Raw genomic sequence first — 135243 nt, 5'->3', positions numbered from 1 at the left:
AGATGCTTCAGGGCCTTTGCTCTTGCTCTTCCTTTTACTTACTAGAATGTAATTTTATTATCTCAGGGTCCTATATTATTTGTTGTTGTATCCCCAGAATGTATGGGCACACAGTAAATACTTAAAGTAAGTGGATGAGAGAATGAATAGTTCACTAGATCCTAAATTGCCCAAGGGCAAGAATCATTTGCCTTTGTATTATTAGAATCCAGCGTACTGCCTGGCACATAGTACAGGAGTTTGAAAATTGCATGTTGAATAAAAGAAGGAAAAACTGAATAGGAACCATAGATAATATTAAAAAATCATATTTATTGAATGAAGGATAGTTACAAATAAAAGAAAATTGAGAGTTTGAGGTAAGTGATCCAATTTGGAATAATTTTTAGTTTTATTAAAACCTAAATATTTGTCACCCCAAAGGATTGGTCCTTTTTTAGTTCGCTTTTGAGAGGAGTGTAGTTACTTGAGGATTCCCATTTCATTCTTCAAATGATTCTTTTTTATACCTTTCTTAATATAGCTAAAGTCCTGCCAAATTCACTCAAAGTACATTGTTCCGTTACTCTAATCACTGTCATCATTAAACACTTCCCTGTTTCACAGTGTGCCAAGTATTCTATAGGTTTCTGCCCTTAAGGGATTTCATAAAAATTGGACTGAATAAATGACTTTGCATAGTGAGTGGCGTTTTGTCAAATATGGAGACTAAGAAAAAGTTCATTTACTGGATAAAGGATGTGGCGATTCCAAGATGACACTCACACCTTGCTATTTTTTATGAGCCACAAGAATTGGAGCACGCCCAGAAGAGGGGGTGGAGCCTTGTGGATCCTCTGCTTGGCATTTATGTCTATGCCAGCTGTGCTAAAGGTTGTTCTTTCGGGCACACACCACTACCAAATTCCAGCCAGGCTGTCAGGTAATTCTACCCCAAGGACAAACTTTTTAAAATAGCATGTTAACCTCTATTCCTTGCCTCATCACACTTCTTCAGACTGCTCCTACCTTTCATTTTCAGGGCATATATTATCTAATTTCCGTGTCACTCACAAGAACCGGTCGGATGAGGTGAGCAGGAACATAGGATATGACTCTGAAGCTGGTAACCTCTGCTGCTCTGAGGGGGCTAGCTGTTTTCAGGTAAATGATACCGGTGCCTTGAGTTTCCTGCAAAATGAGTTGCTCACCAGAGCACCATGTGAACAGAATCCTTTCTTAAAGCTCCTTAGCAGTTTTTGGAAAGGAGAGGCGAGAGCTCCTCAGGTTTCCTTGAATCATTTATTCCAGAGATAGATCTGAAAAGTTTCACCATCGCGAGGGAAGTCAGAAAAGGGTACTTTAAAAAAAAAAAAAAAAAAAAAAAAAAAAAAAAAAACCTTCCCCTGCCCTTCCCTAGAAGCACAATTCACTTTTGACATTTTGGTAGATTTAAAAAGCCGTAAGAGTTTTCTTCCTTAACAGAAGTACATTCCTAGCACTTCAAAGATTCCTGGGAGGTCAATTGTCACTCTCAAAGGCGAACAAGTGGTGAAAATACCATCTGTGCTCCCAGGGCATCTCTGTGGCATTAGGAAAGAGCTTTGCACTGGAGTCACCCCCAGCTCCTAAAAAAAGAAAAAAAAAAATCCCTAATAAGATTTTTCTGCCAGAGTGGTATACTGATCTCTCCTCATTTATTTTTGCAAACCTATTCAAAAGGAGCCCTAATTAGTTTATGGCAACGTTTCACAACCCTGGCACTATTGACATTTGAGGCCAGGTAATTTTTTATTTGAGGGGATGTTCTGTGCATTGGAGGGAGCTTAGCAGCATCCCTGGCCTCTACCTACTAAGTAGGTGCCAGTAGCACACCTTACCCCTTAGGACAGCCAAAAATGTCTCCAGATATTGCTAAATGTCCCCTGGGGAACAAAATTGCCCCCAGTTTAGAACCACTGGGTGATAACAATGACATGCAAGTTAGCAAATACTTGATGAGCACTTGTTACATCTAAGGCTGTGGGATAAGGTTAAGAAAATGTTGGTGCCTTCATGGCAATCACAGTAGAGCAGGACAGTTAAAGGTAAGTAAATATATAGAAAAAATAAGCTTTATCGATTCAAATAAGAAAGGACCATGGGGAGAAGAAATGGGACCCATTGGGATGGGAGGACAGTCAGGGCACTTCACGAAGAGGTGACATTTGTAGGAGAGAGAGGTCTGAGGAAGAGGGTGATAGCCATTCCGAGCGGAAGAAATAGAAACTAAACAAATGCAGAGTGGGACTGGAGAAGAACAAGTAGTTCAGTGCATTTCAGCCTTAGAGTTTGAATGAGGAATAAAGAGAAATGGGGCTAAGGAAGTCGTTTAGGAACTATTTAGCCATAAAAAGGAGTGAAGTAGTGACACATATCTGGGCATGGATGACCCTCGGAAATATGACGCTAAAGTAAAGAAACCAGTCCCCAAAGACCATATGTTGAATGATTCTATATGAAATGTCTAGAATAGGCAAACTCATAGAGGCAGAAAGCAGATTGATGGTTGCCAGTGGCTGGGATGTGGGGGAATGGGAAGTGACTGTTAATGGGTGTGAAGTTTCTTTTTGGGGTAATGAAAATGTTCTGGAATTAGATAGTGGTGAATATACAAAAAAAATTGAACTGTACACTTTAAAGGGTAAATATTATGGTATGTGAATTACATCTTAGTTTATTTATTTTTTTAAAGATTTAATTATTCATCACACACACACACACACACACACACACACACACACACACACACACAGGCAGAGGAGGAAGCCGGCTCCATGCAGGGAGCCTGACGTGGGACTCAATCCCAGGTCTCTAGGATCACGCCCAGGCCGAAGGTGGCGCTAAACCACTGAGCCACCCGGGCTGCCTACATCTCAGTTTAAAAAATAGTTTAGGACCTACTGCAGAGGGCCTTATATACTAAGCTTACATATATTAAGCTGGAAGCACCAAGGGATCACCAAATGCTTTTAATATGCCAGTGACAATAATAAAGTAATAAATACTATTGAAATTATAATAAGATAATAAACAATAGTGATGAGAAGAACGAGTGTGAGAATAGACAGCATAGTTTGAGCACTTGCCATGTCCTTTACCTGTACCATCTGCTCTGACTACTAACCTGCGTGACTACCCAACAGTCCCAAGTGCTGCTTCCTTCATAGCACATTGGACTTAGTTATTTTGTTTATTGTTTGACTCCTCCCTGACTAAAATGTAAGATCTACAAGAGCAGGGGATTTTTGTCTTTTATTCACTACTTTACCTCAAGTCTCCAGAACAGTGTCTGGCTTGTACAAGTGCTAAATAAATCTAGTAAGTGAATGCTTTTAAATAAAAGAACTTAGGAGATCACATAGAACAACTTATTTTACAGCTGAAGAAAGGGAGCAAGTAACATGTTCATCCCATATGAAGTTAAAAGATGGAGCTGGGCTGAACTGGAGAGGTGTCCAGGAAGCTCTTGCAAAGCCCTTTTGAAGGAACTACCCATAGGCTATTCTTTTCATTGAACTTACCTTGCTTTGCATTGTATATGATGGTCATATACAATGATTCTAGAATCCATCCATCCCACCTAGAATCCATTCCCCCCATTTTCTGATAATAATATTTTGATTTTCCTTGGAGGTATAATCCAACACCCCCGTGGTTCATGCAGATTGGGTGGAACTGGACCAGAGGTGACATATGGCCCAGGTCTGACCAATCAGAGCATTGCATTCTCTTGGTCACAGTGATGGATCAGAGGGAAGGCATATGACCCAAGGTAGGCCAACAAAACTCCACTATGCAATTTTTCTGAAAGTATAAAAAGGAGAAATTCTCAGGGCGCCTGGGTGGTTCAGACAATTAAGTGTCTGCCTTCAGCTTAGGTCATGATCTTGGGATCCTAGGTTGTAGCCCGCATTGTGCTCCCTGCTCAGGGGGTGAGTCTGCTTCTCCCTCTCCCTCTGGGCTCTCTCTCCCTCTCTCAAAAGAAATAAAATCAGAAGAAAAAAAAAGGAGAAATTCTCACCAGGGTTTGTAAGCTGGTGGAATGCAAGCCTGGTCATTTTTGCCACTACTTGGGAAAAGCCTGAGAATAAAGGCAATACAAAGAGAAGCAGAATCTATAGATGGTAAGAAACAGGCCTGGTGACATTGAGCAAACCCCCAAATCCAGGTTTACCTGAAAAAGGAGCAGTCCCTGAACTCCTACTAATTCCCCATTTGCTTTAATCTGTTTGAGTTTGGTTTGCAATACTGTGAATCCTGACAAACACATCATGTGACCCAGGTACCATGGTTACATTTATTGAACCAAGAATAAGTCCCCAAACCAAAGAGCTGCAAGAAGGGAACTTATCCTCTGCTTATTCACATATAGGAGGAGGAGCTCTCACTCCTCACTAGAAAAACTAGTGAAAGAAAATTACTGAGCTCTTCCTTTTGTACCTCCATAGGCTAAGGAGTGATTGTCTGATTAGCACGCTTGGGAAGAGATGCTGAGCATGCTGCCCAGTCCCTTTTATTTTTTTTCTTTCTCGCTGTGGCCTGACTTTGGGTACTCATTTTTCCTCCTCCGTCTTGGGGAACCTGTCCCTATGAGGGAGGCTTGCAGTAATCCAGCCTGTATGATCAGGTGACTCAATGTAATCCAGAGGGGAAACTGAGATCATAAAGAAGCCATGATCACCAATCAGCTTTATCAGTAAAGCTGATACTTTTGAGCCCCAGCTGCCTGATTCATACATATATCTACTTCTCAGGGGTTTAGAATTTGGAAAGGTTGAGAACGGTCAATCAATGATTGCTTCATACACCCCCAACATGTTAATTTTCTCTTTAGAAAACTTTGAGAGGCAGGCATGAGGGCTGGCATTTGGGGGCTAAAATAGAACATGGAGATCAAGTTTCTGGTGCAGTCAGGGCTCTAGGCTCAAAGGTAATTGTGGGTCAAGTGGGTTTTGACCTGGGCAGTTTGTGACAGCTATAGTCATTTGGCAGGATTTTAACTGGCAGGGGCCTGAGTACAAGGGCCTCTTGAGCTGGCCTTGACCTAACCCCTGTGAGCACGGCTTTGACCTCAGCAGGTGGCAAGGACAGGGATTAGGTGATTGGGGGAAAAATCTTTTTGTCCCAGGAAAGGCTTTACCTTAAAGAGGGCAGAATTTTAGTCTCTAAACATTTTGCTTCCTGGACAGATTTTGCTTCTTGTAGTATGTCTTCCAACAAAGCTTTTAAAGTATAAAACAGCAATGGCAGCTAAATTATACAGGGTCAGCAGAGCTCTTTATGAGATTGTAGCTTCCTTGCAGTGTGAACACAGGGTGTAGGTGGATGCCACAGAGTTAACAGCCCAAAATCCATCCTTCTGTAGGTTGTTCTGAGCTTCCTTTGAGGCCATGAACCAGACCCATGGAGGGACTGATTTCTTCACATTTGGTTTGTCATTTGGCTGGTAAGGCTCATTTCACGACTGTGATCCCAGAATGGCTTTGATTTGTTAATTGCATTAACCATGGTAATGGCTTTGGATTTAGGGAGCTCCAGACTCTGACTTTACCTATAGAATGGGGGTAAAGGGGCACTTCGGTGGCTCAGTAGGTTGAGTGGCTGCCTTCAGCTCAGGTCATGATCCTGAGATGCTGGGATCCAGTCCCAAGTCAGGCTCCCTGTTCAGTGGGGAGTCTATTTCTCCCTCTTCCTTTGGTGTTCCCCCTGCTTGTGCTTTCTCTCACTCTCAAATAAATAAATAAAATCATAAAAAAAGAATGAATGGTGTATTTTATTAATGACAACAAATGAAAAAATAGGGCCCTTATTATATAGGAGATAATGTTTCTTTATGGGTTGAGTTAGAGAAAACTAATGAAAACCTAGCAGCTAAGAAGGCAGTTAATGAAGCTTATTGCCCAGAAGACTTTGTCTCTGGGAAACAGGTTTGCTGAGACTATCAGGGAGGGATGAAGTTGTTTTTAAAAATATGCTTCTGAAAAAAAAATATGCTTCTGTCATGCTACAGAACAGAACCAGTGGAAGGATGCAACACAAATGCGGGATTAGCTTTCTCCACTAGAAGGCAGGGATTTTTTTAAAGCTAGAACCATGGTCTTGGTAGACTGACCAGACAGATATGAAAGGGAAAGGCTCAGCTAGGCAGATATTAAGAGGAGGAAGAGACTCATGCATCTATGGAAACTTGAGAGGAAGTGAGGTAATATTACAGTTTAATGGAAAAAAATATTATTATTATTTTAAATGTTTATTCATTCATTTTAAAAAGAGAAAGAGAGAAAGGAAGACTGTAAGCAGGAGAGGGGCATAGAGAGAGGAAGAGAATCTCAAGAAGACTCCACACTGAGCATCGGGGCTCCGTTCAAAGACGCTGAAACCACCACCTGAGCTGAAACCAAGAGTTGGATGCTCAATAGACTGAGCCACCTAGGTGCCCCATTATTATTTTTAAAAATATTTTATTGTTAAGTAATCTGTACACCCAACATGAGACTCAAACCCACAACCTCAAGATCAAGAGTCACATGTTCCACCAACCTAGCTAGCCAAGTGCCCCAAGGGAAAAAAAAATTTTTTAAATGGTGTGAGGACATTGGTTATCTCTCTGGGAAAAATAAAAGCTAAACTAGACCCCTAACTCACACAGTATACTAGAGTAAATTCCAGGAGTCAAAAGCAAATCTTTAAAGTTTTCGGAAGGAAATACAGAATATTGGGTAAGAAATGATGGCTTCAGTAATTATAAAAATGTACACATTGTTAAGAAAAATTTTGACCAATTTGACTACATTAAAAGTTCCTCAAAATGAATCAAAGAACTATATATGAAAGCTAAAACTATAAAAGTTTTAGAAGAAAATATAGAAGAAAAGACATTGGATTGGCAGTGATTTTTGGCTATGACTCCAAAAGCACAGGCAACAGAAGAAAAAATAGATAAATCCTACTAAATCAAAATTTAAATTTCTGTTCATCAAAGATCATAATTAACAGAATGAAAAGGCAATCATGGAATGGGAGAAAATATATGCAAATGATATATCTAATAAGGAGTTAATATCCAGAATATATAAAGAACTCTCAAACTCAACAACAACAACAACAATAACACACACACTCACTCACACACACACACACAAAAGATAAAAAATGGGCTAAGGACTTGAAATTTCTAAGATACATGAATGACCAAGAAGTACAGGCAAAGATGCTCAACATCACTAATCATTAGGGATATAAAAATCAAAACCACAGAGATAGCACCTCACATACATTAGAATGGTTACTATAAAATAATTTTTATTTATAGTATTTTATTTATAATAATAATAATTATTATTATAGTAATAATAGCAAACTAGAAAATAAGATGTTACCAAGGATGTGGAGAAGTTGGAACACTTATGAACTGTTGGTTCATAACCCTTATGAACTGTTGGGAATGTGAACTGTTGTAGCTGCTATGGAAATTAGTATGACGGTTCCTCAGAAAGTAAATATAGAATTGCCATATGATCCAGCAATTCCATTTCTGGGCATATACCCAAAAGAACTTAAATGGTTATTTGTACATCCATGTTCATAGCTTTATTATTCACAATAGTCCAAAGGAGTAAGCAACAGAAGTGTTTAGCCGTGGATGAATAGATACACAAAATGTGGTCTAGCCATACAATGAAATATTAGCCTTAGAAAGGAAGGAAATTATGATACCTGCTTGAACATGGATGACTTTTCAAGATGTTATGCTAAGTAGGTATAAAGCCGGACACAAAATGATAAATACTATAGGATTCCACTTAAATGAGGTACTTAGAGTAGTCACATTTATAAAGATAGAAAAGAGAATGGTGGTTGCTGTGGACTGAAGAGTAGAGGGAATGGGGAGTTATTTTTTCATGTATATGGAGTTTCAATTTGCAAGATGTAAGAAATTCTAGAGATGGATGATGGTGATGGCTGCAGAGATGGGTGATGGTGATGGCTGCAGAGATGGGTGATGGTGATGGCTGCAATGTGAATGTACTTAGTGCCTCTAAACATATACTTAGAAAGGGCACCTTAAATTTTATGTTATGCATATTATACCACAGGTAACATTTTTAAAAGCTTCTGCACAACAAAAGGCATCATTAGAATATTTTTTTAAAAAAGGTAAGCCTGGGATCCCTGGGTGGCTCAGTGGTTTAGCACCTGCCTTTGGCTGGAGGCGCGATCCTGGAGTCCCGGGATTGAGTCCCACGTCAGGCTCCCAGCATGGAGCCTGCTTCTCCCTCCTCCTGTGTCTCTGCCTCTCTCTCTCTCTCTCTCTCTCTCTCTCATAAATAAATAAATAAATAAATAAATAAATAAATAAATAAATAAATCTTTAAAAAAAAAGATAAGCCAAAGATCAAGAGATTTGTAATGCATAAAGTCAAAAAAGGATTAGTATCCAGAGTACATAAAGAGTTTCTTCACATTAATAAAGAAAATAAACAAAATAGAAAAGTGAAAAAAAAAGAAAGAAAAATTACTAAAGAGGTGTTAAATTAATTAAACATGGAGGCCGTTAGAATGAGGTGGCTTAGTGCCCTAAGAACCTATATAAGCAAACTCAAAGCTAAGCCTAAGTCTGTAAATTCCTCAAGGTTAAGAAATTCAAACCCAAGGACAACCTGTCACAAACAGCCAAACTGCGCTCTTTCACATAAGGCAATCACTTTTAGGTACAACCAGTCAGGAGATTTCCTTGCTATGTTTCCTGGTTTTCTCTGGAAGTCTTGCTCCTAGCTCCTGTTAGTGGAGTTCCTCTAACCACTTCTGGTTTGGCACTGCCTGATTCAAATGGATTGTGTTAAGTAAAAGTAAACTCCTAAAATTTTTAATATGCCTCAAGTTCATCTTTTAACAAGGGCATTTCTGAAGAGAAATCCTAGTTGTCCAATACACATGTGAAGAGATAGCCGATCTCATTAGTGATCAGGTAAATGACTGCAGCGGGGAGGCTCCATTAAGGTGAGCATAGAAGGCCACTCTGAAAGATATTCTTTGATCTGAAACCTAAATGAAAAGTTGAGAAAAAACAGCCAACCATTCATAGTTCTGGAAGAGGGACATTCCAGGCAGAGGGAACAGCCAGTGCAAACCTGCTGGGCTGGGAATACGTTTGGTCATGTCTTAGCTTGGACTGCCATAACAAAATACCATAAACTGAGTGGCTTAAATAACAGACATTTATTTTCTCACAGTTCTGGAAGTCTGAGATCAGGGTGCCAGTGTGGTTAGGTACTCCTGAGGCCTCTCTTTTTGGTTTGCCTATGACATCATCCATAATCCCCATCCTTATGACCTCATTTAACTTTAATTATCTCCTAAAAGCCCTGTCTCCAATTACAGTCACACTGGGGATTAGGGCTTTAACATATGAATTTTGAGGGATGTCAACATTCAGTTTTTAATACCCTGGCGAAGAGCTTGTTTTAAAACAAGTAGATTGGAGAAGGCCAGGATTTCAGGACTAAAATGTGGAAGTGAAATCCTAGAGATCACCTGAGACTGGGTAAGATAAAACGAATCCTCCCATAATCTATTGTTTGGAAATATAAAGAATTGTCCCTTATTCGTGTCAAAGGGAATTGGGGAGAAATGATACGGGCTTTAAAAAAATACGTTGTCAAAAGCACAAAAACTCTGTCCCTACCACAGGGGGTTTCTCTCCTCTGAGTCTGGTAACAGATTGGACTGCAATTCCTAAATTCTTTCTTTGCTACCTTCCATGATAACACAGGGATCTAAGGTAATGGGTTTTAGTAACTTCTGGGGAACAACATAAGTATAACAAAAAACAATTTCAAAAGTTACAACATGACTCATTCAAACAGAGGATATACCCATGTGAAAAATTTATTCAACTTGTTAAAGAGGAAAGAGTGAGGCAGTAAAACTGGCTCAGAGAGCATTTTGAGAAGTAGGAAACTTAAATACAAAACTGGTTAATCTTTACAGGGTTATAAAAACTATAAGTTTCAGGGTTCTTTTTTTGTACTGGATAGAAATTTGAAACTCTACCAGACAAAAAAAAAAAACTGAGCCTTTAACCAATAGTAAATAGCTAGGCAAACAAAGGTATATTCCTTGGCTGACATATATAGTAAGGGACCAAATCTGGCCCTGCTGCTTATATTTGTAATAAAGTTTTATTGGAATACAGTCACAGCCACTTGTTTATATGTTGTCTGAGGCTGCCTTTGCTCTACGAGAGAGTGTTAAGACAACAGAGTTGAATCGTTGAGCATATAGCCTGAAAGCCTGAAATATTTACCATATGGACATTTACAGGAAGTTTCTAGACCCCTGCTAGAGAATTCATCCTAGGATGGGCTTGTCCAACAATGTCCTAGATAACATTGAAAGAACTATGCTGCCCTCTCTTGGTCTTATTTCCAAATTCTGGATAATTTTTCTTCAAAAGATGTATGGCTTAAAATTGGGGGCTGGGGGGTGCATTTTGAGAGTTGTTATCTCTGGCCTCTAATACTTAAGTCTTCCCATCCACCCACTCCAACACCCCAATACCCGTCTCTGCATTGGTGATTATCTCGATGCCCCTTAGCCTCCCAACCCTTTCTTTCCTTGGAGAGTGGAACTTATGAAAATCTTTAAGTGCAAGTAGGCCTGAAAAATTATTGGTAATAAATAATGTCCTTTACAGCATCATTTTCACTCAAGAGGACATTCTGTTTCTTTGTAGGACTCCAGTTAGGGCTTGTACCTCATGCTTGCTTATTCAGGGGGAAGATTTTCTGGAGGAAGGAATTTGGGGGAGGAAGGGTCCTCTTAAGCTTCTTTGAATTAAATTCCAGAGCTGTAGCAAATCATTAAGTTCTGAGAAGACAATGGGGGTATGTGCTTGACTACTGCTGTTTCCACGGTTCCTGGCACAGAGTAGGTACTCAGTAAATAGTTACTGACTAAATGATCAAAACAATGAAAGAATAAAAATAGAGGGTATATTTTCCCCTCAGGGTCAGCTTTGGCTGAGGAACAAAGTTTTGGTGATAAAGGTTGCCACCTGGAGGACAAAAATGAAACTGCAAGATTCAGAGCTGCTAAAGCCCTGTGGAGAATACAGTCAACTTCAGGACATCACCAGAGAATTAACTGTTATCCTTTGTCTTTTTTTTTTTAAGATTTTATTTATTTATTCATGAGAGACACAGAGAGAGAGGCAGAGAGATAGGCAGAGGGAGAAGCAGGATCCATGCAGGGAGCCCCATAGGGGACTTGATCCCAGAACTCCAGAATTACACCCTGGGCCAAAGGCAGACACTTAACTGCTGAGCCACCCAGGGATCCCTATTCTCCTTTACCTTTTGGCAGAATTAATTGATATCATTTTGTCCTTTCCTTTTTTTTTTTAAAGTAAGTTATGCCAAACATGGGGCTTGAACTCATGACCCAAAGATCAGGAGTCACATTCTCTACTGACTGAGCCTGCCAGGCACTCCATTTCGTCCTTTCCAATGAAGGAACCCTATACCCTTTCTTTAATAACGTTTTTAAAGTGCTTTGGAGTGCTTAATAAGTGTTCCATACCATGCCACACACACAATTTTGCAACCAGTCCCCTTATCATCCCCATTTTATAAGTGAGGAATCTGAGTGCAGAAAGCATGCCCAAGATTACACAGCTCACAAGTAGCAGAACCAGGGATCTGAACCCAAACACTGTGGGTGTACTTTTTACCATTCACTCTGCTACCTCTGTACTCCTGATATGGAAAATGTTTACATAAAGAAACCAGGTGGCTAGAACCCATGCACTTATCTCTGTGCTCTCCTGAAACACTACCTAACATGACAGAAGAAAAAGGTCTAAATTCTCACAAAGAGGTGATGTGATGACTGCTTGTGAGAGAGGTCAAATCCCTTTTGTAGACTAGAAAGTAGATGGAGGTTTAGCTCAATGGAGAAACCCTAGGTCTTACAGAAGGTCTTGCCAATGAGGAGCAAGTCAGTTGCAGCTGCAGAGCCCTAGAAGGGCTCAGGGATTGAAGATTCCAGGTGCCTGGGGTGAGAGATGGGATTGAAAGCAGACCATTAATTGTACCAGTAACATGTACTAGGAATCCAATAACATAACCTCAGATTCCCCTCCTGTGATACCTTGACTTGATCCTCGCAGAGGATTAGGTGTTTATTCTTTGGAGAACAACAAACAGAACAGCTCTAAGTTCAGAGATAGCATTTAGAGAAGAGTGGTGGCAACATGATAAAAACACAGGGATTAAATGAAAGCATGCAGCTAAAAAGAAATCTCCTATTTTTAAAATACCCATGTGTTCGGTGATAGTATTGGAATTGTTATTCTGAGACTTAGCACTGTGCTAAGTGTGTATTGTGGGGTAAATCAAGTAATAAATTATGTTGGAGTTATTGAGAACCAACCTTTATGGTGTGGGACAAAAGAAATACATATGCAAGATGAATATAGTTAGATAAAACCCCTCTAGTCTTGATTTTATTTTTATTTGTTTGTTTTTAAATATTTTATTTATTTATTCATGAGAGACACACACACAAAGAGAGAGAGAGAGAGGCAGAGACACAGGCTGAGGGAGAAGCAGGCTCCATGCAGGGAGCCTGACGTGGGACTCCATCCCGGGACTCCAGGATCAGGCCCTGGGCCGAAGGCAGGTGCTAAATTGCTGAGCCACCCAGGGATCCCCTATTTTTTGATTTTTAAAAAGATTTTTAGGTAATCTCTACATTCGACATGGGACTCAGACTTACAACCCGGAGATCAAGGGTCATAGGCACTACCAACTAAGCCAGACAGGTGCCTCATAGTCTTGATTTTAGTTGGAATCATCAGTATGAAAGCTTTTATCAGAAAAGTACCAAGTTAATAAGAGATGGAACTAGACTAGCCCAGACTGGTCTTGCTCTAAAATTTGTAAGTCTGCCTCCTTGGTGAGTCAGAGGTGGAGGGCCTCCTGGAAGAGGTAAAATCTGAAGGATAAGTAGGAGCAATAAATGGACATCTCTTCTGACCTCTGGCAGATCTGCTTATCATGACCCAGTAATTCTGGGCTGATCTGGAAAGATTTTGTTTCTGAAATGTCAAAACAGAGGGCCGGTCTGCAAATCATGGTGACTACTGGCCAACAGAAGTTACCAGGCAGGCAAATGATTTCCTTCAGTGTCATCCCTTTAAAAAAATTTTAAGGGACACCTGGGTGGCTTAGCGGTTGAGTGTCTGCCTTTGGCTCAGGGCATGATCCCAGAGTCCTGGGATTGAGTCTCACATTGCATTCCCTGCAAAGAGCCTGTTTCTCCTCCCTCTGCCTGTGTCTGCTTCTCTCTGTGTGTCTCTCATGAATAAATAAAATCTTTTTTAAAAAAGATTCATGACAGACACACAGAGAGAGGCAGAGACACAGGCAGAGGGAGGAAAAGCAGGCTCCCCACAGGGAGCCTGATGTGGGACTCGATCCTGGGACTCCAGGGCCACACCTTGAGCCAAAGTCAGACATTCAACCACTGAGCCACCCAGGAGTCCCCAGTAAATAAAATCTTAAAAAAAAAAAATTTTTTTTAAAGAAGACTGACATATATTTTCAATAATTCCTGAAAGTAAACACTTCTTTTTAAAAAAATATTTTATTTATTCATGAGAGACTGAGAGAGAGGCAGAGGGGGAAGCAGGCTCCATGCAGGAAGCCTGATGAGGGACTTGATCCCAGGACTCCAGGATCATGCCCTGAGCCACAGGCAGATGCTCAATGCTGAGCTACCCAGGCATCACTGAAAGTAAACACTTCTTATGGTATAATCATAGAAGCCTACAGTATTTGTTTGAATCTAATTTTTTTAGACTTGAAAATCTTCCCAACCTTTAAAATGTGCTTTCAAGTCTACTTTAAACAGTAGACATTGGGCAAAGCTGGGAGGAAGGAAGGATTTTTCCCTATTTTCCAATTGTTCTCCTTAATGGAATGTAAGAATGATGATTAAGAGGGGAAACATAGGGCAGCCAGGGTGGCTTAGCGGTTTGATGCCGCCTTCAGCCCAGGGTTTGATCCTGGAGATCGGGTCGGGCTCCCTGCATGGAGCCTGCTTCTCCCTCTGCCTGTGTCTCTGCCTCTCTCTCTCTCTGTGTTTCTCATGAATATATAAATAAAATCTTAAAAAAAAAAAAAAAAAGAGGGGAAACATAGGAGTGCCTTGGTGACGCTTAATGTGTCTGCATTTGGCCAGGTCATGATCCCCCAGGGTCAGACTCCCCACTGAGAAGGGAGTCTGCTTCTCCCTCTTCCACTCCCTTCACTGCTTTTCAAATAAACAAGCAAACAAACAAATAAAATCCTTTTTAAAAAGAGGAGTGGGGGCACCTGGGTGGGTCAGTCAGTTAAGCATCTGCCTTTTTTTTTTTTTTTTTTTTTTTTAAGCATCTGCCTTTGACTCAGGTCATGATCCCAGAGTCCTGGGATTGAGTCCTGTATCAGGCTCTCTGCTCAGCAGGGAGCCTGCTTCTCCCTCATTTCTCTGCCTCTTCTCTGGCTTGTGCGCTCCTCTATCTTGTGCTTACTCTCTATCTCAAAAAAATAAATAAAATCTTTTAAAAAAATTTTTAAAAAGAGGAGGAACATATGTCTTAAAATTTTTGGGGTTTTTTTTTTTGTTGTTGTTGTGTTCATTTAATTTAAAAATCAATTTATTTTTTAAGTAAGTTCTATGCCCAACATGGGGCTTGAACTCATAACCCTGAGAGCAGGAGTCACATGCTCCACCAACTGAGGCAACCAGGTACCTCAAAAAAAATCAATTTGATTTTAACTGAAAAGTAATACAGGCACAAGAGATTAAAGAGTGACTCTCTTTCCTTTCTCCTCCCCAGAAACTGTTAGAATTATCAGGTTATGTCCTAAAGAGAACATTTTATTTTATTATTATTTTTTAAAGATTTTATTCACTTATTCATGAGAGACATTGGGCGGTGGGGGGAGGGGGAGGCAGAGACACAGGCAGAGGGAGAAGCAGGCTCCATGCAGGGAACCTGACATGGGACTCGATCCCGGGACTCCAGGATCACACCCCGGGCCAAAGGCAGGCGCCAAACCACTGAGCCACCCAGGGATCCCTAAAGAGAACATTTTAAAAGGAAACTTTTAGGCCTGTTCATGATTTATGTTGGAAGGGATAGAAGTTAAAATATGACTAATATTTTATTATTCCATATAGTAAGAAACCGCCTTTGAGGGAGAATTTGTAGCTAGATTCAGATTGGAAGGACATTTATTCTTTCTTTTAAGGAATTCACAAATGATCTCAATCAAAAAGAGGTATCGGTTTGCTTGCATGTCCAAACAGACCTAGATAAAATAAATCTTTTTTCATCAGGCCATTTCCTCCCCTTAATAAATTGACCATAATGTAGAAATGGGGATTCTGGAGTTTGGGATTAGTGTCTATTCCATCCAGATTTTTCATAACTATGGCCGTGATAATTCTGAAGTTTCCAGGACATTCCAATTTTTTCACTGTCTTCATAACCACACACAGACTTGCCAGATCATGGGTCCTGATTTTGGGTAAGGAAAACGGGCTTTAACAGTGTGAGGTTGATGCTTTTGACATAGACTTACCCAATCTTGTGTTTACTTTTCTTTGGTCTCCAGATTCTTTCCAATAAATTTAGGTTAATAAAAGGTACATGCTTTGAAACAAGCTATGGCAGAAGTGACTGACCCCATGACAGGGCAAAATGAAGGAGGTTCAGGCCTTAAGAAGAGTTCACTAACAGGTTTCCAGTAAGGGCTGAATAAAAGCAGAACTACCTGCAGGTCCTGAGGACAATGATGAAAACATGTTTACTGCACAGAAATAAAAATAGAAGTGGGGGAGGAAAGAGCAGTGCCCCTCTGTGGCACCAAAGGGCCAACTCCCATTTTTTTGAGGCTCTTTGTTTACAGAAAAATTAAGAATTCATTTCTTCACTTGATATTTAGCAAATGGGCAGCCCGGGTGGCTCAGCGGTTTGGTGTCTGCCTTCGGCCCAGGGCATGATCCTGGAGACCCGGGATTGAGTCCCACGTCAGGCTGCCTGCATGGAGCCTGCTTCTCCCTCTGCCTGTGTCTCTGCCTCTCTCTCTCTCTCTCTGTGACTATCATAAATAAATAAAAAAAAAATTAAAAAAAAACAGGGCACCTGGGTGGCTCAGTCAGTTAAGCATCTGCCTTCAGCTCAGGTCACGATCTCAGGGTCCTAAAGATGAAGCCTGGCATCTGCGTCGAGCAGGGAGCCTACTTTTCCCACTCCCTCTGCCCCTCCCTGCTGCTGGTTCTCTCTCTAGCAAATAAATAAAACTTTAAAAAAAATCACAGAAACAGAAAATAGAAAGGTGGTTAGAAAAGGCTGGGAGGAAGAGCAGGGGGATTAGTATTTAGTGTTTTAAGAGAAAGAAGTTCTAGAGATCTATTGCACAACAATGTGAAAACACTCAACACTACTGAACTACACACTTAAAAATTATTGTGATGGGGGACACCGGGGTGGCTCAGTTTTTGAGCATCTGCCTTTGGCTCAAGTCACGATCCCGGGCTCCTCACAGGGAGCCTGCTTTTCCCTCTGCCTATGTCTCTGCCTCTCTCTCTCTGTCTCTCATGAATAAATAAATAAAATCGTTAAAAAATTATGATGGTAAGTTTAATGTCATGTATTTTTTACACAATAATAATAAAAAGGAAAGGATTGTTGACATAAGCAACATGGATAGATCTCAAAGGCATTAGGCTAAGTGAAAATCCAGGCTCAAATGGCTGCATACTGTATGATCCATTGATGTAACATTCTGGAGAAGGGAAAACCTTAGGGACAGAACATAGATCACTGTCCTAAAGGCCTGGGCTAGTGGGAGGGGTTTGGGGGCAGTAAAATTGTTCTATATCTTGATCGCTTCTCGGCCTTTTGGCTAAGATCAAGTGTTCTATATCTTGACTGTAATTGTGGTGGCATGATTGTATGTGTTTGTTAAAACTCATAAAACTATACCAAAAAAGCTGTACATTGATGCATAAGAAAAACCTGTATGGCAAAAACTGTACACAAATTTATACTGTATATAAACTATCCCTCATGAAACTGACTAAAAAGAAATATGGAGTAAGTATGGCAAAATGTCAAATCTGATCATAGTACAGTGTTCAGTGGTGTTCTTTTTAGTAACTTTCATTGTGATTGAAATGTTTCAATATGCAAATGATAAAACCAAAAGTGATTCTTAAAAAATCCAACTAGTTTATTGGAACTGCAGTATGGTCTATTAATAGGATGCAGGTTTAAAGTTGTCTGGCAAACAAGGAATTCTTATTTCATTCTTGCGAGTGTCTGTGACTATATTTATTACTTCATTTCAGAAAAGGTCAAACTTGTAAATTTGGGAACTTCCAAGAATGTGAAGTCTGCTCAAATAGTCTTCCTGTCCCAATAATGTTTCAGAACAAGAATAGTGCCTGGTGGTTGACTGGGCACATGAATGGGAAGAGGAGAGAAGCTGAGGATTATCTTCTTTTCTCCTGGGTGTTGATTTAGAAATCAATTACTGGACTGCTCACTTCAGTCAAAATGGTAGTCAATCCTTTATTCTCACACAACCTTGATCTCTTTGTAGTGCTAAGCAATTCCTTTAGAAACTTGATGGTTCTGCCTCCCTATCTATAAAATATTTGGCTAAGTTGAATAAAGATAGGAAAAACTGGATACCTAATTATAGACAGGTTAGAAACAAGTTCACCCCAAACCACACCAAAGACCAAGACAGTGGTTAATGCTGCCTTAGAAAGTCAGCCTTAGCTATTTTTCCACCTAGCCACTCCTGTCTTTGGATTTTTAGGCTCCTCATATAAGGCAGCTTCCAAATGCAGAATTCCAAAAAGCTGAATTGTCTTTATTCCTCCCAACGTTGGCACAGGCTGTAAGGAATTGAAATCGCCAATAATCCTAGAGAAACAGATGGACATTTTTAATCACAAACGTTTATGCACAACTGAAATGATGCAGTTTTAGATAAGATATGGAAATTGATATTGGTTTTCCTTGTGTCCTTCCATCCTAATGAGGGAATCTAACAAGGGCAGGGCAGAAAAAAGGGAGAAAGATGAAAAAAGCCTGGCAGAAGTGGTCACCTGTGAAGTGAAAAGTTTCAATATTCCCAAGATTTGCAAAATGGATCTGAGTTAATGTAGCCCTCATTTCAACTTTGCAGGATGTCATAAAATTACCTTTGGGCAACCTACCAAGTGTTTGAGATTGGACAAAAAGGGTGGTGAGATGATTTCCCAAACCATAAAATGAAAATGTGAGTCAAAGGACTCTTCGTCAAAGTTTAATCCAACAGCCTAATTTCAAAACAGAAAACAAGACAAAGAGATTCACAGATATCAAGGAATAGAAAAGGAAGTAGTACCTGGAAGTAAAGAGAAGGTTTATAAAAACAATAAATCCTGGATTTAGAAGTCACGAAATAAAGGTTTGGGAAATACAGTTTTGTTTGTTTTTTAAGGGAAGCATTACATCAGCTGTTAAAAATGGTCCAGAATTACAGTCAGATGTTAAAGCAATCCTTTGTAGAAAAAAAAAAAAAAAGGAACTATCTGTAGTACACCTTTGATCCAATTATATTTTTCTACGCTTTGTCAGGTATGCCAGAGAAAGGTTTGCTCAAGCTGCCACTTTGATGATTTAGCTTTGCTATATAAATAAGTATATGTATGTTTTGGCATTTTTTTCTGAATTGGTAAATGTGTTTCTTGAGTAAATACCATGACATTTCGATTTGACATTTGCTTCTGAATTGTAAGGAGATTAAGTGTCAAAGATAGCTAGCATCCCTCCATGGGGTACCTTTATAAATAAGCCAATGTAGATCGGAGGCGCTTTCCTAACTTGTGGTCCCCAGGTCATTTTAGAGAGTCATATACAGGTTTGGGTTGTTTTTTTTTTTTTTTTTCCTTTAAAACGTATATATCATTCTACTTGATTTTCGTCAATTTTTTGTTTGTAAAAGAAACTTGTGTTCATTTGTCCCCCTTATCACAGCAGGGTGAATAGAAGTTCTCTGACGACCTCCTTAGATCTGGCCATCTAAAACAAAAAAAGGCAATAAAATAAAATAAAATAAAACAAAAAAAGGCAAAGCTAGTGTTGACAGTGCGTGACAGAAAATTCAAGGACGATGAAGCGCTCTCCATGCTCTTTCGATAGTAGCTTTAGGAGGTAGGATCCCAAATTTCCATCCCCCTCACTAGTTTTGTCAGGACATTTGTTAAAAATATTGATTCCTGAACACTGCCCCAGACTTACTGAGTCTGAATCCCGGGACAGGACCTGGAAATACGCAAGCACTGCAGTCTGGAAACCACCGCGGGGATTCACGAGTCCTCTGCCCCGACTAGCTTCACGCAGCCCCAGATCCGAGGCCCCCGTCCCACCCAGTTCCCCATCCCTCGTCCCACCCCGGCTCCGCCCGGGCCCCGTCTCCGTCCCGCCTCCGGCCTCCGGCGCCCGACCCCCGCCTCCGGCCTCCGGCCCCCGGCCCCCGCCCCCCGGCCCCCGGCCCCACTCCCGCCCCCGTCCCGCCCCCCCTCCACCCCTGTCCCCACCCCCACCCCACCCCCGTCTCCGCCCCTATCCCTGCTCTCGCTCCCAGAGGCCGGTCTCGCTCAGGCCCCGCCCCCTGCCCCCGCCGCTGCGCGCGGCCCGGCGGGACCCTTCCCGTTATGCCCCGCGCCAGGCCGCCGCGGTTGCCAGGCAACGCGCGGTCCCGGCCGCTGGTAGCGTGGGGTTCCGCGGGGCCATGGGGCCGCAGGGCCTCGCGCCGCTCCTGCTTATGCTCCTGGATTGCTGGGCCTCGGTGAGCGCCCAGACCAGGGCCCCTCAGCCTGTGACGACGGAAGGCCTCAACTCTGCGGAGGCGGCCGGGACGACTCTGCGACCCGCCTTGTCTCCTAGGCCCCCTGGAACCCCCAAGGCCCCCGTGCCATCCTCTGGCCCCAGGCCCACCCCGGTCACGGACGGTGGGTACCAAGTGGTAGTTCTAGGGGTCCATAATGATCCAGCCTGGAGCAGGTAGCCCGGGTGAGGATGTCCTAATGAGAGCGACCGTTTACTGAACACTGTACGCAGGCATTGCTGAGTGTTTCGTGGGCCTTAATTGTCTCAGCAACCGGTAGGGTAGACCTCATTGTCCCTTTCATACGGAAGGGAAAACCGAGGCTCAAGAGAGCGTAGGTGGGACAATATAAAATCTATAAAATTACTTCCGGTGGTCCTGGACAACATGAACGCTTAAGGTAATAAATGCACGAGTCGTTGCCCCTTTGCAGCCAGCGATGGAAATTATGTAAATCCAAAGTTTCTGGGCAGTTGTGGAAATGGTATGCATTTAAGATGTGTTGAACTTTTCATTTATCAAAAAGAGACGCCAAAAGTCTGGTTTACTAAATGTGACTAGGCCCTTTTTTGTTGACTCGAATTATGAAACCCCAGGATGCCTCCTGTGTTGAGTTGAAGGTGTGAAGTTATGGGGTGAGGGTTTATGCCCACTTAGGATTCATCATGAGGGATAATTAACCTCTTTCTCAGAAAGTGGTCTAATTCTGGAGTTGGACATTAGTGAATATTTTATAATCGGATTTGACATGATGACTTGGAAGGGATAGCTGTGACCCTGAGATAACTCCGAGTGCAAAATTTTGTGAATATGCATGTTTCTCGATGACGGTTGTTAGCAGTGAGCAGTTTCTCAAAGGGGTTTGTGATCTCAAAAAAAACCCTTTAGGCCCTCTGACTTAAAAAAAAGTCCTCTAACTCCAATAGGTATGCAATATTTTTCCCCCTTAGTAAGAGAAAAAGATCTTAAGTAAGGCTCAGTATTAGTAAATAGAAAACTCATCCTCGGGTGACCTCCTGGACTCTAGGATTTCAGTTCCTGAGTCATCATTTCTCCAAAGGGCCTCCTTTTTAAATTACTGAGGAATAAGTATAAATGTATAAGTAAAAGTATAAATGAGTGAGGAAAAGTACAGAGAAATACATTTTGTATCTTAGTGTATATATATAAACAAAGCTTTTATATCGGACTTCATGAATTAGTCAGGGGAAGTAAATATGTGATAAATGGGGACAGATGATGGCATAGTATTCGATATCCAAAATTCTCTAAGGTTTTTGGACTCAGTTGTCTTTTTATCCATTTAAGTATTCCATCTGTTTATGTGATTTCTCCCCAAAATGAAGCTATTCTTGAATCATTGTTATTAGGGCATGTGTTCAGGGCTGTTTTTCTAGCACCAGGAGAGGGGATGAATTTGCACTTCATGTTTTTTTTTTAAAAAAAGATTTTATTTATGAGAGAGAGAGGCAGAGACACAGGCAGAAGGAGCAGCAGGCTCCATGCAGGGAGCCAGATTTGAACTCCATCCCAGAACTCCGGGATCACTCAACCACTGAGCCACCCAGGCATTCCTGCACTTCATCTTCTTAAAGGACCCCTCTTAAGACCCATGAAAATAATAATAGATGACAGCTGGCATTTATTAACTGCTTACTGTATAGCAAGCCCTGTGCTAAGCTTCTGGTTTGTAATGTATCTCATTTAATCCCTTATGATGTGGATTATCCCCATTTTTCAGGTAGGTCAATTCCTTGCTTGATATTTATAACACAGTCTTGGCCTGTGTTGGAGCAGGGGCTCTGAGTGGATAACTGGACACCATGTGCTGGATGGGTTACAGGTGGAAGAGAAAAGTGATAATTTTCTTCTTGATCTGAGCTCTGTTCCTTAGCGTCTTTCTCTAGAGCCAGGCATTGTACATGTTAAGAGGTGTAGAGGAGCAGCTGAGTGCGACTTAGAGCCTGGGAGTGCTCAGTAGACACTTGTTGGCCGATTAAGGACACTCACATCCCAGAGAGGGACTTTTTGGTTTTTTTCATCCCTGAGTGTAGTTATTAAACATGATTGCTTTGTCCTTACTAGTCTTAGAGCTACTTACAAAGGTTCTGAGTTCTGAAAAATCAAAATTGTAATTTTAAACACATAAGGCAGGGAACCTAAACACAATTTTATTTTTAAGATTTTATTTATTTATTCATAGAGACACAGAGAGAGAATGAGAGGCAGAGACACAGGCAGAGGGAGAAGCAGGCTCCATGCAGAGAGCCTGACGTGGGACTCGATTCAGGGTCTCCAGGATCACGCCCTGGGCTGCAGGCAGCACTAAACCACTGTGCCACCGGGGCTGCCCTAAACACAATTTTTTACGTTAGCATGCACAAGTTGCTTTTTCATTTTACTAAGCACGTAAAGGAGCCCTTGTCTAGAGGTAAGTATGTAAGCTTCAGGGGGAAGACTTTTGTGTCTCAGATTAAGAAAGGATTATGTAGGGCAGCCCAGGTGGCTCAGCGGTTTAGAGCTGCCTTCAGCCCAGGGCCTGATCCTGGAGACCCGGGATTGAGTCCTGTATCGAGCTCCCTGCATGGAGCCTGCTTCTCCCTCTGTCTGTGTCTCTCATGAATGACTCATGAATGAGAGACTCTGTGTCTCTCAATAATGACATTATTAAAAATTAAATGTGGGGCCACCTGGGTGGTTCAGTCTGTTAAATGTCCAACTCTTGGTTTGGGCTTAGGTCATAATCTCAGGGTTGTGAGATTGGACCCCTCTGGGGGCTCCGCCTAGGATATGGAGCCTGCTTAAGATTCTCTCTCTCTCTCTCTGGCCCTCCCTCCCCCACCCTTCCTCAGTGCTCTCTCTCTCTCCAAAAAAAAGGAAAAATGTTGCAAAGATTTCTATCCCCCTTATGCTTTATTGTCTAAATTACCAAAGATATTTCCAAAATGCCAAGTACAAAGCACCTGAGCCAATTTGATTCTTGGTCAATAGTTTGTGAATGTGGGCTCAACTTCAAAGCCACAGGTGACACTTGAAGAGAGAAACAAGTTTGAGAACTCTTGATTCCTAGTGGCCTTCATTGGGCTTTTCCTCTGAATCAGAATCTCCACAGGAGGAACTTGGGAATCTGTTCTATTAGACCAGGGGTTCTTACGGTCCAGCAAATGTTTTAGCATGCTGGTTCTTAAGTTATCAGCATCACCTGGATAGTTTTTGAAAAATACAAATGCCTGGGTTTCATAGCTTACCAAATCAGTCTTTATAGGTTGAGCACAAACAGAAATTTCCCAGTGAGTCAGATGATTAGCTACTTTGGGGACATCTCAGATTAAGAAGCATCCAAATGGACTAATTTTCACTTCACAGGTTTTCCCCAAAGTGCAATAGGAAAAATAAAATGGACCTTTTTATGAAATAGACTTTTGGTACTTTGCAGTGGCAGGGGGCAGTCACACCCTGCTGATGGTGAAGTTCTGCATCCCACCTCTTTTGTTTCTATAGTTGCTGCTCTGTGTGTCTGTGACCTGACTCCAGCACAGTGTGACGTCAATTGCTGTTGTGATCCTGATTGCAGCTCCATGGATTTCAGTGTCTTTTCTGCCTGTTCAGTTCCAATTGTCACGTAAGTTTGTGACGCATGCAGTTTTGATGAAATTGGACCAAGATTATAAAATCTAGGGACAAAAAGTGAGAAATCTTCCAGGCTGAAAAACCCAAACCTGGTTTCCAGTATTTTGCATTAAGAAGCCATGCTGTCCAAACCAATATGTGGAAGAGTATCGCTCCCTTATTTGCATCCAGCCAGATGATAATGCAGGGAAAAAAGAAGAGACGGTATACTTTGTTAAGAATATAAGGAAATCTTTGTATTCAGAGACTGAATTACATTTCACTCTGATTTGTAAACAGATAATGTGCACATTTTTGTGTAGGTGGACTAGTCTCATGTATATAGCCTAAGGTGGAAAATGCAGTTGAATTTTACAGCTTTTGTTGTGGACATAGTACTTGTAACAAAAAATTAAACAGGAAAGCTTTGTTTATACTTTTCTGATATGTAAATCTAGGAATTCTCACAGTTCACATTGTATAGGAGAACAGTGGAAAAGGATATTCCCAGTTGATTACAAAGTAAATAATATCTTAATGATTTGTTTCTTGTAATTCAGATTTCAAAGCTCTTTGAAAAATACAGCACTTAAAAGAGGTTAATTATTTGGAATGGGACCAAATAATATTCAGAGATAGCCAACTCAAATTTAGACTTGTAGCAAATTGTAGCAATTGATACTTAATAGATTGAATGCTTTTTGAAAGTACAATGTGTTTTTCCCATAAGAAACTATCTTTTTTTTTTTTTTAAGATTTTACTTATTTTGAGAGAGAGCGAGAGAGAGAGAAATAGAGAGTGCACACATGTGCACAAGCAGGTGGAGGGGCAGGGACAGAGGCAGATGGAGAGAGAGAATCTCAAGCAGGCTCCATGCACCATCCTCCATCTTACTACCCATGAAATCATGACCTGAGCTGAAACAAGAGTCAGACCTGTAGCCGACTGACCCATCCAGCTTCCCCTCATGAGAAATTACCTTAATGACCAATGGGAAATTGAATCTGCTTATAGTATTGTAAAAATGTTTGGAGGATGGTATGTTGTAATTAGATTATATTTCTGGGTATCTGGACTACTGAGTGGTTCAGTCTTTGTTAGAAATCATTCTGCTTTTCTGCCTTAATAAGTATAAGCCTGAGAGTCAGATTTTGGCTCCATTAGAGATCATACTTTAGAATGTCATTTTTTCTTGTATTAGTCAATACCAAATTTTAGATATAAACTATTTAGAATGTGGGTCAGCAAGCTTTTTCAGTAAAAGGCCACATAGTAAATATTTTAAGGTTCACAGGCCAGTGGACTCTGTTGCAACTTTCTTACCTCTACCATTGATGAGCAAAAGCAGCCATGTAAACGAATGGGCATGACTATCTTTCAGTAAATCTTATTTATAAAATTAGGTGTGGTTTGTGGACCTCTGGTATAGAAGTTAGAGCTGAATCCATAGTGCCCTCAAAAAAGGACCTCATGATTTTTTTTTTTTTTGAGTTAGTTTTGCTTATGACTTTCTTCTAAATACGAAGTGTGGAAATAATGAAATTAAAATTAATAATCCCAATTAATTGATTATTCTCATTATGTAGGTTCTAATTCATGAAAGGCTTGTTTACATCTGCTAAACTGTCAACAGCTAATCCTATCATCTAATGATAACATTATCATTTTATAACATGATAATGTCAATGTTATAACATTATCATGAAACTTAAATTTATTGTTAAGTTTAGTGGATTAATGTCTGTTTTCTTCATTAGATGTAAACTTCATAAGAGCAAGAATAATATCCCTTATGCCCCTAGTGCCTAGCGCAATTTTTGCCACATAGTTGGCCCTCATTAGAAGTGAGTTGAATCGGGGGCGCGTGGGTGGCTCAGCGGTTGAGTGTCTGCCTTTGGCTCAGGTCATGATCCCGAAGTCCCAGAATCGAGTCCCATTTCAGGCTCCCTGCATGAAGCCTGCTTCTCCCTGTGCGTGTGTTTCTGCCTCTCTCTGTGTGTCGCTTATGAACAAATAAATAAAATCTTAAAAAAAAAAAAAAGTGAGTTGAATCGATGAATAAAATTTTCCCCTCCACCCCTAACCAACACTCTAGTATTTTTCTTGGCTTCTCTACCATTGTTTTCTCAGGCAGACAACTAGGCCAGAACCTGGAGGCTACCCTGACTCCTGCCTCCCCTTTGCCTTCTCCCATCTAGCCTTCTTTCATACCTTACTATACCTTCATGAGCACCAGGGTTATAAGGTGGGCTAGGTATAGCCCTGCCCTCATGGAGCTCACTGAGTAAGGAGTGGAGTAAGGGAGATAGAGGAGTGGGTGACAGTTCTGCTCCAGGCATGGAGACCACTCAGAGGAGTGGCATCTAACCTGGGCAATTGGACTAGGGAAGGCTTTCTAGAAAAGACAATCTGAGTGGGTCCTGAAGGACAGGTAGAAATTGGCCAGCATAGTATCAGAGGAAGGCATTCTAGGTTAAAGGAGCCGCGTGGCAGAGTCTTGGGGGTGAAGGAGTATGACTGTTGCCTTAACTGCTGGTAGCTCAGTGTGACTGGAGAAGGAGGCTGAGAAGAGTGTGCGACAGTGGCAGGGGTCCAAGCCTGAGAGGTTTTGAGTGTATGCTGAGGGGTTTGGATTTTGTCCTGAATTCTGCAGGACAGTCTAGACAGGGAGCTCAGAGGGATGCCCTCTCTGATCCCATCAAAATTTACTCCTGGATCCTCCTCAAAGTCTCATAAATACTAATATTTTTTCAAAAATATTTTTATGGGGATCCCTGGGTGGCGCAGCGGTTTAGCACCTGCCTTTGGCCCAGGGCGTGATCCTGGAGACCTGGGATCGAATCCCACGTCGGGCTCCTGGTGCATGGAGCCTGCTTCTCCCTCTGCCTGTGTCTCTGCCTCTCTCTCTCTCTCTCTCTCTCTCTCTCTGTGACTATCATAAATAAATAAAAATTAAAAAAATATTTTTATGCCCACAGTAATGATTAATATACCATTAGAACTATACCGGGCTTTTCGAAAAGTGGTCACTTTAGCTTCCTTATACTTTAGCAATAATCATCAAAAAACATAATGGAAATAGGTCTTATTCATAGCACTCAATAGAAATGTCACATAAGGGGATGCTTAGGTGGCTCAGTGATTGAGTGTCTGCCTTTGGCTCAGAGCATGATCCTGGAGTTCCCAGATCGAGTCCTGTACCCTGTTCCCAGTGGGGAGCCTGCTTCTCCCTCTGCCTGTGTCTGCCTTTCTCTGTGTCTCTTATGAATAGATAAATAAAATCTTTTTTTAAAAAGTCACATAAGAAGTGCTCAGAATTTATGTGAAGAAAACTTGAAATAGACAAAACATTTGAATAAATGGAGAGATAGTTTATGTAATGGGATGGGAAGAATCATTATATAAGTAAACTAACTCATAAAAACTTAATTTATAAGTGTCGTTCCAGTCAGGGAAGGAGTCATGTGTCAAAAAGATTCTAAAATTGGGATGCCTGGGTGGCTCAGCAGTTGAGCATCTGCCTTCGGCCCAGGGTGTGATCCTGGGGTCCCAGGATTGAGTCCCACATCGGGCTCCCTGCATGGAGCTTGCTTCTCCCTCTGCCTATGTCTCTGCCTCTCTCCTTGTGTCTCTCATGAATAAATAAATAAAATCTTTTTTAAAAAAAAGATTCTAAGATTCATCTAGAAAAATAAATGTGAGAACAGCCAAGACATTCCATTATTGAACAAGAAGAGCAAACAATCAGGTTTTAAACATTTGTAACATTACAGTAATGAAAATAATGTGTATTGTTTCAAGATAGGTAGACCAGGGGAAGAGAATAGAAAGACCAACAATCAGTTATGCCTACTGATTTTAAAGAAGTATCATGTATTTTTTTCTTATTTATTTAATGTATAGTAAATATGGTATTTTACAACAATGAGATAAATTCAGTAAATGATGTAAGATAACTATTGAAAAATAAAAATGTTAGATTTCTGCTTCATAGCATTATACCAAAGTAAATTACCAATAGATCAAGGAGTGAAGTGTTCAAAAAATTTAATGAAAAAATGAAAAATATAGGTAAACATTTGTTAATCTTGGGTTAGGGAATGTCTTTTAAGCATAAGCCCACAGGCAAACCACAAAAGGAAAGATTGATAATTTTATTATTAAAAAAATTAAAATTACTAGATGACAAACACCGTAAAATTGAAAGGTAGCCAAACAGGGACAAAATATTTACAACATATGATACTCAAAGGGGATTCTTAAAACTATGGATTCTCACAAACCAATGAGAAGACAAACATTCTAATAAAAAATGGTCAATAAAAAAAAATGGTCAATAGATGTGAAGAAGCACCTTACTGAAGAAGAAATACCAGTGAGCAATAACTATATGGGAAAATGTTTAAGCTCCCTAGTAAATGAGAAAATTCAAAATAAAATGAGATAAATTTTTACCCATGAAATTGGCAAAGGGTAGAAACTGGATAGTATCTATTTCTTGGCAAGAGCACACATCTTTCCTTTTTGGAGGGAGATGTGACAATAGGTCTTAGAAGTCTTGAGCAACACATCTAACTTCTGACCCAGCAACTCCACTTCAGGGAACATAGCCCAAGGAAATAGCTGGAGACATTCATAAAAATATATGTGCAAGGATGATGTTATAGCATTATATGTAATCAGGGAAAACTAGAAACAACCCAAACTAACAGCAGAAAATTGACTGAAACATTTAGAGTATTGTAGTAAGTTGGTATACAATGAAGCCATTTCATATAATATTGTAAAAACATATCAATGACTTGGGAAATACTGGGCAATACAGATTGAGAAAAGGCTTTAAAACAGTAGATGGGTTATGATCCCTTTTTTGTTACATCTCTATCTCCACACCATATTTTTTTAAGACTTTATTTGACAGCAAGAGAGCACAAGAAGGGGGAGGAGCAGAGCGAGAGGGAGAAGCAGGCTCCCCACTGAACAGAGAGCCTGATGCAGGACTGGATCCCAGAAACCTAGGATCATGACCTGAGCTGAAGGCAGGTGCTCAACCGACTGAGCCACCTGGGTGCCCCTCCACACCATGTCTGTATCAAATTGATTAGAGTTTGTCAAGTCTGGGATTGGTTGAAGTCTTGACTATATCCTAACTCCTAAGCCCCCAGATTTCTAGATGACTTCACATTTTCTGATTTTCACAGTCCTTTGAAGACTGCTTTATTCTAAAGACAAGGAATTTTGGATCCATTCTGGTTACTTACAGACAACCTGAAGTTCTGCAAAATTTTATATGATTGATGTGTCAGAGTTTACAAGGTTCATTTACATCAAAATTATACCCTGATCTGTATTCCGTACTTGACGAGATTTCCTTAAAGATTTGTCTTAATATTTTACCTTTCAGAGGAAAAAGTTTCAAATGCTAAAGATTTTAACACCGAGTAAACTAAATAAAAATGGATTGAAGTCTAACATCACACTTTCATAAATATCTTCCATGTAGATGTTAACACAGTACAGTTCAGGCCTCTGACAGTTTTTAAATAATCTTGCTAAGATTGTGTGCAAAAGTCTTAACAATTTTGTATTATTATTTTTTAATTTTCAGGGGCGATAGTCAGTTTTGTAGTCAAAAAGCAGCCATCTATTCATTGAATTTTACAGCAAATCCACCTCAAAGGATATTTAAACTTGTCGACCAGATTAATCCATCTATTTTCTGCATTCATATTACAAACTGTAAGTATTTGATGGTGATACCCTTTGAGAAGCCCTGGAAAGTTTTTTCTTTAAAAAGTTGTTATATGGAAAAATGTCTCATTCAGGTAGATTTAAAGCAATCATTTTAAAGTTTGACTAAGGTGCATCTTCTGAGGCCATTTCACAGGCCACTGCAAGTAACTTTATAGACCTATGGGCATGCACATTTTCTTTAAAACTAATGTGCTTATGAAGTTGTCTTTTGAAATCTCATACTTCTTTCTCTGGTGTTTACAATATGTAGACACACATAGGAATCTAGATTTATTTAGGTTATACATATATATGTGTATGTATGTGTGTGTGTATATATATATATATATATATATATATATATATATATTATTTCCTCTTGGTTCAATGGTTAAAAATCAGGTTCAGCTTTGGTTTCAATTTCCTTTTTTCTCTTTTATTTTTACTAAGAATATTTGCATGAAAACAGGATCTTTATTTTTATCTGAGCATTTAGCTCAACTAAGTGTTTAGATCCAAAGTACCTGTAAGTGTAAAATGTTAGCAAGATATCTAAGATGAGAATTGTATTTATGTTTCATCAATTAAGCTTCATCATCTTTTCAGATCATCTGTATATTTTGAATTTGTTCCCTTCAGTTGAAAACTAAGCTAATGTTCTGCAACTTTTTTGTTGTTGTTGTTGTTGGCAGGGAGAGAGAGTAGAGGGGAATGGCAGAGGGAGTGAGAGAGAATCTTAAGGAGGCTCCACACCCAGGACGGACTTGGGGCTCAATCTCACAACCCTGAATCATGACCTGAGAGGAAATCAAGAGTAGGACGCTTAACTGATTGAGCCACCCAGGTGCCCCAGTGCTCTGGGATTTATAATCTAAAGTAGTGACCAGTCAGTCATTGTTAGGTTCTAGGACATAACATCAGGCAAGTGAACATTCCAGCCCATTTTGTCCATCTCCTGATATGTCCTATACACAGCACATCATTCTTCTGGGCTTTGATTTGGAGGTGATTGTGTAAAGACAGAAGCAACATCTTTTGTCCCTGTGGCCATTTGCAGAGAACTTTGCCTTAGAGGTTAATGCAGGAGGCTCCTCACTCTGTGAGCTGGAGAATGATTGGCTATTATTGGCTTCTGTTGTGCTATTTGCCTGCAGGCTTTAGAAACCAATATTAAAAAAAAAAAAAGACACCATTATTTCTACGCTGTTAGAGAAGCAGGCTGAGTCTGGAGATCCTGTTTATTAATAAGACTCAAGAAATTTTGGGTAGGGATCCCTGGGTGGCGCAGCGGTTTGGCGCCTGCCTTTGGCCCAGGGCATGATCCTGGAGACCCGGGATCGAATCCCACATCGGGCTTCCGGTGCATGGAGCCTGCTTCTTCCTCTGCCTGTGTCTCTGCCCCTCTCTCTCTCTCTCTGTGACTATCATAAATAAAAAAAAAAAAAAAAAAAAAAAGAAATTTTGGGTAAAGTAAATATGGAAAGAGACGCAATTTTTTTTTCACATTAGCTTTAATACTACTAAAAACTGTTTCCAAAGTATTATTTATATATATATAATGTACATATTGTATGTCGATTTAAAATACCCTTTCTAAAAACAGATAAACCCGCACTATTCTTTATTAATCCGGAAGAGCCTGATGAAAATAATTTTGATAAATTGATGGAAGCATCTGAAGGATTTTCCTTGAATTCAGAATCAGAGCTTTCTTTCACAACCCAGTTGGACACTCCAGATACTGATAAATATAAGGTGAGCCAAGAACTTGAGTCTACTCATCCTGTTGTAAATATCTTGTCCTTGTAAGTTAGTTTTTCAGTATGTTCTCAGCAAAACTGGCTTCCCCAAGACAGAATTCACATTATAGAGGGAAAAACTTAAAGTTCATGCCTAGAAACCTGAGATCACAAAAACGAAAAATGAGTCATTGATTTCTAACATAGGGTTTAAAGTTGTCTATTCTTTAATAAGCCTGCATTTGTCTCTGCAGAATTCTTTGTGCTTCTTCACCTCAAAAAATGCAGCAGAGTGCTTGAGTCATGCTACTGGGGACATGGAGTGGATTGGTTGGGTGCCTGGTCCTCTTTTCAAAGCTATATTTAGTTTTAGAGACTTTAGGAAGATGTGTGCTATTTTATATCTATTCATTAGTAAACTTTTAAATGCAATATACATTAACTTTGAATAAGCTTCAGATTTTTCAGAAGCATCTTTAAAGAGAAGTAAAACATCCTGTGCTAATTCTAAAAGTTAAAAGTATGGAGGTACATAGGATGGAAAGGCCCCTATGGGAAAGGCCCCTATTTACAATGTGCACTAAAATGCACATTGTAAATCACTGTTAACAGATTGGTGTATATTCCTAATTTTTTTTTTTTTAGATTTTATTTATTCATGAGAGACACACGCAGAGGGAGAAGTGGGCTCCCTGTGGGGAGAGCCTGATGTGGGACTCGATCCCAGGACCCCGGGATCACACCCTGAGTCAAAGGCAGATGCCCAACCACTGAGCCACCCAGGCATCCCTATTCCTGATTTTTAAATGCATCTATAAAAATATATAGTGTTGTGTAGAAGTAGAATTTATAGTTATCTACATTGTTCTGTAAGCTTCCATTTTTATTCAGTGATGAATTATATGCATCTCCCCATATCAATATAAAAGTTAACATTTCTTGAGCATTTCCCATGTGTAAGCTTTCCGGACATTACTTCACACAACCCTGAAAGAGATACATCATTGCCCGATTTAACTGATAAGAAAAACTTCCATATAGGAAAGTAACTTGTCAGAGCTAGGATTGGAGCTACATTTTAGTGATACAAAGTATCCCTTCTCCATATGTATCAGCATTTATTATTGAGCCATTCTATTATGAACAGATATTTGTTTCTAGTTTTTGCTATTATAAACAATCCATAATGAACATTATTATTATTATTATTTTTTTATGATAGACACAGAGAGAGAGAGGCAGAGACATAGGCAGAGGGAGAAGCAGGCTCCATGCACCGGGAGCCCGATGTGGGATTCGATCCCGGGTCTCCAGGATCGCGCCCCGGGCCAAAGGCAAGCGCAAAACCGCTGCGCCACCCAGGGATCCCCATAATGAACGTTCTTATAGATACTTATATCTTTGATTGAATCCTGAGGATATCTTCCTATAACTGGATTAACTTGGCCAAAATGAATGGAGATTTAAAATATCCATATCAGATTACCCTCTAGAAAGATTACAGGAATTTAAAGTCCCAGGTCTAGTGAAGAGGATCTGTTTCCCCATACCCTTGTTGACACCAAAGCATTTGGATACTTTTTGAGAAAATTGGTTGTATGCACAATAGCTTTAAATTTTGTTTTGAATATTGGAGAAAGGTTTCATATGGTTTGGTTTGGGGAAAGAAGGCCAGTCTGTGTTATGATTTTAATGTGTACTGTATCTGTTATTTAAATAATTATTGCTAGTAAAAAATAATTTCCTCTTTCACCCCTGTTCCTGGCCACACAGTTCCTGTCTGCAGAGGCAGACACTAAGTCAGCTTTTTATATAACTTTCCAGAAGGATTCTGTAATAAAAAAGCCTGCAAGGGTGCCTGGATGGTTCAGTTGGTTAAGCATTCAACTCTTGATTTTGGCTCAGGCCGTGATCTCAGAGCTGTGAGATCGAACCCCATGTCGGGTTCTGCATTCAGTCGGGAGTCTCCTTGAGATTCCCTCTCCCTCTGTCCCATTTCCTGCTCTCTCTCCCTTTCTAAAATAAATAAATGAATCTTAAAAAAAAAAAGTCTGCAAATACAATAATATGCACACATACAGGAACATACATATATCCTTCAAAGAAAGGGGTGGGGCAGCTGGGTGTATGCTCCATGTTGTCAAGGACCATATCTGTTTTTTGCTCATCGCTGTGCTCCTGATGCCCGTAATGCTGCCTGGCACATGGTAGGTGTCCAGTAAGTGTTGGATGAATGCTTTAATAGCACCATAATAGCTTGAGGTTGGTCTCTTTACAGTATGGGGTTCATCTGCAGACTTCAGATTCATTCTTGAGATTTCCCTCTCCCCTTACGTCATCTCTGTGCACTGATGATAACCCTGCAGGTAAGACAGTTGGTATTTTTCTTTCTCTCTATAAACAGAGTTTGCTCTTCGTTTAAACTTATACTAACCGGGATCCCTGGGTGGCGCAGCGGTTTGGCGCCTGCCTTTGGCCCAGGGCGCGATCCTGGAGACCCGGGATCGAATCCCACATCGGGCTCCCGGTGCATGGACCCTGCTTCTCCCTCTGCCTGTGTCTCTGCCTCTCTCTCTCTCTCTCTGTGACTATCATAAATAAATAAAAATTAAAAAAAAATAAAATAAACTTATACTAACCATAATTATACAGGCTTCATAACTAGAAACAGTCTTAGAGTTGAAAGAGACCTCAAGGATTATGTAGGTCAGATTCACAACCACATCTTTTCTGCCATATGCAATCACTGCTTTGAGCACTTGTAGTGATGGGGACCTCACTACCTGAAACTAGCTCACTCAGTTACCTCTTCCAGTTTCTGGAAAGTTCTTTCTTCACTGAAGCTAAAGTTTGTTAATAGCTAATACTAAGCACTTACTGTGCCTTTGGATGTGTTTTTCCATTTGACTGTCACAATAATCCTCCGAGGTCAGGTCATTCATTTTTTAGATGGGGAAATTGAGAAATATTCAGTCTCTTGTTCAGGCTTGCTCTGGCAGTAGTGGAGTGGGGATGTAGCCCACATAGCTGCCTCCCATGGGACCTGCTTGTCCTTTCAGGAGTATCATGGAGTCTGTGGAGTAACTATCTTGGCAGTGGGAGGTAGCAGGCATGGCGTTCCAATCCTTAAGGCAGCACTGCTGTGAAGAAGCTAAGTAGTGTATGGTGGCATGTGGCCTAATGAAACATCATCTCATGTAGGAACAAAAATGGATTCTGTTGAAAAAACACTCAATCTTTCCTGCAACAGGAACAGAGAGAGAGGCAGAGACACAGGCAGAGGGAGAAGCAGGCTTCCTGCAAGGAGCCCGATGTGGGACTGGATCCCGGATCCTGGGATCGTGCCCTGAGCCAAAGGCAGACGTTCAACTGCTGAGCCACCCAGGCATCCCAGCAGGAATAGTATAAATTAAAACCAAACTGAGATACCATTTTCATCTAATGGATCAGCAAAGCTTAAGAAATTTAGGGCTCTGGAGAAGTAGGCACTCATCTATGTAGCTGGCAGGACTGTAAATTGGTGCAACCTCTGTGGAGAGCAATTTAGCAATATGTATCAAAATTGCAAATGCATATGCCCTTTGACCCATTGTTCTGCTTCTAGGAGTTGGTCCTACAGAATCTTTGGCCCACATGCAAAATAGTAGGTTGCAGCATTGTTTGTGATGGCAAAGCCAGAGACAACTTTAAGTGTCTATTAATGTAGAACTTGAATAAATTATAACATATCTATAATAGAATACTAATTATCCCTTAAAAAAAAAAGAGGATGAGGGAGCTCTTCATGTTCTAAGATAGCCTAAACTCCAAGATACATTGTTCAGTAAAAGAAAAAAAAGTGAAGTGTAGACTATATAACATGTATTTGTTTCTAAAAGGGGAAAGAAATACTAAAAATATATATACACACACACTTTTATTTGCATAGAATATTTCCAGAAAGCTACACAACAAACTTGTTGCTGATTATCTCTGAGGATAAGCAGTTGTCTCTGGTGGTGGCTGGGGGGATAGATGGGAGGAGACAAGGATTGGAGGGAGAGTCTCTCAATATCTTTTTGTGCCCTTTGAATTTTGAATCGTGTGAGTGTATTACCTATTAAAAATATAATTTCAAGCCCTATTTTAAGCATATTGTATATCTGTATTTAAATTATTTTATGGTTTTACTTAGACTACAATTTTTTCGTTACCATTGGACAATGGAAAAGTTTCTTCTCCCTCATTTTTTTTCCCCTTGGGAATGTTATGATTTCCAGCATTTCTAGTGAACCAAGCTGTTAAGTGCACCAGAAGGATCAATTTGGAACAGTGTGAAGAAATTGAAGCCCTGAGCATGGCTTATTACAGCAGCCCTAAAATTTTGAGGGTAAGAATTATTTTGAAGTGAAACTTACTCGTCAGATTTGTTTTCTGTTCTTTGCACCCTTTTAAAATATGACAAGTATAAAAAAAATATGACAAGTATAGAATAATTTCAGTACATGATTGACAACTGAAGTTTAAAGTTTTCTTCTAGGGGATCCCTGGGTGGCGTAGCGGTTTGGCGCCTGCCTTTGGCCCAGGGCGCGATCCTGGAGACCCGGGATCGAATCCCACATCGGGCTCCCGGTGCATGGAGCCTGCTTCTCCCTCTGCCTGTGTCTCTGCCTCTCTCTCTTTCTCTCTCTGTGACTATCATAAATAAATAAAAATTAAAAAAAAATAAAAAAAAATAAAGTTTTCTTCTAAAAAAATAAATAAATAAATAAAATTTTCTTCTCTAGTTCTTTGGTATACTGATATCAAAGATATTGAAAGAATCACTTAAAATAATTTTTATTTTTATATAGTTCATATTTTGCTTTTATTCATTGTTTTGTTTTTTGGCTTTCATTCATTTTGATGAATAACCAATAATGTCTTTCTCCTGAATAAAAAAGACTAATAACTGAAAACCATAGAAATTATAAAAACATCTTAATATCTATGACCGTAATTATCATATTAGCACCAAAAAGATACCTCTCTGAGAAACAGGCCAGAAAAGAAAAGAAAATCTACTTTCTGGTTGGCGGATGAAATAAATAGGGAAGAGCAGGCAGGAAATCAGTTCTTTCTGGTTGCAGTGACTGAAACCTGAAGGGATGAGAGAGGCCACTGGCCCATTTGGCGGATAGCATGGAGGGTTACGAGAGGTGAAGGGTTTTTCAATGATGGAAAACCATTCCATTATTGTGAACCTCTACCTCCTGATCCTTATTTTTGGGGGAACAAGAAAGGAGTAGAGTGGTCCATGACCTCGGTATTCATCCGGGTTGCAGCCTTCAGAATCAAGTTTAAGCTTTTCCTCTCCCTTCACTTTCCCTCTTCCCCTCTTCTCATAAGTCAGGTACATAGGCCTGTGAATTCTTCCAGTTATTTGACTTCTCCTGGTGGTCTCAGAAATGACTTCTCTGGTGTGCAGGCACAGCTCTCCCAGAACAGACCTCCCTAGACGTGTCTACTCAGCCCCTTTCCCAAATCTTCCTTTGGCCCCGTAGGGTGTCTTGTGATGAGAAGTGAGGCTGGGGGAGATGGGAATGGAAAGTGAAGGGAGGTTGTGCCTTTGGAAAGAGTGCTTGGCTGTGTTGGGGAGGTAGGAGCTCTCCCTTGAGGGGTTTCGGCTAGAGGTAGGAAGAGCAGTTAGGAGGCAATGGAAGTGGCCTGGGCCAGCGATGGTGGCCTTCCAGTGAGGACAGGTGCAGGAGGGTGACCAGAAGGCTAGGAGCCATGTCTTTCCCACAGTGCTGTGTCACTCATGACCATGTGGAAAGTCCTGAATAATGATACTGAAGCATGGAGGCATCTGAGACCAGTTCTGTGAGGCTGGTCTATTCTATTAAGCTTCCAATCTGAAGGAAATGAATATAGAAGGAAGACATAAAATTACCTCTTTGATTGTGACATAGATATATAAATATGTAGGTGGCAGGTCTTGATTAAGAAAATTGTTTTCCTCTTTATGAAGTCTTTAATAAGATAATTATGCCCTTTAAACTGTAGTCTGAAAAGGTAATAAAAATGCTTCTTTTCATTGTATTTAACAAAATTTGTTTATTTTTGTTTAGGTACCTGGTTTAAGAAGAAAGGCAGAGGTAAGAGTATTTATTTATTTATTTTTTTAAGATTTTTATTTATTTATTCATGAGAATACACAGAGGAGAGAGAGAGAGAGGCAGAGCCCTAGGCAGAGGGAGAAGCAGGCTCCATGCAGGAAGCCAAATTCAGGACTTGATTCCAGATCTCTGGGATCATGCCCTGAGCCAAATGCAGACGCTCAACCGCTGAGCCACCCAAGTGTCCTGGTAAGAGTATTTCTTGATGGAAAGTAAGGTAGTTTATAATACACTGTCTTATTCCTAAGCCCTTTGAAATGAATACACTTAGGATTACAAGGATACCTTACTGTCAGTAACAAAATCATTTGCCAAAAGGCAAGCAGTAATGGAAGAGGGAAGCTCCCTAGTAGCTAACCGTTTTGTAGTTACAAAAGGGGCAGATGTTTAAATTCTCTGTTTTTGCAGTTGGCACTTTTTCATATTTAAATGGCATAGCTGTCTTGATAGACAATGGGCGTGATTGGTTTCTGTGCTTCCCCTGGCATATCTTGGGATATTCTTGGTCTCTTGTCTGGAGAGCTGGCTAGCTCCGAGGATGCCATCTGTGCCCGTAGACGATAGAAGTATCTTGCCCCTGAATGTCCACACCTGTGTGGGGGCAGAACATTCCCAGTGTAGCTTCAGGGGGTGAGGTGTGCGTGGAGGTTCTGTTGTAACCCAGCCTGGAGGTTCTATCAGGCTGTGATCAGGTGGCCAAGGTCTTCTGTGGTTACGTTAGAGCAAAGGAAAATGCATCTACCCCTTATTTTTGGGTCTGTGAATACAGTTCCCAAGGAGGCCGAAGGTGTAGGCCTTGTTACAGTCTTTCAGAGCTCATGGGATTGGCTACCCTTCGTTCAGAATTCAGCTTTGCCATTATTTTCTCAAGTGACATGTGCCTCACTTCTCCCAGTTGTCCAGTAGATGGTAAGTGTCTGCCCCAGAGGCCGATGTGAGGCTCAAGTGGGAGAATGCACATGATGTGCTCTGTGCAGTGTCTGGCACTCAGGCTGCACTTGGGGCAGTGATACCTACTGTAACTGATTTCATTAAGTCTCAAGTTACAAACATGTGTTTAAGATAGACATTTGGAAGGAAATAGTCTTGTGACTTTGGACTTCACACTTCTGTGTGTGGGCCTGGATTTCCTCATCTGTGAAGGTATTTTCATATTTGTTTTAGTTACAGAGCTTTTTCAAATGTGATCTCAAGCAGAACTCTCCCCAGTGTGTAATTTGGATTGAATCCAAAGCCCCTGGTTGGAGCAGGGGTGGGACCCAGAGCCCTCCACCTGCCTGGCCTTCCCATCTCTCTCCTCTTTGGTCCTTCTGAGGAATTCTATGGATCCTAGGAATCCAGTTTGAAAATCATATAATAAACTAGCTCTCAAATACCTCTAACCTCTAAAAAGTGCTTTGTGGGTTGCCACCGGCCCCAGGCCCGCAGTTCCCAGCCCTTTCCTCCCCGGTCCCACCGGCGTCCCGCATCTCGAGCGCCATGCTCTTCTATTCCTTTTTCAAGTCCCTGGTGGGCAAGGATGTGGTCGTGGAACTCAAGAATGACCTGAGCATCTGTGGAACCCTCCATTCTGTGGATCAGTATCTCAACATCAAACTAACTGACATCAGTGTCACAGACCCTGAGAAATATCCTCACATGTTGTCAGTGAAGAACTGCTTCATCTGTGGCTCAGTGGTCCGCTACGTGCAGTTGCCGGCAGATGAGGTGGACACACAGTTGCTGCAGGATGCAGCGAGGAAGGAGGCCTTGCAGCAGAAACAGTGATGGTTCCTTCTCCCTTCCCTTTCCCTCTTCTGTTAGTGACCTTTCACCTCAAGTCACAGCCTGAGATTCCTCCCTCCCATATTTGAGGGGGATTTTTTTTGGTCTTTTTTTGTTTGTTTTTTTAAAGAGTGGAGGCTTTTTCTTTAAGGGATGAGTGGATGAGACTATTAATAGTGGGGAGTAGCTCTCCTCTCTTGAGGAGGGGACGATAATAGACTGGGGAACTGCAAAGCCTGCCTTGTCCTCAGCACCTGCCTTTCTCACTCCTTCCCTGGATATGGCAGGAGAATCTCCTAGATCTCTCCAGGGCAGCATGTGATTCACTTGGGGGATGGAAAGAATCTGTCCCGCATCGGGAATAAACTTATGATGCACAAAAATAAATAAATTAATTAATTTTTAAAAAGTGCTTTGATTCTACCATTCAAAACTTGAACTGTCTGTGGGGGCAGCAACCCTCTCTGCCTTAATCATGATATATCTGTAGTGCCAAGGGTGGTGCCTAGTAGGTATTGGGCACTCAGTGGGTTATGTGTTAATTGAGTGAATACTTAGGTTCAGTCAACCAGGGAAGACCTATTGTGAGGATGATGGGTGTTATGGAAGGCATGTACTGTGTGCCATACAGTAAGTCCAGTGCATGTTTGAAGTCTGTTAGTTGTCTTAAATCAGAGATTTGCTTAAAGTTTTTTTAAAAAGCAACTTCTAAGATTTGTTAGATGCTCAGGAATATAAAAATTGGATCCAGGCTCCCCATTAAGTGCAGCCCGTTAGGATTGCCTGGGATCAGTTAATATCTGCTGAACCATCAATGAAAGATGAAGTTCTGGCTCTATAATTTCAGTAAGTATCTGCACAGGGTGGTGTGGGAATGGGATATGACCCGATAGGACATTCAGAAAACCAGGGTAGGCCTACCATTTTCACTCTCTGACTATCCCAGTGGCTGTACCAGTGCAGCTCTTGTCACCTATCCTCATCCGTCCATCTTTCCAAAGTTTGTCTAACTTGGACCCTGTGGTGTCTGCCAGTCACACCCACATACCACCCAAATGGCTCCATCAGAGGCTGGTGTGGAAGGAGGTACGTTTTCTTGGAACCACATATTGCTGAACCAGGGATCAGTAGGTTCAAATAAAGGGACCCAGGATTGTCTGAGGACGTACACTGAAGAGCTTATGGACTCATAGCACGGGACTCCCTGTGTAACTTTTACATAGAGAGGGGCTTGTTATGTGGAGGGTGTTGTGATTGGGGTGGCCCTTCTGCCACTCTTGTCACCTGACAGCTTCCGAACCATGTCACATTCTTAGAGTTTGACTTATAAGGATAGTTACAGGTCTTCTTGGTCATAGAAGCAGACATGTAAGAACTACTTATTTATCTATAAAATGATAGTTAAACACTTAGTAATTTTGAATTCTAAACAGCATGGTACACGATTGAGGGCAAAGTTCAAAGCAATATAAACAACTAGATACAAGGTAGATTCCTTCCTGAACAGTGGTTTCTAAGTGCTGACATTTAGCACAAACGTCAGATTTGTCACACAGTATGAAGAGGCCCAGCTCCCTAGAGGATTGAATCATTTAAAGGATTGCTTGCTGCTTGTCACTCTGCTGGCAATGGCCATAAATGAAAGATGTCCTTTAATAGCACTGGGTTATTCAGAGCTTCCTGATTCTGCTTGAAAGATTTGTCTTTCTTTGTTTTCTCTTCCAGTAATCCCACCACCTAGTGTGTATGTGTGAGGGTGTGCATAGAAGTTGTGCATGAATTGGGTCAAGCATATATTCAGGTAGGGGGGTAGGGATCAGGGGGTTGTGTCCTGGGACTATGGAGAACATGCATCTGTGTGTATAGGGCGAGTGCATTTATTGGTAGGAGCTGTGCTTTGGAGGTGAGAGTACATTTACACATGTTGGGTAGTGTGATGGAGTTGTGAGTGTGTGTGAATGTTTGAGATGTAATTCACATACCACAAAACTCAGCATTTTTAAGTGTACAGTTCAGTGTTTTTTTCACAAGCTTGTGCAACCATCTCCACCACCTAATTCCAGAACATTTTCATCACCTCAGAAGGAACCCCTGTGCTCATTAGCAGGGACTCCTTGTTCTTCTCCAGTCTTCTTCCTCCGCCCCTGGGCAACCAGTAATCTACTTTCTGTCCCTAAGGATTTGCTTGCTCTAGACATTTCCTATAAATGGGATCATGTAATATATGACCTTTTGTGTCTGCCTTCTATCACTTAGTATGATGTTTTTAAGATTCATCTATGTAGTGGAATGAGTCAGCACTTTATTCCATTTTGTGGATGAATAATATTCTTTTACATGTATACACTGTATTTTATTTTCCCATTTATCAGTTGATGGACATTTATGTTGTTTTCTATTTCTGGCTGTTAGGAATGCTGCTGTGAACATTTGTGTATAAGTTCTTGTGTGAACATAGGTTTTCAGAGATAACCACTTTCAAAGCTTTGGTTATATTCTTCTCTAGTATTTTGTATATAAATGTATGTACGTATAAATATCTGAATTTTTGCAAGTGTGCAGTTAGAGTATGCATATTGTTCTGTAGCATGCTTTCCTCTGCTGAGCTGTGTATTAGCAAGGATTTGTCTCCAGTTTCTCATCACTGTAACCCACTCATCTCTGTTGGACAGTGTCCCTTGTGAGCCAGGTCTCCTTTACTTTCCAGATCCCTATCACCGTTCACTCCATCCTCATTCAGTCTCTGAATAAAACACTAACCCAACTGGAGGACACGGTCATGTTGAATCAGACCCTGGTTGAGGCTGGGGATGTTAAAATCTGCACTAACGTCGTTCTTGAGGTAGGTGCCCAGTTTGGCTTCGAAAGCTGAGTCTGTGTGTGGTGGACTCAAGCTGCACAGGCCTGAGGCAGTAACTGAATGCCCTCCAAAGAGTGTTCTGGCCCATCCTCAGGTATTGGTGTTCTTGATTTCCCACCTTCTTGGCTTTATGCTGTGTTATTAGAGGATGCTGCTTTAATTGAGGTCTCTGAAATAATCACATGTGATTTTTCTCTGCAAACCTAGTGACTTTCAAGAATATATCAGAATTTGTTATTGCTTTTGTTTTTAACACATTTTCTCTGCAGAAATTGATCATATTCCACTCAGACCTGCTGATTTGGAACTCATGTAACTAGGTGCAGAGAGGCTCCAATGATTCTGTCAACTGGGGGTGGTACTGGGGCATTGCCTCCTGAAATCTGATGGGACAGGAGAGAAAAGCTTCCATGAGCAGAGAAATAGGAAAGGATTTGCCTCCTGTATGTACTTTGAGTAGTTGATACAGCTACCAAAATGCAATGGGCACAGGTATATTTGGAGTACCATTTTGTTTTTAGGTGAAGTACAGCCTCACATACACATCTGCAGGTGAGATAACACAGGCTGGCCTCTCTCTCCTTCTGGGGACAGTGAGCCAGGCAGTAGTTCCATTGGAGCAGAAGTTTGAAATTCATTTCATTCAGGTAAGTTTGATCAATTTTGTACACATATTTAATTGCAAGTAAAAAATCATAACTTGTCAGTGAAAAAAAATCTCAGTTTAGAAATATTACCACCTATCCATTTGTACTAAACAAAGGGCTTTACGGAGCATGTGTTTGTAATGAAATCAGGCAGAGTCCTTGTGTCTTTTTCCTTTCCGGGAATAAGATTCTCTTCCACGTGAGCTTGTTCTTTTATAGAATGATGTACTCCTACACTCAGCAGACATATTTATAGTTCTGAGTAGGGGGAGAAATTCTTTTATTGGTTGGAAATCCCAGATTTTACTGTGAAAAGCATTTTATTTTCACCCTACTTCCTTAGTAAAATGAGAATTATTTGGGGGCATCTCTGCATTGTCTTTCAGCAAAATACAAAGCCAGTTCTTCTCAGTGGAAACCCTGGCTATGTTGTGGGGCTCCCATTAGTTGCTGGATTTCAGCCTCAGAAGGGATATCCTTTTTGGTTCTGTGGAGAAGCTTGATCTCCCTGTCCATGAGTTGTGTGGCTCTTCTCTTTATTGGTGAGGGTCCTGTGGGCTGGAGGTTAGTTTTGGTCAGGACTTCCTCCGGGTAGCTCTGGTGGGTGGTGGGTCCAGCTGCACAGCAAGTGGGGTTGTGTGTGGCTGGTGGTTGGGGGTGAAACAGGATGGTCCAGGAAAATGTGTTTTATAATGAAAATCTCAAGACAGAAAAGTTGACAGACTTTTGGATACATTTAATTACATACTCAAGCAGAGACTCTTAAACAAATTTAGTAGTTTTGAAAATTTGGAATTATTTTGGAGGAACGGTTTCTGAGGACTTTTCTTCTGAGGATCTACTACTCAAGGAAAATGGAACTATTTTTTTGTTCTGCCCTGGGAAATAACTGTCAAAATCGCAGAGGCCCAGAGAAGGGATATTTGGGTTTCACTCATTTCTTCTGTCATACACGTGTCACCATCTCCTGAGTATCGGACTGTTTTAGTACTGGGTGATTGTCCCTTAACTTTTTATGAATATCTGGGATTATTCAGACCATGAACAGATACGGACAACTTACTGTTCTTCGTAGCACAGCGGAGCAGGACTGCTTAGCAGTAGAGGGGATCCGGACCCCAGTGTTATTTGGTTATGATATGCAATCTGGCTGTAAACTAAGGTAAGAGAGGAACTTACTTCTTTTGGAACTTGTCTGTGTTGATCAGAGAACAAAGCATTCCTACTCTTCCCCGTTTTAATCAAACCTCTGCATCAGCCAGCGAGCGCCTGTGAAAGCCACAGTGAGTCCCATTATCACTAGTGACAGTACTTGTGTTTTCTAATTTTAATTTTCACCTCCATAAACCATTTGTCATGATTCAAAGGAAAACTGTTGCAGTCATTTTTCTTATCAGATGTGGCAGGATAAAAATCCCAATGCTTGTGTAGGTTTTAAGGTTGCATAGCACTTGAGTTCACAGCAAAAATACATTGCTTGAAAATCCTTCCTATATTTCTGACTTAATATATGTGGTGTAACAAACCCATTAAGAAGAAGCCTGAATGTGATCTCTGTTTTTATCTTTCTAATACCAAACACATATGAAAAATGTCAACCAGCCCTGCATGGCTTATTATAAAGACACCAGCCCTTACCCTCATTTCCCCTACTCCGCAGGAGATCACTTAAAACTCCTGTAGCTGATTTTTTGGAAATTTACTCCCAAATACGTCAATAACCTGTGTGTAATATTATTTGATATTTTGGTTTTATGAATTGTTGAGTTCCCACTATGGAAGACAAAAATTTGGTTCTTTCTCTTTTCTTCCACTACCCTACCACCCAGTCACTATCCTACCACCCAGTCACTTCTCATCCCTACATCCCCCAGGGTAATTATAGCATTGTTTTGGTTAGACCGACACATACCATTTACATTATTGATTCTGATCACTTTAGACCAATATTTCTCAGAGGCTGTTCCATGGATTACATTTCCAAAGAGTTAGTTGGGGTATGTCTGTGATCCAGTTCGTTTGTTTGAGGAACAACCCAATTAAAGTTAAAAATGTAATTCCTGGGCAGCCTGGGTGGCTCAGCCGTTTAGCGCCGCCTTTGGCTCAGGGCGTGATCCTGGAGTCCTGGGATCGAGTCCCACATCGGGCTCCCTGCATGGAGCCTGCTTCTCCTCTGTGTCTCTGCCTCTCTCTCTCTGTGTGTCTCTCATAAATAAATAAATACAATATTTAAAAAACAAAAATTCTTTAAAAACAAAAAATGTAATTCCTTACTGTAAGGACTTCTCAGAGCCTTTAATATGCCAGTGTGCTCCAGGAGGGACATAGGCATGTACTGTTTCCCAAACTTTTGGCCATAGATCTCTTCTACAGAGCCTCTCAATGGAACAGTTTGGGAAACATTGTTTTCTCTTTCCATGGCCAACCAAGATTTTTCAGAGTTAGAGGCAGAGGCATTTTGGCTTTTGTCAAATAATCCTTTTGGAGAGTGAGATAAGCGAGAACTGCTGGAATGAACAGCCCCATTCCATTGACCTCTTTTTCCTTCCCAAAAGACTGCCTCAAGCCATCACGTGTCAGCTCGCAGTGAAGAAAGTGAAGAACCTCCTGAAGGGCCAAGGCTTCCCAGATTATGTTGCCCCTTTTGGAAACTCCCAGGCCCAGGATGTGCTGGACTGGGTCCCTGTCCACTTCATCACCCAGGCATCCCACATGAAGGTAAAGGGGAAGTTGAAGGCCACGTGCAAGTGGCCTCTCCTACTCCCACTGCTCTTCTGCCCAGTGGGGAGGTAGAGGTAGCCAGGGGAGCCACCTGTTGAGGGGGAGAGAGCTGTGGGCAGGAACAGATGGGCCTGGGTCTTGAGACCTGATTGTGCCCTTAGTGAGCCCTCTCGCCTGTGAGGGTTTGAGCCTGTTTCCTCACCTGTGAAATAGGGAGTGAGGCTGGAGTATCAGCTTCCTGAGGTGGTTGAGTTAAACAAAGTAACGTTTGTGGGGCCTAGTTGTTGCTCCAAACATGGGGACTTGTCACCATGCCGACCCCTCCTGTGATCACTGTTGGTGTGACACAAGGCATCGTGTGAGGGCAGAGGAGCGTGAGTGCTGTGACACGTGAGACTCGTCCTGTCCACGGGGCTCCCCAAGCCATCATTCCCTGGTCTGTAAAGGCAGCCCACACTTGAGTGAGAGCTTTCAGTTCCAAAGTTGCCTGAGGAGTTTAATGGAAGTTGACATCCTACAAAGCGGTTCCTGATCACACGTGATTCCTCTGCCCACCTTTTTCTTTTGTCTCAGCCATCAGAGTGTAGGCCGCCAGTCACTGGAGGCGTTACTGGAGGCGTGCTCTCCATCTTCTCCTTTAATTGCCCAGCTTTTGCTTGTCACAGCTTCTCAGACCTCTCATTATCTGCTTAGCATATTTATAGCAGGGGGACAATGAGGGTGAGGACTAGCTCTCTGGCTCTGATCCGGCCCTCCTCCTCAGTCCCCAGCAGGGACCCGTGATTACTCAGTAGTTCCTGCTGTTCTGCTGCTCTTGTCTCTACTCTGCCCCCTCGGAACCAGCCACATCATTTCTGGCTTCTCAGAAACAGGTTAAGACATTGTTACTACCCCCTAAGAAGGGAAAACCGCCTGGGAGGCAGTGCAGACATTAGCATTTTCAGGGTCTGTGCTGCTGCAGGGAGCTCAGAGGGCCCAGAGAGGGTTTGGTACCTACCTTGCAGGAAACTCAGGTGGCAGCAGACACAAGCGCATGTGCTAGGCTCGCTTCTACCACTGCGTGTTGCCTCTTCTAATAACAGATACTTACAAGGCTTTTTCAGCCTGCAAACTTCCTAAAAGGCAGTTCCCAGCTAAGGAGTTCCACCAGTGCCTTTTTGGCAGGCACCAAATTTAGCAGGCTTGCTAGCTTTTCATGCCCCGAAGAGGCATATTAAACAAACAAACTTGTTATTGTCAGAAAATTTCAAACATAACACAAAGTAAAGGATTACAATGGAATCCCTTCTACTCATCATGCAGCTTTAGTGGTTGTCACATTTGCCAACAAACACGATGTAAAGGCAGGGAAAGGGTTAGAAGGCCCACTCGCCTGCTCCTCCATGGGGCAGAGACCTCAGGCTGGCTCCCAGGTCTCCAGCCTGCAGGCAGGCAGCACCCATGGAGAGTTAGCATCTTTGACAATTTACCCTCGGCTGATACCCCTGTGTAACATCTTAATTGCCAACTGATGAAATTAAATGAAAAGAAAACATTTACATTTCCTCTAGGTGCATCTTAACGTGATACACAATTAGGTTTAATTTCTATGACTACCACCATCCTCTCCTCCCCACTCAATGCCAGCTTCTCCCTTCAAGAATCTCTGAGGTGGATGAAGTTGGGCAGTTAAGGCCCAAGGTTCTGCGGTTTGTTGTTGGGATCTCCACAACTTCCAAGTAATCTTGACCTTTCTAGAAACAGGAGAGGATGGAAAAATGCTTTAAGTGTTAAAATATTTTTGGGAATATTGAGTACTTTAAAATATGTGCTTTCAGCTGTTTTTATCTGAACTTCTAGAGTCTCTTCACTCTCTTGTTCAGAACATTTTGTAATATGTGAAACACTTTATAATTAAAGCTCTGAAGTGCAGATTAAGTTTGACATGAAATTGTGTAATGTTCAGATTGATTAATGGCATTCTGTTTTGCAGGATTCTTGCCAGCTCCCAGTGGCTTTGTTTATAGAAGTGAAGTGGACCAAATACGGGTCCTTACTGAACCCACAGGCTAAAATTGTAAACGTAACTGCAAGTCTCATTTCATCCCCCTTTCCTGAGGTAGGTCTAACTGGGGTTTCGAGGTGTGGGTTAAGACAGAAGTCCAGACAAAACTCAAGCGTGATAGTGAAATTTATTTTGTGAAAAAGATTACTGAAATTTAAACAATCTGAATTCTTAAAATAATCTGGCACTTTCTTAGAGAAAAAAAAAATTCCACTGACAACAGTTGAATTCACAGTAGCATTCTTGTTTGGAGCTGATCTTTAAAATTCTTTGAAAATGGAGTTGTGGTTGACATTGGTGGGTTAGGACAGCCTGGGTAAAAATCCTCTCATCCAAGTGAGCGTATGAGGAGCCCTGCATGCGCCTAGGAGATGGGCTGACCGTGGCCCCAGGAGGGAAGGGAGCACAGGGTATGCCACCTTGTGACCCTGTGCACATGAGCACACACTGGAAGCAGGACTCACAACACTCTCTTTATTACAGACCAACTCAGGAAATGAGAGGACGGTTCTTATTTCCACTGCGGTTACTTTTGTGGATGCATCTGCACCTGCGAAGGCAGGCTTCAGAGCTCGGCCAACCATCAATGCCAGGCTGCCGTTTAATTTCTTCTTTCCGTTTGTTTGACGTAAGTTGTTAATCAAGGAGACAGCACCGCACCTCCAGAATCGAGGGGCCTGGGCTCCCTTGGAGCCATCCTGAGATTCTACCACAGATCTGCAGGGTTGCCCTCAGACCACACACTTCCCCTCCATTCACTCTCCTCCTTTTGGAAATTTTATTCTACTTGGTTGACCTTAGAATGTGGTACCACCTGGTCTTGGTGATTTCCAGTACTGTTAGCACATAGGTCATGTGCGGAAACCAAATTGAGCCTTTGGGAGGATGGGGAAGAGGACAGACCCTGAAGTAGCATAGGTGTTGAGGGTTTATCCAGTTTATCCACCTCAACATGAGTTATTTTTAAACTACTTGTTGTAGTTCATGTCCCGTGGAGATAAATACAAAAATAGCAAAATACTGCATATAAACTCATGTGAGTAGAGTATACGGTCTCGTGAAGGGATCTCCCCCCAGTGTCGTCTTCATTACAGGGAGTCTTGGGTCTAATTGCTGTTTCTGTGGCAGGCACTGGAGCTCTCCATCTGATGGGCTGTATGGGATGCCACAGAGCAGTTCCAAGCCTTTGATGCTGGAAAGAATAGAGTAGGAGGGCTCGAGGGAAAAAGTTTCTTTTATACGTTAATTGTACAGTAATTGAGAAAATGTTGTCAGGTGGCAGAACAGGGTAGAGCCAGTTAGAAAGCTGGTTGCTGCAGAGAGGGGGCTGGGTACCTGTGAACAACCTCCTGGGGGAATGTTTAGAACAGTTTGAAAAGATAAGACTTTTCTAGAATGGGCTGCTAGCCAAGGTAGCTTCCTTTTTTCTTTTGTCTTTCAGAATGCTCACATGAAAAGATGCACTGGTTCCTCACACATGTGAAATGGGAAAGTACATTTGATGAGATTAAATTTTATATACAACTAGAAGTTGTCCAGCTTCGTTGTTCATTTTCAAGCAAGAGTTAGGTGTTCAACATGAGAAAATAGAGTTTGTAATACATTGTGATATGGGGTGAGAATGGGATGGGAAGCTCTTGATCACACCAAGAAAGAGTGAGCCTTCCCATAGACTCCCCCCACCCTAACCCCCCAGAATCTGAGCTGGGTCGGGGGTGAGGCAAAGGCATCAAACCAGATCTCTCCCCCAGACGGTCCCCAGGAGGGGCAGCTGTCTTTCTCATCAGAGGTGCAAGCCTGTGAGGCAGAGTTTTGTCTTTGGGACGAAGCAGGTACATGTCTAGTTGACTTCACCAAGAAGTCCATGCTGTCTCAATAGCTTGTTCAGTCTTTCAATTTCTTGTTCCTGTTATTAACAAAAGCAGACAGATAACTCAGTTTTACCTTCTGAACCTTGCCAGGGACGTGGCAATCATTCATTGGGCCCCAAGGATGCAAAGCTGAATGGAGGCTACATTCCTGGTGGAGTCTGCCAGTGGAGCCTGCTACGGTCAGCTGGGGCCCAGTGGGTGACTGCAGTGACAGGAGGTCCAGAGGAGGGACACCTGGCATAGCTCTGGGGAAGGAGGTGATGCCTAATCTGAATCTGAAAGGACAAGGAAGACTGAGCGAAGGGTGATGTCTGAGCAAAGGCCTGGCCTAGTGAAGCTCTGTGCTGAAGGCAAACAGATGGCATTTTCCCAAAAATGTCTTCTTACCTTCTCAGAGCAGCTGAATTCAAGGTGTTGGATCTTGGCGGCCAACTGTATATTCATCTGTTTTAACCTCAGCAGTTGTCGTTCTGAACGTGTCTTAACCGAGATAATTATTCCTGTAAAATAACTGAGGGTCTCAGTGATAGAGGTTTCTAATTTAACCATTTGAAAAAAAAACAAAACAAAACAACAACCCTGTATCCCTCATAAGTGTATATAGTTGGGAAGAATGGTGACAGACAAAACAGTCCATTTGCTTAAAGGCATCAGAACTAGGAGAGTCAGAATTTTTTTTTTTTTTTTCTGAGCTACTCACTACCCAGTTGTAAAATATTTCCTTTCAGCTCACTTGGGCTAAGAATTCCTTAATAGTCATTGACCAGATGAGTGTTAAGCTCCTTCACATGTAAGCAGCAATACTGTACACAAAAGTTCAAGGCTGGAAATGCTCAAGCTTAGCCTTGGGATTGTCACTTTCCCAGTTTTCTGCCTTCCACAGCTACAGCCAGGTCAGCTGTCAGGTAATCAACTATGTCTTGGCCAACAGAGGGGTTATCAGCCTTATCTGATAGCTCCTTTATAAATGCCCACACCACAGGGGGGACATGGCCTCAAGAGACTGTGCAGCAACAGGGGATGCTCTGTACCTTCCAAGTAAGAGAGACCGTGTCTGGACTTGGTGGCCATGACGCCCGGGAGCCATGGCCCCTGGTCCCTGGCATTCTTGGTTGTCTGAGTCTAGTTAAAGCTTGTGTTGCTTTTTTAGACTTCTCAGACTGTCCTGCCACTATATTTGATAGCAGTGCGGCAATGGCGTTAGGCAGTCCTATGGCCTGCTACCATTAAGACAAAGAAAATTAACAAATCTCAGGCTTCTGGTTTTATCTGCAAAAGCAAATGTCACCATGGTGTGATAGAGTAATGGGTAGTAACTGTGTTCATGAGTCATTCATAGTTAGTAATGGTTCATCTACCTCAATGGCACATAACCTTTGCACAGAATATTTTTCTGTTCAATGAATAATCAATTAGTATAAGCTTATTCAATAAGTGAAAAGCTTCCTTTGTTTCCTTTGACAGCCCAGATGAATATGCTTAATGGGCTTTCATAAGTAGATCTGAACTGGCTCCTAAAACCAGGGGGAGCCCACAGTGTCCACAGGCAGAGCCCCTCACACAGCCCTGAGTTGGAGATATGACACTTTACCTGCCAGACCCCTGTGTTCACGTTAGAGGGCTCCACGCCTGCCTCACTCACTCTCCTCACCTATGACCTACAGCCTGGCCTGCTGAGCCCTTGTCTGGGGATGCCCAGACCTGGCTGGACACCCTAGGCACCTGCTAGCACTTCAAAAATAGATACCCTATGAGGGTCTACCCCAGACTTCCAGAAGCACTGGACGTGATTCTGATGTGGTGGGTTCACAGATGGATTTGAGTACCTCTGACTAGTTCACTGAGAGCCGAGCAGCTAACAGCAGAAACATGGCTTCTCAGAAACGAAGCCTCTCTGCACCACTAGGATGTGTATAAGGAGTAGGATCTCTACCTGAAGTCTGGTAGAGCATTAGCTCCCCAAGTGTGTTCTCTAGAGCCAAAGTCTACAACATGTTAACAGGGGTTATTTCCCCCTGAAGTGTCCACTTGGTTAATCTGGGGAACCCAGAGTTCTCAGAGTCTCCCTCATGCCAATAAATGCTGTGACTTCCTCCAAGGGGCAGAATCCAGGGTGCTGCATTTCTCAGCATCCTTGCACACACACACACACACACACACACACACACACACACACACACACCCAGGGGATGAGGCTTGGGAGAATGTTCTTAGGAAACACCACATTAAAAACAAAGGTACTCTGGGAACCAAGCTGGAGGGACTTAACCAGAGATTAGTCTGGCCTCTTCTATAAATATCTTCTAGTAATCAGGAAAATGAGGCCTGACAGAGAAAAGTGGTCCCTCTGAGCATGTCTTAGTTTGTAACCATAGGGGCAGTGGTGGGACACCAAATCAGATCACTTCATTTTTCTCTGGAAAACACTAACCAGGAGGAGATGGAGCCAGGACCTGGAGGTCTACTCCCAGGCTCCACCCACCCAGCACTCCCTCTGTGGCTACCCCGAGCAGGGGCCGTACCGTTGATGATCCGGGCCACCCGCCACAGCCTGAGCAGAATCAGCAGCCCAAGAGCCTCAAACTCATGCTTCTGGAACAGGAGGACAAGGTCGAGGATGAAGGAAACCACCACCACAAAGGTGTCCAGGATTTCAAACTTGTGGTGAAAGAACTCCAAGCGGAAGACAAATAATTTTAAAAAAACCTCCATCATAAAAAGCGTCAAGATGGCAAAGCTTGAGTAGTGGAACACCTGGAGATGACAGAGGAGGCACAGTGAGAACAGATCCAGGGCTGGCCACAGGCTGGGGCACGGCACCCAGAGGACCTGGCCTTGAGCGCACCTGCCCGGGCACCAGAGAGTGATTGCATTCGTCTGACCCATCCCAAACTCCACCAGAGCTCTTCTCCAACTGGGGCTACAGCTGGGGCACCACAGACAAGGGCTCTGCTCTGCCCTCTGCTCCCAATGGCAGGATTGAAAACCTCCACCATGCCCTTTGGCCCAGTAATTCCAATGCTAGGAATTTAGCCTAAAGCCATGCTCGCTCACATGTGCACAAAGGCATGTTGTAGCAATATTTGCTGCAGCATCATTTGCAGACAAAAGACTTTCTACATCATTTGTAGAATAGAAATATCTGTTAGAGGGCACTTGTCAAATGCATTACAGTGCCTCCAAATGGAGCTCTATGTAATTGTTAAAGACCAAGGCTGACTCTTAAGTACTGACTAGAAATGATCACCAAGGTAGATGGTAATTAAAGAGGGTTGCCAGATCTTGATTTATAAGTACTAGTTTTCATTCAAGTAACCACTTCCATTCTAGGACAGGGAAAGTACAAAGTGAGCTGGGACATTATATTGGGCCAGAAAGCAAGGAAATGCTCAAAGACTATGTAGTCATGTTAAAAGGATATAGCAGTCAGCTTAAAGAGACTCACAGTGACCAAATTTAGTGGGGCAATTCGGACACTGAACAGAATATGATTGTAATACACTGAATAAAAAAAATAATCCATGAGTCCTTAGTGATACACACAAACATGGGGAAAAAAGGAAAGCTCCTCTTTATATATATAAAAAATGAAACACCAAAAAACCCCACCTACTAGATGTAAAATGAGTGCTAGAAATCTCAGTTTGCATCCCCCAGTGTATTCATTGACTTGGGCAGTGACCATCAGGTGGATGCTAATTGGGGATGAGGATCTTTACATGGCAGTCAAGTGTCACTGTGCAGATTATTTATAACTGCAACAGTAAAGTGCCCCTGGACAGTGGAACAGCTCAGCATTTACTACCTTAAGTGATCCCACTGAGTATCAGTGATAGTGACGTGCCACGCTATAAGGAAAACAGCCCATCAGCCAAGCACTGAAAAGTGCTAACTGGACCTAACCTCTGGTGTACAGAGGTTACAGAACAAGGACAAGGTAAGAATATGAACAAGTTGAAGGACCTCTGGGGAAACAGACAAGTCCAGAATGTGGGACATCCCACAAAATGACTGGCTAGATTCTGGGCAGGAGGCAAGGTGGGAGGATTCTTCTAGATTAAAAGAGACTGAGGAGCTAGCAGCTGCCTTGGGAAAGCTGGACAAATGTCTGGGATGGGCTCAGGCAGCAGCTGTGAATTGGGAAAAAACCAGTGGGCAGATCTCCAGCAGAGGGACCACGTCAGAATGTTGACAGGCTGAGAAATAGCTCATCTGCTGCTAAACATGGGATCGTATCAAGCCCTTGGTTAGATCCTCCCTCTAGAAGCAGTGACACACCCCAGCTTAGCGGTCTAGCACCACTCGAGATTCAAGCCATCAAGTAAAATGAGAAGGTTTCCTTCTATAGTAGATGCTTGTCTACAATTTTGAAAAGAAAGACATTTTCTCTGCTCTTTCGTTAAAAGCACCCAATTAGTCCATTAAGGACTTGCTACTCCCAGGTGGGTGCAATCTGCCCCCCTCTGCCCACCTCAGGAAACAGACATGAACTGTAGTAAGGGGCCGCTGGCACTCTACCTTGGTGGCATAGTTATTCTTGTCACCCTGGATGATCTTCAGGTCCAGAATGAGCTCGGCCAGCACCAGGAGGGCATCCAGAATGACCAGGCAGATGATGATAACCTGCAGACCAAGGCAAGGAGCGAGAAACCGTGAGACCTTTCATCTTGAAGGGCCAGAAACATTTAAGGGAAACCATTAGGTGAAGATGCCAAGGATGAGAGCCTGCTGCCCACTGGCGAGTGCCTTCTGGGCCTGTCAGCCACCACTCGCCCCCCAGCCAGTTCCTGTCCTCCTAGAGCTTCTCTGCATGGGTGACAGTCACCACTGGTCTTTTGTATTCATTGACCGTTTCTCAGCATCTCCCAAGCAAAACTGCTAATTCCTAGATGGCAAAAAAAAAAAAAAAAAAAAAAATTTAAGTTTTAATTTTCCTATTTCTGGAGATTTTCTTGCCAGGGTATACCCAGAACAGATGCTCAATAGATAATTAAAAAGATCTGCCTCAGAGATCTGAGTCACAGAAGGCCCGCTGGGGACTGCTTTCCTTTGGGTAGTGAGATTACGATGATGTCCACTGGATGCATAAAATAGCTTCTGCCTGGAGCCAGCAATACCTGCCCCTGCTCACTGTGCTTATTAGGGGTAACAGGCCGATGGAGTCCTAGTTCCTGGGGACCGAGGAGAGGTGTGGGAAAGACAATCTCAGCAGCTCTGTGACCTGCTGGTGGAGGAGGACGGTGGGGACCAGGGTGCATCGCCTGTGTGCTCTCATTGACAGTGACAGAGGCGGTGGACACACTGGCAGGGGCTCTAATGGCAGGGCAAGGGGCTACGGGGTTTGGTGGCAGAAATGGCAGCAATGGGAAGAACCCCAAAGGCCACCGTGTCATCCTTTTCTTCCCTTGGGAATTCTGGGCCTTCACTGTGTCCCTCAGGGCCCCACGTCCTACACCTGATGCTCTTAGGTAGATGCCGCGCATCCGTCTGCCATTTCCTTGGCAGTGCCCGTGCCCTCAGGTTGAAAGGGAACAGGCCTCAGTAAAGACGGACTTGTAAACCTTTTGACCATTTCAGCCCATAGCTAATCATTTCAGTAATTAAAGTGTTTGAGGACATGGTTTACTGTGAAAATTACATGGCAAATTGCTTTGTAATGAAGTTTTTCATACGTATCCAAATTCAGTAGCTCAGTAAAGATTCAAGCCTCTGGCAGCTTGATTTTCTTCTCTTCTCTCTTCTTCTCTCCCTTCCTCCCTTCCTTCATCCTTGGTTTTATTTTAGAGCTAAAGGGATGTGAGAGCTCATCTGGTCTAAGAACAAGGCGCACAGACACTAAAAACATTTTATGGCTTCTTCCTCTTCAGCCATAAAAAGGAAGACGCCCTGATACGAGCTACAACCTGAACGACTGGAGAAGACACGATGCTGAGGAAAGAAGCCGGACACAGAGACCACACATTGTCTGATTCCATTTATATGAAGAGTCCAGGACAGGTGAATCTGTACACCTAGAAAGCAGATAAGTGGTTATCAGGGGCCAGGGGCTTATTGTTTAATGGGTACTGGCTCTCCTTTTGGGGGGATGGAAGCATTCTGGAACGAGATGGTGGTGGTGGTTGCACAGCACTGTGAATGTGCTAAATAAATGCCACTGAATTATGCACTTTAAAATGATTGACTTTACGTCATCTTCTCAATTAAGAAAAGCCTCAATTAAAACAGACCTAAGGTCACAATGTGTGGGTCCCAGTCCTGGCCTCTGTCAACTAATCCCCAGAACCTGAATTTGCCACTTCCGAAGGTAGCACTATTTCTGAGGGGAGTCACATCACAAAGAGAAATGCTGAGAATTCAGGTGAGCTGGTTAGTTCCAAATCCAGATGAGGCAAAGAGGGCCAGGCCTCTGCAGCTCTACGGAGTACAGGCTCTGGGGCTGCAGCCCTGGGCCGCCTCTCACACTAGCCTAGACCTTGGGCATCTCTCAAGACTGATCAGCCTCCGGTGTTAACTCTATGCTTTAACATCCTCTTGGAGAAAATGGGGTCGACCAAATTTTCCACCGTAGAATGACAGTGGTAGCATGATATGAGGTAATGTGCGAGGGGTGCTTAGTACAGGGCCCAGCCATAGTGAGCAGGTAATGAAGTGAAGATCCTTGACCTTTCTGAGTGTCCTCCACTGGCTCAGCTACGCTGTCCACCCATGGATTCCACAGCAGCCCAACACACCCCACATTCTCTCCCTTGCTTGTACCATTCTGTGTGAGAAGTGATGGCAATTAACTATATATCAGGTCTCCTAGGCTGCTTCAAACCATGGAAACAGGTAGAGAATGCATCCAAGAAAGGGATACCAGAATCTTCTTGCACGTTGATTCTACTGGCTGAGATCAAACCCCTGAACTGAAATCCCCAGCTCCATAGTGGTCTCCCTAAGCCCCTCTACAAATCTAGTTGTGTGACTCCCTCCCACCCATACATTTAGATTTTCCATGGCCACCCACTGCCCACAGATGACCTCCTAGCACCTCCTCTCTTGCCAAGTTATCCTTCTAATTGCTATACACATCAGCCATGTAGACCCTTCTCAATTCCAGGAATGCGGCAGATCCTCTGCAAAGGCAGCCCCTCTGTCTGGCAAGCTCCTCCCCTTCCCATTCAGAGCCTGGCCCAACCTTCAGGTGTTAGAGGAAATGTCATCTCCTCCATGACACATCCTCTGACACTCAATCCTAGGTCAGGTGTCTCCCTACCCCTAGGATCTCTTAGAGCCCCCTTCTGTTTCCCTACAGAGGGTTTCTCTTCACTTATAACCAGCATCATCTGGGCGACAGCACCTGGAGCGCCCGCCTCTCCACAGGCCATGGGTCCTCTGAGAGTGACGGGGTATATCTGCCATGCTTGCCACTCTATCCCCCCGCAACAGTGGGTGCTCGAGAAGCAACTGTCAAGTGAATGACTAAGCAGCCCTACTTATGTTTCAATGGTCAGTCGTCTTCTCCAGTAGGAGTGTCCTTAGAGGTCCTGGCTCAGGGGGCAGGTCCGTGACCCAATCAGGAGATGAAGGCCCTCCCCGAGCAGGGAGGTCCAGGGTTCCCCTTGCAGCTGGAAGGAAACTGGCTCTGTCTTTCTGCTTCTGAAATTGAGGGTTTGGGATTTCAACCCCAACAACTTAATACCACATTTCCTTTCCTGTCACAGACACATAGGAATGCACTGAGCCTGCTGGGCTGTTTGGCCTGTTTCATTTCTCTAAGCTACGTGAAAGCAAGGAAAAGACCAAAATAAATTTTTTTTTTTCTATTTTACCCTGGAACAAAGACAGTGATGGGAGGGGCAAGGGCTGTTTCTGCTTCCAGAAGGGAGTCAGCTCTAGGGGGGCGCTGGTTTATTTCAGTTCAGGAGGACAGCTGCAACAGGGTCCCCAGAATGACTCCACTTTGGGACCTGGGCTGACAAGGGGCTGCGTGATTCTCTAGTGTCCCTGGGTCTCCTGCATTCACCGAGGCCTCTCAGAACAGGTTTCCAGATACCCGCCTGCCCAGTTGAGGGCTGGGGGCTAAGACAGCGCCCATCAGACTCAACCCGCACTTGTGCTTCAAAGTCAAATGCCAATAGACACTGAACCCCTCACTGTTCTCTGAAGTCTGCGTGTCGTTCTCAGGTTCTCCTGTACGTGCACCAGGAGGTCAGTGGTGGGCGACACCGGGCTCCACGAGATAAGAGACTGAAGCCCCTGTGGTAATAAGTCTGTAAGGCACAGGACCCTCTTGGCCTTGTTCCACTCAGGGCAGGCCCTCTGTGTTGGCTGAGTGAGGGCAGGAACGTTTTTTTTGCCTCCAATATCTTCGCTTTCGTTTATTTTTATGAGCAGGTACGCTAAAATCTGCATAACATAAAATTTACCATAACAAAATCTAAACCATTTTCAAGTTGGCACATAGCTCAGGGGCAGGAGCACATTCCCCAGGTGGTGCAATCGCCACCACCATGTAGCTCTGTAATGTCTTCATGACCTCACATGGCAACCTGTGGGCATGAAGTGGTTCCTTGCCATCCTGCCTTCCCTTCGACCTGTAACCACCTGTGCTGTCTCTCTCTGTGGATTTGTCTCTTGTGGACATTTCACATAAATGGAATCCTACAGTATGTGGTCTTTTGTGCCTGGCCTCTTCCACTGAGTGTCATGTTCTCCAGGTTCATCCACTCATGGTAGGAGTCAGTGCTTCATTCCTCTTCACGGCCAGGTACGGACAGACCACATCTTGTTTACTCACTTGTCAGGTGGGAGACCTCTCACCTACTTTGGTCCATGACTGGTTTTCTCCCTGACGACACGGGATCTGCCTGGCGCCATGTGGGCACCTGAGCCATGGTTCGTACCCGGGAGACACACGTGGAAGGATCAGAGGCCCCCACACTCGCCTCGTGACTCCTGGCTGATGGCTCTGCCCCACCCCAGCCTCTTGGGCCTCTGCCCACCTACCTGAAACCTGTGGGAGCTGAAGAGCTTCCTTAATGTGGCCCTGAAGTCGAGGGGGGGCCTGGGCGTGGGGGCCGCAGTGGGGTCGGCTCTGCCCTCCTCGCCCGAGGCAGCTGTTGGTGGTGGCTGCTCCTCCTCTTCATCATCCTCCTCATTCTCCCATTTCTTATAGTTGACATTCCAGGCATGGTAATCATCCCCAACAACAGTGAAGTGCTTCAGGAACTTGCTCATCCTTTCGGCCGGAGCCACTCTGGCCCTGCGGGAGCCGGCCTAGAGGAAGTGGGGAGAGAGCGAGCGCTCAGGCCAGGCCACCCTCTGAGCGCGTCCAGACCATGCGGACCTCACGTTGCTCTGGCGGGGAGTGGGCCTGGGCCGGGCCATAGGGGTGCAGTGTCCTGGCACTCAGAGCACCATGCAAGCAGAGACCGTGAGGTCACGGTGGTTTCTTGTGCTTTTATTTTTGGAATGCAGGGTCTCAGTGCTGGTGAGGCAACAGGAAACCCCAGAAGCCATCAGGCCTGTCACTATGGTCTGGATGGCAATAACCAATGAACTTGGTACCGCAGCCCAGTCACAAAATACCCACCACGTGTAAATACCGGAAGAGCAGCCCCATGGTTCAGAGACATCACAACCTGAAAAACCGGAGGTGAGAGTTGGCAGGGCAGGGGTGTGGAAAGCCAAAAGTAAAAGTACCCAGAGTTTCACAGAAAAGTGAGCCCCCCTCCCCCGCCCCACTTCATGCCACAGATCAGTTCTTGAAATGTGAGTAGCAAATAGATTTTCCTAAGTTCCGCCAGTGCTATTTTAAGTCTACTGTGGACAGTTGTTTAAAGACAAATGACTTCAAAGCAAAAAAGCAAATAATCCTCCCTTTGCCCAACTTACCCTACCAGATATCAAACTTCTATAAAGTTCAATAATGAAGACTTTGGGGTATGAGTCCAAGAATGGGCAATATGATCAGCAGAACAGGAAAAGAGAGCCCGACCAGACCCATACCCCTGTAGGAAACTGAATGTGATGGTGGTGGCAGTACAGATCAATGGGAAAGGACTAGAGAGGTCAGGACATCTGGCCTTCACAATAGGAAACCAACCAACAAACATAAAAGATCCCTACCTCACACCCTACACAGAATAAATTTCAGATGCATTAACTGTAACATATACATTAAAAAAAAAACTTTAAAAGTCTTACAACAAAAATATAGGCAAGTGTCTTCATGATCTTCAAATAGGGAAAGGTTGCTTAAATAAGACACAAAACAAAACAAATGGATAGATTTGATTAATCAAAACTAAAAGTTTTTATGTTTCTCTCTCTCTCTCTCTCTCTCTCTCTCTCTCTCTCACACACACACACACACACACACACACCACAGTCACATAATGTACTTAATAGAGGTTTAGCATTCAGAATATATAAAGAAATCATACAAATTAGAAAAAAAAGGATGACTCCATTGAAAATTGGTCAATGAATATTAACAGGCAGGTCACCCAAATGGCAGAGACACACAACCTCACTAGGACTCAGGAAAATGTGAATGGCAAGAATTCTAAAGTCTGCAATAGCAAATGTTGGTAAAGATGTGAAGCAATGGGGTCTTGAACACTAAACACAGTAATTGACACTGGCACCACCATTTTGGGAACTAATCTGACACTGTTTTTTGTCAAGTTAAAGCTGTACATATCTTTCCTTAATAATCTAGTGATTCCATCCCGAAAAAGTCTCCAAAGAGAACCCCTCTCCATGTGCTCAAATCAGTGATATGTTTAAGAATGATCACTGCAAATGTCCACCTAAATGGTGGGAGATAGAAGAATGAGCCTTCTTCTCTAGTCATGGAATAGAATACTATACAGCAGTTAAAATGAATGAGCTTCATTACTGTGTATCACTGATGACATCCACAGGTATCTACTTGGCAGTACTGAACACAGTAGATCAATCCTTCCTTCACTGGCTTCTGGGATTCCATACTCTCCCAGTTTTCCTCCCACCCCAATGGTTACTTCTTATTAGTCTCTTTTGCTGGATTCCATTAAGAGAAAGACCTTAGGGGGATCCCTGGGTGGCGCAGCGGTTTGGCGCCTGCCTTTGGCCCAGGGCGCGATCCTGGAGACCCGGGATCGAGTCCCACGTCGGGCTCCTGGTGCATGGAGCCTGCTTCTCCCTCTGCCTGTGTCTCTGCCTCTCTCTCTCTCTCACTGTGTGCCTATCATAAATAAATAAAAAAAAAAAGAGAGAAAGACCTTATATTTAAGTATTGACATTCCTAAGGCTCAAGTGTCTCTTCTTCACACTCAGTTCCTAGGGCTTCTCATTCAGAGGAATAGCTTTATTTATTTATTTATTTATTTATTTATTTATTTATTTATTTATTTTTAAAAGATTTTATTTTTTATTTATTCATGAGAGACACAGAGGGAGAGAGACAGAGGCAGAGACATAGGCAGAGGAAGAAGCAGGCTCCATGAAGGGAGCCTGATGTGGGACTCGATCACAGTACTCCAGGATAAAAACCTAAGCCAAAGTCAGATGCTTAACCACTGAGCCACCCAGGTGTCCCTCAGAGAGACAGCTTTAAAAGCCATCTGTACATGAATTATACAGAAACACTATCTCTGATCCTACCTCAACTAAGGACATCCACCCTTAGTTATCTAAAAGGCATCTTCTATACCTGGCATGTTCAAAGCAGAATTACTCATTTGTAACCCAAAAAGTCCCCATCTCAGTTTAGGGCATTTCATTTGTCTAGTTCCTTAGGCCAATAACTTTGGCATCGTTCTTTAAATGTCTCTCTCCTCATTCAATACTAACCTAACAGTAAATTTCGTTGGCCCCACCTGTAAACTACTTTCCAATAAAGACCACTTCTCCCCATCATTTCTTGCTATCTCTTGCCTGGATTACTACAGCAGCCTCTAACCTCCTCCCAATATCCATTCTCCATCCAGCAACTTGAAAGAACTTTCTCAAATATAAATGAGATCATGTCATGCTCTTCCTTAAAATCTTCACACGTAAAAACAAAAAAACAAAACAAAACAAAACCTTCACGTTTTTTTTTTTTTTTCCAGCCCACTCAGGCTTTCTTCCTGGAAATGTCCTCCCCCAGACATCTGTATGGTTCACACCTTCACTTAGGTCAGGCTTCTGCTCAAATATCACCTCCATTGAGACCTTGTCTGGTCGCCCTTCCTCAGTCACACTGCATCCACTTACATCCTGCTTCATTTTTTTCTTTCTTTTTGTTTAAGATTTTTAAAGTAATCTCTACACCCAACATGGGGCTCAAACTCACAGCCCTGAGATCAAGAGTCACACGCTCTACTGACTGATCCAGCCAGATGCCCCTCATTTTTCTTTATTGCACTTATTGGTGACATTATATATGAACTTGTTTATCTGTTTATTTTATTTTTATAAATTTTTTTAATTTTTATTTATTTATGATAGTCACACAGAATGAGAGAGAGAGAGAGGCAGAGACACAGGCAGAGGGAGAAGCAGGCTCCATGCACCGGGAGCCCGACATGGGATTCGATCCCGAGTCTCTAGGATCGCACCCTGGGCCAAAGGCAGGCGCTAAACCGCTGCGCCACCCAGGGATCCCTGTTTATCTGTTTATTATCTGCATACCCCTCCACCCCCAGACTCTAAGCTCCATGAGAGAACTTTTTCCATCTCAGGCAAATGGCACGCCCAGTATCTTGCACTTAATACACACTCAAAAACAAATATTTAAGTGACTGAATAAATACATAAATGTGGATAGGTCTTTACAAATATGTTGAGGGGTGCCTTGGTGGCTCAGTTGGCTGAGCGTCCAACTCTTGTTTTTGGCTCAGGTCATGATCTCATGTGTTGTGAGATCAAGCCCTACACTGGGCTTTGTGTTCAGTGGGGAGTCTACTTAAAGATTTTATCCCTCTGCCCTGCCCTGTGCATGTGCTCATGCATTCTCTTTCTCAAATAAGTAAATACATCTTTTAAAAAATTAAAAATATGCTAAGTTTGGGGGTACATGGGTGGCTCAATTGGTTAAGTGTCTGACTCTTGATTTTGGCTCAGGTTGTGATCTTAGGTGTTGTAAGATTGAGCCCCACCTTTGGGGTCTGTACTGGGCATGGAGTCTGCTGAAGATTCTCTCCCCCTCCCCTTACCCCTCCTCCACCCTCTCTCCCTCTCAAAAAAAATATGTATGTTAAGTTTAAAAAGAAGATATATTAGAATATGAATATAATATCACTTAAGTAAAATTTTAAAAATACATGCAAAATATTACTATATGCTGTTTTAGAAAAGTATAAAGTGGAAGTGTAAATATACTAAAGAATAGGATTTCTCTTTCTGGTCATGATAGAATAACTGGTAGAAGATTAGGCCTCCTGGGATCCCTGGGTGGCGCAGCGGTTTGGCGCTTGCCTTTGGCCCAGGGCGCGATCCTGGAGACCCGGGATCGAGTCCCACGTCGGGCTCCCGGTGCATGGAGCCTGCTTCTCCCTCTGCCTGTGTCTCTGCCTCTCTCTCTCTCTCTCTCTCTCTGTGTGACTATCATAAATAAATAAAAATTTAAAAAAAAAAAGATTAGGCCTCTTGCCATAAAAAAAAAAACTACAAAACTGGATAAAACATATGAAATTTACTGCGGTCCCTGTGAGAAGAGAAACAGATAAGGTGAGCCCCACCCTCACCCTGGCTTTCTGCCTAGAGTACTTTCTGGACTGTAGCAGCAAAGACCATAGCTCAAGGCTATTGAGCCTCCCTCCCTCAAGAATTTGCATGGCAAAGTACCTGAGAAATGGAAGCTCTACAGAGAAGGAGCTCCAAAAAATCCAACTTTAGCTGAATTCTAAACAGCTGAAAAACTACCAGAGATGACACAAGGCAAGGTTGGGAGATATGTGAGTTCCAAACATCCAGAGTAGAGATATCTTGTTGAATACCCTGAGCATTCAGTAGAAATTCCAGAAAGGTCATGCCATATTAGTAGGTATAATCTAGCTGTATAGGAAGAACTACCTTAGATCTGTCCCAAATACACTTTAAAAGAAGCCTTGAAAAGATCAAGCAGATGCCCATGTAAATTGACTGCCTATTGGAACAAAACTCAAACTCTATTAGGAAGAACAACAAAAAACACTCAATAATGTAGCATTTATAAATACACAGCATGCAGTAAAAAATTACTAGACAGATAAAGCAGAAAAACATGACCTATAACCAGTGGAAACATTAGCTTACCAGCTTAAAGTGGACAGAGATAATAGACTTGGCCAACAAAGACCTGTGAATAGCTATTATAAATATGTTCAAGGATTTCAAAGAAAATATGAGCTTAATGAGGGAACAAATAGAGACTCTTTTTTTCAGATTTTATTTATTTATTCGAGAGACCCACAGAGAGACAGAGACATAGGCAGAGGAAGAAGCAGGCTCCCTGCAGGGAGCCCAGTGCAGGCCTCGATTTCAGGACCCCAGGATCACGACGTAAGCCAAAGGCAGATGCTCAACCACTGAACCACCCAGATGCCCCAAACAGAGACTCTTTTTTTTTTTCCAGAGACTCTTAATAGAGAAATGGAAACTATATATATATATATATATATATATATATATATATACACACACACATATATATATATACACATCAAAATGGGCTCAAAGCTGATTAGATACCATAGGACAAAATATCAGTGACCTTAAAGACACAGCAACAGAAAATATCAAGTGGAAACATGGTGAGAAAAAAAGGCAAGGGGAAAAAACAGAGCCTTAGGGACAATATCAAGTGGTCTAATACACATGTACGTCATGTACCAAAAGATGAGCAACTGGGGCAGAAAGAATTTGGACAAATAATGGGCTGAAAAAAACTTTGCAATTTTTTAAAAAAGGTTTTATTTATTTATTCATGAGAGACACACACAGAGAGAGGCAGAGACACAGGCAGAGGAAAAAGCAGGTTCCATGCAGGGAGTCCAATGTGGGACTCGATCCCGGGACTCTGGGATCATGCCCTAAGCTGAAGGCAGACACTCAACCACAGCCCAGGAGTCCCAAAACTTCACAATTTGATGGAAAAATATAAACATGTAGATCCAGGAAGCTCAATGAACACCAAGGAGGACAAACATAAAAACTAATGGACTGGAAGGAAACACCAAATTCATAATGGTGGTTGCCCTGCGGGTGGGTAAGAGCCAACAATGGAAGGAGTCAAAAAACACCTGAGTGCTATCTGAAAAACAGCCTTTCTTTAAGATTTTATTTATTTGACAGAGAGGGAGAGTACAAGCAGGGAAAGGAGAAGCAGACTCCCCGCTGAGCAGGTAGCCCAATGCAGGGCTCCATCCCAGGACCCTGGGATCATGACCTGAGCCAAAGGCAGATGCCTAACCGACTGAGGCACCCAGTGCCCCTGAGAAACATCTTTTTAAATTACATAAAGATTTGAGGAAGGGACGCCTGGGTGGCTCAGCAGTTGAGTGTCTGCCTTTGGATCCTGGAGTCCAGGATCGAGTCCCGCATCGGCTCCTTGCCTCCGGGGGAGCCTGCTTCTCCCTCTGCTTATGTCTCTGCCTCTCTCTATCTCTCATGAATAAATAAATAAAATCTTAAAAAATAAAAAAAACAGATTTGAGGAAAACATGACAATGTTAATAGCTATTTATTCAAGATGATGATTATCTAAGTACTTGATAATATTTGTATTCTTTTCTATTTTTACACTTTTCAAAGTAAAATAAAATGATCTCTCTCCAATAATACACCTTAGATAAATACTCAGATTTTTTCATAATGGGTTTCAGGAGCTCAGGAAAGGTTAGAGTCCAAAGGGGTTACCTGGTCTGATCTCCCCACTCTTTCAGAGATGGGAACGTTTCTGAGATGGGTTTGTTCAAGGTTTCAGTGCACTTGGGAGTAGAGAACTCAAACTCTTCTGCCCTCAGTCCACTGTCTTTTCATCTGTTCTATGAGGCCTTGTACATTTCCCAACTCCAAATCTGGACAAAGGACACCGCCTCTTGGAATTCAGAAGCCTCCCTAAATTCCAACATTTTCTGGTTAAGTGCCCCAGGGAAGTCTGCACTCCAAAGGCTGCAGGGTGATGTATGGGATGTGTGTGGAGGGGGTGGTGCTTCAAATGCTATATCCAGGAATCCCACGTTTGGATTCCAGACTGCCTACTCTGCTCAGTCTTCTGTATGCTTCAGGTGCCTTAGGAGCTCCCGACTGGAGACTTCCTCAGGTACTGAGAGGTCCAAGGAGAGCTCATGACCACTGTATAACTTCCTAAGAGTGAACCTTCTGATTCTTTCCCCATCCATGATCCTGGAGCCCGTCTGGCTCTCCTCTCCCCACATATGCTATTCATTTCTTCCTCTTCTACCACCCCAGTCCAAGCCTTCATCCTGTCACCCAGAAGACTACAACAGTCTCCTCATAGATTGCTCTCCCTGGACCCAGTTCTTCCAGTGCATTCTCCAACCAGTAGCCTGAGCCTGAGCAGACCTAAGAAACCCTTAACTCTGATCCCAGCACCTGATCATATCACAGCCCCCTGCTTTTTGGATAAAAATCCAAGATCCTTCCTATGACATACACAGCCCTGTGGGAGTTGATCTAATCTCCTTCCCCATGACCTGCTCACCACACTCCAGCCATGCTGATTGCCATTCTCTTCCTCCAATGCTCTGCACTGTCCCCAGGCTCAGTATTCACATAGGCTCTTCCCTCAACCTGCACTACTCTTCTCCCAACTCTGAGCTTGGCTCACTCCTATGCCTGCTTGAGCCTCAGCTGAAATGTCCCTTTCTCAGAGAGGCCCTCTTCCTTGACCCCTAAAATCTAAATCAGACCCCTTCTCAATTTTATAACCTCTGTTTTTTACAGTTTCTAATCAGGATTTTTTGTGTGTGACCATTTATTACTTCTCTTTCCATACTAGCAGTTAGGCTCCAGGAAAGCAAGGCCTGTGTCCCCAGAGTCTCATGTGACACCTGACCTAGAGCAGAAGCCCATCAAGCATCTATTGGCTGAGGGCACTGATACCCAGTCTCCTATGCTGGGCTGCAGCTTATCTCAGGCTGGACTCTCCATTGTTAGGCTCCTAGGGTTGGCCACGGGCCAGGTCCACAGCTATCCTGAGGTCCTCTGGGCAGCTACTGACCATAATTCCCCTGCCCCCAAAACACTTTACCTGGCAGATGGAAACTTTCTGTGCTAGTTCTCAGTGTGGTGGGAGCCATGGGAGTGCTTTGCAAAAACCACATTTATATTTTACTGGAGAGGAAATTTTTCTTTCTGAAACTGTGTGACCAGTAAAAAGCAACTTTCAGTAATTTGGGATGAAAATGAAAATATTGACGGCACTCAGCAGAGCAGAAAACAACTATGGTTTTAAGTAAAAAATATGGTATACCCAAAGCAGAGAAGTTTCAGAAAAGGTCAAAAAGATAGCTGATCAGGAAAACGTGGGCCTCGGCAACTCCACCCACCGTGGGCTCTGGGGTTCCTCCCACTCTGCCCCGAGAGGATGGAAGTCTGACTCAGTGAGCACCGACCTCTCGGTGCCTAGCCTGGAGCTGCCCCTCCAGAGGTGCTGGCCGTTCCTCTTCGGCAACACAAACTCTCATTTAAACTCCCCTGACATCATCATCGTCCATGGATATTGTACTTCTCTGCCCACCAGCCCGCTGCCTGGCTCTGCGAGCCCCAGACGTTTTAGTCACGTGAACTAATAGATCCCCTTTGCAGCTTAAGCTAGATTGAGTTGTGTCTGTCACTTGGAACCCCAACAACTGAGACCAGTAGAGCCCCTGGCACCAGACACCCCTCATCTCCATCTCCCCTGCATCAACCTTTGCCATCCCATTACATCCCGACACCACTCTCTCCAGGATCACCTTTCTGTATCAAAGCCCACAAAGGGGCTCCCACCCTGACAGTATTGCTTCTTCTCACTGGTGACTTGGTTCTGCTTGACAACCCCACCTCTGGATTTCTCTCCCATCTCCAGCCACCCTCCTTGGCCCCCATGTCCCTGCCCCACACCACTGGAAGTCCCCTAGACCCCAATTCTGACCCTGTGCTTGTGCAGGGCAACTCTCGCCCATCTCAGCACACCTGTGTTCTCAACACTGAGAACATGTGCAAATCAGTCTCATGTGCAAATCAGTCTCCAGCCTGATGATGTCTGGTACCCTGCCAGGTCATTAGTTTGCTATGACCCAAACTGAATCCATCTCTTATCTTTCCCCCATGTCCACTCTTCCTTCTGTGTTTCCTTAGGGCACAGCATCATGTCCACCCTGTTGCTCAAGCCAAGAGCCAAAGGTCATCTTGGGCTACTCTCTCTCCCTTAAGGCTTGTCAATCTAACCTCCTAAACATGGCTGCTCATGCTCCCCCTTCTCTTCTCCCTCTTACCCGCTCCTACTGCCATCACCTCTTGCCTGGATGCCTGTACTGGCCTCCTTCCTTGTCTTTTCTTCACATGGTAGTGGGCAGGAAGCCTTTTCTGCAGTGTCCCTGCTCTCACCTGCCTCTGCCCCCTCCCCCCACGACCTTTAGTCTCCCTCCCAACCCCCCATCCCCCCTAACCACTGCCTTCAGGACAAAGGCAAAGCTCTCTGGGTCCCCCCAGGCCCTGGTCTCCTCCCTAGGCCCCCTGCCTCTGCCACACCCCAGCCGCACCCAATGCCTCATGTTCTAAAATAAGCCTCACTCCTTCTTGCTCTCGGACTCTGCACACCTGTGCCCACTGGCTGGTAGATCTTTTGCCTTTCGCACGCTATTGCTCTTTCAGGTCTTACAGACATCTAGCTTTTACTTCCCTGGGGAGGCCTTCCTTAGCCACCAGCTGCGGGGTAAGTGTCCCTCCTCTATTTCCCTGTCTTGCCACTTACTAACGAGTGCTGTGGCATCTCTGTACTATTTGTCTCCTGCCCTGGTCTGCGACCTCTGGGCAGGCAGGGACTCTTCCTTCCTCAATCACAGGGAGGCGTTCAGTAACTAATAAATGAATTAATATCAAACAACAAGAGCTACCACTCAAAGGTAAATGTATCGCCTGCTTTTCTTTTATACACCACACGTACCACACCAGAAAGGTTACTACCTGGGAGAGGGGGGAAATGAGAAAAACAGACCTAGGAGAGATAGAGGAAAAAAGTTCTTGTGAACGTCTGCTTTTACAGGTTTGGTCAGAAGCTGCCATCTGTAGGAGGGAAAAAGTCCCTATTTTGTGGTCATCCAACAATCACAGAAGAAGGTATTTTTAAAGAAATTTGGCAGACCCCTGATGTCCCTTAAGTACCCATTTCTCTGCTCCCTCCCACAGCCTAGTTCTGGGGGCCTGATTTGCTTATTATTCAACATCTCCTGCCCTAAAACATCCAGTAAGACACAATAGCAGTGACATCTATTATTATTGTTTATTAGTTTGTTTTATTATATTAATATACCACTAAAGTTCCTTAAATGCATGATGTAATTTTATTCCTAACAACTCCCTGAGGTTGAGGCCATCATTTCAGGTCTTAGTAAGGCAGCTGGCTTGAACCAAGTCACACATTTAAAAAATGGCAGAGCCAGGATCTGTTCCTGGGCAGCCGTGACTTGGAGCCCATGTTTTAGAACACACAGCTGAGAAAAAGCCACACAGCCAGGGACTGGAGATCTGTCTTCTAGGGCAGTATAGTGGGTGGAACTGTGGCTGCCAAATTCATGTCCATGTGGAACCTCAGAATATGGTTACTTGAAATATGGGTCTTTGTCAGTGTCACTAGTTAAAGGTCCTGAGATGAAATCATCCTGAATTTAGGGTGGGCCCTAAATCCAATGACTGGTGTTCTTAGAAGAAGAGCAGGAGACCACGTGAGGATGGAGGCAGAGCTTGGAGTGTTCCATCTACAAGCCAAGGATGCCAAAGATTGCCAGCAACTGCCAGAAACTGGGAGAAAGGGATGGAACAGATGCTCCCTCAAAGCTTCCAGAAGGAAACAACCCTGCCAACACCTTGATTCCAGACTTCGAGCCTTCAGAACTGACAGAGTACATTTCTGTTCTTTTAAGCCACCCAGTTTGTGGTTATTACAGCAGCTCCAGGAAGCTAATGCAGAAAGTATGTGCCCAAGTCAGCCTATGATGGGTGGCCATGGAGGGTGTGTTCCCTCCCTTTATCTTTGTGGACCACACATCCATCCTGGACCCCAAGGAGAGAACTGGCTCCTTCAGAGGTCACAAAACCGCCTGTTTCCAATTCTGGCAGCAAGTGCCTCCCTTTGCTCACAGCTTACAGGCCACCTCTACCCCTTCTGCTCTCGCGTGATGCTCATAACAACCCTGAGAGGTAGGCAAGGTAGACTCTCCACTCCACAGAAGAGAACACTGAGGTGCAGGGAGGAGAGACCAATTGCCCCAAGTTACACGGTGTGGCAGGATGACAGAGGCTAGCTAGGGAAGGGGGCACATGAATGGATATGTTCTTCTTAGGAGGGCAAAGGGACAGTTTCTTTCATCTTTTGAAAAAATGTTTGAGTTTCTCCAACATGCTAGGTATGGATTGGAGTGAAGGAAGGGATCAGCCTTGGCCAGTTTCTATCAAAATTTAAAATGTCCCTATCATTGGACCTGACAAGGGACTCACATAAGCACATGTATGCTCCCTATGGTGTTGCTACAACAGCCTAAACCTGGAAATGAGTCCATCGTTCAATACATCGTGGCAGATCCACACTGGAGAATACCAGGCAGCTGTTCAGAAGGCAGTCGGCCCGTGTAGCCACAGATGCTGACACAGGAAGGTGTCCTTGATCACATGAACTCTACGTGAAAACCAGCCACGGGCCAGATATCATACAATGCCATCTTCGTTAAAAACAGACAAAATCAGGGCATCCAGGTGGCTCAGTCTGTTAAGCATCCGACTACTGGTTTAGGCCCAGGTCATAATCTCAGGGTCCTGGGATCAAGTGCCATGTTGGGCTCTGCACTTGGCACAGAATCTGCTGGAGATTCTCTGTCTCTCCCTCTCCCTCTCCCTCTGCTCCTCCCCCTGCCCTCTCTCCACAATAAATAAGTAAAATCTAAAAAAAAACCAAAAACAAAAAAACACCAACCTCACCAGACCAAATCAATGACCCAAACCAAATAAACCAAACCAATCCCAAACCTTCCCTCTGGGAAGGGAGTTGGAGAGTGAAGAGAAACTTCCAAATTTTATTCTATTAGATTTAACCATAAGAAAGATCCATTTTTGGAGGGAGATCCCACCTACAGAGAATTGAGTGCTGAATGAAGTATTTGGGGGGTCGGGCAGGAAGGGGAATGAACCAATATATATATTACTGGAATCCCTGGATAAGAAGACAGAAACAATGGAACAAATACCGTAAGAAACAAAGATACGTAAGTGGTAAAGCCAGCATATGAACTCAAGTCTACCAGCTTTGTTCTTTCTAAAATGCTCTGCCAGAGAAGGAAAGTATGGCAGGAAAGCTGTTTTTTTTAAAGCAACAAGAAGATGATATTATGAGAGGTAGAATCAAGGTTCTGAGGTGCCATCTTCCCTCCTTTAGCAGATGGGGAAACTGAGGCCCTACAACAAAGCAAATGTCTCCAGTCAGGGGACAGTCCTGTACGCGTGCCTGGGTCTCTTATCTTCCAGTCCAGGGTACTTGAGACATACTCAGAGAAACTGTCCCCAACGCCCGCCCCCCCCCTTCTCTCTCTCCCCCATAACCTATGCATCACTAAGCCTTCTCCTCCCTTCCTCGGCCACCCCCTGGACTCCCCGATACTTCTCACACTTCTCACGTGGAGGATGGGGCAGCTCCTCGCTACCCTCTGGCACTCCATCAGCAGCCAGAGAGCACTTCTCAAACCTTAATCCTGTTGCTGCCTGTGCAGGACAGGCTGGAGGCTGCTGTCCTTTGAAAGGCCTGCTTGGCCCTGGCTAGCATCTGGAGGGTTCCACCATTCACTGATACGACCAGCTCACCAGGCCTAGACTGGGTACACCATGGGGTTTATGTTGAACACTTGCTTTCCTTCGGGGACTCTGGAATCTTGCAAGTGCTGGACAGAAGGTACCTCTGTGACCAGCCCCCAGCAGAAGCCTCAGGCACTGTGTCTCTCACAGGCTTCCTGGTAGACACCTACCTCACGCTGTCACCACTCGCTACCAGAGGAACTGGGAGGGTCCAGTGTTTGAGACTGTCACCCTCCGTCAGGGCCCTTCATGCCTGGCAGACTGCAGTTTCCTGCTGAACCTACCTGGATGGCAAAATGAATCCCCCAGGCAGAGCTAAGGTCTCCTCTGTTGGGAGGTGGGAAGACTTCCAGCAGCAGGTCACCTACACCAGTGCCACGCCCCCAGCCCCTGGGGATTTGTGTTCTGAGGAATGCCTATTTTTAAAATCAGGGAAGTCTTTAAATAAGCGTGGCAGCTTTTCCTTCTCTAGGGTGGGGAGGAAGTCTGAGGTTGACGCAAACCACCACCACTGGTGGCTGATCAGACTATGGGGGCTGCTGCTTATGGGCTGAGGAGTCCAACCAGTGGCTCAGGTACCCCCAGAAATGCTGCAGCATTTCTCTCCTGTCCCAGTCTGCCAACCTGGCAGGAAGATGGTGAGGCTGGGTGGAGATGAGGTGGAAAAGAACATCCAGAGCAGGAGCTGTAGTGAGTGTTAACTAACCCCCCACTCCCAGCACCTGCCATTTCTGAGCTCTGTACAAAGCCTTCTGTGAACACACTGCAACAGCCCCGGGAGGTGGAGACTGAAGCATCTCCATTTACAGGCAAGGAAATTGGGAACAGAGAGGTGGAACAACTTGCCCCAGGGCACACAGCCAATGAGACTCAGAGCTCCAATCCTGAGGCAGGCAGCCCAAGGCAGCCGGGCCCAGAGCCCCCTCCTCTTGCTCTTTGAACACCACCCTGGACCTGGCTCACAGCTGGGAAGAGCTCAGGGCTGGCAGGGAGCTCAGCCCTGTGTTACTCAATGAGAAAAAAAACCATCTTAATCCTGCCTTGTAATACATGCCGACATATGTGTGTTCTACAACCAAGACTAAAGTTTGTAAGTGTGAGCATTCATGTTTTCCATTTTATTCCATTTCATTGCTTAAACGACTGACAGCACCCCATTAATGGATTGCAGGAGTCACCAATGGATTGAGTTAGAAAGACACAGGCATGGGGAGGCTGTGGCTGGTCGATTTGCCTGGGGTAGAGGAATGACTGCCAGAGAGGAGACAGTCCTGGTTCAAAGCATGTGACATCAGCCATGTTAACTGGGAAGCACAGTCATGTTATTTCATTATGAAAGCATAAAGAAAACAAAAATATAACAAGAAAAAAAAAAACAGTTATTTGGCCAGAAATGAAGACCTATCACTAGTGTGACTGAGTCATCCAGGCAACTTGTGGCCCCAACATCTTAAAAAGCTTTGGCTGTGGAAAAGATGGGACAAACAGAATTCAGGACACCCCTCTACCCTGCCTCACTGTGATGCAGCCCATGGAGAGAGGCCCTACCCAGCCATAGTCTAACCAGTGGCTCTCAGGCCTCCCTGCGCTTTGAAACCACCTTTTTAAAAAACCCAGTGCCTGGGTCCCAGGCCCCAAGATTGTGATGACAGCCGGTAAAGCTGGGGATGGGGACTGTGCAGGCGGCTCTGAATGAAGCCAGGGTACTGGTGGCTGGGTGGGGGGAAGGAGGATGGCTTAGAACCGCAGAAGCACAGAGCAGGACTGCAGAACCAAGGACGCACTGGGGGTGAAGGGTGAGGACGGTTGCTGGGGGCATGGGAGGGGACCAATTCGGTCGGTCTGGGGTTGGCCTGCATGTTGGGATCTCCCATGTGCAGCCAAAGTTGAGTACCAGCACTGTAAATAAAACTGAAAGCTCCAGATGCTTCACAAGAAAGGAGCAAAGGGCTACAGCGATTTCTCAGCATATTGGCTCCCGGTTCCCCAGATGTGGCTGGTGTCATGCAATCATCTGAGAGGAGGACGAGGTCAGCTGACGGCTAAGAACCCAGCTCATCCTCATCACCGGGTGAACAAGCTCTTTCCTGCAGCCGGGCCCTGGCTCAGTGAACAGTATCCATTCAGGAGCTTCTTTGATCCCCACAACTCTAGAGGGAGTATCACCGTTCCCATTTCACAGAAGAGAAAATCTGAGGTGCAGGGAGGTGGGAAGGGGCCCCCCACAGGCCCCCTTCTCAGAGCTGGCTACCAGTAAGATGGGTCTGAAAAAACCCTGCCAGTTTCTCCTTACAACACCATCATTTTCCCCTTAAACACCAGGGCAGCTGGACAATTAAAAAGCTCCTAAAAGCAATTCTATTAAAACAATTTTTTAAAAACACAAATTCACTCCACAGGCATAAATTACTAAAAGGAACTTGCTCTTTGCATCAATAGAGGCTCAATTGCTACAAGCCCAATATTCCCTGGCTGGTGACAGTGCTGCTGCTGCCATCCCCTTGTCCTGGCCTCTGTGTCATGACAAAAAGGCTCCTGTGCCCCTCCTCCTGGGAGTCCCTCCCCCTCCCATCCCCCCAGCAATTGTCCTCACCCTTCACCCCCAGTGGGTCCTTGGTTCTGCAGTCCTACTCTGTGCTTCTGCGGTTCTAAGCCATCCCCCTTCCCCTCACCCAGCCCACCAGTTCCCTGGCTTCATTCAGAGCCCCCTGCACAGTCCCCATCCCCAGCTTTACCTGCTGTCATTCAACCACCGGCAGACCTTTACCCCAGATCTATTTCCTTCAGCATTGTGAAAACATGAGCAAAAAGACATAAATTCATGTTAATCCCCACATGCAAGCCCTATCTTCTGCCTAAGGTGTCTAATTATAATCAGAGGCTGCAGACAATTTTGTATCTTATTTTTCTCCTAGTTATGCACATCAAATTTATGCCTTTTTAATGGCCAAGAAATTTCACCAAGAAGTTAAAGCTCTCACTATTGCATTTACCAACTGCTCCTCATTTCTAGCACCTTTATCATCGATTCGAAGACTACATTTTCTCATATTTTGACATTCCTGAAATCTGAATGTCTCACAATTGACCAGTTTCAGTGTTCTGTCACATTATGTCATAGTAAATGGCAGCATTATTTTCTTCATAGGACAATATAGTGGACATCTATTATCAGTGGCCCCTTATGTGCTACGAAATCCAGTGCTATCCATTCGTTTTCTTTTTATGGGTTATTTCCTTTTAAGCGAGAGGACCAGGTTTGATTATGAATGTTTTCACGATTCTTGACACAGACTATTGTATTTTGTCCAGAACGGTGGTATGGGTTGATCCAGCCCCTCACTAGGCATGAGCTGGTTTCACAGAATAACCAGCATCGAGCATTTCCACTTGTTTGGGTTTGCCTGATTTAATAGGGAACTACAAATGAAGGAAAGTAGGAATTGGTTCCATTTGCCTTTGATTAATGACAATCACTGGAACTCCTGGAATTCCTCACTCTCAGGAGGCAGGCACTGTGCTTCCAGTACCTTCCCAGGAAGGGTCACAACTACATGCTGAGGACTGTTGACCCCACTCATGGTCATGGACATGGAGGCTCAGAGAGGTTCAGAAATTGGTTTGAGGTCACACAGCCCCCAAGGGGCAGAGATAGGATTTGAATCCAGGCAGTCCAGCCTTGAGCTGCTCTCACTGGAGCTCACGGCCTGGAGTCACAGGGCAGCAGGTAGTATGCTACCATCTCCCAGGTGGGCAGGAAATCCGCTCTAGAACTAGGGTTCTCTGTGATGAAAGTGCAGTCTCCTCAGCTGGCCATTGGAGGACCTCCACCATCGCCCTCCCCCCACAAATGTCCTCTGCTCTGGGGAACTCTACATGAGCCGCATGCAGGCCTTTGTCCATGCTCTTTCTGCCACTGGAAACGCCCTTTCCTTGGACCCCATAAGTTCAAATCCAAAGGTTCCCTCTTCTGCAGAACCTTTCATGACCCTCCAAAAGGGGACTTCTTCCTCTGAACATCAGTCCCACATTCTGTGCACCTGCCACTGCCACTCTGGCCCCCATATTATGGGCACTTCACTCACAAATCCCTCCCGACCCACTTGTTTCTCTCCAGCACCATGCACACCCCGCTCTCCTATAGGAGGGCTCCCACCTTGCTGGCCTTTCCTCCCTTCCCCACAGGACACCAGACAAACTTTCCCAAGTTCAGGCCTGACTGGTCGCTGCCCTGCCTACCCACTGTTCTTAGCACCAGCACCAGAACCTTCGGTGTCCCCTGCACTCTGCTTGGCCCTGCCTCTCCAGACTTAGCACCTCCTGGCCCCCCACCACACTGCAACACCCTGGCCTTCTCGAGGCCTCCCTTCCATCTGCCTTCTGGACTCTGCATAGGCTGCTTCCTCTGCCGAGACACCCTCTTGGTCTTCCTCCTGTACCTGGTGACCTCGTCCGGCCCTCCAGGAGTCAGGTCAGAGAGGCTCTGATCTGGTCAGAAGGTCTGAAGATCTCAGTGGCCCCAGCGAGGGGCCCACATCAACCACAGCCTCTCCTTTACAGCTCTGTCCATGTGCACGTTTACACACTCAGTTTTGTGATTTGATAGGGGTCTGTCTCTCCGCTAGAGAGGAATCCATAGGCAGGCAGGGACCAGTCTGCTGCTTTGCTGCTGCTACAGCCTGATAGCTATGGAGGGTGCCAGGACACAGCTGGTGTCCATAAACACTTGTTAGATGAATTAATGACGGAGGGAAAGAATCTGCCCTAGAGGATTGCTGGGGAGGATTGCCCCTGTGATCTCACTCCCTGCTCTCTTCCCTCTGGAGACCTCATCTATCTTTGGGATTGACTGTGTTTGAAAAAGGGCGCAATCGCTAGTCACTAATTAGGGCCTGGAAGCCAGGCAGTATGGGTTTGAACCTCCTGCTGGCTGTGTGACCTTGGGCAAATTGCTAAACTTTGCTGTGCATCAATTACCCTATCTGTAAGATGGGAGAAAGAAATAATAATGCTTTAATGCATAGGGCTGTTGTAAGGATTAAAAAAACAAAGACATGGAAAGCCCTTAGCAAATGCCTGGCACGGAGTGTTCGATAGATGTTGTTCAGGTTATTATTGCTACTACTTCTGCCACTGTATTTCATTAATTTAAAGATGAACATTTTCCCCAGATTTCAACATTTCTAAAATCAGAATTGGTAGCATCTACCCTGGGCCATTTCCCCCTGCCACACTGTAAACAGCTCTAAAATCCAAATGACTCTTGGAATTAAAGGAGTCATCATTATCATCCCATGACCCTGCTTCTTGGATCCTGCTCTGATTACCCTGCTTCTACCTGGAGCTTCCAGCACCATCCTGACAGCTCTACGTGGCTCGACCCCTGCACCCTCCTAGGAAACAGCTGAAATGAAAGCGAACACTTCCTTTCTACCTCATCCTCACTTTTCACAACTGCTGTCCCCCTAAACCCAACATACCTGCACCCCAGATATCAAGGACAGGGTTTAATAGTTCGGCTTGGGATGGTCACATGATACAGGAGGCAAAGCATTTGCTCTGGAGTCAGACCATGGTGAAATCCTATTTCTGCCACTTCCTACCTGTGTGATCTTGAGCAAGTGGCTTTACCTCTCTGTGCTCAACTGTCTTTATCTGTAAAATGGGCAGTAGGGAAAAAGCACTTATGGGCTCAATATCGGCCTAGCATTTTGAGACCACTGTCTCCTCACCTCTTCCCGACAAGCCTTCAGGAACAAGGATAATTTTCTCTCCGTTCCCTAGATAAGGAAACAGAGGTCTCAGAGAAGTGAGGGTCCTGGCCTAAATGACACATGGTTATTAAAATGCAGAGGTGGGATTTGAAGGCTCTGATTCAGATTTTTAGACTATCTTGAGGTTTATGAATTCCTGTTATAGTTTTCACCTTTGTTTTATAGACACTTTGGTATGGCAGGAACATCCCAAACACGTGTTTTCCCTTTATCCTGTTTGAGACACCCAACAGATTTGTCTTCAGGCCTGGGGAGGTCCTTTAACATGGCTCGTCCACCAAAATTAATTTACCTTTTCATCCCAGGTGGCCATTTTCCTGTCTTCTCTGGATCTGGAAAATAAGAAAACATTTTTTTATTTTTTTTATTTATTTTATTTTTTTAAAGCTTTTTGTTTTTTTTTTATTTTTATTTATTTATGATAGTCACAGAGAGAGAGAGAGAGAGAGAGAGAGAGAGAGAGAGAGAGAGAGGCAGAGACACAGGCAGAGGGAGAAGCAGGCTCCATGCACCGGGAGCCAGATGTGGGATTCGATCCCGGGTCTCCAGGATCGCACCCTGGGCCAAAGGCAGGCGCCAAACCGCTGCGCCACCCAGGGATCATTTTTCTAGATCTGACATCCTGCAATCATTTATCTTAGTATGTGCTCTGCAACACTTTGTTACAAATTATTTTTAACTTGGTAACTGTTAACAGTGTCTAAAAATAGCATAAAGTTCAAAGCCTATGTGGAAGGCTGCACATCCTTCGTATATAACCAAAAGAATTGCAAACAGGCACTCAAATACATTTAAGTACATACTCATAGCTAAAAGGTGGAAATAACCCACGTATCCATTAGAGGATGAATGGATATAATAAAAGATGTATATCCATACAACGGAATGTTATGCAACCATAAAAAGAAATGAAGTATTGATCCATGCTACAACATACATGAACCCTTCTAGAACATTATACTAAATCAAAGAGGCCAGACACAAAGCTTCACATATTACATGATTCCACTGATAAGTAATACCCAGGATATGCCAATCCACAGAGATAGAAAGCAACTGGTGGTTGCCAGGGATGGGGTGGGGAGGGTGGGAGTGCCTGCTCTATGGGTGCAGGGCTTCCTTTTGGTTTGATGAAAATGTCCTGAAACTAGATAGATAGAGGTGGTGGTTGTGTGACATTGGGAATGTGCTAAATGTCATTGAATTGTTCACTAAATGTTCACTGAATTGTAAAATGTTATGTGAATTTCACTCCAGTTTAAACTTAAAAAAAAAAAGATACACACACGTACATTACACTGTTGAGAATGCTCTGGAAAGCAGCAAAATATCTAGATGTCCACCACTGAGGGTCTGGTTAAGTCAGTTAAGGTATATCTGAAGAGTGAGAAACCCTAGTGTTGTTAAAGCACATGGGGAAGAGGAAAGAGGTAAACAATATAGCAAAACAAAAAAATTCACATTACAGTATAATGAATACAGTATGACCCCATCTACATGAAAAATTACAAATGCTTTTTAAAAAATAAGTCTGTAAGATATAGACGAACTCTTTTACAGTGATTATTGCTGGACAAAAAGAGTGATTTAGACTGATTTTTGTAGGTATTTTCCTTCAATTCTGAAAGGTCTAAACTTTTACAATGAGTATGTGTTACTTCTTAAAAAATTTTTTTAAAGATTATTTATTTATTTATTTATTTATTTATTTATTTATTTGAAAGAGAAAGCAAAGAGAGCTTACATGAGCTGGGAGGGGGCAGACGAGGAGGAAGAAACAGACTCCCTGCTGAGATCATGACCTGAGCCAAAGGCAGATGCTTAACCAACTGAGCCACAGATGCCCCTTAAAATTTATTTTTAATGTAGGTGATACATGCATGTACTAAAAAGCTGAAATAATTCAAAAAAGATACACTATGACCAGTTAGCCTCCTTTCTACCCATTCTTCCCAGAAGCAGCCACTCTGAACCAGTTTCCTATGTGGCCTTCATAGGTATTCTGTCTTTACAAGTGGATCCATATTTATTCTTTTTCTCTTTTTGAACCTAAACAAATGTGAGACTACACACACTGCTCTGAACCTTGCTTACTTCCCTTTGGGGTGTGACAGGCTCGATAATGACCCCCAAAGGCACACCTGTCCTAACCCCCAGAACCTATCGGTATGTCACTTTATATGGCAAAAGGGACTTTGCAGATGTGATTCTATCAAGGCTCCCAAGGTGGGGATTAGCTGGGTGGGTCCAATGTAATTGTGAAGGTCTTTATAAGTACAGCAGGAGAATCAGATACAGAAGGATATGTGAGTACAGAAGCAAAGTTGGGAGTCAGAGATTTGAAGGTGTTATTCTACTGGCTTTGACGAGGAGGGAAAGGATTACAATCCAAGGAATGTGAACAGCCTCTAAAAGTTGGAAAGGAAACAGGTTCTCCCCTAGAGCCTCCAAAGGGAAGGCAGCCCTGCCAACACCTTGCTTTTGGACATCTGATCAACAGCACTTTAAAGTAAAAAATCCATGTTGTTTTAAGCCATCCAAAATTTGTGGTCATTTGTTATAGCAGCCATAGGAGATGAATACAGTACGTTTGATTGTTCTAGATCAGTGTGTGCTAGATCAAGTACACTCCTTGGGACGACTCCGTAAGATTTCCCTGTAGGAATGTGTGTAGTCCCACAAGTGATCAGAATTTAGATTATTTCCCAATCTTTTGCTTCCCCAATGTTCCAATGAAGAATCAGGCATCCCATGTGCTTTTATAATTTAAGAAAAAATTATTCACAAAGACTAAGGAAAACTAAGTTCTTTCTCTCCTTAGTATCATGCTGCGGGCACAAGGGACTCTCAAGAGTTTCTTGCTGGTTGATTTGCAGAACAGCTTCTGCAACCAGCCGAATTCGGCCTCAGTGTGTTCCTGTTCTAGCCCCCGGGGGCCCTTGCCCTGCTCTCATGAGACAGGCTCAAGCGGAACATTTAGTATAAGCAAAGGTGAAGGGAGTAATTAAGGTGCCTTGGAGATTTCCTTCCTTCACAAGACAGGAAATAGAATTGGCACATATATAGAAAAACACCTAGCTTCACTCATTCAAGCAACAGAAAAGTTAAACATACATACATGACCTTCCCATTACACTAGAGAAAACAAAAGCGATAAAACTCAGTGCTTGTGGGGCTGCAGGAAAACTTGCACTATATTGCCAGGCATGGTTTTTCCTCAGTGACCTTCTGGTGATAAATGGCAAGTGCCTTCAAAATAATCATACTCTTGACTTGAATACATCAGTTTGGAAAACATTATCTCAAACAAAATCATTTGGTAGCAAAAAAACAAAACAAAAAACCCAAACCACGTGCATTGTGGACCAGCTAATTTGGATATGATGGCTAGAACCTGGAAAGACCCCACAAGCCCCGCTTTAGAGAAAAGCTGAGGAAGGCAAGGGGCTGTTAGAAGGAATGACAATTCTGAGGTCTGTGTAGAAACAGAAAGAATGCTGTTAAGCAATGACAAGTTGAACCCTGATGGTTGAAGTGAAAAAGAAAAAAGTCAGGGCCCTGGTGTCAAACAAGTGAACAAACAAGGAACCAGGGAAACACATAAGCAAGTTGGCATCACTCATGGCTAAGCATGGGAAGAAAGAGAAACAAGAACGCAGTAAGAGAGCAAGCAAGTGTGGCTCCTGCCAGGGTCATGGTCAGGGAAGACTTGATCTGGCAACTTGTAGAGCGGTCCCTGAATTGCAAAGAGGTAAGTCACAAGAAGATGACCGGGGAGAGCGTTTCCTACAGAAGGAAGACCACGTGCACAGGCCCTAAGAAGGTGGGGGGGGGGAGGCCCTTAGCAAGTCCAAGGAAGAAACAGGAGGTCAGGGTGGCTGCAGTGGGAGGATGGTAGCAAGACACAAGCGTCTGATCTCACAGAGGGCTTGGTAGACAATGCTGAAGACCTGGGGGGGGGGGGGGTCAAGGGTGGTTGCTGGGAGGCCAAGTGGAGGCAAAAGATGATGATGCAGAGAAATGGCCAGACTCAGGATATGCTGAGGAGTAGAACCTGCTGCTGGCTTAGATGTGGGGGATGAGATGAGGAGCAGATTTGGGGGCAATAAGACTCTGGGCTTCCTCCTTCTTGCTAAACCAGGGATCCGGAAGGGCTTAGGGACTTCAGAGTAGTTCTGGAATTATGCAAGCCTCAACCCAACCATTTTCAAAATGCTGCTCCTGCTAGTCTTTCCACCAGGGACTCAGGAGTGTGAGAAGTTGCTGCCACGAGCCTTGGTCTTACTCAAGAAGCTTCCAGCTGCTGGTGAAGCTGTCCGGAAATACTGCAGATCTCAGATAGCCCTGCCTGACCTGAGGTTAAGCGTCTGGAACCAGAGTGTTTTCAGAGGGGAACAGCTCCATAGTAACCTCGGGCTAGTTGCTGGGCTAAGACTTTATACCAAGCATCTCACTTAATCTCAGCAATCCTGTGGGTAAGTAGCATGCTTAACCCCATGAGACAGTCAAGGAAACCGAGGTATGGAGAGGTGAAGTCCCAAGGCAAAGCCTCCAAGAGCCCCGGCACCCAGCAGAGGTCCTACATAGAGGTCCGTAAGTTCCTGGGGAGGGGGGCTGCACCTCTGTGTTCTGGAGTTTAACTTGCAACCCACCATTCTCATTCCTCAGCACATCTTGCCCCAAGAGGTGTTTAAAAGTATTTCCAGGGGGCCTGGGTGGCTCAGTCTGTTAAGCCTCTGCCTTCCCGGAGTCCTAGGATGGAGCTGTATCCAGCTCCACAGCTTCTCCCTCTCCCTCTGCCTGCAAAATCTTCAAAAAAAAAAAAAAAAACCATAAAAGTATTTGCAGGTGAAGGATTTGCTGCCCTGGAGGTTTGCTCAGCTCAGCCTCCTGGAACACCCAGTACTACCTTTATCCTCACTTCTCTCCCTGCAGTCTCTCTAGGGAGGCAGAGGTGATGAGTAAAAGGATTTAGAGGTTCACACAGACCTGGGTGTAAGTTCTGTCTCTGCCTCCTTTGGCGGGGGACCCGAGGCAAGTAGCTTGGCCCGAGTTTCGGTGTCTTCACCTGTAAGAGGGAGACAAGGATGGTACTCACCTTACCTGTTGCTGCGCTCAGCAGGTGACGAAGGAAGGCACCTGTCTCCCAGTTAGGCTCGCCATACAAGAGGGTAGTTCCTGTCCGTGCTCCCGTTTTCGAGGGGAGGTAACTGGGGCCAAAAGGGGCCTCCCCCAGTCCCGGGGCAGCTGTGTGTCTGCGGCCCTGCCCCCCCACCCGACTCTGGGCCAGGCAGGGAGTCCCTGGGGGAATCCCGGTCCGCCCGCGCTGGAAGGCGCTGTTCCACGCTGCAGCAGAGGGCAACCGGGGGCGGGGGCCCCGAGCCGGGGCCGGGGGTCCGCTGCCCGGGGGGCTCTGGCTGCGAGGGCTTGGAGCGGGGGCTGCGCGCCGCCCGGAGCACTCACCCTGCGCCCTCCGGCCGGCGCCCACCGCGGGACTGGAGCCTGGAGCCCGGCGCCCGCCCCCGCGCCCGCCCCCGCCCCTCCCTCCCCCGCTGCCCCCCTCCCCGCCCTCTAACCCGCTCGCGCCGCCGTCCGCGACTCCTGCCGGCCCCTGGGGCCCCGGGCCCTCGCCAGTCGCCTCCCCTCGGCCCCGCCCCCGCCCGCAGGCCCGCGCTCCCGCACAAGGACCGAGGCCCCGCCGGGGGAGCCCCCGCGGATCACGAGACTCCGTCCCGGGCTGGCCTGCGGGAAGGGGTGGAGGAGGGAGCACTTCCTGCCTCCCGCGGGGGGGGCCGACCCACGCCCCTCCCCGGCGCACACGCTCCGCGAGCCGAGCTGGCTTCTGGCGGCGCTCCCGTCCCGCGGAGGGCGGCCCCGGGGCTCGGCTCGGGCCCGCGGTGTGTGCCGCGCGGGGGCGGAGCGTGGGCGGGAGGCCCTAAGGCCAGCCTGGAGGCTGCGGGGCCGGCGCGGGCGGCGGGGCTGGGGCTGCGGAGGGCGCCTCCGCGCTGGAGGAAGGGGCCTTCCCGCCTGGAGGCCGAGCCCCTCGCTCAGGCTTACTCCCCCCGCCTTCCAGGCCCAGCGTCCTGGGGTCCCTGTCCTCCCAGGGCTTCCCCAGCACTCTGCCCACACTTGTCTCGGGCACTGCCCTGGAATCAGTTTTCCTAAAAAGAAGTTCTTCCCAAACCTCAGGATGGAGGCTCCCGCCTACACACCTGCCCACTCCTGGCGTAATTGGGGGTGGGGGGAGTCTCTGTCCTTGGGCGGTATTAGTTTCCTGTTCCTGCTGGAACGTGTTATCACGATCTCAGGGGCTTAAAAAACAACACAAATTTGTTATCTTACAGCTCTGGAGGTCAAGAGTCCAAGTGGCCTTAATAAGGCTAAAGTCAAGGTGTTGGCAGGGCCGTATTCCTTCTGGAGGCTCTAGGGGGGGAATCCGGTTCCTTGTCTCTTTGAGCTGCATTCCTCGACTGCTGGTGGCTTCACTCTGACCTCTGCTTTCATCAGCTCTCCTGCCCTCTAGGTCTGACTCTTCTCCCTGCTCCTGGAATCCCTTGTGATAACACTGGGCCCACCCGATAACCAGTCTCCTCTTCCCCTCTCAACGTTCTTAATCACACCTACAAAGTCCTTTCCCCAAGTATAACAGCATGTTCACAGGTCCTGGGGTTCGGATGGGGACATCTCTGAGGGGCCTGTAGTCTGCCTACCACAGTGGTATTGTTTCTACTGGCTTCTGTTGAGTCTGCTTTTCCCCATCCTGCCCCCTCCCCCACTCCTGCAGGGCAGTAGGCTTTCTTAAAAACATCTCAGTCTGGGGGCACCTGAATGGCTCAGTTGGTTATGCATTGGACTCTTGATTTTAGCTCAGGTCATGATCTCAGGGTCCTGGGATCCAGCCAGCTCCATGTTCCAGGGAGTCTGCTTGAGTATTCTCTCTCCCCCACTCCCTTTGCCCGTGGTCTCTCCCCCCACAATCCCCTACATTCTCTCTTTAAAAAGAAGAAAAAAAGATCTCAGTCTGGTCTGACTTCTCAGTCACATTTTGTTATTGCAACATTCCTATTTCAGTCCCTGAACCACAATCTGGTCCATTTTTTAAAAAAATATTTATTTATTTGAGAGGGGGTTGACACCTTCTGGAGGCACCTCTCATCATCCTTCCCATGTGCTGCCTCCTTGTCCTGCACTGCCATGGTCCTGGGGAAGGCTGCCACTGCCAGTGCCCACTTACCCAATGCCCTGGAGACTGGGACCCCCACCAGCAGGGACCTATTTCCATACTTCTTTTTTTTTTTTTAAGATTTTTTTATTCATGAGAGATACACACAGAGAGAGAGGCAGAGACACAGGCAGAGGGAGAGGCAGTCTCCTTGCAGGGAGCCCAATGTGGGACTCGATCCTGGAACCCCAAGATCATGCCGTGAACCAAAGGCAGACACTCAACCACTGAGCCACCCAGGTGTTCCTATTTCTATACTTCTTAGGAATCAGGATCCTGAGAGCAGCATAACAAGTAGGGAGACTTTAGTGATGTTTTCAATATTTCTGTCCACAGAATGCTTCTAGTGCTCAGTCTTCTCAGTTGGACAGGAAAAGAGCTCAATTTTGTCCCATCTTTATCCTTGGCTCAGAGTCTGGCACATAGTAGGTGCTTTACAGTTCTACTGCATAAATTGCTAAGTGAATATTGAGCATAACAAGATAAGGATGCCCACCGTCATGGCTTCTGTTCAACATTGTATGGAAGACCCCAGCTAATGCAGTGAGACCAGAAAGGAAGTGAGGACAAAGATTGAAAAGAGAAAATCTCTTGTCTGCAATCTGTATGATTATCTCCTTAGAAGATCCAAGAGACTCAACAGAGTAGTGCTGGATGCCCACCATGTGGTAGGCAGCCCTTCCCAGACACTCAATATAAGAGCAGCTCTGTCCTCAGCTCCCATTTGAGTTGGGGAGGCAAGGCTCGGGGACATTCTTCTGTGGTCCAGAAAGTCTAAGAGGCTGATCATTTAGTGGGTAAAATTCCTCTATTTTCATTACCTGAAATTGAGCATTTCCTTCCCTGATGAATGCAGGTAACAGCCCACACCTGCATTAGCAGTACCCAAGGCTTGGTCATCAATCGAGATCACAGATACCTTCAAATCCCAAGATAGTTATAGCAGATATATCAAAATATAACTTACACTCACCACTGCTTCAAAATTACTAACCCAGATGTTAGTTCTCATAGTTTTTTTTTTAAGATTTTATTTATTTATTCATTCATGAGTGATACAGAGAGGCAGAGACATAGGCAGAGGGAGAAGCATGCTCCCTGTGGGGAGCCTGATGTCAGACTAGATCCCAGGACCCTGGGATCACCACCTGAGGCAAAGGCAGACACTCAACCACTGAGCTACCCAGGCGCCCCAGTTCTTATAGTTTTAATATGTCAACAAAGAACTTCCTATATTATCCACAATTTAAAAAATAATTCAATAACTGCATTTCAAGATAATGGGCCTTGTGTAATGCAAGGCATTCTCTTTATGCACTTTAAGACATTGCCCCAGAGAAGAGGACCCATGTTGTGAAGAAAGGATTAGGAACTCCTGCTGTAGAGGAAGGACTTGTCTGGTTTGAGCAATACCAGCACCGTTCTCTTGCACAAGTGAGTCTCTGCCCACCCCCCTTCACATTTCTTACCAAGCGGTAAGCCTAGCTTGCTCAAGTACGAGCCAGTCCCAGGACCTGTCTGCGTTTTGGAGATGTTTGTGGAGCCTTCTGGAGAAGGTCAGAGCATGGCCACCTGAGTCTGGGCCCGCTTGTGCCCTGGGAGAGGCCAGGGGATGGGCCCATTCTGGCTTTACCCAGTGCTGGTTTTGGTTCCTCCAGGCCAGTGTTTTCAGCTGCTGCAGTTAACTACTTCCCTTCCTAGGGCAAAGCCCCAGTCTGGCTCTAGGAGAATATGAGGAAACAGAAAGGAGGAAAGAAGTCCATGAGATCTCAGTTGGGGCTCTGTTTGGATTTCCAGAGTTACATGTGCCATCTGGGTCCAGAGGCTGGTTTGCCAGCAGATACAATCCATCTACAGCAGTGACCACATGAGGCTCACGTTCCTCTACGTGATAATAGAGCTACATTAAAAGGTCATGGCTAACTCTGACCCCATTCTCTGATACTTGATTCAAGCTCCTGCTTCAAATACAGTTCAGAATCATGTGGAGGAGTAGAAAGAACATAAGAGTTGGCATCAAGGGGCACCTGGGGCTCAGTGGTTGAGCATCTGCCTTCCACTCAGGTCATGATCCTGGGGTCCTGGGATGGAGTCCCGCATCAGGATCCCTGCAGGGAGCCTGCTTCTCCCTCTGCTTGTGTCTCTGCCTCTCTCTGTGTATCTCATGAATAAATAAATAAAATTGTAAAAAAAAAAAAAAAAAAGAGTTGGCATCAAAGAGACCTGGATTTAAATCCTGCCTCTGCCCTTCCCTTGTGAGCTGGGTGATCTTTCATTAATTAAGCAAATAGCAGGGCACCTTGGTGGCTCACTGGTTGAGCATCTGCCTTTGGCTCAGGTCATGATCCTGGGGTCGTGGGATGGAGTGCCGCTCAGGCTCCCTGCAGGGAGTCTTCTTCTTCTGCCTATGTCTCTGCCTCTCTGTGTCTCTCATGAATAAAAAAATCTTTAAAAAAAATTAAGCATATAGCTTCTCAGTGCCAACTCTGTGCTAGGCACTGAGCACACAGAGGTGAATGAGACAGACAAGAGTCAACCTCCACTCATGGAACTTACTTTCTATAGGGAGGCACACAAGGACCCAATGATGGTATTATGAAAGAGACAACCAGGGGGTTATGGCAGACAATTACAGTGGTGGGAAGAGAGATGAGGTAGGATGGTTGGGGAAGGCCTGTCTGTGACATTTAAATTAACGCTGAAAACTGAGATAGAGCAAGTCATGAAAGGAAGTGAATGCCTTCTAAGCAGTGGGAACAGTACATGCAAAGGGCCTGAGGTGGGAAAGAGCCTGGCTTGGTGAGAAACCAAAAGGAGGCCAGAGTTATCTAAATATGGTAGGAGGGGCAGAGATGGGCTAGAACCAGATCGGAGAGGAGGGCAGAGGCCAACAGGAAGCAATGGAGTTCATGTGAAGTGCAAGAAGCCATGGGAATTTTAAGCAGGGGAGGGACATAGTTTGATTTTTATTTTTTTATTTTTTTATTGTTTTAAAGATTTTATTTATTTATTCATGAGACACACACATACACACACACAGAGGCAAAGACACAGGCAGAGGGAGAAGCAGGCTCCTTTCAGGGAGCCCGACGTGGGCCTCAATCTCGGGTCTCCAGGATCACACCCTGGGCTGAAGCCGGCGCTAAACTGCTGAGCCACCCGGGCTGCCCCATAGTTTGATTTTTAAATTACTGTGGTAAAATACACATAACATAAACTTTACCACTTTAACCATTATAAAGTATACAATCAGTGGCATTGAGTACATTCACAGTGTTGTACAATGTTCACCACTGCTCGGTTCCAGAACTTTTCCATTATCTCAAAAGGAAACCCAGTATCCATGAAATAGTTGGTCTCCATTCCCACTCCTCTCCATCCCACAGCACCCACTGACCTGCGTTCTGTCTCTGAGGATTTGCCTATTCTGGATATTTCTACACATGGAATCCTACAATCTGGGGCCTTTTGTGACTGGCTTCTTTCACTCAGTGTGTTTTTGAAGTCCCTTCGTGTCATAGCATGGACCAGTACTTCTGTTACGGCTGAATATTCCGTTGTGTGGCTGTGCCATATTTTGTTCATGCTTCCATCCATTGATACAGTTTATTTTTGCTGAGGTAACTCTGGTTTCTGGAAAAGGAGTAGCTCTTAGAGAAGGCAGAGGTGGGAGAACAGGCCAGATAATGGCTTGGACTGGTGTGCTGGGAGTAGGAAAGGAAACATGGGCGTGGGTTCAGGAGCTAAATGGCCTGGACACGGAGGGGGAGGAGGAGGTACCTGAGTGCATGGTGGTGCCATCGTGGAGACAGAAGAGTCTGGGAGAGGACATCCCGGTTGTTTGTGATAACATTTGGTTTGAATTGTCAGAGGGGAGGGGTCATGTAGGCAGTAGAATTTGAGTCTGGAATTTGGCAGAGAGGTTTGGGCTGTGATATTTTGATGGAAGAAATAGATATTTTGGTCTTCGTCCATGGCTCCTGACCAGAGTGCCTAATACCCTTGTAATTTCCTAAGTGATAGGAACACTAAGACCATCTTATGATATTTGTTTTTGGTCCCCAGCTCCTGAATAGGCTCCGGGGTGATAAAGATGAAAGGAGCATCTGTTGTTCATAACAAGTCCCTTTCCAACACACCTGAATGTATGGGAGTGAGGTGACTTTGGGAAAGCCCCAAGGATGGGGGGTGGTTGTCAAGGGCTGGAACTTTCAATCCCACATCTATCCCCCTACTTCTTCCCACCCCACCCGGCCTCTCAGGGGAGAGGGGTTGGAGGCTGCATGAGTCACCAGTGACGCAATCAGCTGTGCCTGCACAATGGAGTCTCTGTTAAAAACCCTAAGGGGAAGAGTTCAGACAGTTTCCTGGCTGGTGAACACATTGAGATGCTGGGGAGGTGACATGCCTAGAGAGGTCACAGAAGCTCTGCGTGCCACCCCAAAAACCTTGCATCCTTTCCATCTGGCTGTTTGCGAGTTGTGTCCTAGAACAAACCCTTAATTATAAGTAAACCATTTTCCTGAGTTCTGTGAGCCAGCCTAGCAAGTTATCAAACCTGAGGAGGGGTCATGGGAAACTCTACTTTTTATAAAAGAGGCATAGGTGTGCCTGAGTGGCTCAGTGGGTTAAGCGAGTTGTCTATGGCTCAAGTCATGATGTCAGGATCCTGGGATCGAGCACTGCGTCGAGTTCCTGCTCAGTGGAGAGTCTGCTTCTCCCTTTCCCTCTGCACCTCCCCCCAATTGTGTTTTCTCTCTCTCAAATAAATAAATAAAATCTTTTAAAAAAATAAAGGAGGCATAGATAAAAGCTTGGACTTGCAGTTGGTGTCTGAAGTGGTTGGTTGGGAGCAGGGGTGCAGGGTCTTGTGAGACCCTGGAAGTATTTTCTGACCTGGGCTGCTGAGCAGAACTTCACACTAAAGGATGGAGCAGCATTGCCTTGTTCCACCTGCTGGTTACTCATGGAAACTACTCAATGATGTGGTTCAACCTTCCTGGCCAGCTGGAGAAGGTTTGACCAGATGAGTCCCACATTAGCCCAGAATTGACCCCACCCCCACCCCCAACTTCTTTCCACTCATGAGATTAGTCGGAACCCATTTTGGCAATTCCATCTGTCCTTGTCATTATGTTTCCAGAAAGGGCATGTGATGAAGTGCCCTGGCCAGTGACACCTAGGGCTTCTGGGATACGTCCTCTTCTCAGGAGCAGCACAGGAGGGGCCTTCCTCTCCTTTTCCTCATCAAGTCTGGAGTTTCTGCTCGCAGCCTGATGGCAGAACCAGGGGTGGAAAGTACCTGGGCCCCAGTGATGCTGCTGCTGATGAGTCATTGAGCCACAGATCCGCTGGCCCTGAGCAGCCATGTGCAGGCATCCGTTTTTGAGAGGTGATAGATTTCACTTTTGTTTGGGTCAGGGTCTTTGCTTCTCACTTCCTGGAGCATCCAGACCCTGCCCATACTTGGGACATTTGCTGCTTGGTGGCCATTTTCCTCTTGGGAATGAATTTACTCCTGTTGGGTCCAGATGGGGGACATGTTCATCAAGGTGTGCCCTCTTCTGAAAGGCAGGCGTGTACTCAAATGGAGCCAGTGGGAGAGACATGGGGAGACAGCAAACACTTGGCATCTACTCACATCAGGGTGGGATTCGTGTGTGGAAGCTCTGTGTGCTGGTAGTGCTTGTCTGTGCCAAGCAGGGGGGCCCTGCCATCCTGTGGGTGCCTTGCAGTTGTCCAATAATCAGCCGGAGCTGGTTTCTATCATTTGCATCCAAGGAACCCAGGCCAGAGCTGAGGGAGAGAGAGAAGGCAAATCCCCTGCTGTGAAGGTACATGGCCCCAGTGTCAGTATGTGTGTGTGTGTGGGGGGGGGGTGGGCAGACGGTCAACAACCCAGGCATCTGTGGGAGGCAGAACGAAGTAGATAGTAATAATAATAACTGGGAGGAGAGAACAGCTGTCCACATGGAGGCAGCACCTACTATGCAGTGGCCCCATGCTGGGCATCTTCAGCACATCCTCTCATTTAATCTCCACAACCACCCCTGGGAGGCAGGGACTGAGTTCAGGTGACATCCTGCTATCATAGGGGGCCCTAAATTATCATGGATAGAACAAACCAGAAGTTATTTCTCATGCTGAAGGCTGGAGGCCTGAATTCCCGGGCAGGTAAGGTGCCCAGGTCACTGCTCTGCCATTCCCAGGGCCTTCCTCCCGGTCAAGGGTGGTGGTGTGTGTCTCGGGCAGCAGGATTGAGGGTATGGGCCAGAAAAGAGATGATAGATGCATGCTAGCCATGCCTTCAGACCAGTCTCTGACACTGCTGCCCGCACCCCATGGGAGTCCCTAGTCCCCCTCTAGTCCCAGGATACCTAGCTTCAAGGAAACAGGAGTAATGTGCCTTTTATTCAGGGCATCATGTGCCCTGCTAAAAAAAAAAGTATGATATTTGAGGAAGTGCAGAGAGAGCTTTGGGAAACTGCCAGGTACTATACAGCTCAGAGAATGAAGTCACTTCTCCAGGGTCACCCAGCTATGAAGTGGCAGGACTTGAGCCCACTCTGTCTACGGGAGTTATGGTTACAGTCACACAGAGGGAGGCAAAGCCACAGGGCAGTTTGGGAGAGGAGGCTTCTTGGGGAAAGTGATGTTTAGGCTGGTCTCCTGGGTTAGGAAAAGGAGGAAGTGGACATTATAGGAGCTGAGGTCTAGAGGCATGAGAACTGTTTGGAAGAAAACCTTTCTCTGGGTAGCACCTTCCAAAGTGCCCTCTGGCCACAGCCTGACCATCTCCAGGAACTGGGGTCTCACGCTTGTGAGAGCTCATTGTAATTTAGGGCTATTTCTCATCAGAGCTCTCCTATTGTCTCCTTTGGAGTGTGGTGGTCATCTTCAGTTTCTTCCTGCTAAGAATCTGTCCTCCTTCTTCTGGCAACATCAGCCATTCCCTAATTTCATTCCAAGTGGTTCGAGAGTGGCTGACCCAACCAGGCCAGTGGGGCTCCATGGGAACCTCTGGCTGGGACTCTTTGCTAACAGTTCTTCTGCTGGGACTGCCATTTGCAAGGATGGGTGAGCCTGGCCTTGTGGGGCAGCAGGTGGAGAAGGCTTGCCTGGGGGTTAGGCCAACGCAGACAGGAGCAGAGGCATTCTGTGGTTGCAGGGAGGCTGTATCCTGCTGTGCTCAGAGCTACCTTGCACCTGGGAGTTGCACAAGCCAATAAATCCCCTTTCTGCTGCAGCCAGTTTGATTGATGTTCCTGTCACGGCCACCAGAAGAGAAACTACCAAGAGGTAGAGCTATCACTTTTCTTTTTATCACCACCTGGGCAGTGTTGGTGGTGGTTGGTGGTGGCTGGGGTTGGCAAGGGAGCATGGGTGTGTTTTATTACAGTAGGACCTGGACCCATGTCTCTGTAAGTGTGATCCACAAACCCCAGTATCTGCAATGGTCTGGTACTGAACGTGATGAAAGCACACATTCCTGGGCCTCAACTTCCAAATCAGAATCTCTGGAGGTGAGGCCAGAACTCTGTATTTCTGCCAAGCATGACAGGGGATTCTCATGGCACCCAGTATGAGAACCAGTGGCTGAACCAGGTGACCTGGGATCCAGCAGATCCTGCCGTCAACTTGGGAGGTTAAAGAGTCTCTTTAGGTTTTCAGTAACAACCAGACGGAGCCCTTCCACTGACTGTTTCCCGGGTGCCTGGTATTGCGTGAGGACATGCTTTACACGCTTGCCTTATGCAATCCTCACAACCACTGAACGTCTTTATTTTAAGGAAAGAAAGGGAGGCTCCGAGAGGCTGGCTGTCTTGCCTAATATCACTGCTGGTGAATTTGACACCAGTTCTCTGTCGCAGAGTCCCTTGTGGTCATGACCGTGCTTTAGTGCTTGTTGTCTTTAGAATGGAAATAGAATTTATTGTTAGGCACGTGGCTTTTCACATCAGAAAAGGATTTTGATTCTTCTCTATTCCCTCTACCCCGGGGGCCTGATGACTCACATGAAACCCCTTGATTCTGCTCCCCTTGTCTTCGATGGGGCACATCCTCTCTTGTCTTCACTGTAATCACCCTGGGGCTATGTCACCACTTTCTTGCTTGTGACAGTTTCTCCACTTCCACTCTTGTCTTCCTCAGACCTGCTTGCCACATAGTACTGAGAGCGATTTTTAAAAATATAATCTCATCTCTTTGTTAGGAAATGTCACAGACGTTCAAATAATTATGCAGAATACTGTAAAAAACACCATGTCTTTACCCCTAGGTTAAGGAATAAAGTACTTAATTCTGGAGTTCACAGAGCTCAGGAACCTTCCCTGGCTTCCCCCTTGCTCTTGGGATAAAAACGCAGGTGGCCCTGCCTCTCTGGTCCCTGCTCCTCCACACCCCACCCACACCCCTTTACTGTGCTCCAGATGTGCTGGCTGGGCTGGATTTTCTCTCATATCAGGCTCCTCCCTCAGGGCTGGCACACCTGCTGTTCCTCCTTCTGAAATGCAGTGTCCGCCAGTAGGGTCCAGCCAGTTCCTTCTCATGCTGGTCTCTGTCACAATGATGTTTCCTTAGAAGGGCCTCCCAATTCCCCAGATCAGGCTGCCCCGGGTGCCTGCTTCATGCACACATACCCACAGCCTTTAGTTCTTGGTTTACTGCCTGTGTCTCCCACTAGACTGAATTCCATGAGGGCAGGACCTCTGTCTCCCCTGGTGCAGAGTAACTGCTATAAATAGTCCCTAAATGAAGAAAGGTACTAAGGAGTTATCAGCTTGTACAACCCCAGTAAAAGAGGCAACATTCATTCACTTGGTGAATATTTATGAAGTGCCTACTGGGCTGGGCTAACATTTAATTTAAAAAAAATGCATCGTTTGCCTTAGTATGAACAATAGCCTCAGTTTCTTCACTATTCAGTAATATGAGAATCAGAATACCTACCTTGTGCTTGGGAAGACTGAATGAGCTGACACGGGGACAGGGTTCAGGACAGAGATGAGAGGTGGCCAACATCAGGACACACACCGAACAGAAGATGGACATCACCCAACTTGTACTGGGTCTTCTCTTGGGCTCTGGTCAGCAACGCCCAGCATCAGTTTGTGCTAGCAGCACCATTTCTTCTCCACATCCTCCAACTTTAGCCTATGGTTGCTCATTTAGAGGGAATACAAAAGCACTAGAGGGAGCTCAGTGCCTTCCTAGTCGGTGTGGGGGAGTTCACTCTGCTGGCCGTTACTTCTAGCTGTCCGAGAAGGAAGCAGGGGGGGCAATGAGCACATTAAAACTACCTCTCTGCTTCTCCCTCTGCCTGTGTCTCTGCCTCTCTCTCTCTGTGACTATCGTAAATAAATAAAAATTAAAAAAAAAAAAAAAAAAAAAAAAGGGGGATCCTTGGGTGGCGCAGCGGTTTGGCGCCTGCCTTTGGCCCAGGGCGCGATCCTGGAGACCCGGGATCGAATCCCACGTCGGGCTCCCGGTGCATGGAGCCTGCTTCTCCCTCTGCCTGTGTCTCTGCCTCTCTCTCTCTGTGACTATCGTAAATAAATAAAAATTAAAAAAAAAAAATAAAAAAAAATAAAACTACCTCTCAAAACAACAACAACAACAACAACAACAACAACAAAAACTACCTCTCATACAATTCCACTCCATGTGCCACCAAAAGGTGTGGGCTGGGCTAGAGAACAAAGGTGATCTGTGAAGACTTTTCCTTCGAAACACAAAGATATATAGGTCCTTGAATGATACAACTGTTGATATTTGGTGGTGATTTTAAACTATTTTATTTAGAAGCTGCTTTATCTCCTATCACTCACTTAGTAATTTGATGGAAAACATAAGAAGCCCATTTTGGCTACAAGTACCAGAAAACTCAATTCCAACTAACCTGTATAATAAAGGAAATTTTTCTCTTTACTGAAATAGATAGGGTAGGTTTCAGGTACGGTCTGATCAAGGCTTTAGCTGTTTCTCTGCTGTTCTCTTGGCCCCTCTATTTCCCTTGGGTTGGTTTTTTCCTCAGACTAGTTTCCTCCCTTGTTGCAAAATATAGCAGTTCTAGGCTTCACATTGGCATACTGTACCTGCTAGAGGAGATGGGCATTCTTGGCGCTGCCCCTTCTCCCCAAAGGATGGTCCTAGGCTTCCTTCTGTTTTGATCAGATCAATGTGGATTGTCTTTCTACCTCTGAACACACTCTGGCCAGGGGAATACTGTGTGCTAGGTGGCTTGGGCTGGTCTGACCATTGCTAAACCAGTGTCTCTGTCAAGGAGTAGTAGATTAATTTCGCTCAACCTTTGCCTCTATATACCAGGAGAGGATAAGGGAACAAGTTAGGGAGGCAACTGTACTGTCTAAAAAAATCCAGCACAACCAGCTTGGATTATCTATGTCTAAAAAGTTGGGGAATATCAGGGTGCCGGGGTGGTTCCATCAGTTAAGTGTTGAACTCTGGATTTTGGCTCAGGTCATATCAGGGTCCTGGGATGGAGCCCTGCATCGAGCTCCACACTCAGCATGGAGTCTGTTTGAGATTCTCTCCCTCTGCCCCCCTCCCCAAATAAGTAAATAAATAATTTTTTTTAACTGGGGAATATTAATGTGAGCAACACCGCCTCCCAAAGTGTATCTGAGAGAAAAATGGATACTTGAGCCCAGAGATGCATCCCTTCCTCAGCCTGAAATTCCCATCCACATCAACCATGGGGAGGCCCTATTGTTTTCTTTTTTTTTTTCCCTATTGTTTTCTAATCCAGTTTCACCCTTGCAGAAATAACCCTGAAGCCCAGGAAGGGTGAAGAGACTGTTCTGACACTTCTAATGTCCACTTAGGACATATCAGCCATTCAACAAATATTTGGCTTTGAAGGAAGGGACTGAGGGTGTGTTGACCTGTAATCAGAAGGCACTTACTGGTGAGTTATTGAAACTTGATGTCTGGGACACCTGGGTGGCTCAGTGATTGAGGGTCTGTCTGCCTTTGGCTCAGGTCATGATCCTGGGGTCCTAGGATCAAGTCCCATATCAGGCTCCCCACAGGGAGCCTGTTTCTCCCTCTGCCTGTGTCTCTGCCTCTCTCTGTGTGTCTTTCATGAATAAATAAAATCTTAAAAAAAAAAAACTTGATGTCTGACACATCTAGCCATGTACACACTCACAAATACAGACATGCGCTCATAAATTCAAAGAAATGACCTAGAAGAATCAGAAGAAATGAAAGACCAAGGGAGACTTGGCATCAAAATAATCATGGTTCCTGGTTCTGTCAGCATAGTCCCATCCCCCCTTCCTTGTCTAAGCCTGGTCAACAGGGCCTGGCTCTTGTGACCAGCTACTAACTGGAGGCTCAAGGGGCTCAAGGGTTAAGCAAGGACATCTGTAAATACACAGGGTGCCATAGTCTTGCAAATGTGCATTTCCAATGAACCAGTCTACTCTCAAACACTGTTGCTAGAAAGTAGGTTGGCAATTAACATATCAAACTTAACAAAAAAGCATATAGATTATCCTTTGAGGCAGCAATACCTCTTCTACAGACCTATCTCAAAGACACTGGGCCAGTCATATGGCAAGATGTATGTGCCAGGTGGTTACCACAGCACGACTGTGAGAGCACGGGCTGGGAACTGCCCCAGGGTCCACTGGCAGAGAACTGGTCGGATAGAATATGGTACCTTCCACTCTGCAGGATCACAAGGCTGGAGAACGGCAAGAGGAACTCAAAGACTGCCATGGAATGGTCTCCAAGAGAAACTGTTAAGGAAAAATGCCAGGTGAAATCAAGTGTGTAAGATCCTGCCATTCTCCAAGAAACTTAGGCTTAGGAATATAATGTACTGACTTAAACATGCATATACGTGCACACACACATGCATGCACATTTAGGAGGATAAACAGGGTGAGGTAAGGACAGGGTAGAGAGGGCAGGGGGAGAAGCTAGACTTCTTTGAACATACCTTGCTTTGTGTACTTGACTTTGGGACCCTGCAATTATTTTATCCGTAGGTACAAAAGCAAAATTAAATAAACATAACTTAAAAATAATATTGGGTGACTTTATTTTATTTTATTTTTTTTAAAGATTTATTTATTTATGATAGACATAGAGAGAGAGAGAGAGAGAGGCAGAGGGAGGGAGAAGCAGGCTCCATGCCGGGAGCCTGACGTGGGACTCGATCCCGGGGCTCCATCCCGGGGCTCCAGGGTTGCACCCTGGGCCAAAGGCAGGAGCCAAACTGCTGAGCCACCCAGGGATCCCCAATGTTGGGTGACTTTAAAACAGTAATTGGTGCATCCCAGAAGGGTGAGAAATGAATCTAAGGACAAAAAGAACTGTAAAAAAAAATTAGTAGTCATGTTGCTTTTTTTTTTTTTTTAATTTTTTTTTTTATTTATTTATGATAGTCACACAGAATGAGAGAGAGAGGCAGAGACATAGGCAGAGGGAGATGCAGGCTCCATGCACCAGGAACCCGACGTGGAACTCGATCCCGGGTCTCCAGGATCGCGCCCTGGGCCAAAGGCAGGCGCTAAACCGCTGCGCCACCCAGGGATCCCAGTAGTCATGTTGCTAATAATTATTCATATTATTGGGGCACCTGGGTAGCGTCGTTGAGTGTCCAACACTTGATTTCAGCTCAGGTCATGATCTCAGGGTCCTGGGATCAAGCTCTGTGTGCTGGTGCATCTGGCTTCCTGCTCGGCAGGGAGCCTGCTTCTCCCTCTCCCTCTGCTGTTCCTCCTGCTTGTACTCTCTCTGGCAAATAAATTCTTTAAAAAACACAAAACCCCCACAAAATAATACTCATATTATTATTGTGAAATCATTATATATACTATAGGATGAAGCAAATTTAGGTTACTGTGGCCAGGAACTAAGATTTTCACTATTTAAGAGGAGAGATACAACAATGTAAAATCAAAGAAGCAAAAATTGTATAATCCTAAATCTGGACTGAAAATATCAGCATAACCTAATGATTTTTTTCTTAAAAATATGTGTTTCCTGGGGCACCTGGGTGGTCAGTTGGTTAAGCATCTGACTCCTGATCTCAGCTCAGGTTTTGAGTTCAAGCCCTATGTTGAATGACAACACATTGAAACATTTCAAATATTCCTCATGATATCCAAACAGTGCAAAACCAAACCAAGTCCTAACTCACCAGTCACCTGTGAGAGGATGCTAGGGGACACATTTACTTTGAAAGTTGGTAAAAGGAAAGAGCCAAGCATTCATCCTGACTTTCCTATATATATTATATAATTCAGAGTAATCAAGTGGCAGGTGAAGGGAAGTTTCTCTGCAGAGACATATTCTAGGTAACAAATGAAGAAGGCAAGACAGAATCAGAGTTTGGACGTTGTGCAATCCCTAATATTTTCATTAGGAACCCATGGATTTCAGTATTTGAATGCTGACTGGTATTATGTATGATAATGGTATTTAGTTATGGTTTTAAAAAATCATCTTTTAGAGGTACAAACTGAAATATCTAGAGTACAGTGATAGCTAGCTAGGGCATCTTCCACAGTGATCATATTGGGGAGGGAAGGGGATGACACAAGCTTGGCTGAGTTGGCAGCTGCAGAGGGCTTCATACTCTTCTAGTTGGGTATATATTTGACATTTTTCCAGAGTGAAGAGTTAGAAAAAAAAATCGACCTCACCCCCCTTTTTTTTTTAAGATTTTATTTTTATTTATTCATGAGAAACACAGAGACAGAGCAAGGCAGAGACATACAGGCAGAGGGAGAAGCAGGCTCCATGCTGGGAGCCCCATGTGGGACTTGACCCCAGGTCTCCAGGATCACACCCCGGGCCTTCGGTGCCAAACTGCTGAGCCACTGGGGCTGCCCTTGACCTCCCTTTTGATTTGCAATTTGACATCACAGAATTTATTCAACACACAGCACCTGAATTGAGCATGTAGGGCAGCCCGAGTGGCTCAGCAGTTTAGCGCCGCCTTCAGCCCAGGGCCTGATCCTGGAGATCTGGGATCGAGTCCCACGTCAGGCTTCCTGCATGGAGCCTGCTTCTCCCTCTGCCTGTGTCTCTGCCTCTTTCTCCTCTCTGTATCTCTCATGAATAAATAAAATCTTAAAAAAAAAAAAAGAATTGAGCATGTATACACCTCAGTATGAGCAACAATCTTTATTCCAGTATTATTTATAGCAGCAAATAACCTAAAAATCCATCCATAGGCAGCTAATAACAGTAAGTAAGTGTCAAGGAATACTAGGCAGTTCCTAAAAAGAATAAGGCAGCAGTATGTACACATAATATAGGAGGAGCTCCAAGCTTTACTACTGAGTACGTTAGTAGACTTACATAAAATGAGATGTAGAAGTGTGCAAAAAAATTAGTGTGTAAGGAAAAAAGGTCCCATTTATCCTTATAATGTACAGAATTAGGGATTCCTTGTCTCTGGGGAAGAAAACGGAGGCTCAGGAGACCTTCCACTGCCTATCCTTTCCTACCCTTGAAAACAACTTTTTAACCACATGGATGATGACCAGCTACTACATAGAAATAGTGAAAAACGCCCGCCCTAGCTCTACACCCAAGTTCCACAAACACTGGAGTAACTAAAGAACCAGCACGGAGCTGCCCTGGGCAGGCCCACCAGGCCCCTGGAGGTGTATGTGGTCCCTGCCACTTCCTTCTGGCACAATCACAAAGCTGTAGGAGGGCTCATTAAGCTCACTTCCCTCTTTTGGCAACAATTCAGTAGGTACTCCTCAACTTGCACTTGAGAAGCCAGGACTGAGAACGTGGCTTGTTACAAGAACAAATGTTTCTAGGTAAATGCTGACAGTTCTGCTGGCATAAAATAGGTCCCCGTGTGGGGAAGCATGGATCATGATAAAGCTCTCTCCCCACCTTCCCTCCGTTTTTCTGTTACATACCTGACTTCACAATTCTCTATTTTCAACAAAGGAAGAATTTTTTTAAAAAGATCTAATTTATTTATTCATGAGACACACACACAGAGAGAGAGGCAGAGACACAGGCAGAGGGAGAAGCAGGCTCCATGCAGGGAGCCCGATGCGGGACTCCATCCCGGGACCCCGGGATCATGCCCTGAGCCAAAGGCAGATGCTCAACCGCTGAGTCACCCAGGTGCCCAAGAATGAGTTTTTTTTAAATAAGCTTTTTGAAAAATTAGAATCAGGGGTGGAGATGAAAGAATGAGTTAGTTCTATAATATGCTAATATGAGATGTTATAGTATATAGTTAATGAAAACAATGTTTCAGTACCTTTTATGTTAAAAAAAAAAAGTGAAGTAGGATGTATACTCATCCATGCTGGTGCATGTGTGCATATCTGTGGCATATTCCCGAAAGGTGCACAGAAAAACAGAAACAGCTTTATCTGTAGAGAGTCAATGTAGGGGGAACAGCTTCATCTGGGGGGTTGGGATGAAGGGAAGATCCACTTTAAATACTTACGGTGTCTGCAGTTTTAGAAAATTATTTACATATATTTTACCCCTCCAAATAAATTAGAAGATTGAAGATGCTAAAGATATTAACTTATAACTGATTTGTTGAGACTGTATACAGTGAGTTTTTAGTTTCCTGGTTAGCTTAGTGTTACTTGCAGAAAAGTCTGCAGATCTTCAGAGTAGAATTTTCTAACAGTGCTTTTCACAGGTACTTCTACTTTTGGTTATCAAGTACATGATGGTGAGGGAATGGAGTTATTTGTTTTTCAGGATTAAAAAAAAATCTTCAAATATGAGAGCAACTTAGATTCTTTAAAAAGAATCTATCTCAAGCCCTTCTTAGAAAGATTTTGAGAGAAAGAGTGCATGCATGCCTGCGAGAGCGTGTGGGCATGAGCAGGTGGAGGAGCAGAGGGAGAGGGACAAATGACTCCCCACTGAGTGCAGAACCTGATGCAGGGCTCAATCCCACAACCCCGAGATCATGACCAGAGCTGAAATCATGAGTCGGATGCTTGACTAAACCACACATGTGCCTCTAGTTTTGCTTTTATTTAACTGTTTTACACCATTCATTTAATGCTACCTGGATTTGGTGGCAGGAGTCACAATAATAATAATAATGCCTCTGGTTTATTGCACAGCTATAATGGGTCTTTCCATGTGTTAAAAAGCTTTTAACTTTGATCACATGGCATTTCCTGATGTAGATGTTATCATCCCCCTTTTATCAAGGGAAGCACTGAAGGGTTAAAGGATTCACCCAAGGCCACACAATCAGAAGGGGCAGTGACAATCCCCACCCAGGCCTAAGGCTACAGAGCCTGTGCTCTAAACACTGCCCAGCATGGCCCTCAGGAGGAGGAACTGCTGTCCCTGTGGGCTTCTGTAGACTCAGGAGCTAGTGTAACCAGCCCCAGGCCCCGAGTATCCACAAACTAATTACAAAAATGGGTACTTCTGTGTATAAAGGAACTAGCTTGAGCAGCATACTTCCTGGAAAACCTTATAATGCCGAGCTTGCGTTCCTACTTCTAACAAATGGTTTCTAAAGGAATAGAAAGCTTAAGCTGAATCTCACCCATCTATATTGTTCAGAAACTTAACAACTCAGAAAATTCTCTTATGGCTGGAAGATGTATGATTCTACTGTTTATTCATCAAAATGAACACAAATGTGCACAACGTAGTTATTACCAATGGGATCTGTTACTCTTGGCAAAGGAACCACGAATGAGATAATCACTAAGAAGAGTGCATGAATATCATTTCAAAACATGAGACCAAAGAGGGCGAGGGAAGAGAGAATTAAATTCTAGGCCTAAGAATTTATCTTTGTATTTTAGAAACTCCCTAGAATTACAGTAACTACGAGACGATCCACTTTCAAGTCAAATGAAGTTTGAGGTAGGACCCAAGTCTACTCACTCATTTTAAACCACCACTTACACTCTCTATTATGCAAACTTGATGAAACTATAAATCTTTTCCTTAGAAAGATTCGCATATGCACTCACAGGTAATGCACTGCATACAATTTCAGGGAGCTCACGATTCACTTCAGTAACCCAGGAGGTTGAAGTATGGAACTGTAGGGTGAGGGGCCTCTGCTGTCTGGCCTGCATCAGTCCTGATAATTAATCTCTCCAGGACAGCAGCTTCGCTTCCTGGTATGGAAGCCAAGTGGTCTAATAAATTCTTACGGGAGGAAAACGCAAATCAACAGAGGAGTTTTAAAAATAACAGTAACAATACGCCTACCCAGTAGAATATTTTCTACATCACACTCTGACCTTAAAAGGACTTGCAGGTGGTAACTTCAAACAATTTAAATATAAAGGAAAAAAATAATTCCCACTTGAAGTGAGATCTAGGATCAAAGGATGAGACTATTAAAGAGAAATCTGACAAGCACCTGGATTCTAACATCTCTGTGTTTAGAATTCATAGAACAGCAGTAAAAACAATGCCAAGGATTCAACTTAATTAGATGTTTTTTTTAAAGATTTTTATTTATTTGAGAGAGAATATGAGCAGAGGGAGGGTAGAAGGAGAGGGAGAAGCAGGCTCCCCGCTTGAGACACAAAACACATGAAAAATACATGAGCAGAGAGCGCATCTTGGGGTTCGATCCCAGATTCTTGGAATCATGATCTGAGCTGAAGGAAGATGCTTCACTGACTGAGCCACCCAGGCGCTCCCAGATCAACTATTAGAAATAGAAATGAGCTAAGAGACTTGGAGTGACCAAAGTATGAAGAAGGATCCTGAGACCCTCCTGATTAAAATAACTGAAACGTTAAATCAAATATAAAAAGTATGTTTTTAAAAAATAAACTACAGGCCTGGCATAGATTGCTCCCTAACAAAGTGGAAATAGAAAGCTTGAGCTTGGCCGGCAGGGGAGCACCCAAATGGCTTCTATCTTCAAGTCTTCTACAAAACCCTGGAGACCCTCTGCTTCAGTTTTTACAACTCTCTAGGGCTCCTGGGGAAGGGGATAAAGCCTGGGACCTATTCAAAGTCTATTAGAAAGTTGCCTTGAGGGGGAGAGGGGACAAGCTTTATGACACTGCTGAATTTTGTAGGCATCATATGGTTCAATCTACTTACAGTGGACCCTGAATCCAGCTAGGAATAATGGCAGAAGGAAATAACCCTGCCAGACATAAGGAGACAGCAAAGAGACTTGCCTATCTTGACCCTGGCACTGGGTAGAGAGAAATAAAAAGCTCTCTCCTGAGAATTCACCACTAAAATGTATAGGTCTGAGGCTTCATTTCATGATACCTGTACAATCTGAAAACTTTCAAGTGAGGAATTTATTAAGGTTTCTGTATTATCACTGTCACAGTCTATCTGCAGAGGCAAACTCCATCTTGGCTGACAGAACTCAACTTCTATCCAGGCCACAGAGACTGCCCGTGGGCAAAGACGCAAGGAAAAGTGGGCAGCTCCCACTCAAAGGTCACAAAACACATGAAAACAACAATGAAAAACCAGTAGGAGTAACAAGCCATAGAAAAAGAGCCCCTGAGACTTCAGATATTGGAATAATCAGATGGAATATAAAGTAACCACGGTGATTATACTTAGAGAAATAGAATATAAGATTTAAAAAGATTACCAGGGGAGCACCTGGGCAGTTCAACTGGTTAAGTGTCTGCCTTTGGCCCAGGTCATGATCCCAGAGTGCCAGGATGGGGATTGAGCCCCAAATCAAGCCCCATATCAGGCTCCCTGCTCAGCGGGGAGTCTGCTTCTCCCTCTCCCTCTGCCCTTCCCCTCCTTCCACTCATGCTCTCTTTCTGTTGCTCTCTCAAATAAATAAAATCTTTTTAAAAAAGATTAGCAGGGAAACAAATGACAACAAATGACCATGCAGATTTTTGAAAAAAAAAAACAAACCAAGTGAGGAGAAAATGAGTAAACTAGAAGCTATAGCTGAAGATACCATTCAGAATGCTTAGGGACAGGGATGGAAGATAGAGGTTACAGGGAAATGGAAGAATGGGGCCTAACGTGTTATTATCAGTCCCAAAAGACAGAGAATGTGAAGCACAAAGATAGTAACCTCTGAAGCTAAACAAATAGAAAAAAATAAGAGGAAAAAAAGACAAGAGAACCCCCCCATCATACCTCAAAAAACCTAAAATGGGAATTGAGCATGTCAACATGGATAAACCTCTAAAAAAAAGTCAAGAAGCATTTGGCTGGCTCAGTTAGAAGAGCATGCGACTTTTGATTTTGTGGTCATGAGTTCGAGCCCCACATTGGGTATAGAGATTACTTAAATAAATAAAACTTTTCAAAAAATTGAAAGAAAATATTGCAAGAAGACATTCACAGAAGGATATACACAGCACATATAAAGTTCACAAACTGGCAAAACTTAATATATTGTTTAGGGACACAGACAATAAAAACCAAGGAAATGATTAATTTCAGATTCAAGATAGTGGTTAACCCTGGAGGGAGTAGATGTAATTGGGGAGGTACACCCAGGCGGCTCCTAAGATATTGGTAGTATTCTATTTCTTAACCCAGGTGTGGGCACATTGGTATTTTACATACATTTCTATTGTATTCAGGTATTTCCCCAAAAAAAGACACTAAAAAATATACAGAATATGAAACACGTAACATAAAATGGTAATATACCTTGATATACATACAGTGAAATACATTTAATTAAATTGTACACACAATCAAGAAACAAGGAAAGCAGCCTGGGACCCCGTCAATGAAAAAACCTGGCCTTCTAAGATGTTGTATTCAGATCTACAGCATCTTTCCTGATCTGTCCCATGATGCAATGCTAAGAAGGGAAAGCCAGCTACATAATCCTAAAGTGATGACCTGTTTGACTATCGGGAGAGAGCTTAGATTAAAATCCCTAGCTAGTTAGATATTAAGACAAGGCATCACAAAGCTGAGAAAGCTCTAATGGTTAAGTTGTAGTGACTTCTTACCGATGCTGGTCTAAAAACCCAGACCTGTAAGCAGTAGTGCTCAAAAGTGTTGGCTTCAATCCTTGGGGACTGAAGCTGGTCGGGGACGAGCCCCCAGGCTCTGCTTTTACGGAGCCATTGTGACTTTATTCATTTTACGTATGCCTTTGATAGGATTTTGTTGGAAGGGTTCCACCTGTCAGTATGAACAGCATTGTCTTAGCGGAATCCTAGCTTTCTGGAGTTGGGAAAAGAATGCAAATCTCCTTTCTCAACTCTGTATAAATGCAGAGGTGACCAAAATGTGCACCCAGTAAGCCATGTGCACTGCAGCAATCGTAAGATAGCTGGCTTTCTTTCCTCTTTTGTCCTCATTCCATTGTCTTGGGAAATACCCAATGGCTCTAGAAGAGCAGTAAGAACAGGAGTCAAGCTGATGAGCAAAATCTAGCCAAACCCAATCCACGGATCCATGCATCTTATCATTTACGTTGCATGGTCTCCCAACTAAGAAACTATTTGAGTCAACCCCAACTATCCCTTAATCATTAGCACTAAACGTGAGAAGAAATATACTGGTGTCTGTAGGGTCATCAATACTTGGAAAGATGTGATTTCATTTTGGTAAGTATTAGGTTATCAAATTTGTCTCCTCTGAAGGCTCCTGGAGTTGGCAAATGGAGCAAATCTCCAGCAGATAGCAAATGAACTTCTGCCAACCTCAGCAGAAACAGCTTTAACCCACCCGTTCTCCTGCCACACCTACCTAACTTGCCAGGGTTTTGCTGGAAAGGTCAAGCAGCCAGTCTGTCCCAGAACATAATGACTGGTTACTGTTCTCTTGTATACCAGCCCTGAACAATTGGTGTGTGGGCTGGTCCTCTCTGAGACACGGTATTTGATACTGTGCTAATTGGGTGGCTAGAAGAAAAAAGGAATGCATTTTAAAGTGGCTCCTTAGAATTTTTTCTACAGCTGTGCCAAATATACATCTTGGCTGAATGATTATTAAAATTCTGTATTGGTCACGGCCAAACATCACTATAAGAGAACTGGTTGTTTGGGACACAGGAATGAGTGTGAAATCTAGCCAGAAAAAAAAAAAAAAAACAAACAAACCCAAAAAACAACTTTATTCAAACTGTCATAATTTTCCAAAGTTTGACATTAGGCAGGAATGGAACTTTCTTAGCACCATCAGTTGATTTACTGTTCCTATGGCATCTGCACATTTGTAATACTAAGTAATGCTCATTTTTACCTGAGGTTGATGGAAGAGAATGTTGTCTTGTGGCTGCCTGTACCACTGAATATTATGTTCTAATAGTAAGATAGTGACTTAGGCCCATCTTCCTTAGTTCCTAGACTTTAAAAAATCTGCTTGATGATTCGGTTGTACACAATCCCTCTATCTCAAGCTTTGTGTACTGCAAGATGCGTTCTATTTTCAGAAGCACTTAAGATTTTTGCCATACTATTTCCAATCTTTTGCATGCCTATTTCAAAATTCCTAAAAACTTTTAAGCTTAAAGTTCTTTCAAAAAAAAAATTCTTTCAAACTTATCTAGATAACATCTATTTTTCTACTTATTGCTTAAACTTTTTGATTACAGAAGTGTTCAAAACTAACCGAAGTGCTTTCATCCTGTAACATATATACTTCAAATAACCGACAAAGTGACATAATCTGCACAACTAAAATGCTTACCTGTATTTGAAATTGATATATGCAAGAAATCCAAATGCCACGTTTGAACTACACAGCAGCCATCGTGATCAGTTAAACAGCAGTCATCTCTGTGACCACCCAATTGTTTATCATGCACTGATTCAGGGATGCCAGGAAGTTTCATTTCATTGGTCTTGGGATGTGGTTCAAAGCACTGATATCACGTCTTCATTTTTATTCATCTGAAGCTGACATAGCAATCCACCAGGGGTGAATGAAAATCGATTTTTGCCTATGCTCAGACAAGTTTTCCCAAGTTCCTTTTTTGTGGCCATTGATGTAAATCTTAGAAATATCCTTCAATATCTTTCAGCTGCTTACTGAATGCTCATTATGTATAAGCCATGTATTAGGCACCTTATATGGGTTTTCAATCTTCACAATCCAGTCAGTATTCATAGTTCTCTATTTTGCAGGTGAGGAAAGCAAAGCCTGGGGTGTCCTATTCTGGTCTAGGTTGATGCGTACATCTGATGTACAGAACTGAAAAAAACCCAAATCACGATCCCTGCAGATTCCAGCTAGCTGGTTTGCAAGACTGAACGAACTTTGGGTCTGTCTTTTCCAAAGATGTGGGGAAATGGGCACATTGGGCTTCAAACCTTTTATTTATTTACTTATTTTTTAAAGATTTATTCATTAGAGAGAGAGAGAGAGAGAGAGAGAGAGAGAGAGAGAGAGAGAGAGAGAGAGAGGGGCACAGAGGGAGAAGCAGGCTCCATGCAGGGAGCCCGACATGGGACTTGATCCCGGGACCCCAGGATCACGCTCCGGGCCGAAGGCGACGCTAAACCACTGAGCCACCCGGGCTGCCCGCTTCAAACCTTTTAATCTACATTTTGGAAGAACTCGTCTTGCCCACTCTGCCTCAGTTTGCCAGCTATTATCTTATCTTCACTTCCCAGCAGTTTCCTTTCAACCTTCCATCATAGTTCCACAGTAGAAAAACTCAGGTGATCTTTCCTTCCCTCAATCTGAATTCTGCGCCTTCTTCATGACTCAACACTCAATCTTATTTGTTTCTAATTCCCATGTCCCATATTCCATTTATGTATCTGTAACTATGAAGTATGCCATGTCTGCATCTCTGTGGTTCATTGTAGCTAGACACAGGCGGGCCTAGTCAAGTAAGTACAAACCAGTGATTGCAAAAGATAGGTTTCAACTATATTATACAGACTATTTAGCTACATAAGGATAGCTATCATCCTTCTAAAGGTGTTGTACTGGTGCAGTCATCTTGAGAGCAAGAATACTCAAAAAAAAAAAAATCACACAGAAGAAAACTAGAATTTAAAATATTACATTCAACAACTGCATGTTTCCTGGTTGTTTCTTTTGTATCTGAAAATATCTATCAGTGTTTTATGTGCGGTTAGCGCTCACAAGTACTTGGCTTGGCTGTCCATGGCTTAGTATCAGGTCATTACAGGCTATGTATAATAGGTAGGTGCTTAGTACATTAAGAGAATTTAGATATTCAACCACATGAAACAACTGAGATTAATGATAAAGTAACAAATAGTGAATAATACTATTATGAGTCAAGCATTACTCTGAGCATACTACATCGTTTCATTCAAGAGTCACAATGAGGCAGGTGCTTTCTAAGAGACACTGTGGCTTGGCATTTAAGTCACACTCAAATCACACAGCCAGGAAAGGAGCCATGACCTGGATGGAATGTAGCCAATGGCAGATGTGACCAGATGCACATGAAGAGAAATTACATGTGAGAATGTAAGGTTAGTGCAGAATGGGATTTATAAGGGAAGGCGCCAAGTTCTTTGGTCATATACTAGTTTCAAATAATTAGCGTCTAAGATCGCATGTCCTAAAACAAAGGTTGATTTTGTTTCCTACTTACCTGGTGCTGTGTCCTTTCTCAAAGAATTTTAATCAAGCTACCACTCCACGTTCTATAACCTGGGTAAAGAGGCCCAATTTTATTAACTATAGAATTCTGAAATCCTAGAAGTGACACAACTGATAATGTCCAGGGCACAGATTAAGGACACACGAAATCTGCCTTTAACATAATCAAATGCTACTCATCTTTCTTCCTATAGTTAAAGAGGTCTGGGAGAATATGATAAAGTAAAATAATACAAGTTTGGATTTGTCACAATGTGGAATAAGAAGGCCCAAGAGGTCAGGGGGTCCAACCTCTCTGGCTGACAGGAGCATGCTGGAAGGGAAGTTGTGGCCAACGCCTCAGGACCAGAGACTATTAGTGCAGATGGGAGGCTAAACCCCAGCAGCCGGGTGCTTTTCTATCAACATGCCATCACTAGCTCAAACAGTCCCTTACTAGGAGGACTTCCTCCTATTCCCTGAGGGAAACCAGGTTTTGATAATAGAAAGTGCTTTGCAAATGACATGCTCTTTGCCCACTTTTAATGTACTGTAAGAAATTAATATGCACTTCACAAAATTGAGACACATGTAGTATGATACAACACTGTGTTCCATACAAATTGGGGAATAGAGAACAAAGAACTGTGCATGCAAATACTGGTGGGTTGAGTCCGAAAAAGAAGTTGTTCAAGTGAACCCAGACCATCAGATGCAGGTGCAGGTGACATGGCAGCTCAGCCCCACATCTCCTAAACAGCAGGGGAGGACAGCTCAATCTCATCACCCTACTTCAGAAACGTAGTTACATCCAGGTTAGACCTCCACAAACATGAGCATCCATATTATAGTCCATCTTTGGAAAACAGACTATTTGAAGGAAAACAAATCCAAATTGAAACTGTGTGGTTTCCAGAGCAATTTATTCGTTAAAATCTATTCAATATGCCATCAACAGTTCTCCTGTGTGTATTGTGCTGATAAATAGACACTGAGAGGATTTAACAAGTTCGTCGTTTAATAAGTCTGAATTCATTTTCACCACATGGTATTGTATACATGGTCATCTGTTGAAACAGATTTCTTTTTAACAGATCTTAGTTTAAAAAAGTCATAGATTCTGTGAGTTCTGTATAAACTGGTGGATAGTAAGTTATTTCCTTTGTTTTGACTTATAAGCCTCAACTTCACCGCAGAATAAAGAATGTAGGCCAAAGAAAGCATAATCGGTCACTCGTATAGAACAGTATTGTTTCTATAATTTGAAGCTTTCTGAAAGGACGGGTTCAGGCCTGATGTAACTGTAAAAAGATTACTTAATGAATAGACTATATGGAAATTGTACAAAATGTTATTAACTTTAATCATTAATACCTTAAATAGCACTATGTTACTAATTGCTATTCAAAACCAAAAACCTGTTTTTGAATCCCTAAGAAGGTAGCATGTGTGCACAACCATGTACACAACCTTGTACTTAGGGGTGTGTCAATACATATTTCAACAGAAACTTTGGCTTTAGGAAAGAGTCACAAACATTTAAAATAATGGCTTTAATCGTCATTTTGAGTATACGTTAAGGGAAAGTGTGCTTTAATTAAATATACATCATACCAGTGATGCTGGCAAGGTTGAGTTAATCCTAATGTTGATAGCTATAAAAACTAGTTTGTACATGACAAGACAATGAGAGAAAAAAGCAATCCCTTTGAAACAAAATTAAAAAAAAATGTTCACAGTGGTTTGTAATCAACAGTATGCACTTTATGACAATAACATGTACAGATTGAGCACCCTAGGGCTCTCTTTATATCCTAAAGAAAACGAGCATTTACATTATTCATGGGTTGAACTGAATTTTAAAAAGATCAATTGTACACTTACCCCTTATACAGGATAAACTGTCCTGGGGTGTACAGCGTTAACACCATCATTAAAGTTGTTTGCAAAAGGAATACAGAATTAAAAAAACAAAATATTTTTTCTTGGGAGTGGAGAATCTTTCATTTGCTGTTATAACCAGCAAATGCCATTCATTAACTCAAAAAATGGAAGAGGGGACCCCACAAACACATTATTTGAGCAAGCTGACCAATACACATTACAGTTTTAAAAATGAAGGTTATATACTCTATGTTACAAGTCCCAACTAGGCAGTGTCAAAATGACATCTATTTCTTTGCTTGCTTTGTGATCATACCCCTTGGAGGTGTTACAGGTCTTGTGGCATTCGGCTTCTTTTTCTCTGCAGGCTTTAAAATCTGCAAAGATTAAAAGATAGTGCAATTTTAAGAAATAGTCTCAACTCAAAATCTTAAGATTTCTCACTCAAATCTTTTGTTTAGAAAGGTTTCTGATTGTTTAAAACAGACCCAAGAACTCTCAAAGTCCCACTAACATATTAACAAACCAAGCTAACATGTACACATTTTGGTAATAAATGCTATGACAAACAGGTGAAATACATGGACAAATTATTTGGCCTCTGGATAAAATGACAATTTTCTGAAGTCAGATCTTGTAGTATCTCTAGAGCAGTGTTTTTCAAACCCATAGGGAGCCCTCTCACAATCGCTGGGAGTTGCAAGTTTTCCCTGATAGTTGGTAAAACAACATTTAATTGACTCCAGTGGCTTTATGATTATGATTGGGCTAGCTTGAAATTGTACAAATTTAATCATAAGAGAATGAGAAAAAGATTCAGACAGACTTTACGTGTAAATGACACTTTTGTGCCAAGTGAGGGCCAAATAAATGATGTCACGGTGAATCAACGAGTCTTATAGAAATTACAAAGAAGTGGTGGGAAAACAGAGTAATCACACAGCACATCTGGCACGTGGCAGTTAGTTCTACTCTAATTTTAGCTGAACATTACACTGACATTTTAAGTTTTAGATTTATAGTAAAAGAACTATAAGCACAAGAAGCCAATAAACTTTTTTTTACCCCACTTAAATAATGTAAAAACAGTTAAATTCAACATGGCAGCTAAGGTTCTCTGACAATCCCCCCCCCCCCCCAAAAAGCAGTTCACTCATTACTGAATTAGAACTAACACTTGTATGGGAAAATAAAAACTTAAGTCTACTCAACATAGATGAACAGTAGGCAGAAAACAGCAATTTCTAAAAAAGTCAGTAAAATTCAGCCTTAACAGTAGGAAACAATGTTGAAAGCATCATCTACCTGAAAAGAACACATTAGAGTTTCGTCCACACTCATCATGGCACCTGCATTGTCAAACTCTCCACAATAATTGGGTGCAGAAAACAGAGTGACCAACTGCCTCTTTGCAAAAAATTCATATCCATCTTCAACCACCTTGGAGAGAAAACGTTTTCAGTATAAGTAGGTGTAAACTGCAGGTGAGCAAAACTACTTTTCAGTTTCCCATTGAGTCTGATATCCTATAGGTCACTTGCAGAGACATTTTGTATGAATAAGCAATACCTACCCACTAAAATCAACAAGGAGAATCTGTGCTCACACACATGCTCTTAAGTGTACATGTAAAATTCAAAATCAATACCTGATGGGCTCTACATATAAGATCCAAATCATGCTTATGGAGAAATTTTGCAACCACTTCTGCACCAAATGTGAAGGACACTCCTCTGTCATTTTCACCCCAGCCTAAGACATCTTTATCGGGGTCAGACCACAAAAGATCACAAAGAAGACCTTGATCTGGTACATCAGTTGGTCGCATAATTCGCCGAATCTGCTCCATAGATTGAAGATCTGGTGATAAACCTATTAAGTGGGGGGGGAAAAAAAGAGGAAGAAAAAAGAACTTTAATATTCCATTTGCTTACAGAGATACTCCATGAGTCTAACATGGAAAGCTTAAACCTATGGCTATATTTTATTAAGCTTTGGTTAGAAAAACAACTTTGAAAAAGCAATGCAATTTATCATATGCACCAATCTACAAGGCACAGTATGCTTAAACGGTATATGGAATCAGTTACCTCAACATACAGAGCTCTATAAAATTAAAATCTAGTGATTTATTAGACAACCACTCCTCAATTCCTTTGATGATAATAATGAACAATTGTACATTCTAGATTGCCAACCATTTGTAATGACTGGGTGTAGAGGGTGCAGATACTCAGGTGTGATGTAGCTTTCTAGGAAATCTGTGCTGTCCAAGGACCATCAAGTCTATCAGACCAGCTCAGATGCAGCTGACTTTCAACTGAATTTAAAATCACATGCCCAGGGATGCCTGGCTGGCTCACTGGGTGGAGCATGCAAATCCTGATCTTGGTGTTTTAAGTTTTTACTTAAAAAAAAAAAAAAAAAAAAAAAAAAAAAAATCACATGCCCAGCTCTACCAAACCAGTTGAAATACAGGAGGGCAGGGATAACTGCTTTATTAAAATACATTCGTCGTATTGGCTCTTTGACAGTTGTCTAATTTCCGACCACAGGCAACAAGAAATCCTTTTCGCAATTACTATCTTAATTAATTATGTCATACAAAGCACAACCACTGAGAAAAATAAATCACTTTTAAAATCCAAGTCAGAAAAATTTCTGAAAGGAGAGGATGAAAAAACAGATCAAGGAAAGTCTACTCACATTTTTAGTATTCTGGAGGATCTAGGATACAGCACATTAATTGCTCTTCATTTTATATTTAAAAACACTTTCTGCTCTATTTTTAAGTCAAACTGTTACAGAGCCTAGAATTCCCTGTAACAAATCAATTTCTTACTTTAGATTTCTATCCAAATGATCCTGGATGCACCAGAGTGGACCCATGATGTAGCACATCAATAAAAGAGAACCCTGACAGAGAAGTCATCCCAATGACAACTCATAAATGTCAAAGTGTATATACCCTTCAGAAGGGAACAAAATCTATCTGGAACTAAAATCAGCCCACATACCTCCATGACAGCAGAATATCTTCTCATCCACGATGGCTGCTATCGGTAAACAGTTAAAGCAGTCTGTGAAAGTTTTCCATAGTTTAATGTTATATCTTCTTTTACCTGTGAAAATTTCAGGGTGGTTAAAAAGAGACTGGTGTTCTGCAGGTTCTCTCAGGACAACTTCTCCCAAAATAAGGGGCTAATTACTTCTTAAGTAATCAAGAACTATGCTTTTATTAAAAATTCCCTGAAGGGTAGGTTTAACAGAACTAGATCTACTTTAAAATCCCATAGAGGTTTGAAATCAGAATCCCAAAGGTAATAACTAAGGATTATCATTAACCCCCAATCATCATTTGGTAGCACCAACTCTGGAATCTAAGTTGTCTGTTTTGTCCAATCTCAACCCACAGGCAATTATGAACAGCTTACACATGTGCCATTACCATCTTCCTTCTGAAGAAGCTTCATAAAATTAACACTCATTCCATCTCCCACTATCAATAGCCCACTGGTACCAGATTAACTCCTAGCCCTACACTCTCTAGAAGGTACAAACGAGTATAAAGGAATACAGATTGCTTACTGCAGACACTCCAGGATAACTTCCTAACACTGCCATAAATGCTCAGAATGTCCCCCAGAGAAACAATGTTATAGGGTGGTTATATTTCCCTTACCAGCCCCTATATTCCCTGCATTCTGGAGTCATAGTGTGATTTAGACAAAAGCAGGACTCTAAGGTACTGTTTTCACTTATGTTCTGAGTTAAAAACCTACTCATAAATTCTGGAAGCACAAATCTGTCTGAATTGGGTTGAGAATGGCCCAATTGTTGGGTGCCTTGTCTCCTGTACGCTCTGTACCAGAAAAATCAAAGATCAAAGCACAATCTTCATTCCTAAATCCAAGTTTGTCCTTCGACTCCTCTCCTTTCTTATTCTAGGGACATCTACAGGTTTAAAGCTCAATCTCTTAGGAAGTCCATCAGTCCATCCTGCTGGCCCAAGCAGCAGGATCCTGAACAACACCTTCCACTCTACTGCCAATCAGCTGGGTATGGAATTTAGCACAGAGTTTGGAATGTAATACAAATTCAAAAAAAACTTGACTTCTACCTCTGTGGAGGAAGACTTTCTTTCTTACTAATAATTCGTATTTTTCTATGACTGGGTATAACTCTCACCATGGTTCACCCTGTTTTGTACTTCTTTGGAGGTCAATAATTCACTAATTCCTTATCTTTCTTCACTGAAGGGTTCTGGAAACCAAACAGCATTCCTCTCTATAAAAGGCTGAAAGGGAACCTGTACACAATCACCACCTCCAATTTTCCAACAATGATAAATAAAATAACAAGGCTGGGCTAATCCTAACCTCCATTCATAAAAGTGATTTGGTTCCATCTCCCATTTTCCACAGAAGCTTATCTCTGGAAGACCATCCAATGGCTAAGGACTCGCTTGGATTCTTCCTTTGCCTACATGTTTCATTTGCCAGTGCTGATGAATCCTCTTCCTTCTTGAAGTCTGTCTGCTTTGCTCCCTGATTCTTTACTAATGCAATACACTCCAGCTTGTCTTGCCGATTCCTCTATCTTTATTGGCTCCTTCAACAAAAAGTAGGATTTTTCCTCCTGTTGCCTCTGAACTTCTTTTTCTTTTCTTTTTTCTTTTCTTTTCTTTCCTCTCTCCCTCCCTCCCTTCCAGACACACACACACACACACACACACACACACACACACACACAGAGGCAGAGACACAGGCAGAGGGAGAAGCAGGCTCCACAGAGAACCTGACGTGGGACTCGATTCAATCCAAGATCTCCAGAATCACGCCCTGGGCTACAGGCGGCGCTAAACTGCTGCGCCACAGAGGCTGCCCTCTGAGCTTCTTAATTAAGTCCTAGAGTCCTGCTTTCTGTACTCTCTACACTTCCTCCCCAAGGCCACTTCAGACCAGAAGGAACATCTGGCTCCAGAAAGGTTTAGTCTGGATAACTGCCAAGATCTTTTCAAACTTCCAAATCCAGGGATTCTGAGCCAGATCCCCTAATGCAGTTTCCTATTACTACAGATCAGACAGCTCTGGTTATCAGAAAAGGATAATACATATTCACATTTTTTTCTAACAGATACTCCAGCTTTTCTAGGACTACGTTTTTATTTTTGTTTTGTTTTGTTTTTAAAGATTTTATTCATTTGACAAAGAGAATGCAACGCCTGTGCACACATAAGCAGGGGAAGGAACAGCAGAGGGAGAAACAGGCTCTCCACCAAGTAAGGAACCTAACGCAGGGCTCAATCCCAGGACTGTGGCACATGACCCAAGCTGAAGGCAGACACTTAAGTGCCCCCCAGGACTGCACTCTTTATATAAAGTTGGGGTGGGGGCAGAGAGAGAAACTGTAGTACAGAAGAGAGCGTGTTATACTTGTGAAATAAGCTTATCACTTAAAGCAGTGGTTTTAAATTGTTCCATGAAAATCTACATTTTAATAAAGCTTTTCATTATAAATTAAAATTTTAATTATCAACAGTTTTTTTGAAGTCTATAAACCATTAATCGAAAGCCATTTCTGTCAAGATGCCTTTCTCCCCACAAGTAGATTGTATGGCAAGTTATACCTGCCTGATGGGGGTGAAGGGAGCTTGAGCAGAAGGTTAATCAGTAAGTCTTGATGACCAAACAAGAAAGAACCAATGCTGACCATCTAAAATAATTTTTAAAGTTTCCTGCATTAAAAAGAAGCTGAATACAATGTTGTGAATATCCTCACACTTGGATATATGTCACAACAAAGAGATCATCTGGATTTGAGCTTCATCAATGAAAACATCAACGTACTTGCTAAACAGTGTATAAAAGGAACCTGCTCTAAAAAGTAGCATCTATAGCAAGTATCCAAAACACAATTTATAGGGGTACCTGGGTGGCTCAGTGGTTGAGGATCTGCCTTCAGTTCAGGTCGTGATCCTGGTGTCCTGGGATCGAGTCCCACATCAGGCTCCCTATAGGGAGCCTGCTTCTCCCTCTACCTATGTCTCTGCCCCTCTGTGACTCTCATGAGTAAATAAATCTTAAAAAAAACACCCCCCCCCCCCATTTATAAAACTTGTTGCCTCTCATTTCACTACCTTAGGAGTAATAACTGCTTTACTGGTACTTCTGATAGACTCATTGTCAAAAATCAAATCTTCCTTGAGGCACCTGGCTGGCTCAGTTGGTAGAACATCTGACTCTTGATCTTGGGGTGGTGAGTTCAAGCCCCACATTGTATACGGGGATTACTTAAAAACAACAACAACAAAAACAACAACAAAAACCTTTCTGGCCACAGACTCAATTGCCCTAGTCAGTTCAGAACCCACCAGATTTTTCTTTGGTGATCCCTTCCCATCTCATCTTACCAGCTGGGTGTTAGGGCCTTAGACAAGGCAAACATACAACTGGCAGAGGGTGAGATTAAGAGAGTGAAGTCTAGAAATAAAATCTTTCTAGTAGTGCACGTCTAACAAATGATCTAGCTGAACACATCTATATGGAACAGAGATGGAAAAACAGCACACTACAGGTTATGACTATAGTCTAGGGGAGGACCACAGGGACAATTCTTAACTGGTCTTATTATCATCACTGGCAAATGCAGTAGCTTGACTGAATTCCTTAACCACCTCTCTCCTCCCAGCCCAAAGCTCCTGCTAGCAGAAATGGTAAGCACAAAAGAAGGGTAAGGGTAAGGACTCAAACCCTTTTCTTTAAACATTTTATACTTATTAAACAACACTACAAAAACAAAATTCCACCCAAACTGGCAATTTTTAAAGCTTTAAGAATCTTCAGTTTTTTTTGGCAACTACCAACCCAAAGTGCACAACTAAACAATCCAAAATGGGTTGTAATATGTATAAAATAGTATACAAATGATTTTTTCGTTTTATAATTTTGCTTTCTCCTTTCAGCACATTTTAGGACAGTAACTGCTATTTGTCCTGGGTACACATGTGCCAGAAAGAAAAACAAAAACAAAACAAATCACAAAATTAAAAAAAACAGTTATTTATATATTTCCAGATATCATTTACATGAAATTATCTAGAAATCTACAGACAGAAAACAGGTTAGTGTTTCCCTGGGGCTGTGGTGATAGTTGCACAACCCCATAAATTTACTAAAAATCACTGAACTGTACACTTAGATTTTATGGAATGAAATTATATCTCAATAAAGTTGTTAAAAACAGATTTGGACAGGTTCTCAGAGTTGTACTAAAAATTAAGTTCAACAAAGATATTAAAGAAGCCACTGGGGGGTGGGGGTGAATGGGTGACGGGCACGGAGGGGGACACTTGACGGGATGAGCACTGGGTGTTATTCTGTATGTTGGTAAATTGAACACCAATAAAAATTAATTTATAAAAAAAAAAAAAAAAGAAGCCACCACTGCAATCATTACTTCTTTTTTTTTTTTTTACTTATGATAGAGAGAGAGCGAGAGAGAGAGAGGCAGAGACACAGGCAGAGGGAGAAGCAGGCTCCATGCACCGGGAGCCTGACGTGGGATTCGATCCCGGGTCTCCAGGATCGCGCCCTGGGCCAAAGGCAGGCGCCAAACCACTGCGCCACCCAGGGATCCCCAATCATTACTTCTTAATCAAATAGTCACATCATAAAAGAATCTAAGGCATTATTATATATTCACCGCAGTGGCAGTGTTATTTTTCTAACCTAAGAAAAAACAAGTTTATGAAATAGAAAACGACAGATTAAACATTTTATCTAAATGCTCATGAATCCTAACAAAATATTTGCCGTTTTACGATCAAGTATTCCAGTTTGAGGAAATCTTTCTTAGATGTAGAAAGTACTTACATTCATCGTAAAATCCATAAATTCTATTGATGCTGGCACATTCATGGTTTCCTCTGAGAAGAAAAAAATTCTCGGGATATTTGATTTTGTAAGCCAGTAAGAGGCAGATAGTCTCCAATGACTGCTTCCCCCTGTCCACATAGTCCCCAAGAAACAGGTAGTTGCTTTCTGGCGGGAAACCACCGTACTCGAAAAGTCGAAGCAAATCATAGTATTGCCCATGGATATCACCTAGAAGCAAGAGTTCTGTTACACAGTGCCCTCATACTTATTGTTTAATCCACCAAAAAAATTCTGGAGACATTTTTTAAACATACACTGCATAACGGGATTGACCTCTAATAATGAAGAGTTAAATTTGACGGCTAACACTAATTTCCAATCTTCTATTTTAGTTCAATTCAGCTTAATAACAATTTTAAGCATATGTTTATGTCCAGAATCTCACAGACAACTCAGTTAATTAAGAATTAATTTTGTGGAAAGGATTATTAATGCCCAGGTAGGCCTTCTTGCTAAGTTACATCGCTTTCCTTTCAGGTTGGTTGATCAATATCAGATCTCTGGCAGCTCAGTCTGCAGGTTCTGTGTCAGTAGAACTGCTGCACTGCTAGTGTGCCCCAGACCTATGTGAACAAAGGTACACACACCACACGCCCAAATTCATTCAGCTCTCAATATCTCCCTGCTATATAATGCCACAGAGCATTTTACTTTAAAAATAAACATATGTTATCAATGTAGTTAAATATGCTAAAATATTTAGCATTACTCAGATGAATTTCAATTTTATAGATTATCTCTATCATGTAGAAACAGACTACAAAACAGTATCAAAGGAGGTCTATTTTTTAAGCATAATGTCCTGCTTTAAGTGTAAATGTAATTCACATATATTTATATAGTTCAGACCTTTTCTTAGCTCTCCATTCAGTGTCGTTTCTTTCTGATGCAATGTTTATATTACTTTAGTGAAATAGTTTTTAGAAAATCTGAAGCACATCTAGGTAAACTAAGTCCATTAGAAATATTTATTCTAAAGTTAAAATTATTTAATTTTAAGTAGTCCCAGGTTAGTCCCAGGTTATTTGTAAATAGCAAACAATTCTGCTGGCTAATACAAGGACATCTATATATCCTCAAGTCACTCAATCAATTGCATAACCAAAGGCAACTGTTCATGCGCCAAAACCTACCACATATTTTGAGTGGTGCTTCAAGTTCTAGTAGGATAGGCTGACTGAGAAAGATCTCTCGGGACTTTAAGCACAGTCCTCGGATTTCATTCTCCTGTAGCTGGACATTCTTACCAGGCTTGGACCCTCTCACTGTAGGGAGAAAAACTCCAGTTAGTCAAATGAAGTCAAGATACAATTTAACATAAAAATTATCTAAAAAGGCACAAGTTTTAATAAGGAGGAGGCAAAAACAGTTTAACTGGCCTGACTTTATTTTTGTAACACTTCTAAAGAATATGGTTTTAATGCCTAATTATAATTGTAAAATCTTAGATAGGATTTTATTTAGTTGCATCTTCTATAGCAAATTAAGACTTCTTACAGTATCCTGAACAAAGGGCCACACACTGTGTATGAATATTGTTAGAAAGGCATTCTTTTGCTACTTGCTGAAATCAGACCTGCTGTGGCTCAGCCCAAGGCCTCAGTTTTGCATCCAAGCCACACAATCGGCCTTGTTCACCTATAGCCTGCCCACCAGACCTTCTCTTTCTGCCCCTAATCTTGTCTACTCTTCTCCAGCCTTATAAATGAATTAGTAGGGGGATCCCTGAGTGGCTCAGTGGTTTGGCGCCTGCCTTTGGCCCAGGGCGCGATCCTGGAGTCCTGGGATAGAGTCCCACATCGGGCTCCCTGCATGGAGCCTGCTTCTCCCTCCTCCTGTGTCTCTGCCCCTCCCCCCCATCATAAATAAATAAATAAATCTTTAGAAAAATAAATCAATTAATTAGTAATTGTAGAATAGATTTCAGAGATTGTCATGTTACTGAGTTGATTCTATGGATTCTTGTTTTATTTTTTTAAAGCAGAGTTTTTTTTTTTTTTTTTTTTTTTTTAATGATAGTCACACACACAGAGAGAGAGAGAGAGAGAGGCCGAGACACAGGCAGAGGGAGAAGCAGGCTCCATGCACCGGGAGCCTGACGTGGGATTCAATCCTGGGTCTCCAGGATCGCGCCCTGGGCCAAAGGCAGGCACCAAACCGCTGAGCCACCCAGGGATCCCTGGATTCTTGCTTTAAAATGTGAGATTGCGGGACGCCTGGGTTGCTCAGCAGTTGAGCATCTGCCTTTGGCTCAGGACGTGATCCTGGAGTTCCCAGATCGAGTCCCACATTGGGCTCCTGCATGAAGTCTGCTTCTCCTCCTGCCTTTTTCTCTCATGAAAAACAAACAAACAAACAAACAAACAAACAAACAAACAAACAAAGTGAGATTGGAAGGGCACCTGGGTGACTCAGTTAAGTGTCAACAATAAAAAAAAAAGACTTTATTTATTCATGAGAGAAACAGAGAGAGGCAGAGGTGCAGAAACATGGAGAATCAGTTTCCTCACAGGGAGCCCGATGTGGGACCTGATCCCAGGATCCCGGGATCACGTCCTGAGCTGAAGGCAGAGCTCAACTGCTAAGCCACCCAGGTGTTCCTAAGTGTCTGACTCTTGATTTCAGCTCAGGTTGTGATCTCAGGGTCATGTGACTGAGCTCCAGGCTCAGTGCAGAGTCTGCCTAAGATTCTCTCTTCCTCTCCCTCTGCCCACCCCCCTGCCACGTGTGTTATCTTTTTAAAAAAATTTAATAAAAAATAAAAAAGACTGAATGCTCAGAACCTTCCCCCGACCAGTGTTTTTCAGAGGATGATTGGTATTTCAAGAGTTCTCTGAAAAAATTTAAGTGTTGTTTGCATTTTATTGAAACACACTTTAGGCTCATTGTACATACTGTACATGTTTGCTCTGCGATCTCTGCGATTGCATCTGTGAATACGATTATGCCCTTAGAGGGCAAAGGATGTCAGTGAGTGCTATAAGAAAGGTTTCTTAGTAATCTGAACAGATACAAAACAAGAAATAGAAGAAATAAATATCGGTACAGCACTAGGTGTTGCCCACATCCGACCACGCTTGAGGTTTACTCCCTATCAAAGTAAAGCACTCCAGCCCTGTAACAGTTCATTTATCAGCAGGTAGGCAGGAAATGAAATTTTTTCTTTCTTTTTTTTTTTTAAAGATTTTATTTATTCTGAGAGTGAGAGCGTGCGAATGAACAAGCACGGGGAGTGGCAGGGGCATGCTCCTCAAGGAGGGAGAAGCAGGCTCCCAGAGGAGCAGGGAGACAGATGTGGAGCTAGATCCCAGACTCTGGATCATGACCTGAGCCTAAGGGAGATACTCAACCAACTGAGCCACTCAGGTGTCCCAAAATGAAACGTTCTGTTTTGATTCCAGTTGTAGCAGATTAGACAGTCACTAAGTACCGCTTAGCACTGAATTGCTAATATCTTAGCTTTACAGTTATGAGGTGGTCTGCTTGATGGTAAGGTATGGTTAAATACAGGCACTGATTATCTTCAACTTGTAATCAGTCTTACTTCTCATTTTGTATAAAAGATTTATAAAAGCAGACATTCTATGAATTAGAACTGAAGCAAAAACATAGGACCAGACTAAATATAGAATGTTAGGTTACATCCTTCCACCGTGAAACCTAATATAAAATGATTCTGTTTCAACAAAACCACAAAATCTATCAGATTAAATTATTGTTGATAATTTAAATTTTATCAGTTTTGGAGGCTTTATATTTAACTTACAAAATCATTCAGCTTAATAACTAAACAAATTCAAAGCAGTAAGTTTAACTGGTTTGTATCTAGCTTTGTTCTGTAAAAACCTTATTTTACAGAGTGATAAAAATTACAAATAAAAAACCTGATGCTTGTTGACAATTTTTCCTATTAAAAATGGCTGTGTCCATTTATTGTCTAAGGCAAAGTCATTCTTCAGCCTGAATAGCACCGAAACCCTGAGTTCTCTGAAGAAAAAGGTGTTTTGTTTTTTAAGATTTTATTTATTCATGAGAGACACAGAGGCAGAGACACAGGCAGGCTCCTCGTGGGGAGCCTGATGGGGGACTTGATCCCAGGATCATGACCTGAGCTGAAGGCAGATGCTCAACCACTGAGCCACCCAGGTGCCCCAAGAAAAAGGTTTTGAACAGAAACAGAACACTATGGATCCTTCAATGAAAGACAGTAAGCAAGAAAAGATGACAAGAGGAAAGGGCCAAACTCCTGAAGCACATAATAAAATGTTGAGAGAGCAGTGGAACTGGGAGCCAGCCCCAAGTTTCTGTACTGGTTTTATAGTCTTGAGCAAATCACTACTTTGGACCCCAAAATATGTAACTAAAGTAAACTATCATCAATCTCCTTCGAATCAAAATATTATGAAATGAGAAGCAACAAAGATGAAAGCAAAGTAATGATAATTTTTGAGGGAAGATATGAAACACATCTATAATACTACAGAGCAACTGAGCAATAAAAAAATGTTTTTTCCAGAACCACAGTAATTTTGTCTCCTAACACACAGCAGAGAATTCAAGAAACACTCCTGTCAGAAAAGACAGTAGGATTCCTGCTTCACTGGCCAGAAAACCCCAATCATTAGCAATTATACCACAAGCTTGGGCAGACTGCCCAGCAGGAAACTTTATTTTGGGCTAGGAGGGGACTCCTAGAAGCTTCTGGTTTTCAATCTCAATCTTTTTCAGCAGAGCCCCAAACTTGTCAATGAATAGTCCACTTTAAGTCTTTTAGGAGAGTATACAATAATTAATCTACACCTATATGTAACAAAGGCTGTACTTTTTATATGAATGCTATCATATTAAATCAATGCCATCAGATTAAATCAATGTTGCTAATATAAATTTTACCGGTTTTGGAGGTTTCCCACTACCACCTTTAGACAATAGTTTATGATAGTTTTCTTATTTTGTTTTCCTGTTGGTCCTCTGGAGTGTACAGGTAAGTAAAAAAGCAACATTGCTAACAAAAATTACTCTTAATGTGCAATAAGGATTACATGCGGTTTTTCTAGAACAAATCAAGATTTTGTACCTGAGGAACAGTGCTCATTAAATACAAAGCTTCTTAAATTCCCTACAATTAGCTCAAGCAATAAAATTATGAAAACAGACACCACCAACACCATCATCTACCAATTGGCAAATACCTGCTCATCCTTCAAGACTGCTTATATATTACTTTGCCCCGCAGAGCCTCTCCTATAAGCTTACTTTATGCTTTCTGAAATGCTTTCACAACACCTGGAAACTACTCAGGGCACACATACTTTGTATTGTAAATGCCATTTTGCTTCCACCTATTCATCTGGTCGCTCTGGTAGACTAAGTAAAACCCAAAACTACATGACTGGCTCTGCAGTGTACATGTCCATGGCCAGATGTGGCAGATGCTCAAAACTTGTGTGAATGAAATCTGGATAAATCTCCAAGTACTGATGACTTGTGATATTAGAATTAAACATGTATTCTGGACTACATTAGCAAAAAACCGGTGTCTGTGCTTTAAAATTAAAAAAGCAGTAGTGTCATTTTCCTATCAGCCTTTAATAGAGCATTTTTCTAGTTGCAAAAATTTAGGACTAATCTTAAATTTCAAGTTGAAGATGATTTGGCTAACAATTAGAAGATTTCAAAATGGGTATTAGCAGCCCCAAAACACTAGATATTTCGTAAAAATGGCCATATTGGCCAATAGCACATAAATCTACTTCACTATTTTCAACGTTCCATCCAATAGAATTACTTACAAGTTGTAGCTAACATTTATCAAGCACTCATCATGTGCTGGGCACTGCACTAGAGGGTTTTACATTGCCACTTAATCCTCACAACAATCCTATGAAGTTAGGCTCTGTCACTTCTGTTACAATCTGGGAGAGGTTCAGTGACTTGGTCCAAGGTCACAGAGCTTATAAGGACACCAGGCCCCACCGAACTCTAGGTCTAGTGGTGCTTCCACTATACTATTACCCTCCCAGCTAAGGATTTGTTCTTTACCAAAATCCTAATATATGGTCATTGCTTCCTAAGAAAATTCTGAGACAGGATAGAAAATCACAAAACATCCTTGCCAATGAGAAGCATTAAATCAGAACTAAATTAGGCAATCTGTTTAAGACTGTCAATACTTATTAACCATGCTTCAAACATTGAACAGAATAGTTGCAGAGTATCTACTATGTGCCAGACCCTCTGGACGCTGGGGATACCCTGGTAAACAAAATGGACAAGAATCTTGTCCTTTCTCTTGTGGAAGACACAGAAAATTAAGACTAGGTAACTGCAGCTTGTTACAAATGCTTGACTACAACTATCCTTCCATCAAGATTATAAAACTAAAAGTTCACCTTAAGGGGATCTTCAATACCATTAAAAAGACAGAGGCTTTTATTTTTTATTTTTATTTTTTTTAAGACAGAGGCTTTTAAAATAAAAACATCTCCATTTTATCTCTAGTAGCTACAAAGAAAATTACAGTGTAGCTCTACTCAATAAACATTAGTCAATACTTACCTTGAGGTTTAAAGCCCTCACTGTGGTTCTGTGTGCAAGGGGAGAAACATGCACACAAAGGAGACCCTTGGTAGGAAATTCAAGAGTGGTCACATGTTATCTTCCTAATTAGTAGCTGCGCTAGTTCAAATTGTAAATATGAAGTTATTTCAACAATTGCCAAAGGAATCCAAAATATTTCAACAAGAAAGAATTCCATTTTCCAGATGGAAGGGTTTCTCATAAATCCAGTTGTTAGGCATTGCATGGAAATCAGTAGGCACTGTAAACGTGTAGGTCAGTGATCAAGACATATACCAATTTAGAACTTTACGACTTCTGAGTAAAAACTTTTATCTGATTAGAAAGATTCAGAAAAGTGAATTACAGCTGTGACCAGCAAAGGCTGTTCTGTAGAAACTTATTTATCTGGCAAATCACGAACACGAGCACATGATAAAAGCTTCCAGTCAATTTATCAAAAACAAACTGACAAAAAGTTGAAATAATAAAAGAATATTATCAGTGATTATTTGCAATGCCAGCTTTTTCTCATAAGCAACACTAACTTTTCTGACAGCCTGGCAAAAAGCAAAACAAATGAAAACTATGCAAGGAAATAAGACTTTGGGATTATTTATGAATAATAAAAAAGTATTCTTGCTCTTTAATTAAAAGTTCCTTGTTAGAAGAAAGTCTTATTAAAGGAACAGTACACACAAAAAGAAAAGTTCCAGATGAATTATAACAAGATTTTAGAATCTAAAAAATGGCACAACCAGCGTAAAAATAAGCCAACACAGACTTTGCAGTTTTAGGATAATCTTATTAAAGTAGGTGGTAATCTTCAGACTACTGCACACCATATTCATTTCAGTGACAGAATCAATAAATAACCTTCCAATATATGACAGATTTTGGAAGACCTCAAACCAAGACAAACAACAGTGAATACCTGCAGCATTAAACCTTTTCCACAAACAACTGAGTTCTTTTCTACAAAAAATATAAAGCACAAAAGTGTTATCAAGAATCATATGGTTTCACTGTAAAGTTACCAGCAGGAAGACTTCCCACTCTGAGAGCATCTGAATTGTTTCCACGCCACACACTCCCTCATTCTTGACTTTACTAACTGCTGGTGCTATACTTTGTGCATTTTTTTATTGAAGTATGGGTGACACACAACGTTACAATGGTGTATACTTCGGACATTTAGAGGCGACACCAATTTTCTCAAGACAAATATTCAGGATATAGTTAGAAAACACTATCTCCTGCTCTCCAAGTACCTGGAGTTTTCTACACCTACTGTGAAACCAGTTTATTGCAAAATGTTTCTTTTCAAGTCTAACAACCCATTTTGATAAAATACCACTGAAGAGACCTGAGGTCTGACCCTTCATTTTAAGAGTAATTTTCATTTTCGTAAGGCTTAGTATCAGTTGAGACTCATTCTGGGCGCCAGCAAACCCTAGAGTAGTGAAGACACTGGAGGTTTCAGGTAAATAATAATTAAGACCTGTAAGTAAATCATCTGTTCTTACACGCTCTGAATACAGGAGTCTGATCCTAAAACTCAGTAATTCATCCCAGAATTCCATTAACTCCAAAAATATAAAATCCTTCCCTATTCATCTTGAATGAGACTTCCAGTTTTAAAGCAATTCACATCAGAATAAGGTCTCCTTCCCATTTCAATCTTTAATGTCTTCTAATTGCCCTCATTGTAAATGAAGTTAATGTGAAGTGGGTATAAAATCATTATCAACCCCTGCCCTGCTTCAGGATCAGTAATCCTTACCTACCTCAAGTACACTGACAGGCACAGGCACATAATTTGCAGAACAGGTCGAAGATTATAGGACTGCAGTCTCAAAGCCATAAAACGATTTCACCAACCAACCTCTACTTTGACAACAGATTACTAATGCTTGACCCAGCACTGCCTCTATTTCACCAGCTGGGGAGAAGGAAAGCCTGGCCTCTGCTCTCCTGGCTTACATTTCCTCAAGCACATGATGACACAAGCCACGAACCTGTTAGATTTCACTGACGCCCCTGCTACTGACAAACAAGGGGGGGGGGGCACTTCAGGCATAAGGAGAGTAATGCTTTCCATGCTGTGGTTTAGGATTGGTGCAAGCTGCAGATCATGTCTCTCATAGGAAAAGAGGATGAGGCCTACTACTGATATGCTGCAAGGGGAGGGAAGAGCAGGAGGCATTGAAACACAGACTTCTTGTAAATAAAGAAATTAGTAACATAAGCTTTGACATTACTGTCTTTATCAACAAAATGTCCTATGATAATTGCTCAAGAAAAGCCTAATTGTCAAAATTATCTGACCTATTAAAAAATCATTTCAGAAGTCTTATTAGAAAAGATTACTTTTGTTTTCTTTGATCAGATTTTTATCAATGCTTGTTGTTTTGCCATCATGCTTGTCCTTTGTATGATCCTCAAGACCAGGCACTGCTGCCTTTTCAACATTAGAATATAAATGTTTCATATTACACCAAAAAGCTAATACAAGGGTCACTTAATTTTATAGTTTCGAAGTATCTGAACACTATTTTCAGATGAACTCTTACACAGAGGATCAACGTAGGAAATGCTTTCTGAGGGCCAAGGCAGAAGTCACATTTAAATCACTGAGGTAAGGAGAACAATTATGCAGAGCCTGACAGGGTCTTGCAGTTTGACAATGGTCATCTTCAGAGCAAAGATGCTTTTTTCAAATCAGGAAGTGAAATAAGTTACACTTACACTTGCCTGCTGTGCAAGAAAAGTACTAGCCATCTCTCTGAGTCAGGTCACTTACAAAGTCAAAAACTGCCCTCTCACTTTTCTCCAACATGGTAGGGATACCAGACCAAATCAATAGCAGGCTTATTTTCTCCCGAAATCTCCCAACTTTATTTTTTTTTTTAAGGAATATAAAACTATGTATTGACACTGTTTACCAGTATTTACAATAAAGTAAACAATATACAGTTGGGTAACATTCTGACTACAAAGTTATCGTTTTTCCTGGTTTCTGCTGAACCAGTAGTTCAATCTCCCAACTTTAATAGTATAGTTATTAAATAATTGAACATTAGTTAAACTGAGTTTCAAGTTTTATCATCAGTGAGGCAGAGCTTGGATAAAACTTCCAAGGTGAGTCACTTAAGTGACCTATATAATCTTCACTTAAAAAAACAAAAAAAAAACTTCACTTAAGAAAAAACTACTTAAGTTTAGAGTAGCAAAGAATTTCATAGCTACATTCCAAATCAACACACTGTTAATTTCTTAAGTAAGACCTCACTGAATTGGTACTGTTACCGAGCCACTTTTCAACTAAGCTTGTACAGTCTTAAAAGACCATCTTGAACATACAAAAAAGATCACAAAACTCATATGCCATTTTGATATACTTACATTTTAATTAAAATTCTTAGGGAAAAACATTTTGGGGGTATTTAAAATCACAAAATTTATTATCAACATCTTCTAACATGGATGTGTGTGTGTCCCCTCAATGGATCATCTTCAACCGTTTCTCTGCCAAATTAACATTGATGAGAAAAAAGCAAATCTGAAGTATACAGTATTGTGCAGTTAGCCCATTCTGGAGGCATTAAAATGCCATGCTTTATTATATTAATTTCAATGAAAAATGAAATATAAAGAAAAATTCTAGTTTTCAAGTGCAACCGAACACATAAAGAGGAACTATTAAGAAATGATTAATCTCATTTTAGATGATTCATCAAGGTAAATCTCTTAGCATGATTTAAAAAATAAGATTAAAATGAACAAATCTGTTATGTGAATACAGAGTTATGGGCAACACAGTAAAGTTAATAAGACTTAGTTTTAAAGTTCTGATTATTCTAAACACAGATTCCAATTTTTTGTTTCCTAGTGAAATAAAGCTCATCTAATCTACCCATATATAAACCTGCACAGATATGCAAAAGTCAAAGCTTTTAACACCAAAATATTTAAGAGAAAGGTCCTTTCTTAGTGCAAACTGGTTTAATCGGTTTCTGGCTGGCTATGGCCTCATATAAATCAAAGGACTGTATTAATTATCATGAAAAATATAGTTCTTATAATAAATGCCAAGTACTGAATGAGTGACAAGGCTTTCAACCACAAATGCCACCGACATTTCAAGAGCATTTCAGGAGACTTTAGACATTCAACGGGGTTTTCCTTTAAGAAAATATAAAAGTAAAAAATCTCAGCATGGATTAAGATATTTTCAGGAGTTTCATCTTAATGACTTAATTATAAAAATCTGCAAATTCTAGTACCAGAGCTGCCCCAACTGTTCTTGCTCTGGACTCCATCTCTCAAGCATTTACAGTACAGTATTTTAGGACAGAATTAAGGCAAAAAGCAGTTAAAACTCAGCCAAATCTACATTATCCAGCGCCCAAATCAAGAGATTTGAATTCTTCCAAAGTTTCAGAAAAAGACATTAGCATTAGTAGACAGGCTTGGGAATTCGGGTGGGCGTGGGGGGGGGGGCGAGGGGAGGTTCACTTCAGCGACCCTTTTTAGAATCCAAACTTCATCTGTATCCCACATCAATACGAATCAATTGTCAGGCACCTCAGGAGTCTAAGGCCAGCTAAAATTAAAAGTTTTTTTTTTTTTTTTTTAACCTCTGCTTAACCTCCTTCCTTCAAACATTAAGGTGTCTTGAACGTAGCAAGTTCTAGCTCCCGGCTGCCTGGGTTTGAAACCTCTCACTAATGTGTGACCTTGGTCAAGTGCCTTAACCTCTCAGTTTCTTCCAAAAAACGTGGGGAAAAAAACAAAAGCACCCACCGCTCAAGGTTGTTGGGAGAATTTATGAACTGTGTGTAAACCGCTCTAAGAATGTCTGACACACAGCGCTTTAGAAACGCTATCGCTATAAATGTGATTATGAGATGCACCCGAAGCGCTTAATAAAGAGCCTGGCATATTGGAAAGATAACGAAACTGTCATCATCGCTGGTTTCACATCCAGGGGCACGTTTAGAAAAGAGCGCTGAGACCTCTTCGAGAGAAGGATAACTTAAGGGGAGTATTTGGGAAGGCAGGAGGGGGTCGGTTCCGACATCCTCGCGGGTTATCAATGTTCGTCATCAAGTAACAAGCAATTGGTCCTCCGACCCCAGCCCCACACAAGAAAAAAAAGCAAGACCGGACATTAGTCCCCAAAGCCGGTGGAACTCTCAGCCCCATCAAATTGGTTTCCGGGAGGACGGGTACCAGAAAGTAAGGAACACGCCGTCCTGCAGGTGGGGCCAGGGCCCCCCGCCTTCTCTCTCCTCCGAAGACTGGTCCCATTTGCGGGGCGCAAAGGGGTACGGACCGGAAACGTGGGGGTGGGGAGCGGAGTTTTCAAATCTCCGGGAGGAAGGCTGCACCTCCGAGCAATGGATGAGCGGAGCCGGCGGGATCCGCGGGTTGGGCCAAGTACGGGACCCCAGCCGGCCTCCCTCCGGCTGCAGCCCCCGGCCCCACGAGTCCACTGGCGGGGCTCGCTCCCCTCGGCGCTGCCAGCCCAACCAGCCTCCCAACTTACCCCTCCCCCGCGAGCCCCCGGGGGCGCCCGCCACCCCTCAGCCCGCCCGCCGACCCCTTCACCTTCCAGCAGCCGTTGGATGATGCTGTCGATGTTGAGTTTATCTATATCCGCCATCGCCTTCCGCCGCCGACCCTCCCGCAGCGGCGCCGCCGCCGGCTCGCGCCCGGGACTCACACCTCCTTTCCCACGCCACGAGCACAGAGGCGGTGGTGGCGGCGGTGGCAGCAGCCGCGGCGGGTCCCCCCCAACCGCCCCGCTCCCTGCTTCCTCCTTCTCTCCCCACTGGAACCACGAGAAGAACAAAATGGCCGCCGACTCCTTAGCCAGTCTCGGTCGGCGCACGGATGCGCGCGGGGGAGTGCAGCGGCCCGGCCGGGACTTCTTTACGGGCCATAGGGCGCGCGGGAGGGGGCGGGACCAGAGCGCGAGCAGGGGGCGGGGCCAGATCGCGGGCGGCGGGGTTGGGGGGAGGAGACGGTTGAGCGTAGTCGCGCTCGCGCGTGGGATCCCTCCGCCAAACGGGCCGAGCAAATAGGCCCTCTGGCGGGAGCGGGAGCTGCAAAGTTGCACCCGGGAGTTGGAGCTGAGGTGGCAGATGCATCTGGGCGCTCTTGGGATTGCAGCCTCCGCCGGAGACTGTCCTTGAGGCTGGATGTTTACAGACTTGGCCATGTGAAAGCCCACCGGGAAAATTCGGGGGTCCTGGAATTTACCCCCTAAGATAAATCTGGGGTAGAGGTGGAGACAGTATTAAAGTGAAGTAGGTTGACTTATTTTGGGTTCAGATTTGATGGAATTGGGGGATAGGGAAAGGTTTACTTTGTCCCTAATTTAAAAAGTCGTCTCCCTGGTAAATCAAGAGGCTCACAGTTATTCATTCTGAGTGGTGGGATTATGGGTATGTATAAATATTTGTGTGTGTGTGTGTGCGCGCGCGCGCTCTGTAACTTTTGCATTTGGGGGAATTTTTTTTTAATCCACAAAATTTTTTCATTATTTCTATCTTTGGATTATCTTTCTTGAACTCGGCAAGTTATATAATCATCGAAACAGTTACCCTGATTCCAGCCAGAACGACGGTGAACAAGCGTGTGCAAGCAGATAAAGGGAAAATTTGCAGATTTCGCGCCTTGGAGCTCGAGGCCAGAAGAGAGGAGGGAGTTTGCAGGGGCCCCCGGCAGTGCGGGGAGTGCAGGCGATCCTGGCTTCTGCAGACATCCTAGGAAACTTAGGCCGGTTCCCCAAGGCTTCCCGGTCTCTCTAAGTGCATCCCTCTCCAGGAAGCCACCTCCGGGGGCTACGCGTTGCTTTTAGCTGGGTTTGGAAGTGCAGCCCACATTCAGCAAAACATCTGCTCCCTCTCCTGACCTTTACATTTGTCTGTTTTCTCCTGCAGCGTTTTAGTTTGCAAAGCCCTTTCTCAACCCCCGAGAAATTAATTTTGTTTCTCAAGGCATGCAGGATGCATGTCCCATCTCCAAATGCCATGGAGGTAATTGCACCAATCCGGGGAATCAATCCTCGGTAAGAGTGTCCTCTCTGGGGCCGCTCTTTGCATGTGTTTCCCTTGCTGGCAGGAGGGTTTGGGATGGAGTGTTGAGATTCAGGGTTCCCTCTGCTTGGCTCAGCTGCGAACTCCACTTTCCCATTTTAAACTCATTCTCCCGAGCTGCAGCTCTGTCTACCAGAAGATACACAAGTGTCGTTTGTCAGCCTAGGGCACAGGGCCCAGTTGGTGACATTCAGAGTCGATGCCCAGCACTGTTGTGAACAGCTGGCTGTTGAGGTCAGGGTGGCCCTTGCTGGTTTCAGTGAGACTTTGAGCTCCTCCAGGGCAGGGTGCATCATCGCAATGGCAATTAGAGCAGGAATATGAAGACAGCAATTCATTCAGCAGACAAATATTTATGGAACACCTACTCTGTGCCAAGCATTGTTCTAGGCTGGGAAGCAGGGTTGAGTAAGATAGACAAGGCCCTTCTCATGTAGAGTCATCTAGTAAGCCAACAGACAATAAACAAAGATGCAAATAAAAATATCAGCTTCTGATAAGTGCAGTGGAGAAAAAACAAACAAACGCTACACTCATTTTCTTAGTATGTGCCAAGAATTATCCCGTCAAATTCCCAAGATAATCCTAGGAATTATGTACTATTTCTATCATCTCCATTTTACAGATGAAGAAAGTGAGACACAGAGAGGCTAGATTGTCTTCTGAAGGTCACACAGCTAGTAAATTGCAGAGTGAGGGTTAGTATTTAGGACAGTTAGAAACCAAAGCCCTTGTGAATCCCCTACACCTAGCACAACCCTGACACATAAATGTGGAACCAAATGGCATGATCTAAACACATCTCTACCACAAGAATGCCACGATTTTCCACACAAAATGACGGTAAGTTAATATCTGTTGACATCATCAGGGCTGGAGGAGAACTTCAGACTGGACTGGGGCATAGGGAGGGCCCCTATCCACTTGCCATTCTTCGTTGGACAACTCCCCTTGAGTCCAGTTTTGCTGACATGTCTACATGCATTATTAGCTGGCTTAGAGCCTGAGAGTGGCATAGACTCACAGAATAGCCCTGAATGGCTCCCAGAAACCCCAAACAGCTCTTACAAGAAAGAACTGATCCCCTGTTGTCCTTTTTCTGCCATTATCAATACTAATGGCCTCCCTAAGGACTAGTAGACAAATATTTGCCTGGAAGGCTACCGCCTAATAGGTGGAATGTCCCTTCCCTTCTCTATACTTCATTCCACCTATCTAGATAATGTGGATAGTGTATCAAAATGTGATTTTGAGTGCTCTGCCTTGGATCCACAGAGCTTTCTTAGGGGCTGCTGGAGATGATGGGGAACTGGTGGGGTTCTGGTCCTCCTTCCCTCGTGTCCACCAGAGCAGCACCGTGGTACACAGTAGGCACTTAATATTAACTATTACTACTATGATATGTTTTATACATTGAGTTTCCATGTAAGAGTGGCAATGGCCAAAATATTTGAAAACTCAACAGTATTTCTAGGAATACTTTAGCTTTTTTTTTTAAAATATTTTATTTATTTATTCATGAGAGACACAGAGAGAGAGAGAGAGAGGCAGAGAGAGAAGCAGGCTCCCTGCAGGGATTCCAGGATCACGCCCTGGGCCAAAGGCAGGCGCTAAACCACTGAGCCACCCAGGGATCCCTGGAATACTTTAGCTTTGAGGAGGACTCAGGCACCAAGTAGAGACTGTGGTGATCTGTAGAGCCCACACCCCATCCACCTAAGGACCCAGCTTCTTCCAGTTCCAATTCATTGAGGCCATGTGAAAAATAGGTGCAGTGTGGCCAGATCCTCTGAGTTTTCAGATGAACTTGGACATATGAATTTTTATGTGAAATGTTCTAATTTTTAAACCAGCTGGTCATGAACTCAAATTATTCTAAAACACTATATGAGACTGACAAAACCTATCTGGGCTACATTTGGCCCTTAACCAATAATTTGGAACTCTTTCCAGAAAGTTGGGGGTGAACTCTTTTCCGTCTCTCATCCCAGTTAAATGAGCATCAGGATCATCGTTAAATGATACAAAGACATGATGTTGATGAAGTTTACCAGCAAATCCGGACCTTCCCGGGTATTCTGGAGGTTTCGTACAAAGTAGAGAACCATAGGAAAAAATATGGGTGAAAGCTTTAGACAGGGTCCACAGCTTTGTTTCAATGTCCTGTGGTATTACCAACAGACACTGGTACTCTTTTTGGCAAGTGTTCTTTGAAGCCTTACTCCATTTCGGGCACCGTTTAAGAAGCTACGGACACAGCAGTAAGCAAACCAACATAGTCTCAAAAAAAAAAAAAAAAAAAAAAAAAAAAACATAGTCTCTGCCCTCATGGAATTCCCAGTCTATTGGAGAAGACAGGAACAGAGAAACCAGTCAAAGAAGGTAATTTCAGAGAGTGGTGAATTTTGTGAAAGAATTAGAAGGAGTCACATGACTACATAGGAGAGAGACTCAGGGGATTTGACATTTGAATCAAGATCTGAAGGATAAATGGGACGCCTGGGTGGCTCAGTGGTTGAGTGCCTGCCTTTGGCCCAGGGCAATTCGGGTCCCATATCGGGCTCCCTACATGGAGCCTCTTTCTCTCTCTGCCTGTGTCTCTGCCTCTCTCTGTGTCTCCCGTGAATAAATAAAATCTTAAAAAAAAAAAAAGGATCTGAAGGATAAGAAAGAGTCACGGGGAAGAACTACATAGGGCAAGAACACAGGGAACAGTTGGTTCAAAGGCCCTGAAGCAGGAACAATCTTCCAGTGTTGGTAGATTGAAAGAAGGCCAAGGTGTCTGGAGGATAGTGTGAGGGGCAAATGTTGGGAGGAGAGGCTGAAAAAATGGACAAAGACCAAACTTCTCAGGGACTAGGAAGCAATGGGAAGATATTTGGATTTTATTCTAAGACTAGTGGGAAATCACTCTAGAGTTTTAGAGAAGTAACATGATCTGATCCATTTCTTAAAATAAGTTTATTTTTTAATAATTTGGGATTTCCAGAGAGTTATAAAGATAGTACAAAGAGTTCCCATATACCTTTCACTCAGTTTCCTTTTAATGTTAACTTCTAACCCAACCATGGCATTGCTCTTAATTTTTTTTGAGACACTTGAATCATAAAGAAACATTGGATCAGAAAATATTACATAATATGGGTGCCTGGCCTGGCTTAGTTGTTAGAGCATACAAGTCTTGATCTTGGGGTTGTAAGTTTGAGCTCCACACTGGGTATAGAGATTACTTAAAATTAAAAATGAAAAAAAATTCTACATTATTACCCAGAGAGCATCTTCTCCTAAATAAGATCTGATTTCATTTGAAAAAGATCCCTTTGGGTGCACCTGGGTGACTTAGTTTGTTGATCGTCTGATTCTTGAATTTCATGGCCTTGGGGTTATAAGATTGAAGCCCCACAGCAGGCTCCTTGCTCAGTGGGGAGTCTCCTTGGGATTCTCTCTCTCCCTCTCCCTGTGCACCTCCTCACCACCAACACACACACACACACTCTCTAAATAAGTCTGAAAAAGATCCCTTTGGTGTCTGTGGGGATAATGGACTGGGGTAAGTATGGAAGCTGGAGATCAGAGAGGAGGCTGATGGAAAAAATGTTGCATCACTGCTCTGAGCCTCTGTTTTCTCATCTGCAGAATGGGGACAATATCACACACCTCAGATGGGTGTTGTGAGAACGTACCTTTCAGTGTACTTGGGGAGATAGTAGTAACAAGGTGGCAATGAAGATGATAAGAAGAGCTAGCATTTATTGAAGGCTTACTGTGTGCCAGTATCTGCTCATGGCCTTCCATGCATGATTAGGGAGAGCAGATTTTTTTTTTTAAGATTTTATTTATTTATTTGACAGAGAATGAGAGAGCACAAGGAGGCAGAAAGGCAGAGAGGGAGAAGTAGATTCCCCACTGAACAGGGAGCCTGATGTGGGGCTCAATCCCAGGACCCCAGGATCATGACTTGAGCTGAAAGCAGACACTTTACCAGCTGAGCCACTCAGGCACCCCTGGGGGGGGGGCAGATTTTTTAGGATGTTCCCACAAGCCTCTGACAGGGAGGATTTACATGGGTCTTTAACATTTCTTGAGGGGCACCTGAGTGGCTTAGTGGCTGAGCATCTGCCTTTGGCTCAGGTTGTGATCCCAGAGTGCTGGGGTCATGTCCTGCATCAGGCTCCCCACATGGAGC

At 43.4% G+C, this 135243-nt stretch overlaps 4 protein-coding genes across 12 annotated transcripts; 2 read left to right on the top strand and 2 right to left on the bottom strand.

The window, feature by feature from the left end:
* Window positions 1-19802: 19802 nt before the first annotated feature.
* TCTN1 (tectonic family member 1) lies at window positions 19803-55264 on the top strand. 4 transcript variants are annotated; one of them, XM_055322540.1, is made up of 15 exons: window positions 19803-20082; window positions 23460-23580; window positions 29177-29307; window positions 30905-31056; window positions 33319-33406; window positions 35300-35409; window positions 37130-37156; window positions 41649-41783; window positions 42323-42448; window positions 42835-42922; window positions 43472-43610; window positions 45004-45166; window positions 47142-47267; window positions 47697-47841; window positions 54952-55264. In XM_055322540.1, the coding sequence occupies exons 1-14, from the start codon at window positions 19863-19865 to the stop codon at window positions 47838-47840; spliced, it is 1770 nt and encodes a 589-aa protein (XP_055178515.1). In that variant the 5' UTR covers window positions 19803-19862; the 3' UTR covers window position 47841; window positions 54952-55264. The 4 variants fall into 4 exon arrangements, with proteins under 4 accessions (XP_055178515.1, XP_055178514.1, XP_055178513.1 ...); XM_055322539.1 differs by lacking the exon at window positions 54952-55264 and adding an exon at window positions 48655-48743; XM_055322538.1 differs by lacking the exon at window positions 54952-55264 and having other exon boundaries at window positions 47697-48743.
* Window positions 38609-39122, top strand: LOC129507806 (U6 snRNA-associated Sm-like protein LSm2). Its single transcript, XM_055322548.1, has one exon. It carries the CDS (start codon window positions 38657-38659, stop codon window positions 38942-38944), a length of 288 nt encoding a protein of 95 aa, XP_055178523.1. The 5' UTR covers window positions 38609-38656; the 3' UTR covers window positions 38945-39122.
* On the bottom strand, window positions 48892-82719 carry HVCN1 (hydrogen voltage gated channel 1). Of its 5 annotated transcripts, none has more exons than XM_055322544.1 (8): window positions 82434-82719; window positions 81847-81925; window positions 77150-77189; window positions 58073-58342; window positions 53603-53707; window positions 51607-51838; window positions 49472-49584; window positions 48892-49119 (listed from the first exon to the last, which is right to left on the bottom strand). In XM_055322544.1, the coding sequence occupies exons 3-8, from the start codon at window positions 77168-77170 to the stop codon at window positions 49054-49056; spliced, it is 807 nt and encodes a 268-aa protein (XP_055178519.1). In that variant the 5' UTR covers window positions 77171-77189; window positions 81847-81925; window positions 82434-82719; the 3' UTR covers window positions 48892-49053. The 5 variants fall into 5 exon arrangements, with proteins under 5 accessions (XP_055178519.1, XP_055178520.1, XP_055178521.1 ...); XM_055322545.1 differs by lacking the exon at window positions 82434-82719 and adding an exon at window positions 82321-82386; XM_055322546.1 differs by lacking the exons at window positions 81847-81925; window positions 82434-82719 and adding an exon at window positions 81956-82284.
* A 25759-nt stretch (window positions 82720-108478) lies between these two features.
* PPP1CC (protein phosphatase 1 catalytic subunit gamma) lies at window positions 108479-129838 on the bottom strand. 2 transcript variants are annotated; one of them, XM_055322888.1, is made up of 8 exons: window positions 129565-129838; window positions 118527-118658; window positions 117331-117561; window positions 112474-112578; window positions 111105-111328; window positions 110762-110896; window positions 109773-109833; window positions 108479-108873 (listed from the first exon to the last, which is right to left on the bottom strand). In XM_055322888.1, exons 1-8 carry the CDS (start codon window positions 129617-129619, stop codon window positions 108803-108805), a joined length of 1014 nt encoding a protein of 337 aa, XP_055178863.1. In that variant the 5' UTR covers window positions 129620-129838; the 3' UTR covers window positions 108479-108802. The 2 variants fall into 2 exon arrangements, with proteins under 2 accessions (XP_055178863.1, XP_055178862.1); XM_055322887.1 differs by having other exon boundaries at window positions 108479-109833.
* Window positions 129839-135243: the final 5405 nt, after the last annotated feature.

Source organism: Nyctereutes procyonoides, unplaced genomic scaffold, assembly GCF_905146905.1.
Source record: "Nyctereutes procyonoides isolate TBG_1078 unplaced genomic scaffold, NYPRO_anot_genome, whole genome shotgun sequence".
Classification (NCBI taxonomy): Eukaryota; Metazoa; Chordata; class Mammalia; order Carnivora; family Canidae; genus Nyctereutes; species Nyctereutes procyonoides.
Note: the sequence above shows the minus strand (reverse complement) of the source record. Positions and strands in the feature narration are given on the sequence as shown.

What these genes read in the sequence shown, in the direction of transcription:
- TCTN1 (XM_055322540.1), top strand. Translation starts at nt 19,863, where the DNA reads ATGGGGCCGCAGGGCCTCGCGCCGCTCCTGCTTATGCTCCTGGATTGC. An exon ending in CAGATACTGATAAATATAAG is followed by an intron (nt 31,057 to 33,318) that starts GTGAGCCAAGAA and finishes GTCTCTTTACAG; the next exon opens with TATGGGGTTCATCTGCAGAC. An exon ending in CCCAGGCATCCCACATGAAG is followed by an intron (nt 45,167 to 47,141) that starts GTAAAGGGGAAG and finishes TCTGTTTTGCAG; the next exon opens with GATTCTTGCCAGCTCCCAGT.
- LOC129507806 (XM_055322548.1), top strand. Translation starts at nt 38,657, where the DNA reads ATGCTCTTCTATTCCTTTTTCAAGTCCCTGGTGGGCAAGGATGTGGTC.
- HVCN1 (XM_055322543.1), bottom strand. Translation starts at nt 58,688, where the DNA reads ATGGGGCTGCTCTTCCGGTATTTACACGTG. An exon ending in TCAGCTCCCACAGGTTTCAG is followed by an intron (nt 53,708 to 58,072) that starts GTAGGTGGGCAG and finishes CTTGGTCTGCAG; the next exon opens with GTTATCATCATCTGCCTGGT. An exon ending in GGTGGCCCGGATCATCAACG is followed by an intron (nt 49,585 to 51,606) that starts GTACGGCCCCTG and finishes GTTATTTTACAG; the next exon opens with GAATAATTATCTCGGTTAAG.
- PPP1CC (XM_055322888.1), bottom strand. Translation starts at nt 129,619, where the DNA reads ATGGCGGATATAGATAAACTCAACATCGACAGCATCATCCAACGGCTG. An exon ending in GATATTCTGCTGTCATGGAG is followed by an intron (nt 111,329 to 112,473) that starts GTATGTGGGCTG and finishes CCCACTTAATAG; the next exon opens with GTTTATCACCAGATCTTCAA. An exon ending in ACCTGTAACACCTCCAAGGG is followed by an intron (nt 108,874 to 109,772) that starts GTATGATCACAA and finishes ATCTTTTTACAG; the next exon opens with TTACATCAGGCCTGAACCCG.